The 144,179-nt window shown below is 44.1% G+C and overlaps 2 protein-coding genes across 9 annotated transcripts; one reads left to right on the top strand and one right to left on the bottom strand.

The window, feature by feature from the left end:
- Window positions 1–17,749: 17,749 nt before the first annotated feature.
- Window positions 17,750–20,572, bottom strand: LOC141058364 (9,11-endoperoxide prostaglandin H2 reductase-like). 5 transcript variants are annotated; one of them, XM_073554609.1, is made up of 3 exons: window positions 20,429–20,530; window positions 19,227–19,407; window positions 17,750–19,055 (listed from the first exon to the last, which is right to left on the bottom strand). In XM_073554609.1, the coding sequence occupies exons 2-3, from the start codon at window positions 19,228–19,230 to the stop codon at window positions 18,196–18,198; spliced, it is 864 nt and encodes a 287-aa protein (XP_073410710.1). In that variant the 5' UTR covers window positions 19,231–19,407; window positions 20,429–20,530; the 3' UTR covers window positions 17,750–18,195. The 5 variants fall into 5 exon arrangements, with proteins under 5 accessions (XP_073410710.1, XP_073410709.1, XP_073410708.1 ...); XM_073554608.1 differs by having other exon boundaries at window positions 20,301–20,429; XM_073554607.1 differs by lacking the exon at window positions 19,227–19,407 and having other exon boundaries at window positions 20,429–20,572.
- Window positions 20,573–38,821: 18,249 nt separating this feature from the next.
- LOC141058363 (sodium/calcium exchanger 1-like) lies at window positions 38,822–133,938 on the top strand. Of its 4 annotated transcripts, none has more exons than XM_073554604.1 (7): window positions 38,822–39,192; window positions 53,946–55,699; window positions 120,973–121,067; window positions 122,959–123,077; window positions 127,314–127,413; window positions 127,896–128,168; window positions 131,032–133,938. In XM_073554604.1, the coding sequence occupies exons 2-7, from the start codon at window positions 53,991–53,993 to the stop codon at window positions 131,406–131,408; spliced, it is 2,673 nt and encodes an 890-aa protein (XP_073410705.1). In that variant the 5' UTR covers window positions 38,822–39,192; window positions 53,946–53,990; the 3' UTR covers window positions 131,409–133,938. The 4 variants fall into 4 exon arrangements, with proteins under 4 accessions (XP_073410705.1, XP_073410707.1, XP_073410704.1 ...); XM_073554603.1 differs by lacking the exon at window positions 38,822–39,192 and adding an exon at window positions 39,234–39,382; XM_073554606.1 differs by lacking the exon at window positions 53,946–55,699 and having other exon boundaries at window positions 38,824–39,192.
- The last annotated feature ends 10,241 nt before the right edge of the window (window positions 133,939–144,179 follow it).

The raw sequence follows: 144,179 nt of genomic DNA, 5'->3' as shown, positions 1-144,179 counted from the left end.
GGTTATTCAAAGAATGGATTCTGATGACTCACGCCCCGCAACAACACTTGGGTGAGATTGTTCTATGTTATTTTTGTTTATTGATTTAATTTCTTACCCACTGTATGGTCTATTGCATTGATTCCCTTCATTTGGGTCTCAATTACTGCATTTGGTATGATCTATTTGCTGTTTTGAGTGAATTTTATCCTTGGACTGCCCTGAGATCAAGTTTGCATTGTCTCCAGTCCGACTGACATATAGAGAACTGGGATCAGTTGCATTTTTTCCTTTTGGACATAGAGATTTGTATTACTCTCTTTGTGGTCGTTCACATTTTAGCAACCAGTGTTCTTAATATACACTCCCTTTTTGGGGTAGCTTTTAACATGTCTTAGTAAAAGTTATGTTTTATTACTGTTTAAAAAAAAAAAAAAAATACAGCCTGAAAAAAGTATTTTAAAGGGAATCTGTCACCCCATTTTTCGAAAATGAGCTGCCGGCACCGACATCTGGCTTATCTACAGCATTCTGTAATGCTGCAGATAAGCCCCCGATGGCGGTGGCTGCATCTCATAGTCAAAAATGGGGTGACAGATTCCATTTAATGAAATAAAACATCAGTTTGCCATCTTTATTATATGAATACACACAACCCCAGATATTACCAAGGGAAAAAGACGATAAATTGCCAAAAAAAAAATTTTTTTTGTATAAAATATCTTTATTAGAAACATACATAAAAACGGGTAAATTTCCAAGCAATGGAACACAAAAAAGAGCATACGAAAATCCAGGACTAAATGTATGACATGAATGTGAAAATCCACACAAAGAAATATTTTTGAATGAAGAAATGTATCAAAGTGGGAGGCAGTTATAATTCATAATATGCAAATCTGACGATTATGAAATTATTATCAATGGGTGCAGAAACGCTGCAGATCTGCAAAAAAAAAATTGACATGCTGAGGAAAATAAAACGCTGTAAATCCGTGTGGATTTTTTGGCAGCATGTGCACACCAATTCTTAATTTCACATGATTAACATTGGTGGAGCACTATACTGCGGATTTGATGCAATTCCGTGCATCCGGAAATGTTTTTGTAATGTACTGTAGATTGTTCCAGAAACATTTCTAGAAAATCCCTCTGTCGTGTAGCTGCAACCCCCCCCCCCTCTCATCCCCCACAACACACACACACCAGCGTCTTCCTGCATGCAGCTCTGTGAAACCTGAAGCCTCAGTGTAGAATTCTTCTCCCCCCTCCCTGCACAGCTAAAGGAAGTCCTTTGTCCTCTGGGACGTGTGAAATAAAACTGAGAGATATTAAAATAGGCTAGCATGGGCTCCGATCGCGACAGAAAAATGAAACGAACATTTCTGTGATCTGCGCGGACCCGGCTTCCCTACGGTGGCTCTTGCAAAATCTTAATCTCTCCAGAAACTGAGATATTGATTGCTCCCAAATGGAGGGTCTTAATTATGGCATGCTTGGTGTTTTCGGATTCTATTCGGTAAATCACAAACAGTGATGCCCTATGTGTGTTGGTACAAGCTTTTCTCGCTTAGATATAGTTATTCTAAGTTTTGTAGCCAAACCATACCTTGGAGAGAGGGAGGTTGGACCTCTCCAGACTGCCCATTTTGTGAGGTCACAGACCCTAGGCTATAAGGTACTCCCTACCATATCCCAGGCAGTTAAGCTGGAGTTCTGATGCTGAACAGACCTACCCCATGTCTTGGGATGTTTGGCTGCTGCCCATCCCCCGAGCCGCATGGTCTGCCTAATACCAACTACGCACATGTGAGTGTTACTTTATTTGGACTCCCATGACAGCACCACGAGAGAGGGGATCCGCCCTTCAGGAACAGGAAACCTACAGATACAAAAGGGCAGCACCTCTCCCACGCATCAGTTGGTTTCCTGTTCCTGAGGGGACTGGACCCTACAGATGACTGGATCCCAGGCCGGCCGGTGCAGGTAGCGAGGGGGTCTCCTACCTCGGCCTGGTGCGGAGCTCCTGGAGGATGCCACGGTGGCCCAGGATGGGTGGCATGGCGGTGGCGTGTGCTACAGGGAGCGGCGGCCGGAGGAGGTCCGTCTCCATAGAAGAAGCCCCCTGGGGGCTCCCAGCTCCAGCAGCGCGATCGCGGTGGTCAGGGGGCCGGCGCGGCTGCAGGGTGCTGAGGCGGGGGAGCGCTGCATACTGGAGTGCCCGGGCGTCTTGCGTGACTTCCGGTCACGTCGGAGTCACGGTGACGTCAGGGGGCGGAGCCTGGGGAGCTTCCGGGTCGGCGGCGCCACTGTGCAGGCGCGAGGACCAAAGATGGCGGTGCCCATCGGAGAGACGCCGGTAAGCACCGATTCACCTGCCAGAAGCAGCGCCAGCTGAGGAGGGGGGCCCTATTGGGGAGGGCGCGGCAGGAGGAAATCTGTCTGGAGGAGGGGTATATAGGCAGGACCCTAGATGGGTGTCATGCCTTGGCCACATTATTGCGCACAGTAATGGAGAGCGATCAGGAGCAGTGGCAGCAGAAGCAGCAGCAGCAAAGGCGGCAGCAGCGACAATCATCAATGGCGCCCCTGGATGACCTTCGGCAGGTCAAACAAAAGAAGAAAGAGTCCCGTGAGAGTAAGGAGCGTGCGGGACGAAGTGACCAATCCAGTCATAAAGGCTCCTCTAGGCGGACAGGAGCATCGACTGAGAAAAATCCCCCTCATTCTCCGGTACTTAATTGTGGCACTGGTAAGTGATCTTCGTGAATGTTCACTCAGTGACAGGGCCTCCTTCTGTGTTTTTATTCTAGGGGAAGAAAGCTACGAGTAAAACCAAACACAGGGAATGCGCACTCTGTGCATGCCCGTTACCAGACTCATGCCCCAAAAGGTTGTGTCCCCCCTGTATCCAGCAGACAGTGGCGGAGGAGTCGCCCGTGGTAGCTGCAAGTTTAAGGGACATAGTCAGGGCAGAGATGAACGAAACCCTAAAATCCCTGTCCCAACCAGAAAGCTTAAGGGGTGGGGACCCGGTGGAGTCCGATTCCTCGGCGGAATGGAGGAGAAAGGCTCCCATGTTTCATCTCCCTCGTCCTCCTCAGAAGAGGACTCTGGTCGGTTTTGTCTGCCACTTGATCGAGTAGACAAGCTAGTAAAAGCAGTCAGAGGGACAATGGAAGTGGAGGAGCCTAAGCCCCAGTTATCCATGCAGGATGTCATGTTCGGGGGGGGCTGGAGCAGAGGAAGCTAAGAATCTTCCCATTGAACGAAAAAATTCAGGATCTGATCCGCAGAGAGTGGAAAAAAACAGATAAAAGAGGGTCGCTACCACCAGTCCTCAAGCGTAGATACCCCTTCGATGATCCGACGGTGAACACGTGGGACAAGGCCCCCAAATTAGATGCGGCAATAGCAAAGGCGTCAAAAAGATCCTCACTACCCTTTGAGGACATGGGGTCCCTTAAAGATCCTTTAGATAGGAAGGCAGATACCGTCCTTAAAAGTACCTGGGAGATGGCAGCCAGTTCCTTAAGACCAGCAGTAGCATCAACATGCGCGGCCAGGTCCATGATGGTCTGGTTGGACCAGTTAGAGTCGCAGTTAAAACAGGGAACGTCTAGACAGACCATTCTTGGGGCCCTACCAATAATCCAGGAGGGTGCAGCCTTCCTAGCGGATGCCTCGGCTGACGCAGTAAGAATGGTCGCCAGGGCAGCAGGACTCTCTAATGCGGCTCGTAGAGCCCTGTGGTTAAAGTGCTGGCAGGGAGATATTCAATCCAGAGTGAAACTCTGTACTATCCCGTGTGAGGGGGAATATTTGTTCGGAGCAGTCCTGAACGAACTGTTTGAGAAAGTCGGGGACGATAAGAAAAAATTCCCAAATCTTTGGTCCGCATCCTACCATCGTCCATTTAATGGGAGATTCGGTCAGGGGAGAAGGCGCAATCCTTCACCTAATAGAGACCGTCCCAGATGGGAGGATAGAAGAAGAAGAGGTACGGACTTCATGTTCAGGCGCTCGTCGAGAGAACGGAAGACACCGAACCAATGACGAGCAATTCCCGTGGGGGGTAGACTGTCATCCTTCCTCCCAGCATGGTTACAGATCACCAATAGTGACTGGGTGCAGAATGTAATATCCACCGGGCTCAGGTTGGAGTTCAGTCTGGTTCCACGGGATACCTTTAAACCAACTCCCTTAAGATCTTCACCCCTCGAACAAGCTGCTTTAGAAGCGGAGGTCTTGAGCCTATGCCTGAAAAACGTCCTGGTTGAGGTTCCGGAATCTGAGAGAGGTAGAGGTTTCTACTCTCCCTTATTCCTAATCCAAAAACCAGATAAAACATTTAGAACGATTATTAATTTACGTTTCCTTAATGAGTTTTTGGTTAATCGCACCTTTAAAATTGAATCCATCAATTCAACAATAAAGATGCTGTTTGAAGGGTGTTTTATGGCAGTCGTGGACTTGAAAGACGCGTACTATCATGTACCTATCCATGCAGATTTCCAGCAGTTCCTGAGAGTGGCGGTTTCAGTAGACGGTATAGTGCGTCATTATCAGTATAGAGACCTTCCCTTTGGTCTCTCAGCAGCACCCCGGGTATTTACAAAGATAGTGGCCGAAGTTATGGCTCATTTACGGGAAGTTGATATCTTAATTGTCCCATACTTAGATGATTTTTTGATTGTGGGAAATTCGGTGGGCCATTGTCTATCCCAGATAGAGAAAGCTAAGTCCAGATTAGAGAACCTCGGATGGATAATAAATTACGAGAAATCCCGATTTCAGCCCTTAAGGGTCCAGAAGTTTCTAGGCTTGCTGTTAAATTCAGAAACTCAGCAGTGTCTGTTACCATTAGATAAATTACAACAGATATAGCAGCAGGTTCTTCGGGCAATTGATAAGCCCTCCATGACCCTTAGGCAGTTCATGTCTCTGTTAGGCTCTCTAACCTCATGTATCCCAGCAGTCAAGTGGGCACAATTCCACACTAGGGCCCTTCAGAAAGACGTCCTAGTTAATAGCAGGGCCTTAGAGTGCTCCCTACGGGGTCAGGTATTACTAAGCCCCTCGACTCTTACATCTCTTAGGTGGTGGCTGGATGACGGAAACTTAGCCTCGGGGGTGCCCTGGGTGACGCAGATAACCCGCATAATAACCACAGACGCTAGTCCTTTGGGTTGGGGGGCCCATATGGGGGACATTGTGCTACAGGGACATTGGGACTCCGATGCTGAGACCTCATCTAACCAGAGGGAGCTGTTGGAGATTGAGTTGGCAGTTAAAGAACTCATTATGTACCTACAGGGCCATCATGTGAGGATACTCTCGGCCAACCAGGTAGCAGTAGCCTATGTCAACCACAAAGGTGGAACTCGCTCCGACGCCCTGATGCGGATAACGGAACGTCTCCTTCAGATAGCCGAGAAAAATTTTCAATCTTTAACTGCGCTCCACATCAGGGGAAAAGACAACATGAAGGCAGACTTACTAAGCCGCAGGGTCCTAAAGCGAGGAGAATGGGCATTAAACACGGATATTTACAACCAGATTGTCCGCTAGTGGGGTAAGCCGGAGGTAGACCTCTTTGCCACCAGAGAAAACAGGAAAGAAAGATCGTTCTGCTCTCTGAATCCCAGGGAAAATCCACTGGCAGTGGATGCCCTCCTGATAAGTTGGGACTTCTCTCTAGCATATGCCTTTCCGCCATTAAACCTCCTACCTCTGGTAGTCAGGAAGATCAGGGAAGATCGGGCAAGGGTCATATTAATTGCCCCCTTCTGGCCCAGGAGGACCTGGTTTGCATGGTTGAGGACCATGTCTGTATGCGATCCCTGGGTACTGCCAAACCTTCCGGATCTCCTCTACCAGGGGCCAGTCAGCCACCCACAGGTAGTGGGACTCCATTTGACGGCGTGGTGTTTGAGAGGACACTATTAAAGGATAGAGGGTTCTCCAAAAATTTAATTGATACCCTCCTGAAAAGCAGAAAACAAACTACCACAAATATCTAGGCTAGAACCTGGAGGCGATTCCTGTCCTCCTTTCAGTTTGATATCAGGGACGGAATTCCCACGAAACAAATTCTGGAATTCCTCCAGAGGGGCCTCGAATTGGGTCTCTCCACAAGTACATTAAAAGTACTGGTTTCAGCCTTAGGGGCCCTGTTTGCATGTGATATTGCCAATAACTATTGGGTAGCAAGGTTCATCAAAGCAGCGGCTAGATCGAGACCCATACACAAAGACAGATGTGTACCTTGGGACTTAAATTTAGTCCTTACAGCCCTGACAGAAGGACCATTTGAACCGCTAGATTCGGCCTCATTAAAGGTTATATCACTTAAGGCAGCCTTTCTGGTAGCGATAACATCCGCACGTAGAATAAGCGACATACAGGCACTTTCCAGATTGCCCCCTTACACAAAGTTCTTACAGGATAGAGTAATCCTAAGGCCGGACCCGGCATACCTTCCCAAAGTAGCATCACACTTTCACAGGACACAAGAGATACTGTAGTTCTGCCTTCTTTCCTCCCTAATCTGACCAATCCTAAGGAACAAAAACTTCAGGCATTAGATGTTAAGAGATGCTTACTTAAATATTTATCAGCCACGGATCCTTGGAAGAAGGAGAATGCATTATTCCTATCCTTCCAAGGTCCCAGGAAAGGATGTAGAGTATCAAAAAGCACGTTAGGAAGGTGGATTAGGGAGGCTCTCTCTCTTGCCTACACAGCAGGTGGCGGTCCGGCTCCACAGAATTTGAGGGCGCATTCCACGCGTGCCATGGCATCATCTTGGGCAGAGAGATCTGGAGTGTCAATTGACCAGATATGTAAGGCGGCCACCTGGTCATCTCCTTCCACCTTTTTAACCACTATCGGTTAGACATGGGTGCCTCCTCAGATCTCACCTTTGGGCTAAGGGTGCTGCAGGCTGTAGTCCCGCCCTAAATTAGTTTACATCTCTGTAATTCTCTCGTGGTGCTGTCATGGGAGTCCGCATAAAGTATTAAGTTACGTACCATAACGGTATTTTTCGGAAGCCCATGACAGCACCCTTAGTTCCCTCCCTTGTTCACATATAGGGGTGCACTCCTTTAGAAGATTGTTCACAAATTTACCTTATGTGGGAGATGGTATAAAAATGTTTTTTTGGTAAATAAGATAGATAGGTTGTATATATTATATGTTGTGTACTAACCATGGTAGCCTCTCAAGCTCTGTAATCCAACTGATGCGTGGGAGAGGTGCCGCCCTTTTGTATCTGTAGGTTTCCTGTTCCTGAAGGGCGGATCCCCTCTCTCGTGGTGCTGTCATGGGCTTCCGAAAAATACCGTTACCGGTACGTAACGTAATACTTTCCGTTCTTTCATCCACTTTGTTTTATATTTGTACATATGTAATGTCTCAACTTTATAGCAACTTTTATCTATGTAATCACTGCCCGCATTCTTTTGGGAATAAATGATAAAATCTATTAGCTCTGTCTCCATGCTCTAAGAAACTAACTATGCCCCTTCTTTAGATAATCACTACTAATTTGGGGTTTGTCACGGACCCACTTAATTAACTCTTTGATTAAGTAAAGCGTGGCTGGTGGCAGCGTGGTGTGCGTGACTGGCGAGGCTAGCTGGCAGTACAGAAGGGTCTTATATTGCTGAATGAGTGGTTGAGGCCACAGCATTGATAATTCCATTACTGCAGTAGTCTAATTGCCCGTGCGTAACAAGCAGCCCGTCCGGCGACTAATTATCCTAGGTGCAGTTCCCTGACTGACCTGAGGGTAAGGGGGGCACCGGAGAGCTGCGAGTTCCAAAGTGGAACTGAGAAAGTGGGATATACAGAAATCCCTGCAGTTCTTGGAAGGTTGTTAGCAGTGGTGGGGCAACCAAAATACCCCCCTGCAATAAATTGTTAGGGCAAGATTACCTTGCTGTGTTTTTGTCACATGGTGCCAGTGGTGGGATAACTAAGATAAGCCTCCACTGTGCCTGTGATAGCCGTGTGCCAGCAGTGCGTCACGTCCCTCCGTCCGCTGACAAACCCGTGTCGGTGGTGGGATCGTGACCTATTGGTGGCACATGGTCCGCTGTCCGTCGCAATTTGGCGACAGCGGTCCGCCCGTTCTTCACAGTTTCAAAATCCGCAACGTGTGCCCACAGCCTATAACTCGCGTCAATGCAGTGCTGCTGAAGACTGAGGGCAGGAGAGGCTGGGGAAATACTGATGGTTCTCTGCAAATTTATTGAGTTGCTGCAAGTCCAAATAGGGTGGCTTTGCAGCTTACTGTAAACTGGATCTGTCACCTGCTTTCACAATACAATCTGTACACATTATTAAATAGATCTTAGAGCTGACGAGGCTGGAGTGTTTACTTTGAAAATTTATGTAATAATAGCTGAATAATAGTAATGAGTGAACGTGCTGGGATAAGGTGTTATCTGAGCATGCTTGTGTGCCAACGGAGTGTCTTCGGTGAGCTCGAAAAATATGTTTGAGTCCCCGCGACTGTTTAACAGCCGCAACACATGCAGGGACTCGAGCATGCTTGGATAAAACCTCATCCCAGTATGTTCACTCATCAATACTGTATAATCCTTTTTAAAAGTTTTAATTCCACTTGTAAAAATGTTTGTATTGGAATTATGTTGTCATTCAGACCTGAATTTTCAGAGTAAGTACACTGACCTAATCAGGTCTAAGTTCTATTTAAATATTTATAGTGACTCCGTCACTACGTTTCACAATATAAAGTGTAGTTGTCGTTTAGAAAAACCTTTTGTTATATAGATGTGCTAGAAACTGGCGATGCTGAGACGCCCATCTATCGCCAATCGGAGGGTTCAGAAGTGCACAGTCGAGCGCTGCCCTAAAGGCATGCCCACTAGACAGTCGTCATTCATCTAAGCACTTTATTTTAGGAAATGTCATTGCACCTAGATCCTCCCCTCCCTCCAACGTATCAAAACTTCTGCCAAGTTTTTTTTTTGTTTTTTTTTAAATGTCACTTATATTTTAAGGCCGAGCTTTGCTTTTGCTGCATGCAAAATACATTTCTTCCCGCCGCGACCAGCAGTTCCCGTGTCGTTCCAGTGCCAAGCTATGAGTCACTGGCTGCATGTAAGACTTCCACCGAGCGAGCTGGAAATATTCTGTGATAATCTATACATCAATACCATGTTATTTCATTAGGCGCACTTTCCATCTCGCCACTGACCTAGATCCTGACCCTGCGCATTTATTGCCTATCGATAGCTACATTTTTAATAAATAACTAAAGGGCATGTTTATTTATCACGCGGGATCATTCAATGCCACGGCGTGCAGTCCCCAGGCCTCCCAGGACCACAAGACAAACTGTCCAGTTAATTCCTGACCTAGGAGCCTCTTGGAAGCTTCCGTGTAATGTGCCCGTAACAGCACAGCGAGATCCACTCGCATTAATTGGACAGATGCATTTCTGTCATCTCGGAAGGGATTTGCTCACTTTCACATCATATCTTCCTTGCACGTCTAGATAGCGGAATATTAAGTGAAACACTTGCATATGAATGAGTCGTTGACTGTCATTTTGGCAGGTTCATTTGTTCTACTAAGAACCCAAAATCTGCACAGTTCTGATTTATGAGCTGAAAACTGTGCCTAGTAAATTGCTGCAATAAGCTGTCTGAAATGGCAGAGGGAATGCTTCCTTACAAGGGGTTGACAACACTCGATCTTGCTAGAAATGTGCTGTAAAACATAAAGTGTCTTCTTCCCTAATCTGCAAATCTGAATCAATAGCCGAAAGAAAAGAGTTTTTAATTCCGATTGGGTGCACGATGCATTGATCATACGTTACACAATGCTGCCACCTAGTGGCCTGATTACAGGGAAAAAAAATATGAAGGCAGGTTGGAGGGAGAGTAGATACAGACAGAACACACTTAACCCCTTCATGACCCAGCCTATTTTGACCTTAATGACCTGGCCATTTTTTGCAATTCTGACCAATGTCCCTTTATGAGGTAATAACTCAGGAACGCTTCAACGCATCCTAGCGATTCCGAGATTGTTTTTTCGTGACATATTGGGCTTCATGATAGTGGTATATTTAGGTCAATAATTTTTGCGTTTATTTGTGAAAAAAATGGAAATTTGGCAAAAATTTTGAAAATTTTGCAATTTTCAAATTTTGAATTTTTATTCTGTTAAACCAGAGTTATGTGACACAAAATAGTTAATAAATAACATTTCCCACATGTCTACTTTACATCAGCACAATTTTGGAAACAACATTTTTTTCGTTAGGAAGTTATAAGGGTTAAAAGTTGACCAGCGATTTCTCATTTTTACAACAAAATTTACAAAACCATTTTTTTTAGGGACCACCTCACATTTGAAGTCACTTTGAGGGGTCTATATGGCAGAAAATACCCAAAAGTGTCACCATTCTAAAAACTGCACCCCTCAAGCTACTCAAAACTATATTCAAGAAGATTATTAACCCTTCAGGTGCTTCACAGGAACTAAAGCAACATGGAATGAAAAAATGGACATTTTAATTTTTCCAACCAAAATTTTATTTTAGCATCAGTTTTTTCATTTTCACATGGGTAACAGGATAAAATGTATCCTAAAATTTGTTGGGCAATTTCTCCTGAGTACACTGATACCTCATATGTGGTCATAAACCACTGTTTGGGCGCACGGCAGGGCTCAGAAGGCAAGGAGCGCCATTTTACTTTTTGAATGTAAAATATGCTTGAATGTTTAGCGGTTGCCATGTCTTGTTTTAAGAGTACCTGTGTGCCTAAACATTGGAGCTCCCCCACAAGTGAGCCCATTTTGGAAACTAGACCCTCCAAAGAACTTATCTAGATGCATAGTATGCACTTTGAACCCCCAGGTGCTTCACAAATTGATCTGTAAAAAAAAAAAAGTACTTTTTTTTTCACAAAAATTTTATTTGGCCTCAGTTTTTTCATTTTCACATGGGCAACAGGATAAAATGGATCCTAAAATTTGTTGGGCAATTTCTCCTGAGTACATCAATATCTCATATGTGGTCATAAACCACTGTTTGGGCGCACCGCAAGGCCCGGAAGGGAAGGAGCGCCATGTGACTTTTTGATTGGAAAATTAGCTCCAATCGTTAGCGGACACCATGTCGCATTTGGAGAGCCCCTGTGTGCCTAAACATTGGAGCTCCCCCACAAGTGACCCCATTTTGGAAACTAGACCCCCGAAGGAACTTATCTAGATGTGTGGTGAGCACTTTGAACCCCCAAGTGCTTCACAGAAGTTTATAACGCAAAGCAGTGAAAATAAAAAAATAATTTTTTTTCCTCAAAAATGATTTTTTAGCCCGCTATTTTTTATTTTCCCAAGGGTAACAGGATAAATTGGACGCCAAAAGTTGTTGTCCAGTTTGTCCTGAGTACACTGGTACCCCATATGTGGGGGAAAACCACTGTTTGAGCGCACGGCATGACTCAGAAGGGAAGGAGCGTCATTTGACTTTTTGAATGGAAAATTAGCTCCAATCGTTAGCGGACACCATGTTGTTTCCAGAGCCCCTGTGTGCGTAAACTTTGGAGCTCCCCCACAAATGACCCCATTTTGGAAACTAGACCCCCTAAGGAACTTATCTAGATGCATAGTGAGCACTTTGAACCCCCAGGTGCTACACAGAAGTTTATAACGCAGAGCCGTTAAAATAAAAATATTTTTTTTCCCTCAAAAAATAAATTTTTAGCCTGCTATTTTTTATTTTCACAAAGGTAACAGGATAAATTGGACCCCAAAAGTTGTTGTCCAGCTTGTCCTGAGTACGCTGGTACCACATATGTGGGGGGGACCACTGTTTGGGCACACGTTGGGGCTCAGAAGGGAAGTAGTGACGTTTTGAAATGCCGACTTGATGGAATGGTCTGTGGGCGTCATGTTATGTTTGCAGAGCCCCTGATGTACCTAAACAGTGGAAACCCCCCACAAATGACCCCATTTTGGAAACTAGATCACCCAAGAAACTAATATAGATGTGTGGTGAGCATGTTGAACCCCCAAGTGCTTCACAGAAGTTTATAACGCAGAGCCGTGAAAATAAAAAAATATTTTTTTTTCCTCAAAAAATTATTTTTAGTCCACTATTTTTTATTTTCACAAGGGTAACAGGATAAATTGGACCCCAAAAGTTGTTGTCCAGTGTGTCCTGAGTACGCTGGTACCCCATAAGTGGGGGGGGACCACTGTTTGGGCACACGTTGGGGCTCGGAAGGGAAGTAGTGACGCTTTGAAATGAAGACTTGATGGAATGGTCTGTGGGCGTCATGCTACATTTGCAGAGCCCCTGATGTACCTAAACAGTGGAAACCCCCCACAAGTGACCCCATTTTGGAAACTATATCACCTAAGGAACTTATCTAGATGTGTGGTGAGCACGTTGAACCCCCAAGTGCTTCACAGAAGTTTATAACGCAGAGCTGTGAAAATAAAAAAATATTTTTTTTTCCTCAAAAAGTGATTTTTAGCCCACTATTTTTTATTTTCACAAGGGTAACAGGATAAATTGGACCCCAAAAGTTGTTGTCCAGGTTGTCCTGAGTATGCTGGTACCCCATATATGGGGGGGGACCACTGTTTGGGCACACGTTGGGGCTCGGAATGGAAGTAGTGACGTTTTGAAATGCCGACTTGATGGAATGGTCTGTGGGCGTCATGTTACGTTTGCAGAGCCCCTGATGTACCTAAACAGTGGAAACCCCCCACAAGTGACCTCATTTTGGAAACTAGACCCCCCAAGGAACTTATCTAGATGTGTGGTGAGCACGTTGAACCCCCAAGTGCTTCACAGAAGTTTATAACGCAGAACCGTGAAAATAAAAAATCTTTTTTTTCCACAAAAATAATTTTTAGCCCCCATTTTTTTATTTTCCCAAGGGTAACAGGAGAAATTAGACCCCTAAAGTTGTTGTGCAATTTTTCCTGAGTACCCTGATACCCCATAAGTGGGGGTACACCACTGTTTGGGCACACGTCGGGGCTCGAAATGGAGGGAGCACCGTTTGACTTTTTGAACGCAAAATTGGCTGGAATAAATGGTGGCTCCATGTCGCGTTTGGAGAGCCCCTGATGTGCCTAAACAGTGGAAACCCCTCAATTCTATCTCCAACCCTAACGCCAACACACCCCTAACCCTAATCCCAACCCTAATCATAACCCTAACCACAACCCTAATCCCAACACACCCCTAACGAAATCCCAACTCTAACCCTAACCACAAGCCTAACCGTAATCCCAATTCCAACCCTAACCCTAAATTCAACCCTAACCCTAAATTCAACCCTAACCCTAAATTCAACCCTAACCCTTAGTCCAACCCTAACCCTTAGTCCAACCCTAACCCCTAGTCCAACCCTAACCCCTAGTCCAACCCTAACCCCTAGTCCAACCCTAACCCCTAGTCCAACCCTAACCCTAACCCTAGCCCTAACCCAAGCCCTGGACCTAACCCTAATGGGAAAAAAAAAAAAATATATTTTATTATTTGTCCCTACCTATGGGGGTGATAAAGGGGGCGGTGATTTACTTTTTATTTATTTTGATCACTATGAAAGTTTATCATAGTGATCAAAATAAATGAATCTGCAGCGTTGCAGATTCGACTAGGCGCACTGCGCATGCGCCCGCCATCTTGCAAGATGGCGGCGCCCATGACGCTGGACGGCAGGACACCGGGACGGATAGCGGGAGATCGGAGGCACAAAGGAGGGTGAGGGGGTGAACGGAGGGTGAGAGGGGATGATCGGAGGGCTGGGGGGGGCGGAGAGAAGGCGGGGGGGGCAGATCATGACAGCGGCTGCCGATCGGTGCCGTCAGAAGGTGGCGGCAGCCGATCGGTGCCGTCAGTCGGTGTGGGGGGGGTCGGGTCTCGGTGTCCAGCCATGTCCGATGCTATTTCAGCATCGGCCATGGCTGGATTGTAATATTTCACCAATTTTCATTGGTGAAATATTACAATCGCTCTGATTGGCAGTTTCACTTTTAACAGCCAATCAGAGCGATCGTAGGCACGTGGGGGCTAAGCCACACCCCCAGGTGTTAACTCTGAAGGGTCCTTTGTGTGCGGGTCGGGTGACCTTTCAGTGACCCCGGTCACCCGACCCGCATGGGGGCTATTTATAGCATGACGCCTACGTAGGCGTCATAGGTCGTTTGGGCACTGCTTTTCATGACGCCTACGTAGGCGTCATAGGTCGTGAAGGGGTTAAATAGAAGGTAGAACTAGGGAGGGTAGAGGTGGGATTGGGTTGAGGGTGCAGTTGTTAGGCTGAGTGCAGACGGACTTTTTAGCCCTGCGGATTTTTCTGCGCAGAATGGAAGAAATCCGCAGGTCAAATGACCTGCATTTTTCCTGCGGTTTTCCACTGCAGATTTCCCCCTGCGGATTTGGTGACAGGGGAGATGAAAAACCGGACAAAAGTAACATGCTGCGGATTTTGTACCGCGGAAAAATCCGCAGCATCTGCACAGCGTTTTTTTTTTCTTCATTGCTTTTAATGGTACTGTACATCACAATGCGGCTATGCAACGTTTCTGCGCGGTAAAATCCGCTGCGGATCCGCTGGATATCCGCATCGTGTGCACACAGCCTTAGAAGACCCACTTCTCCACTGTGTGTATTGCCGGGGTGAGGAATGTGGGTGAAATGAAGGCCACCTTAACAGTGCATTGACGTGAGGTTCTACTCATGTAGTAAAAGTATATGCCAAGGAATAGTAATTGCAGCAGACATTTCTGCACTAAAGACGTGACTCCTGGCAGGAAAAATGCTGCAAAAAGTATGTTTGAGTCCCCGCTGCTGCATGTCTCGTGCCTGTTAGACAGCCGCAACACATGCAGGGATTACCTAACAGCTGCGAGACGTGCAGCCGCAGGGACTCTAGCATATTTTTCGAGGACGCCGAAGTCACTCGGTTAGCTCCCAAGCATGCTCAGATAACACCTCGCTCATCACTAGAGAACATGCCCTAAATAATCTTTGAATCAGGTTCCTAATTTCATATGTTAGGAAACTGATTCCTATAAGCATTACACACATATTATTTTAAGCATTTCTCACGGGATGATTATTCAAAGATAATTTGAAACTGTTTTTGATGTGGGCTCTGGCAGGAGAATCTGCTAAAAAAAAAAAAAAGAAATGTAGGTTTTTTTTAGAGTCGATAAGCAATGTATGCCCCATCAGACAGCAGAGTTCTATAGAAATCGGCCATACATCTATTCATCTGGAGATTTTCCAGCCGTACAATCCATGCAGTGTGAACAGAGCCTAACCTTGTTATGTCCTAACATGGCTGCAGATTTCCAACACTGGATCTAAAGTGAAGCCGCTGCTGTGCGCCCGTCAGCCCAGTGATAAGCAGTCTGACCATCATACCCTTTACTGGCCCTCGAGCAGAGAACTGGAATGCAGGGATATAAAGAAAAAATGGGCAAAGACACCAGAGACATCTGCTGCTTGCTCAGCCTTTCAAAGAACTGACAAGCCGACCAAGACGCTGACAATGTGCGGACGCATATGTGTATTCTAATTCACTGGTGGGAGTGAAAACAGACATTTAATCAAAAAGCCAAGTATAGATTTTTTTCTTCTTCTCCAGAGACTGTTCTTCCATAGTTTCCTTTAATATGTCTGATGCTGCTGATGTAAAACAATGGAATAAATATAATCTTTCAACCAAAAATATATCCCGAACTATGCTGTGCATCACGTGAGTGTAAGCATGTGTCCAGACGGCAGCAGAAGCATGTCCTTCAGTGTCATGTCAGCCCTTTTTTCCCCCATTTTCTAAAGCAATAATGCAGTTTCACTGTTCTAGAGTAATCATTCTTGGTAAGTCATCGTTTTTCAAGTTATATGCTTTTTTTTTTTGCTTGGTGCCTGTTCACACTATCTTGGATGTGCTGGTCTTTTTATCTTTGTAGCAACGACCATGTTGTCAGACTAAACCAATCTCAAGGTTCATAATTAGTGATGAGCAAACATGCTTGTGTGCAAATCGAATGTCTTTGGCGTGCTCAAAAAATATGTTTGAGTCCCCGCGGCTGAATGTCTCACAGGTGTTAGGCATCCCAGCATGAGTTATGGCTGTCAAACAGCCATGAGTAATGCAGCCACGGAGACTCGAACATATGATTCGAGCACGCCGAAGTCACTCCGTGAGCATGCTCAGATAATACTTTATCCCTACACAGAGGTTGGATCAAGGGAGGGCTTTTTGAGGATGGGTGTGATTGAGGCATGTTTGAATGATGAGGGAAAGACACCATTTGTAAGTGAAAGGTTGGAGAGGTGTGTTAGAGATGGGATGAAGACTGTGGCCAAGTTAGGGATGAGGTTAGACGGGACCCTAACCATGACATACAAAGCCATCCACAACCTGTCTCCTCCATACATCTGTGACATGGTCTCTAGGTACCTATCCGCACGCAACCTTCGATCCTCTCAAGATCTCCTTCTCTACTCCCCCCTTATCTCTTCTTCCCACAACCGCATACAAGTCTTCTCCCATGCTTCCCCCATACTCTGGAACTCTCTGCCTCAACACATCAGACTCTCACCATCAACGGAAACCTTCAAGAAGAACCTGAAGACCCACCTGTTCCAACAAGCCTACAGCCTGCAATGATCCTCGGTCTACTGAACCACCGCGCGACCTGCTCTACCCTCTCCTACTGTATCCTCACCCATCCCTGTAGACTATGAGTCCTCACGGGCAGGGTCCCCTCTCCTTATGTACTTGTGTGTCCCTTGTCTTACACGTTTATTATTCTTGTCTATATTTCCCCTTTTCACATGTAAAGCGCCATGGAATAAATGGCGCTATATAAATTCATAATAATAATCCCTGCACGTTCACTCATCACTAGCCATAATAAACCTTAAATGGGATCTGATGTTGTACATGTGCAGTTTACCACCGGCATCCTGGATCTCCAGCGCGTGACGTTGCAGCAGTATATTACATGTCTTCATTGTTACAGCCTCTATTTTTAAAATCGGGGGAAGAAGTTTTTCCTACAATTTTTCTCAGTCAACGTAATTATACAGTGTGAGGAAGCGAGACGCCAGGACGAGAGATCACAACTATGAATTAGCCTCAATTACAGCAATTACCACTTACAATTGCGGTTAATATAATTTTGAAAGTTTTCACAATTGCTGACGCAACTCGTAGGGTGGATTTCAGGGTCGGAGGAGCCTTGTACCAATTTGGTAAAAAAAAAAAAAAAAAAAATAATTCAGCTCAAGATGTAGAATACTTGGCTGTAGCTCAAGGTCACCAAACAGTGGGGCCAAATTGTTGGTTCAGTCTAAAAAAAAAAAAAAAAAAAAAAATAGTTCAGAAAACTCTACAGATGATTTTGTTTCTCACTTGTCATGCGCTTTTTTTTACGGCAGCAAAAATTCGGTTATATGAATGAGGACTAAGATCCTGCATGAGCATGCACACGAGCTCATACTTTCCGCTGAGTCCGTCCACTGCTCTGTGCGTATGCTCATACAGTAGCTCAGTGCGTATGCTTGCTGAACAGCGTGTAACAGAGCAGCTTTTTGAGCCATCTGTGGAAGTTTCAGGAGCTGTAGGACTGTTCCGACACTACTTTTTTTTTTTTTATTTATTTACTAGATATTAAATTAAAAAAAAAAAAAATGATACTCTTTGACCCACGATAAACAAAAAAAAATACATGAAACTCCTGATTACTGAAATAAAGTTGGGAATTTAACTTTAATCAGTCCTTCTTACAATGGATTCATCACACTGCGGCCACAATACGTTATTTTGGTCACGGTTCTTTATATCCGCCAAAAACCTCAGCGTCTTTGCAGAAATTTTTCGAAAAGTTCGATCTTTAGTGCCATTTTTGACCAAGAAAGAAAAAAAAAAAAAACGCCCCCAGAAGATTTTTGTTTTTTTTTAGAAAAAAAAAAAAAAAAGCAGATTTGTTTTCGAAATTTCTATGACCATGCCATTTATTAGTAAAAGCTTACACAAATCCATCCAGATGTATAAGGCAAATTTTTCCCGTTTCAGAAATTTCTGCAGTTTTGAACATACCCCCCGTAGACCTCTGGCAGATTTGGTGGGGATTTTGCAGCAAAGCCAAATGGCATTGTCAAAAAAAGTAAAATAGTATAATACAGTCCAGACGATGCTACGCCACTCCGGTAGGATCCCAGCAGTATCTTCTCTTGCTTCCTCCACCTTTCAGCTGTTCTATTTCCTCATTACTCAGCTCAAAATCCCAGACGTTAAAATTCTCCTTTATTCGCGCTGGCGCAGAAGCTTTAGGAATAACGCCAACACCTTGCTGTAGTGCCCACCTGAGTAACACCTGGGAGGGAGTGCGCCCGTGCACGTTTGCCACTTTGCACACTTCCGCATCTCCCAAGAGATCCCCACAGCCCAGGGAGGAGTAAGCTTGGAGATGAATGCCATTTTGTTTGCACCATCCGATAAGATCGGTTTGTGGGAGCCGTGGATGGCACTCCACCTGTAACACCGCAGGGCGGATTCTGCACAATTCTAGGAGCTCTGCCAGGTGGTCCTCTGTATAATTGGACACACCGAGTGCCCTAATATTTCCAGAACTATATAGGAACTCCAAGTTTCTCCAGGTTTCTTCTCTAGCCCATTGGTTACGGACATCGTCACTTCGCCAGCCCTTCTTCCCTGGCCAATGAACGAGGTAGAGATCCAAGTAACGAAAGTCTAATTTTTCCATGCTATTTAAAAAGGCATCATGGGTTCCCGGGCCTAAAAATGAAGGATGTAACTTGCTTGTGATGAAGATATCAGAGCGACGTAAGCCATATTTAGGCAACAGCTGGCGGAAAACGTCACCGAGCTCAACCTCGTTATGATAGCCCGCCGCTGTGTCAAACGAGCGGTACCCACACTCCAACGCAGCGTCTACGGCCTGGAGCAGATCATCGAGTCCCCTCAAGCGAAATGTGCCCAAGCCAAGCAGGGGCATGGTCACCCCATTATTAAGAGTCACCGACTGCTGTGGAGCTGTGGAGGATAGAAAGAGACATCACGTTTTACAAGGACTGAAAGCAACGCAAAACATAAAGCCTGCAGGAACGGGAAACAGCCGGAAGAGCATAGAAACCAACTACAAAGAACCGGAACTACAGAATTCAACACCGCACCATTCATTGTGACGCAGTCGCCCATACTAACCCATTAGCCCTTTCTAGCCATAGCCGATTTTTTTTCTGTGCTTTTCGTTTTTTTTCTTTGCCCTCTTCCAAGAGTCATAACTTTTATTCATTTTCCGCATACGTAGCCATACGATGGCTTTTTGTTTTGCAGGGACGAGTCGCAGTGTTGATGGATGCCATTTATTTAACCATATGATGTACTGGAAACAGAACAAAAAAAAAGTGCAATTCCATCATTGTTTTGTTTTTACAGCATTTATTTTGGTATAAAATGGAATTGGAAACGTATTTCTTCAGGTCAGTACGATTACAGCAAAAACAAAACGAGGGTGATATATATATATATATAATCCTATGCTTAAGTGTTCCCTTTATTTTTATTTTTTTTTATATATATTAGAATAATACTACTCTGAGTGCAAGCCAAAGTTTTGTTTTATTGCACTCTGACCAATAATATCACTAATTTTGGGAGAAAATACTTTCACCTTTTTGGCATTTGCAGAAAAGTTTAGCCCAGCCTCTGCCAAAAATAGAGTTGGGGCGGGTGGGTTACACCCCAGGGGAGGTTCGGTGTGCCTTATGGCAGTAATCTTATTCCAGATCACTTTCCAGACATACTAATTTTTTTTTTATTTTTTTTTTAGGTGGACATGTGAAGAGAAAAAAAAAAAAAAAAGTTAACCCCAGAAAATTTTTTAAAGTGTGTGAAATACACCTCTTCATATGTTCAGTGTTACGAGTGTTTTTCTCCCCACTTCAAGTTATAAAAAAAAAAACAAAAAAAACACAACTTTAGAATAAAAAGCGCAGGTCCCTTTTTTGAAGCAGCTCCTGAGTTTTTGCAGAATTTCCATCCCCTTTAAATCAGTCCCATTGTTTAGTGCAGATTGGACACAATTCTGTGCATCTCCCCCCTCAAAATAAATAAATTGCAGGCCATAAACTATCATGGAATCATATCCACTTTGCTTTAATTGCAGATTTTCAGCACAGAAAAAAAAACGCAAGAATCTGGTCATGAGGGAAGCCTGACACCCTCAGGTGTGCACAGGCCTTTGCAGTAACGCATGAGGGCTTGCAAATATTTTACCCAAATTCTCCCGTTACCGGAACACGTGCTCCAGCTCCTCAGCAAAGAGAATATGAAAGTGCACAGCACCCGGTAATCCCCACTGCCAGCTCCGGACACAACACACCCGTCCTGCAGCCTGCACCTACCTCCCTGCTGCGCCATCTCTCCAGGACACGCGCTAATCACATGGGGCAGGGCGTGGCTGAACCGTATAAACTCCGCCTCCTTTGTGACGTCGCGGCTGCTGAGCCGGTGGGCGGAGCTTGTCGCTGCCGCTCAGTATATAAAGTCGTTGTGGCGGGATTATCTGACTGTCGCTACGCTATGGCGCGGTGTGATTGCGTCAGCTGGTGTTGCTCCTGGTTTCTCACAGTTTTGGAACAAAATGGAGCCACTGACACCACAGCTGCCTATAGATGTGGCTTAGGAGACGTTCGCTAGTGTAGACTCCACTTGGGTCAGGCAATGTGGGTTTTTTCTGACAAGAAATTGACCAAGGCCTCGCTTTACGTCACTTTTGCATGGGAAAGCTTATGAATTTGTTGCGTATTTACGTGCAGATACGAGTGCGGCCGACTAAGCCGCCAGAACCATAAATGCGGAAAATAGCTAATTTTTTTGTTCTTTGGGTTTTTATTTTTTTTCTTCCCCCGTCTTCTATGAGCCATAACAAGCCCGGATTGGTAATCTGCCCAGGCGGGCATATTCCTGGTGGGCCGGCGGCTCTGTAAAATGTTTAAAGAAGCGCCTGTTTGTGTGCATGGTTTCGCATGCACGCGCGGCAGCCCTTACCATCACGCATGAAAGCAGACACAGCGGCCCCTGTGATGATGTGTGCTCACTCGCACGGCGGTCCTTATGATGACGCCCACGCACAGCTCCGGTAGTGACACAGCCGCCAATATGAAGATGCACGCACCACAGCTGCACACGGCACTACGACATTTGCGACATCCCTGAGCGTGGGCAAGCAAGAGAGCGCGCACGCGGGTTTTAGCCAAAGGTTTTTTCCTGATTACCGGTAGTGATAAAATTCAGGATCCGCTCCATTGCACGTCCAAAAAAAGCGTGCTCTGAACAAAAATGACAATCCTTTATTAATACATTAAAACCATAACAAACCTACATTAAAAAAGTGCCAATAGTGCATGTGGATGGGCCCAAAAACACAAAAAGTGGCACCATGAAATGGCAGGTAGGAACATTGAGAATAGATAAAAATAATAAATACTATAGTCTCAAACATATAGTGGGCAGCACAGTACTGACAAAGACATGCTTAACTAATCATAAATTATCGATAGCAAATACATGCTCACTAAATATAGTCATCAAGCCCATGATATGCGCCAAGTACAGTGCTACGATGTAAATAATTACTACTCCTAAACTGCAGTTACATGAAATAACACAATATTATAACCTACCCGAGCTCATGCGATGGTGCCACTTTCCAATGCGCGCGTTTTGGCGACGTGCCTTGACTCCCCCTGATGAAGGCACGTTGCCGAATCTCGCATTGGGGAAGTGGCACCATCGCATGAGCTCTAGTAGGTTATAATATTGTGTTATTTCATGTAACTGCAGTTTAGGAGTCGTAATTACACTGTGTATACACCTCCTATCCTGTATACATGGTGTAAATATAAGTATCTGCTCTAAAGCCCCTGTTACACACTGTGATATCGCTAGCAATATCACTGTAAAGTCACCGATTTTGTGACGTTACAGCGATATTGCTAGCGATATCGCTGCATGTGATACTTACCTCCGACCCGCTCCCCCGCTGGTTATCGCTGATCGCACGAGAAGCTCCTGGACCGTTCCTCGTCGGTCACTTCCTGCGGCGCTTCCTGTGGCGCCGACGAGCGATGCGTGGAGCCGGGCGGGAGGATGCAGGATCACTGCGTCTGACAGGTAAGTAGTGACCCCGACCCCAGCGATGTCGCTGGTGAGATCTGCCTGTGTGGCAGCTCACTAGCGACCACCTAGCGATTCACCAGCGATCCTGACCGCGTCATATCGCTGGTCGGGATCGCTGGTGCATCGCTAGATGTAACGGTACCCTAAGTGTGTGTATCTATATGAAAATAAGAAGCACTCCGATGAATTGTGGAAAGTGGCGGATTCATTATTAGCCCATGTGACAACGTCTTGGATCCATTATAGAACATTTCTCTGCTATGGAATTGAAATGTTACCACATGGGCCAATAAAGAGTCCTCCACTTTTCTCTTATTTAATTGGTATGCTGATTATTTTCTTTTTATAAGGCTGTGTGCACACACTGCGGATTCACCTGCAGAATTTTCCGCACGGATTTAGCAAAATCCGCAGTTAAATCCTATCTGCGGATAAGCCTGCGGTTTCACCTCTACAATGGAGAAGGTGTGAAACCGCTGCGGATTCCGCACAAAGAAGTGACATGCTGCGGATTTGAAACCGCAGCAAATCCGCGCGGAAAATTCCACAGCATGTGCACTGCGGTTTTTGATTCCCATAGGTTATAATAGTACTGTACACCACAGCAAAAACTGCTGCGGATCCGTAGAGCCAAATCCGCTGCGGATCCACAGCAGAATCCGCAGCGTGTGCACACACCCTTAATCCTTTTGATTTGAGTGTGTGTCCTAAAAGCATTTGACCCACCGCTTAATAGCTTAATATTTGGTGGTGCTCAGTTATGACACATATATCAAGGCCGACATCTTCACCACCGGCGCAAGCGGGCAAGTGCCGGGGTCCAAAAGCCATCAGGGACATGGCATGCTATGGGACTCGTAAGTTGTGGGGCCTGGGTGCCAGCATAAACACAGTTAAAAACAATGATAAGTGCAGGGGCCCTCTGCTGATGCCCTCTCCCATCATTCCCCCTCTGCGTCTAAGCTCTGTCATGTCTTAGCGCAGAGGGCGCAATGAAGTCACTACAGTGCATCCTCTGTGCCGAGCAGAGCAAAGGGTCAGAATACGCTGAGGAGACCAGAAACGGGGAGAAGTAATATTTGGGGCCTATTATTATTAATATTATTATTATTATTTATATAGCACCATTGATTCCATGGTACTGTACATGAGAAGGGGTCGCATACAAATTACAGATATCACTCACAGTAAACAAACTTACAATCACAGACTGATACAGAGGGGAGAGAGGACCCTGCCCTTTCGGGCTTACATGCTACAGGATGGTGGGGAAGGAGACAGTAGGTTGGTGGGTTGCAGCAGCTCTATTATACTGTATATTATACTCCATTATACTGTATGCAGTAATATATGAGGCCTATTTTACTGTATGAAGTAATATATGGGGCCCATTATACTGTATGCAGTAATATATGGGGCCCATTATACAGTATGGAGCAATATATGGGGCCCATTATACTGTATGCAGTAATATATGGGGCCCATTATACAGTATGCAGTAATATATGGGGCCCATTATACAGTATGGAGCAATATATGGGGCCCATTATACTGTATGGAGTAATATATGGTGCTCATTATACTGTATGAAGTAATATATGGGGCCCATTATACTGTATAAAACATCAAAACCAGGATGTATATGCATCCAAGACAAAGAAATCCAAGAATAAAATGTAGAAGTTTATTTCAATATCTAAAAAAACACAATATTAAAAAAGCAGGATGTCTCAATAAAGGAGACGTCACCAACTATAATAATCATTAAGGAGGAATAAGGCCGGGGTCACACTAACCAACGCAAAATACGGTCAGTATTTTACATGCATAATACGGATGAATGACCCCTAAACAGTGCTCCGTATGTCATCCGTAATCAAGGTGTGGTCGCGTATTTTGCGCATGTAAGCATCCGTATGTAATCCGTATGGCGAGATTTTCTCGCAGGCTTGCAAAATGGACATATAATGGAGCCCTATGACAGGGTTTGTAACAGAAACCAAAGAATAGATATAGACACATAGAATGCATATATATATACACTCACTGGCCACTTTATTAGGTACACCTGTCCAACTGTGTGTTAAGACTTAATTTCTAATCAGCCAATCACATGGCGGCAACTCAGTGCATTTAGGCATGTAGACATGGTCAAGACAATCTCCTGCAGTTCAAACCGAGCATCAGTATGGGGAAGAAAGGTGATTTGAGTGCCTTTGAACGTGGCATGATTGTTGGTGCCAGAAGGGCTGGTCTGAGAATTTCAGAAACTGCTGATCTACTGGGATTTTCACGCACAACCATCTCTAGGGTTTACAGAGAATGGTCCGAAAAAGAAAAAAAATCCAGTGAGCGGCAGTTCTGTGGCCGGAAATGCCATGTTGATGCCAGAGGTCAGAGGAGAATGGGCAGACTGGTTCGAGCTGATAGAAAGGCAACAGTGACTCAAATTGCCACCCGTTACAACCAAGGTAGGCAGAAGAGCATCTCTGAACGCACAGTGCGTCGAACTTTGAGGCAGATGGGCTACAGCAGCAGAAGACCACAATGGGTACCACTCCTCTCAGCTAAGAACAGGAAACTGAGGCTACAATTTGCACAAGCTCATCGAAATTGGACAGTAGAAGATTGGAAAAACGTTGCCTGGTCTGATGAGTCTCGATTTCTGCTGCGACATTCGGATGGTAGGGTCAGAATTTGGCGTAAACAACATGAAAGCATGGATCCATCCTGCCTTGTATCAACGGTTCAGGCTGGTGGTGGTGGTGTCATGGTGTGGGGAATTTTTTCTGGGCACTCTTTGGGCCCCTTGGTACCAATTGAGCATCGTTGCAACGCCACAGCCTACCTGAGTATTGTTGCTGACCATGTCCATCCCTTTATGACCACAATGTACCCAACATCTGATGGCTACTTTCAGCAGGATAATGCGCCATGTCATAAAGCTCGAATCATCTCAGATTGGTTTCTTGAACATGACAATGAGTTTACTGTACTCAAATGGCCTCCTCAGTCACCAGATCTCAATCCAATAGAGCATCTTTGGGATGTGGTGGAACGGGAGATTCGCATCAGGGATGTGCAGCCGACAAATCTGCGCCAACTGTGTGATGCCATCATGTCAATATGGTCCAAAATCTCTGAGGAATGCTTCCAGCACCTTGTTGAATCTCTGCCACGAAGAATTGAGGCAGTTCTGAAGGCAAAAGGGGGTCCAACCCCTTACTAGCATGGTGTACCTAATAAAGTGGCCAGTGAGTGTATATGTATTCTATGTGTCTATATCTATTCTTCCATTTCTTTATTAAACCTGTCAGTGTGAGATTACTGTATAGTGCACTGAATTGCCGGCTTTGCTAAAAGACACCTGGTGTGTATTTCTCGCAAGTCACACGCGTGGTCCGTGTGTAATCCGTATTTTTTGCGCACCCATAGACTTGCATTGGTGTACTACGGGCGTAGTACGCTGACAATCGCAGCATGCTGTGATTGGCACGGACCGTAGAATACAGATGAGAAATATACGGCTGGTGCGAGGGACCCCATAGAGAATCATTGGTCCATGTCTAATGCGTGCTTTTAGCGCCTCTCACTCTCCCGTATTCCTCGCCAGTGTGACCTCGGCCTAACAGAGTCCATAATCATCATAATATGACTAAATATAGTAATTCCCAGATATTGCCTCGTTAGATTACATAAATTATCAACTGTAGAGAGAGATATACTCATTACTAAGGCAATAAATATGTATCCAAGAAGTATATGTATATGGCTATACATTGAGTATTCAATTTACTATGCTACTTCTGATTTTTTTTTATTGCTTTTCCCTGTACTGATAGCACTGTTCATCTTAAGACACTTGCATCTGACATATATGGTGGATGTTGTAAATGGATTAAAATGGAGAAAAAAACAGTATAATGCTCTCACCAATCCCCTAGCTATCTGAAGGTTGCATTTCCAGTCCATAGCAATGGTGATATGTGATCTCTCCAGCCAATCAGCAGTGGTCGGATGTTTTGACATGCCATCCCTAGAGGTATGTGAACAGAGTCAATGTTGCCCACGTTTGTGATAAAGGCCAGCTCAATGATAACTGCATCAAGTAAATGCCACTATTAGGCTACATCCCCGCAATGAGTTTTAGTCACTTTTATACAGTGCATATTTTTTAAAAATGCACATAATCTTACTTAACCCCGTTCTCCACCTTGGGTTTTTGCATTTCTGTTTTTCGCTCCCCTTCTTCCCAGAGCCATAACTTTTCTTATTTTTCCGTCATTATGGCCGTGTGATGGCCTGTTCTTTGCAGGACAAGGTGTACTTTTGAACAACGCCATTGTTTTTACCATAGCGTATACTGGAAAACGGGAAAAAATTCAGACTGCGGTGAATTGCAAAAAAGTCCAATTCCACAATTGGTTTTTTTTTGTTTATGTTACCGTGTTCACTAAAGGCTAAGGCTGAGTGCAGACTGACTTTTTTGCCCTGAGGATTTTTCCGCGCAGAATGGAAGAAATCCGCAGGTCAAATGACCTGCATTTTTCCTGCGGATTTCTTCCACTTTTAATGCGGTTTTCCTGCGGTTTTTGTGCGGTTTTCCACTGCGGATTCCCCCCTGCGGATTTGGAGACAGGGGAGATGGAAAACCGCACAAAAGAAGTAACATGCTGTGGATTTTGTACCGCAGGAAAACCGCGCGGAAAAATCCGCAGCGTCTGCACAGCGTTTTTTTTTTCATTGAATTTAAGGCTACTGTACATCACAATGCGGATATGCAGCGTTTCTGCGTGGAAAAATCCGCTGCGGATCCGCTATATATCCGCATCGTGTGCACACAGCCTAATACTGAACTACCATTATGATTCTCCAGGTCATTATGAGTTTGCAGATACCAAGCATGTCTAGGTTCTTATTTATTTAAGTGGTAAAAAAAAAATCCAGAGTTTGCAAAAAAAAAGTTGCCATTTTCAGAGACCCGTAGCATCTCTATTTTTCGGGATCTGGAGTTTGGTGAGGGCTTATTTTTTGTGTGCCACGACAATGTTTTTATTGATACCATCTTGGGGTAAATATGATCTTTTGACAGCCTGTTCCTGCGTTTTATTGCAATGTTGCAGCGACCCAAAAAAATTAACTCCAGTGTTTTTATTTTTTTTCTTGTCCCGCTGTTTACAGATCGGATTAATTTTTTTAATATATTGATGACGTGGGCGTTTCTGAACGCAGCGATACCAAATATGTGTATTTTGTAGGGTTTTTTTATTGTTTTATTTTGAATGTAAGTGAAAGAGAGGTCATTTGAACTTTTATATTTGTCTTATTTTTAAAAACATTTTTTTACTTTTTACATGCTTCAATAGTCTCAATGGGAGACTAGAAGCTGCGAGCAGGCCTGTGTGTAGCTAAAATGCTCATCTGCTAAAGGCGCCGGCCACAGTGGTCTTCATGTAGTGCAGGGACATGACATCTGATGTACCAATACGTCATAGGTTGTGAAGGGGTTAATGGGTAATTTTACTTAATGGTTTCAGAAATTGTGCAACATCAAAAAGCCACCATAAGCTCATCATGGGAACATGGCCTAAGCATTTTCCTCTGTGCTGGAACAGGTTGTTGAGGACATAGATAACCAAGAATTCTACTTAATTTTGATAATTTTGTATCTTTTTTCATCTATGGGTATAATGAAAAAAAAAGAAAATCATATTCAGCTCACCATGATCAGCTGCTTTATCATGTTAATCAGTATTTTGATAATATGGGAATAGGTGCACAGATGGCTCAGTTTGGTAGACTCTAAAGGAAGATGTCTTGTTATGTCTGGATAATATCCAGTACAAAAGAGAAATAAAACCACAGTATATTTGCTATGAAGTAAAAGTTTAGAAAACCTTCAAGGAAAAAAAAAGTGGGCCAATGATAGTAAGCGGTGCAGAACACGACCTATCTCAGGTATGGCTTGTACCAATCACCGTGAAAAAAAAAGTTCCAATTTTGGTCCAGAAAAGTAGGAATACCAGCAATTGAGAAAATCATAAAACATAACTTTTAATATAATCAGATAAAAGCTACCACAAGATATAGTGAAGATAAAACCACTAGATCTATATGTCATAGACTATATCAGAAAGTGTCCGTATAAATCCCAAAACGGACTACAAACCGTATATACATGTGACTATTCCCAGTCACAAAATTTGAAAAGACTGGACAAAATACCAATGCTCCAAAACAACGACCTTTAGACCAAAAAGTGCCAATGAACAGTGTCCTTGTTAGAGGGTACGCATTTAAACAATTTTCTATGAAGAAAAGAAAAATAACTCTACCCAATACAGGTTATATAGATCTAGTGGTTTTATCTTCACTATATCTTGTGGCAGCTTTTATCTGATTATATTAAAAGTTATGTTTTATGATTTTCTCAATTGCTGGTATTCCTATTTGTCGTGAGATTTGTGGTTCTATTCACCACGTGTTGCTGCGTCCAGAAAAGTAGGACTAGTGTCATGCAATTTTCATTAGAGTACAATCCAATTTTTCACACCTAGCATCCGATTTACATCCGAATGCCATTCGATTGCTATCTGATTTCCAATGCGATTTTAACATGCGCTTTTACATAGAGTAATTCTCTGTCATTTACACAAAGCTTTCAAAGGAAATATTCTTCAATACACTCATAGATAGATAAATAGATGAAAAGCCGACAATTCATCTGCCGCGTACAGTAAAATCACAGTGTGAACCAACAGAAAAGAATAGATAGAATACATATAGTATATACACTTAGAATAGATAGATGTCAGTGACATATATAATTAGTACAGTGTGTGTGCAGCTTACAGTAAGTGTATTTATTTAATAAATTATTATTTTTCTGGAAACAAATGGCATCGGCTCCCGTGCAATTTTCCAAACCAGCAGAGGGAAAGCCGACAGATGGGGGCAGATGTTTATAGCCTCGGAAGGAGGTAATACCTATGGAGGTTCCCAGGCTATTAATATCTGCTCACAGCTGTATACTTAGCCTTTACTGGTCATTAAAATGGGGGCCCCCAAAAAAATGACATAGAGTCCCCCTATAATTAATAACCAGCAAAGGCTAGGCAGACAGCTGCGGGCTGATATTAGTAGCCTAGGAATGGGCCATGGATATTGGACCCCCCCAGGCTATAAGCTTCAGCTCTCAGCCACCCCAGAAAAGCCGCATCTAGAAAATGTGCCAATTCTGGCACTTAGCCTCGCTCTTCCCACTTGCCCTGGAGTGGTGGCAAGTGTGGGTGATAGTCGGGGGGGGGTTGATGTCACCTTTGTATTGTCAGGTAACATCAAGCCCAGAGGTTAGTAATGGAGAGATGTCTATAAGACGCCCCATTACTAATCCCATAGTCATACTGTATAAAAACACACACAACCAGAATAAAGTACTTAAATTGAAAGAATGACAAAGACTCCTTTAATCAATCTTAATTAAACCATACTCACGTCATCGCCTATTCCAGTGAAGCCATTGTCCCCTGTAGGAGAAATAAATAATAAACAACCATATTCCTCACTTGTCTGTTGAGAAGATAATAATCCATTTGTCCAGCGACTGGTCTAACTCTGCTACATCTATATAGAAAACTGCACTGTTGCATGATACGACTATGCAGCCTGCCATCCAGCAGACACTGAGCACAGCACTCGCTCTGACGTCAGAGACTTGAACTGAGTTCATTGGCTGTGAACTCCCAGAATCTTTCTGAAGGCACCGAGAGCGTGTCAACTTTCTCGCACTCATGGTGAGGTCAGTCAGGTCATATAAGTTCACCACGAGACACTGAGCAGCGGTTGCACACGCATCATGCAACAATGCAGCTTGCCATCTAGATGAAGCAGAGCTACACCCGTGAAGGGGCAAAATAATTATCTATACTATTTGTGATGTTTCACAATATATGGAATAAAAATACACATTTAGGATAATTTTTTTTACCTACAGCTATATGATTTGATAATTCTTACCGCAGCCAGGTGACGGGTTTATCATAGAAACCTTGTTACTAAGAAACAACACAGTATGTTTTATTAAAGCTCGTTTTACACAACTGACATAAAAGCTGATGCAGAAGTAGAAGCATTTCCCACCCACAAACTATAAATTACTTATCTTGTTTTCTTGCACAATACAAGCACTCTGGTTGAAATCTTTGTCCTGTCGCCCCCCATTAGGTGTCTTATATATCAGTCTACTGTATCTCCTAAATAGAAATATATATCTGCAGAGTCTACATTTACACTTTGAGCACCAGTCATCAAATGGTGGCTTGGCCGCAATGTATTACTTTGTTTAAGAGATGCCACAAGAGCTCTCTTATGGACAGTAATTTGTAGCTTGAAGATAGAAATATGTTTTCAAACACTTGGATCAATACTATGTGAGCAGAATTATTAGGCAAAAGAGTATTTTGACCATATCACCATTTTAATGCATATTTTCTAACTCAAAGTTGTATAAACGTGAATGGTTATTGGATGAAGCAGATCAGCTGATGTGCATTTCTTTAATGATGGAGATTGTGGCCTAAGGATATAACACCCTATATCAAGGTGTGCGGAATTATTAGGTAATTTGTTTAAAAAAAAAAATCCAACATTGTTAAAAGTCTAAAGGTACTGTCACACTTAACGATGTACCAGCGATCCCGACCAGCGATATGACGCGGTCAGGATCGCTGGTGCATCGCTAAGTGGTCGCTAGTGAGCTGCCACACAGGCAGATCTCACCAGCGACATCGCTGGGGACGGGGGTCGCTACTTACCTGTCAGACGAGGCGATCCTGCGTCCTCCCACCCGGCTCCACGCTCGTCGCTCGTCTCTCCACAGGAAGCGCTGCAGGAAGCTGACGACGAGAAACGGTCCAGCCTGTTCTCGCGCGATCAGCGATAACCAGCGGGGGAGCCGGTCGTAGGTAAGTATCTGACACAGCGATGTCGCTAGCAATATCGCTATAACGTCACAAGTTATAGCGATATCGCTTAGTGTGACAGGCCCTTTACAGAGGGATGCTGAACTCTTGGATTTGTTAAGATATTGGGGTGTGATCACAGAACCATCAAAAGTTTTGTTGCAAATATTCAACAAGGAAGCAAAAAACGTGTTGAGAAAAAAAGACATACATTTACTGACATAGATTATAGAAGAATCAAACATGAAGCACCCAGGAAGCCATAATCCTCTAGGGCTGTCGTATTCCAGAACTTTGACCTCCCTCGAGGGCCCAGAAGAAAAAGGTGTTTAGTGCTCAGAGATATGGCCAAGATAAGGAAGGATGAAATCAGACCACCACTGAACAAAATAAACTTCAAGATTGGGCCAAGAAATATCTTGAGACAGAATTTTCAAAGGTTTTATGGACTGATGAGATGAGAGTGGTTCTTGATGAACAAGATGGATGGGCCCGTGGCAAGCTCAGTAACGGGAAACAGACCTTCCTTTCAACTCAGCAACATGGAGGTGGGGTACTTCTACGGGCTGGTATTATTAAAAATGATCTAGCTTGACCTTTTTGGGTTCAAGGTGGACTGAAAAACAGCTTCCAAACTTACTGCCAGTTTTTAGAAGACACTTTCTTCAAGCAGTGGTACAGGAAAAAGTCTGCAACTTTCAAGAAAAACATGATTTTTATACAGAACAATGACCAATCTCAGCATCAAAATCTCCACTGCTTGTCTACTACCAATAAAGGCCTTACATATGCAAGAGTAATTACCGTCCCATTCGTCAACTGACCTGAACTCTATTGAGAACTTGTGGGTTCTTCTAAAACGGGAGAGTTATGATGAAGGAAAACAGTCACCTCTCTGATCAGTGTCTGGCAGGCTGAGGTTGGTGCTGCCCAAAAAGTGAACCGTCAACAGATTAAGAAACTGACAGACTCCATGGATGGAAGGCTTATGACTGTTACTGAAAAGAAGGGAGGCTATATTGGTCACTAATATATTTTTTTAAATGTCAGAAATTTTGCTTGTATATTTTGAGATGTTTGGTTATTATTCACACTGTAACAGATGAAAATAAACAATTGAGATGCAAAAATTTACGTTTATAATTTAGTTGCATAATAATTCTGCTCACAGAGAAATTCTCCTAGGAAAGGCAAGATTTCACTTTTACTTTCTTAAACACTCAGGTTTATTAACCTTTTAGATTGACCGGCAGTAATGTAGTTTTTAAAAAATGAAATGAATCATCAAAAGTACAAATTGTCTAATAATTATTTATTTATTTTGCTCATTTATATAGCGCCATTAATTCCACAGCGCTTTACAGATATTATCGTCGCTGTCCCCGATGAGGCTCACAATCTAGATTCCCTATCAGTATGTCTTTGGAATGTGGGAGGAAAACGGAGAATCCAGAGGAAACCCACGCCAAGAATGGGAGAACATACAAACTCCTTGCAGATGTTGTCCTTGGTGGGATTTGCACCCAAGACCCCAGCGCTGCAAGGCTGCAGCGCTAACCACTGAGCCACCGTGCACAGTAAATATGCATTGTAAATATGCACAATAAATTGGTGGAGATTAACTCCAAAATAGCAAACAAATAAATGCTATCTCACCCAATCAGCTGTTACCAGCTCCAGTGTTAGCCAGGCGTATAGAGCAGAACACCACAGTGCCAAACATTGTTTAATGGCCGTACAGGATACTGCAGCATCACTACTCCATTGATTCGGAGGTGCGCTGTCGTACCCAACAGTAGCACGGTGCAGTGCTAATAAGACTGCATACACTGTTTACATCTGTTCACCACCAGAGGTGATAAGAACTGATTGGCGGGATCATCTAGTTTTGATGACCTATCCTAAGGGTAAGTCGTTAAGATCTAAGAAACAGATACCCTCATCAATGTGTTATATTGGTCAGAACAATTTGTTTCAAATAAAGGAAAGATCTATGTAGTGGAGTGAAGGTATTTCTCATAAAATGTTTCTGGATTTACAGGTGCTTCTCACAAAATTAAATCATCATCAAAAAGTTTATTTATTTCAGTTCTTCAATACAAAAAGTGAAACTCATATATTATATAGAGTCATTACAGAGTGATCTATTTCACATGTTTATTTCTGTTATTATTGATGATTATGGCTTACAGCCAATGAAAACCCAAAAGTCATTATCTCAGTAAATTAGAATACTTTATAACACCAGCTTGAAAAAATGATTTTAAAATCCTAAATGTTGGCCTCCTGAAATGTATGTTCAGTAAATGCACTCAATACTTGGTCGCGGCTCCTTTGGCATCAATTACTTCATTAATGCAGAGTGGCATGGAGGCGATCAGCCTGTGGCACTGCTGAGGTGTTATGGAAGCCCAGGTTGCTTTGATAGCAGCCTTCAGCTCATCTGCATTTTTGGGTCTGGTGTCTCTCATCTTCCTCTTGACAATACCCCATGGATTCTCTATGGGGTTAAGGTCAGGGGAGTTTCCTGGTCAATCAAGCACAGTGATACTGTTGTTTGTAAACCAGGTATTGGTACTTTTGGCAGTGTGGACAGGTGCCAAGTCCTGCTGGAGAATTAAATTTCCATCTCCAAAAAGCTTGTTAGCAGAGGGAAGCATGACGTGCTCTAAAATTTCCTGGTAGACGGCTGCGCTGACTTTGGCCTTGATAAAACACAGTGGACCTACACATGTGGTCAAAATTATTGGTACCCCTCGTTTAATGACAGAAAAACCCACAATGGTGACAGAAATAACTTGAATCTGACAAGAGTAATAATAAATCAAAAATCTGTGAAAATGAACAAATAAAAGTCAGACATTGCTTTTCAACCATGCTTCCACAGAATAAAAAAAAAATCAAACTCATGAAACAGGCTTGAATAGGCCTGGACAGAAATCATGGCACCCCTGAAAATAATGGGACAAAAGGGACATGTTAAATCAAGGTGTGTCCACTAGTTAGCATCACAGGTGTCTACAATCTTGGTATCAGTGAGTGGCCTGTATAGACGGCTACAGATACTCACTGTGCTGTTTGGTGACATGGTGTGTATCACACTCAACATGGACCAGAGGAAGCGAAGGAAAGAGATGTCTCAGGAGATTAGAAAGAAAATTATAGACAAACATGTTAAAGGTAAAAGTTATAAGACCATCTCCAAGCAGCTTGATGTTCCTGTGACTACAGTTGCACATATTATTCAGAAATTTAAGCTCCATGGGACTGTAGCCAACCTCCTTGGACATGGCCGCAGGAGGAAAAATGATGACAATCAAAGAGACGGATAATACGAATGCTAATAAAAGAGCCCAGAAAAATATCTAAACAGATTAAAGGTGAACTTCAAGCTCAAGGAACATCAGTGTCAGATTGCAATATCCGTCGTTGTATGAGCCAAAGTGGACTTCATGGGAGATGACCAAGGAGGACACCATTGTTGAAAAAAAATTATAAAAAAGCCAGACTCGAATTTGGCCAAACTACGTGTTGACAAGCCACAAAGCTTCTGGGAGAATTTCCTGTGGACAGATAAGACAAAAGTGGAATTTTTTGGCAAGGCACATCAGCTGTATGTTCACATACGGAAAAATGAAGCATATAAAGAAAAGAACGCTGTTCCTACTGTGAAACATGGAGGAGGCTCTGTTATGTTCTGGGGCTGCTTTGCTGCATATGACACAAGGTGTCTAGAATCTGTGCAGGGTACAATGAAATCTCAAAACTATCAAGGGATACTGGAGAGAAATGTGCTGCCCAGTTTCAGAAAGCTTGGTCTCAATTGTAGGTTATGGGTCTTGCACCAGGATAATGACCCAAAACACACAGCTAAAATCACCCAAGAATGGCTAAGAGGAAAACATTGGACTATTCTGAAGTGGTCTTCTATGAGCCCTGACCTAAATCCTATTGTGCATCTTTGGAAAGAGCTGAAACATGCCGTCTGGAAAAGGCAACCTTCAAACACGAGACAACTGGAGCAGTCTGCTCTTGTGGAGTGGGCCAAAATACCTGTCGAGAGGTGCAGAAGTCTCATTGACAGTTACAGGAATCGTTTGATTACAATCATTGCCTCAGAAGGTTGTGCAACAAAATATTAGGGTAGCATCATTTCTGTCCAGGCCTATTTCATGAGTTTTATTTTTTTTTTTTTAATTCTGTTGAAGCATGGTTGAAAAGCAATGTCTGACTTTCATTTGTTCATTTTCATAGATTTTTGATTTAGGGCTCATACTCAATTGCGAGAGACTCGCACGAAAACCCGGCACTGCCGCCAGCACTCGGACCGAAGCGGGTGGCTATATGTATTTCTATGCAGCCGCATGCTCTGGTCCCAGTGCTGGGTTTTCATGTGAGAGACTCGCATGAGAATCGTGCGAGTCTCTTGCGAGTATGAGCCCTTACTATTACTTTTGTCAGATTCAAGTTATTTCTGTGACCATTGTGGGTTTTTCTGTTATTAAATGAAGGGTACCAACAATTTTTACCACTTGTGTATACCAGCAGATGACATGGCTCCTCAAACCATCACTGACTGTGGAAATTTCACACTAGACCTCAAGCAGCTTGGATTGTGGCCTCTCCAATCTTCCTCCAGACTCTGGGACCTTGATTTCCAAGATCTAGTGTGAAGTTTCCGCAATCAGTGATGGTTTGGGGAGCCATGTCATCTGCTGGTGTAAGTCCACTGTGTTTTATCAAGACCAAAGTCAGCGCTGCCATCTACCAGGAAATTTTAGAGCACTTCATGCTTCCCTCTGACGACAAGCTTTTTGGAGATGGGATGGAAATGTCATCCTCCAGCAGGACTTGGCATCTATCCACACTGCCAATAGTACCAATACCTGGTGTAAAAACAACAGTATCACTGTGCTTGATTGGCAGCAAACTCACCTGACCTTAACCCCATAGAGAATCTATGGAGTATTGTCAAGAGGAAGATGAGAGACACCAGACCCAACAATGCAGATGAGCTGAAGGCTGTTATCAAAGCAACCTGGGCTTCCATAACCCCTCAGCAGTGCCACAGGCTGATCACCTCCATGCCACGCCACGTTGATGCAGTAATTGATGCCAAAGGAGCCCCGACCAAGTATTGAGTATTGAGTATTGAGTGCACTTTATGAACATACTTTTCAGTAGGCCAACATTTAGGATTTTAAAATCATTTTTTCAAGCTGGTGTTATAAAGTATTCTAATTTACTGAGATAATAACTTTTGGGTTTTCATTGGCTGTAAGCCGTAATCATCAACAATAACAGAAATAAACACGTGAAATAGATCACTCTGTTTGTAATCACTCTATATAATATACGTTTCACATATAAATTAACTTTATAACGATATTCTAATTTTGTGAGATGCACCTGTACATGCCTTTGATTCACAAGAAAAATAAAAATGTGAGAACACTTCATAGATCTGGGAGAATCTCCTTCCCAGTGCGTAAGTAGACTAGTCACCTCTCTGATTACAGTGAACTGTGCACCTATCAGAGGACTCTTTAGTTCTTTTGTTCTCCTGCCTCACACTCTGTGTTTGCTGCAGGGTAGAAAGGAGAAGCTGATTGACATCTGACAGTAATCCACTGAATATTATATTTGTCACAATTAACCCGATCAACACTCCAGAAATATCACCAGGAATATCGCCATTAACCACTTTCATCTTCCAGCATCTCCAGGCAGTTTCCATTGGCATTAAATGGTGCTTTTCTACTTACCGGTACTTATAATACCTAGCACCCCCATCAGTTAGCATTGTCTTCCCTTTGAAATTTAAAGTATACCGCACAGTTTAATTTTTGGTTGAATTTACACGTGGCAGATTTATGGCAGAAATGTATGCAACTGAAAAGCAATTCTAATGATCTTTATAGCAAGCTAGAATTCTAGTTCTAGAGAACGCCTTTAATGTTATTAGAAGGGCTGATGTAGCTTGCAGTGTAGGAAACCTTATTTTTATAATTCTTTCAACAGCAGAAATAAATAAAATCTTGCCCAGTAAAACCTTACAGGATTTCTCCTGTGCTGCACCTGAACTCTGGCATGCTCTTCAGTCTAACTTTCCAACACCCAGGACACAGTTCAATATTGTATTTGCACCTGTTTTTTTGTTGTTGAGATTTTGGTGCCCTGCGACTTTTTTTTTTGTTTGCAGCTTATTTTTCTCTCTGTTTGTGCCTTTTTTAAAAGTCACTTTTTTATGTCTTTGCTTTGGAAGTTCAAAAATGTGGGCGAAGTTCACAGTCTGCAGGTGTTTTCACTTTATCTATCATTTGTGACTTCGAAAAGTCACAAATTGAATTGCAAATGTATTCCGTTCACCTCCTGTTGTGATTTAAGGTTTTGACATTTTTGCAGAACATGCAACTTTTTACTTCTGAAAAGTTGCAAAAAAGGGTTTTCTATTTTGCGCAAAATTCGTGAATCCTGTGTGCCATTTTGATGAGTTTGGTGTAAGAAATAGTGAACACCACAAGAAAAAAAAAAGATAATATTGCTTAAAAAAAATTCAAATTATGACTCAAGCCCCATTTCAATGTATCTACTTTTTTTTATTTAGGGATTCTCCATTATGCATCCTCTTATACTATGAAGTAAGAACTCGTGCAGATGACCGTAAATTCTCTCATCTGAGAGAATCGGGCTGATTATGCACATGACAGAGTTGGATCTGAGTGTCAGCATAGTGTGATCTTTTTCTCTCAGATGAGAGAACCGGAGCAAATATCTCCATCTTCTCCATTGTGTCAGTGTGTGGAAATCAGGCGGCACTCAGATGTCATCCAAGTGCAGTCCGATGATTTTCACACACTCATTGACTTGCATGACCGAGTTAGATCCGAACCAGACAGGCTACAATTTTTTCATCGAAAAGGCTTTGTTCTAGACGAAAATCAGACATGTGCGCCACCCCATAGACTAACACTGGTCCGATGTTTCATTGGATTGCACACAGACCGATAATCCTATCATCTGCACCTGCTCTAATATCCAGCTGTTTATCCGCTGCATCCTCCTCATTTACTTGCACAAGTCACAGCTGCAACAAATGACACATCCATCATTATTATTCCCTTAGTATCTAGCTGGCCCCCAGTATTATCCTGAACTCTCATTCTCCTAAATTTGTAAGCTTTAACGACTTTATCGGTTTAAATAACCCTTGAAGAAAATATATTTTCTTTTTTTTTTTTTTTTGGATTGAATGATTTTATTTAATAATCCTCACTGTGAAAAGCTATAAACACGGGCTAATAATAATGGCGATGACGGGTTTATTAGACATTAGATAAAACCTTGCTGGGGGGGCGGTGGAAATTGAGAGATGGAAATCTCGTTCTGGCAGGTGAGTGGTTAAATGATGCTCTGATAGCATGGGATTAATATCTGATATAAATCCCGTCACGCTTTTTTTTTTACAGTCTCTGTCATTGGAAAACGTTCTCGATTGTAATCTGGATTTGAGTTTTGGATACTTTCTGCGCCCGCACGATAAGAGATATTTAATCATAAAGCAGATCCTTCTTAGCGTTAGCGACCGCACGCATTGCACAACATGCATGTAGAATGCCGTCTGCACATGTAGGTGGACTGGATGAGATATCGATACGGTGTTACTCGCTTTATTTTCCCACGCTCGGCTATTTTTCTCATCTATCCAGTCTCCTTTCTCACTCCCCCCTCTATTTCACACACATATATTCTGCCTCTTTCATTGCCTCTCTACACTCCTCTATCTCACACATTCTCCCCCTCCTCCTCTCTCGCTCCCATCACAGCGCAGTGTGTATATGCTCATAGCTGCAGTATACAGGGACATAGAGATTTTTTTTTTTTCTCCGTGCAAGCATTGCCACAGACGCGCGTACACTCATGCCTGTTCACATGCCAGCAGACTTATGTCTTCACACATGCGTGTTCTCACACACGCCAGCTCGCCGCGCAGCTGAACGGGAGATGCACAACGGTGGATTCACAAGGTGACGGCTCTTTTGCAAATTTTTTTTTTTTTGGGGTGGGGGGAGAGGGAAGCTTGGAAGGGTTAGGGAGGAGGTCTGCAGTAGAACGAGCGGAGAGGGGAAAGTGAATCAATAAGCCCCCCGGTATTATGGGAATTACAGAGGAAGAAAGGCAGGTGCAAATACAAGGCTCAAGATGGAAAGAAAAAAGGTGAGAAAGGGCAATTGACTATTATGCATGGAAGCTTGGAAGGAAATGGGTTGGGGGGCGAATGATGGGCACAATCCGTGTAACGATGGGGGGGGAGGGTCAGGAAAAGAGGGGCATTTACATGGGAGTACGAGACCCCGCGAAAGATAATGGGCTCTGACATACAAGAAAAATCAACTAAGGAGAATGGAAAGGAGGAAAAAGAAGGGAACAACTTATAGCAGAGAGAGCAAGAAATAGGACACAGCGGAATGAGGGGATTACAGGATTTATTCTTATTATTCAGAAGAAGAATATGAGCAGAGACGGAAAAAGGCCTTAAGTGAATAATAATGTGAAAACCTGAAGTTGGAGAGATTTATGCCATAAATTATTATTGCGGAGAAGGAAGGGGGAATGTAACAGGGAGGAATCCAGATCTGGGAGAGAGAATTATTTCCGAACATCAGGTGCAGTGACAGGTGTCAATCAATACGTCCGTGTCACAGATGAGCAAATTTGAAGGCGTATTAGAAATGGGATTCTTGTGTATGAATTATTCTTAAAAAAGATTCGGGCAGCAGTATGAGTATATAGAAACTGGCTGAATGAATATGTCAGTGACATGTCTTGGAAAAATGACACACTTGCTTTCTTATTCCAATTGAGTGACACGGGAGCAGAGATTTCCTTGGGTGTAACGTCAAGCTTTTTCCCACATCTATACTAAATCACTAGATAATTGCATAAGCAGCAGTTACCTAATAAACTTGTATTCTCAAAACTGCTCTTTTGCACAAGCTCCCTCCATAATAAGCCATTAGGGCTGCGGGAAAATCCAAAGTCGTCAGTGGTCGCTCATGGATTCATGTGGTCGATGCACTCTCGTTTACGAAGCAGAAGTCGCGGACTGACAGTAAATCTGGGGTTGTTACCAATATACCGGATTTTATTATTGGATATTTCATGCTTGTAAAGTATTGGGGGCATATTGGGGATTTGTTGTTTTTTTTATGCAATGATATATTTAAGTGGATTCATCAAAAGTAGACGAAGAGTTCAAGTAGGCAATGGGGCACCTGGAAGTGGTAGAATTGGTGATATCTCAGTGCCAGGCTTTGTCACTGTTGGACAGGAGTTAATTCATATGTCACCACTAGTAATCAAGGCAGGACATGTTAGGTCACTTTTGGCAATGGGATCCCCTCATTGTACTGGTTCAATCAATTGGTGCAGAAATTGGATTGGCCCTTATTGAATGTTAAAGGCATCCAGTCACGTGGCATATACAGTCCGATATGTGTACAGTACGGTACAGAGAAGGAGAATGATATATAGATAGGAAAAGATTCAGCATAATTTTTTCTTCCATTGAAATCCCCAATGTAGGAGTCCAGTGAGCGGTCCCACTCAGTGATTGACAGCTATCTCTGCATGTTATAAAAGGAAGACTGGCATTCATTGAATAGGCCAACCCACTGGACTCCTATGCTTAGTTTAGCTTTCTATCAGATGGATCAGATTATACTCATCTCCGTTGGTGGCATTTCGGGTCTCTGGGCACTCGCGTGACATTAGTGAAGCAGCCCATTTTCGGCTACTGATCGGCTGCAGCGTTCTCACAGGTGACATAGCAAAGTTACGTGACACCGCTGGAACAGCACAGACGTTGCTGGAACAGCGCCTGTGTGGGAGTGAACATAAGCCTTTTTAATTTTATTTGGGGACTTACAGCATTTAAGAAGGGTTTGTCCAAGTAGTGGACAATCGATTTAATATACTTTGCAGATGCAGCATACATTGTTGCCAGACCAAATCGATTGTGTAAAGACAGGGAAGTCTATATTTATATGGCTTTAATACATGAAGAAGCACCCTGAGTGTAATTACTTGACCCTGAATAATAAAGATACTTGGCAGAGAAGCCACCATACTCTATTAGGGAATTCTGCATTTATACAGGCATACCATCATCAGGGTCCACTTCTTTTGGCCTTTTTGGGCATTGGTTCTAAAGATCATCTCTTACTTTGGAGAAGAAACCCTGTACTGCATTACACAGACAACCCATGTAATTAAATTGCTATTGTGTAATGCTTGATTTCCCCTGTGGTGGCGCTCTAGAGATGTTGAACAAATAGGAATTAGATACTGTAGCACACCACATCCTTGTATTGAAACTGCAGAAGCAGGGACTACAAAAACCTGAACAGAATAAAGCAGGTGTGAACAGACGCAAGCTGCTTTAACTGCATAATATACAAGCAAAAGAATACAGCAGCATTCTGTAAGCGCTAAGATGAATGCAAACCTTGAATATTCCTACTGCATTTCTGCTACACAGAACATACTTATATATGTATATATGTACTTAGTGCATAGATTGACCAATTCATGAGAGCCCACCAGTCATGACAAGGCGTACTTTTCTTTGATGGGACCCTAACCCAATATTTATCAAACATGCTTTCCCCCTGGCTAAAAGCCTGCAAATTTAAAGGGCAGATAGGATACAGAACTAATTAAAAATGGAGTGCTCAGCCACATATGGAGGCAGTTACCACCTCCAATACTACAAAAAACAAAACCAGGGACTAGGTGACACTATATGCACGTGGGTAAAAAACTGGTTTAGGGACACAAAATGAGTCAATGTAAACACCAGCAATGGGTACCACTAGCATCTCTATTTGGCCCCATTCTTATTAATTTCCTTATTAATGACCTTGTGAAGGGAATTGAAAATTAAATGTCAGTGTTTTATGATGGTTCAAAACTTTTTAGGATAAATAAAAAGTCAGCTTCAGTGCATAATATTACAGAGGGTGGGAGATAGGTAAGCTTGTCGCCTGAGCAAAAATAAGGCGCGCCTGCATGACTGAAAGTCATTGGCTCCCGGGAGGAATAAAGTTCATTTTCTCCCTGGAGCCACGTTTTCACTACAGCGGCCGTGCATCCTTCTAACGTGATTAATCTGTAGATTAAACCCACATCTGTAGGTTAATAGCATTATCCAACATGACAGGTTCCCTTTAATGATGATAAATGGAAAGTAATAAATGGAAATATACTATACAGAAGGACTTGGGGATTATAGATACAAGTAAGCTAAGAAACGGTACTCAATGTCAGGCAGCAGCTGCAAAAGCAAATAAGATATTAGGGTGTATAAGAAATGACGTAAAATCCTGTGATCACAAAGTAATTATTACCCCTCTATAAATCCGGTTTTGGGCTTTACATTTTAAAGATTATATTGGAATGCTAGAGTTAGCTCAAACACGGGGAACTAGGTTATTATATGGGAAGGAATGTCTCTTATAGAGGCTAGAAAAGTTGGACTTGTTTAGCTTAGAAGAATGACACCTCAGAGGAGATATCATTGACATGTTGGGTGGTCAATACAAATGACTGACATGTACTTTATTACTTCTAAGGACCCTAACCAGGACATTTATTAAATAAGGGGGAAATGTTATTCCAGCATCTAAGTAGGAAAGGGTTCTTTACAGTTAGAGCACTCAGCCCATGCAATGCCTAGCCACAAGAGGTAGTAATGCAGACACTATATTAAAGGGTTGAATGCTTAACCAAAGGTATTATGGGTTATAAATTTACTAATAAATAATCTATAATTGAACAAGACAGGCAGTACTTGATAGACCTGTGACTTTTTTCTACCTAAGTAAGCATATGTTACTATAGATTAATTGCTGGGGTCCCAGCAAGGAGACACTTTGTGCTCAGCTATTTATTGAGGGACCTTTCTAACAATTGGGGATTTTACAGAGCGGAGAACCCTTTTAAAGGGAATCTGTCACCAGATTTTTTCAACCTAATTTGAAAGCAGCATAATATAGACGCAGCGAACCTGATTCAAGCTATGTGTTACTTACTGGGCTGCTCAGTGTAGTTTTCATAAAATCACTCTTTTATCAGCAGGATATTATCACTGGAGGAATACTTGATCTGCTGCCAGGTAGTCCAGCCACGCCCCCATCACTAATTGGCTGCTTTCTGCCTTTGCACAGTGTTCACAAAAACTCCCAATCAGTGGTGTGGGTGGAGTTATACAGAGCTCAGCATTCAGAGAACAGATATACAGCAGAGAAAACAGGTTTTTTGGTTTTTTTTTGTAAAATTGCAGCACCCAGTAAAGTAAGTGATACATCTCTGGAATCAGCATCTCTGCCCCTATATCATGCTGCTCTCAGATACTGTAGAAAAACATGGTGGCACATTCTCTTTAAGAATGGTTACTTATGCTGCAGAGTAGCAAGGTTTCTTTCACTGGGAGCAAGGCATCAATTTTAATGGCAGTAATATAAAAAAGTTTGTAGATACAGCTCACCTCATTCAATATACAGTATGTACTGTATATTGTTCAGCCTGGTTTCCTGAGCAATCCACTCCACTATGGATAGATAAAACTTGTGAGGTATCAAGCAGCTTTCTTCAATGTTTTCAAGAGTTTTTTCAATCCAGCAAAGTGAATTAAAAGCAAAAATACTTTGTTATGACTTAATTAGAATAGTAGCATGACCACTTGCACTGGCCCACAGGACCAAAAAGAGAATCCTCCGGTGGGCCACCACCCTCTTATATGAGCAGTCTTTGGCACTATATACTTGAATCACTATGTACAGACAAAGGCGGCATCTTACTCATTTAACAACATTGTTATGTAAATTCGTGATTAACGATAAGGTCACATTTGCATATAGCTGAAAACTGGGGCCATGGAGATGGTTACTGGTGGGCCTTTGGCAGTCCAGTCCGACATAGATCATGGGCATAATACTTTGTTATTAAGTTGCTGTCAGTGTTTGATGTCATGGGCTTTATGTGTCTTTATGCTGGTAGTTTTGTCCTTTTTTGAACTATATTTATGAATTCAGTGTCGGACTGGGATGCCAAGGACCCACCAGTAACCATCTCTAGGGCCCCACTTTTCAGTTTCATACAAATGTGACATCCTGAATCACAAATTTATATAACAATGAACGGGGCAGATTGTTACATGATTAAGATGTCGCCTTTGTCTGTACATAGTGATTCAAGTATATTGTGCCAAGTACAGCTCATATAAGAGGGTGGTGGCCCACCGGAGGATTCTCCTGCTCTTATGTGGGCCAGTCCGACCGTGTCTACGATTAAGAAGTCAGCTAGACTGGAAACGCGTCACATATATTTTTACTGCCCATGCTATTATATTAATGAAGTCTTAATACAGTATTTTTGCTTTTAGTTTTTTCAGTTTTATTAGCCGAAACTAGGAAATTGTCTGCTATCTGCTGTCTCAATATACAGTAAAAATGAGTATTTTGTGGGTGTTGTTACCTCATGTGGGTGACCGTCTACCCGACTGTGAACAACATGGGTCAGAGGTAACATTATATAGACATTTTTAGTGCCTAGTATATTAACTGCACAGTAATCTGCCATTGATAAGCACACTGCAGCCTCACTGCCAGGTTCTGTCACATTATAGTGAAGAGATTTAGCGCACGCCAGTTTTGTATGCTAGCATTAAATATACAGCTGCACAAAAGCTCCCGCCATACAAATGAATGGCGAACTGCTGGGAAGTGACAGGGATGCAGCAAAAAAGGAAAGAGCAGCGTTTTAAATCATGTAGCATCTGGGAAGAGCAGGAAAAGGACTTATGTGAAAACCTTCTCCGCAGGACTCAATGTTATCTCAGCCACCCGTGTCACATAGTGCTTAATCGCTCTCGCTGGCTATTTTTTTTTTAGGCTATGTGCACACGTTGCGGATTCACCTGCGGGTTTTTCCGCGCGGATCAGCAGGTAAAACCGTGGGTAAAGTGACCTGCGGTTTTCCTGCGGATTAGCCTGCGGTTTTGCCCTGCGGTTTCACACCTCTACTATGTTAAAGGTGTGAAACCGCTGCGGAATCCACCCAAACAATTGACATGCTGCGGTTTGTAAACCACAGCAAAACCGCGCGGAAAAAAACCGCAGCGTGAGCACAGCAGATTTGAAATGCCATGGGCTAACATGGTACTGTACCATGTCTGCGGAACTGCTGCGTTTCCGCAGGGCCAGAATCCGCAACGTGTGCACATAGCCTAAGGAGAATCACATGAACTATCAAAGCTAAAACAATGCCGCAGTACAAGAACCAAAAAAACCCCCAAAATATTACCTCTGGTTTCAGGATGCCGTCTTTATGGCTATGTTCACATTCAGTTTGCAATTTTTATTTCTAAAATTTTAGCCAAAATTTTGGACAGATCCAATTTTGGCATGCCGATGGATGATGATATAGTTGTATTATAATCCGCCAAAAATAGTTGTAGTAATGGGCAGTATCTGTCACATTCGTGCAATGCGCCATGTTATAGCAGCCTGCTAATGAATAAGTGATGCGTTTTATCGGAGCCACTTTACCTAATACGTTCGCTAATCTGTAATGTATACCATTTATACTAATCTCCTGTGTAGTAGGGGAGCATTAACCAGACGCCGGTACTTTACATAAGTATTATTTGATTATATTTCTTGGCAAACATGGATGAGAGGATACCATCGTAGCAGCCAAACTTTTCCACTAATGGGATCTGCTCCTATTAGCTATTTCCGGAAGACAGGTGTCATACAGTGAGCCGGTATAATATCAACTGTACCAGGAGGGTAGCCTAGAGAAAATTGCATTCTGTAGACAGGGGCTTTTCCAAGTTTATGGCTATTCCCATAATACAGCAGGGGTCAGGGTAAATTAAAGGGGAATATAACACTAGAGTTGCTAACAGAGTATCTTCGATGAGCTCGTATACTATGTTCAAGTCCCGGCGGCTGCATGTCTCATCTGTTTGACAGCCGCAACATATGCAAGGATTGCCTAACAAACAGGAATCCCTGCATGCGTTGCAGCTGTCGAACAGTCACGAGACTTGCTGTCGCGTGGATTCGAACATATTATTCGAGCACGCCGAAGACACTCGGTTAGCACCCAAGTGTGCTTAGATTGCACTTTATGTGACCACGTTCGCTCAACGCACAAATGTGATCTGGCAAAATGTTGGAGCGAGATATCAGAAGATCACATTAGTGAAGTCTAAACTTCAGTATCTGTCAGTTTCCAGTGCTCTTTAGCAATGCTCATAGATTTCCAATGTATCACTAACAAAGGTCTCTATTCCAATCATTAGCGAGATTCCTAACAGGGCCGGCTAAGCTTTATGCGGGCCCTTTAATAACAATATGCACTATTGCACTTTGCAAGCTGTATATTAATAATCAATTATTGGTACATTCTCTGATGGTGTGCACTGCTATATACATGCAAGAGAGCTTTTGCAATACTGATTATTTATTACAAACCAATTATTCATTGTGTGGGCACCTGTGTGTTTTTCAGTATATAGGGATTAATTTATACATGTTGTAGGCTCATTTTTTTAGCCACTTGTATTATTTATAAAAAAAAATCCCTTTATTCCTGAAGTAATTGTTTGTATCACCCGAAATAGTGGAAAAACTGTACTCGTTATGACTTGTGATAGCAGTCTTTTTTTGCATGTGTATCTCCATTGTTCACTTTTTAAAAAAACAAAACAAAAAAAACATGCTTGTTTGAATAAAGATGGATTGCAATTTATTTATATTAGGCGTTTACTTCCATTTTTTGTAGGATTTATTAATATTATAACATTGCAGTGTATTGTAAAAAATGGACCTCAGAGGTATTCAAGTATGGCACCCCTAAATCATACTGTGAAGGGGGGCTAGAGGTGATGGATATCGGAAGGGACACTTTTCCCGGTATACGAGTATGGCCAACTCATGGACCATTGGCACGCCTCAATTGTACTGTCAAAAGGGGGCTAGAGGTGATGGATAACGGAAGGAACACTTTCCCCAGGTATACAAGTATGGCCGACATATGGACCATTGGCACCCCTTAATAATACTGTAAAGGGGGCTAGAGGTGATGGATATCGGAAGGGACACTTTTCCCGGTATACGAGTATGGCCAACTCATGGACTATTGGCACGCCTCAATTGTACTGTCAAAAGGGGGCTAGAGGTGATGGATAACGGAAGGAACACTTTCCCCAGGTATACAAGTATGGCCGACATATGGACCATTGGCACTCCTCAATCATACTGAGAAGAGGTGATGGATATTGGAAGACACACTTTCCCCTCATTTCTAGAATCTTAAATGCTACTGACACGATTCACAGTGACACCTAAGCTAGCATCAATCGCAGTAGTTAGACCCCGGTGCAAGGTGTATAACATAACTGAAACCTGCTGCACCATAAATGCATGCATACATGTACTGTATGTCATCAAACATGTATGGAAAATGTTGTAAATTGAATCCTAGGCAGAGTGGACCCCACAGACACCATGGGACCTTGGAATTGTTCAGGTTAGCCATCCCTGATTCCTACTAACGAGATGAATGTTAAGACTCTCCCTGTTCTGTAAGCAAAACTATGTGGTGCCAAAATAGATTCTATAGACCCTTAATTTTTGATCCTCTTCTTCTGAAAACCGATGATGGTTCAAGCTCAAGGACAGCATCTTCTGACATGTATCTTTGAATTTCCTCTGTAAATTGTTTCTCATCAGCTGACTGCAAAAACGTTTGTAATCTGGAACAATAATGGATTCTCAAGTCTCCAGTGGGAAATTATAATTCCCAGCTACCCTGTATTTCTGCATCCCCTTGTTCGCAGAGAAGGAGATCCTGATAGTAACGTATTAGATAATTACTATTTATGCAGAGCCACATTACAGTATTATGGTAAATTTTCTCAGGATTGAAAATAAAATAAATGGATTCTATGGGCTCATGCACATGACCGTATTTTTGGTTCGAGTGCAATCCGACAAAACATCGATCCATCAAAACATCTCTGGCCAATGATATTCTATGGGACCGGCACATTTCATATTTTTTCTCAGACAGAGTCGATCCAAAGAAAAAATCATAGCATTCCTGTGTTTGATTTGATATTCAGATTGCCCTCAGTCATGCAAGTCAATGAGCCTGGGGAAAACCTCGGGCTGTGCTCAGATGATATCTGACTGTAGTCCGATTTCCACAGACTAAAGGCCCCGTTACACATAACGATGTCCGAGCGAACCCACCAACGATCCGACATGATGGGACATCGTTAGGCTGATCGCTGGTGACCTGTCACAAGACAGCCCCTCCAGCGATCGGGATCAGCGATGCTGGAGAAACCAGCGTCCAGCGTCGCTGATCGCTGGTCTCTCGCTGCCACATGCAGCGAAGCGTGCTGGCCAGCGGGAGACCAGCGATCGAAAAATGGCCCAGGCCGATCAAGGACGACCAGCGATAACCGGCAGGGGGGCCGGTCGCTGATCCCCGTCACACACATTGATATCGCTGGTGAGATCGCTGTTGGGTCACAAAATCAGCGATCTCGCTAGTGAGATCGCTGTGTGTGACGGGGCCTTTACACAGTGGAGAAGATGGAGAATTTTTTTCTCCATCTTCTCTTCATTCAAGAGAATCGGATCACACTACGCTCACGCTCTGATCAGAGTGTTATTTGCATAATTGACCTGATTCTCCAGGGTGGGAGAACATACACTTGTGTGACCCTTGCCTTATGCCCAGTCGTTAATATATAAATTGCCACCAAGTGAAATAATAGCCAATATATTCTAGAATTTTGATATCTGTCCTGAAAATAAAAGAGCTGAATTAATATAAGGTTGGGGGCAGGGTGTCTTCTTTAAATTTCAATGGCAGAATAAGCAGCCATTAAAAGCCCAAATTCTGTATTGAACCCTGAATCTAGAAAACTGTGAGAACATTTCAGCACAATACCCCAGTGTGCATACAGAATATATTATTCAACTCTTATGTGAGGACCAGCCAGATTCCCTGTGCCAAGGGATTATGTCTGCATACTAAGTGCGAAACATGGTGCTCTATATAAAATGCAAGTATTAGTGGAGTAACTGGTCCTCATGACAGGCTCCGCATAGATTTGGACACCAATTACCAGCTAAATGGGTCCCAATGTGAATAAAGGAATAAGGAAATTTAGACCCTTCAGTTCCTTATAAGCACAGACAGGGATGTATTTGTCATGGCCCCTTTTGGCTCTTCTACTGATGAGGGGGAGCACAGATGGGGAATTGCATATCGAAAAGCAATTTTTCATTGAGACAGCACTTCTGGATGGTGTGGAAGAGATTGGTTAGTTTTTGCAATAGTCCAATCCTGGTAATAGGTGCCCTATAAAGAGTGCCTGTCACCATTTCTGCAATTTCTGTATGTTCTCTAGTTTAGACAATACTAATAGTTACTGTTTTGTTTCTTTTAACTGGGTTAACGGTGGTGACAAACTTTTAGAAATCTTTACAGCTACCTATGCAAATTAGTCTTGCAGGAGTCCCGTACTCTGTTTAACATGCATAGCTTGTCACGTTGTTGACTTTTTGCATATTTTGTTTCCCAGGAAGCACAGCATGGCCTATAAGTCTCCCTATGCCAGCCTCCCTATCTGCTCCCCATCTAAGTCCTCTCACTCAGTCACCCAGTCTCCTACTTTACACAGAGAAAGGGCAAGAACTCAGAAACAGCAGTCTGGTAGGTTTGCAGTTGTGCCATACCCCTTCCAATTATGGATAATGGATTGAGCAGTGCTCCGTGAGATGTTCAGAGCTCGGGCTTTTTTTTTTAGAACCTAACACTGCTTTACTCTTCTCGACAACTTTATCCCTGACCTGTCTGGTGTGTTCCTTGCTTTTCATTATGCTGTTTGGTCCACAGTGTGCTTAAATACACCTTTGAGGCCTTCACAGAACAGCTGTAGTTATACTGAGAATAAATTACACAGAGGTAGACTCAACTCACTAATTATGTGACTTCTGGAGGTAATTAGTTACTCAGAATTTTATTTAGGGTTGTCAGGCTACAAATGCACGTCACAATTTTCAGATTTATATTTTAAAATATGAATACTTTTTCAAGGCACTATAGGTGGCATGAAAACTTTTTTGGAAACCAGTTGCCCCTATAAGCCAACTGAAAAGCCTAACTGTTTTGCTTACAGAACTGAGGCAGTTTTCATGTTCATTTTATAGTCAAGAAAATAGTGACAGACTCTCTTAGGCACCATTGGCAATCAGCTGAATGTTGATGGAACACATTTAGAAAGTAGTTATGAACAACGTTAGCAAAATAGAGGTTAACGAAGTAGTTTATATAGACGAGTTGGGAACTAATGACCTGCGTGAGCTTTATTTTTAATGTATTCAGGCTCAGCCTGACTTGATGATGGTGAGATAATTAAATTGGTTGGCCTTGTGTGCCAAAGATAAAGTATAGAGCGCGTCTAGATGTTCTGCTTATGTCAAGAACTTTCTATCAGTTTAATTATGTATGTAGAAGTGTCAGGATGTCTGTAGTATACCAGGCAAGGATAGAGTATTATGTGTCCTTACTTTAAGGGTATGTGCGCACAACGTCTTTTCAGGTGATCAGCTCTGAAACCCGTCTGAAAGTGTTTCCTAAAACCGGTCAAAAGATTTACATCAAAACGACTCGTATTGACATGCTCAGTCTTTTGATCATCATTCAGGTTTCAAAAGACTTTACCATTCTTCTGGTATCTTCCACTTGTAAAACGCCACAAGCTAAATGAAAAAGTCTACAGAGATGCCAAAAAGACAGATGGAAGGCACCTGGCATTTTTTGTAGTGTTCTTCAAAAAAGCAGCAAAAAGTGCCAGTGTTTCCTGCTTAAAAACATTCGGTGAGTTCACCGTTGTGTGCGCATACCCTAACTGTATTGTCTCGTGCTTACTTTATTTGTGGTGGATCTCCACCAGGGTGCTCTGATCCATAACGTGTCCATCTAATTAGTATTTTCTAATGTTGCCTAAACTTTGAGCTAAAAAAAGCCCAGAATATTGATTCAGAATATTAGATTATTCTTTGACATCCATTTCACATTCTTGACTGTGAAAGCATTAGCGGACTCCAAATGCAATTTGCGGCTGTAAAATGTCCCGTATTATTCCATATACACACCTGCAGTAACTGCAGCTAGGGGATTCCGCAAATATGTCATTGTCAGAAATAAGATGTCAGCTATATTGCCGCTCTGAGATGAGGGCTTTTCTCCATCTGTCATTGTTACAGCCTGAACAGTGTCGACCTTCCCGAGAACAACCTGTCCACACATAGACGCAGACTTGCATTATTCAGGATGTACCCCACACCGTAATTGTAAGAGGTGCAATGTTTCTCCTTCAGTTTGTCAGGAAATACACGCAACATAAAATGCCAGTGACAATCAATCATGTAATGTTTTCCCTTTTTTATTGTCAACTCAAAACATGTGCCAAGGCCAATTTGATAAAGAGGAAAAGCAAAAGTGGAGCTCAACTTTTTGATTTTAATATGTGTCTGTCAATGGTTATGAATAACCCAACAGATACATGATAAAATGCTATTTATCTGCAGATAGATTTGTTATCTGCAGGTAAATAGCAGTTACGGTACATTATATTTTACTGGAAGTGCGGCTACAGGGAGAAAATAAAGTTCTATTCTACCTTCAGCTGCCTCCTACCAGTTATCAGGGTGCCATCGGGAGCTGTAACAGTCACTGCTCATTACACAATGAGTGCGCTGCTTTCACTCCACTACCACCTAGATTGACAGACGGCTCTGCAGTATGTGTGTGCACAGCAGGATGTCAGTCAAGGTGCAGGGTGTTAGGAGTGGCGGAAAGCACTAGAAAAAAATAAATAATTAAAGTGCCTTCTCCACTCGGGGTCCACCGTGCGGTGGATGACAAAACCACTGCTGAGAGAGGCAGAGCACTGGAGCGGTAATATGCACAGGGTTCTAACTCACCCAGGTGCAAAAAGGCAAGCTCTGTTAAATTACACAGAGCAGCAGGGAAAATAATACCAAAAGTATCGCTGAGCCTATTAACAGCACAGGATCTCAGCGGCACACGTGCGGTAGCCGCAAACCGGAGTAGTGAAATACAGTCACTACAACCGAGCGGACTTACCGTGTACACGTGTGCTCGGCATCGCAACTGCGCACGCCTGGACAGGCTGCAACCGCAAATATCGCAAGCGCGATGCAGGACGCTAAGCTGCTGGAAAGATGGAGCTTGTGCGCGCTGGGGCTAGCGCAGGTGCTGACAGAATACCACTCACTCACACAGCCGTAATAACCGAGGGAAGGGGTTTCTTAATGAGTCAGTCACCAGACCAAGCATCCGTCACCATACACACAGCAGCAGTATAAAAATACTAGCGCATGGCATAACGGCCATGCGCACTTTTTATAGCATACGGGACCTGCCGGAAATCTCCAGAGCCCTGAGCTAAGCCAATGAAATCAGGAGCAGTACCTGAGCACCTGACTCCTGGACTCCAATGGGAGCTCGTCCCATGGGCATGCTCAGAAGCTGGGAGAAAGGACTTAGCCTCTGGAGACAAATGTGTGAATCTGGATTCCCGCATAGGCATTATAGAACCCAGATTCCTAACACAGGGGAGTGATTGCAACACGATGTAGCGAGAGGTGACCATAACAGTTCCCTGCACAGCCCCGAGGACTGGATGCAAGCGGCTGAAGGGAGAATGTAACTTAATTTTCTTCCTGTAGCCACACTTCCAGTAAACGGAGTAAAACGCTACTGTCCCGTAGTTTACCACTACAAGACAGGTTCCCTTTAAAGCTAGCCTTAGATGTGACCATATATCTCAAGGTATAGTGTGCTCAATCTTTGTTCTGATATTTGGAGTAATGAAGGATTTTTTCCCCTTGGCATCCCCCTTCTTAGTTTTTTTGTCTTTCCTTTGGATCAACGCTAGGAATGTAAGCTGGACCAAATGGATTTGTGTCTTTTCCAGCCTTATAGAATATGTAACTATAGAACCCAAAATAAAATAATCATTATTTGTTTCGTCCATTATAATATTATAGTCGAATACTATTACTGTAAAACTTCTCCAAAATACCATCTCATTGAGAAGACCACACCTTTTTGTAGAACATATTCCCTGTGACTGATTTTTTTGCTCCATCCTATGTTATGTACATCAGCCATCTCTTCTTAGAGGATCATCCACTTAGAAGACCTTTTATGATGTAATCTTGAGTGTTGGTCTCAAAGAGCTGTTGCCCTGTATGCAATCATTTAAATTGTCCAGGGCATTTCTTGAACTATTTTTATCATGTTGATTGATCGTAAAAGAAATTGTATGAGATTGTAAAGACATGGCTGCTTGCTTCCTTTCAGGAACATCACTACACCTATTGGCTATGTCCAATTTTTCCCGTCATCTCTGTATACTGGAAAGTAGATGAACATTTGTGTTGTGGTAGTCCCTGGTAGTCCCTGGCCATGGTCTCAATCGGAGCTGTTTCTGTAAGGAAGTAACCACTTTTTTTTTATCCCATAGAACACATAGTCAAACAACTCATAAATGATTGATAAATATAGGATAGAGAAATATGTTATAGATATTGATAGATGATGATTATCAATATTTTGTTGGTCTGTTGCTATAACCAATATTTTTATGTTTTTTTTATAGGTGATCCAACTAAACCTTGGCCCTCTCTTCCCTTCTTTCTCCATCATGTATTTATTCCTTTTTTCCCTGCTGCTCTTCCCTTCAATACTTGGTGCTTCTACTCCGTCTCCAAATGATTCTACCTGTGCACCAACCCAAAATGAAGTGTGTACAGATGGCGTCTTACTACCTGCATGGCTACCACATCCTCCATCCACTGGGGATCGTGCAGCACGTGCCATCGTCTACTTTGTGGCACTTGTCTACATGTTCTTGGGAATGTCCATCATAGCTGACCGGTTTATGGCATCTATTGAGGTCATCACTTCTCAAGAGCGTCGAATTACATTTCGAAGGCCAAATGGAGAGGTGACAGTGACAAGTGTGCGCCTGTGGAATGAAACTGTTTCAAACCTTACCCTGATGGCACTGGGCTCATCAGCTCCTGAGATTTTGCTTTCCATCATTGAGGTAGTCGGAAGAGGCTTTGAAGCAGGGGACATGGGCCCCAGCACTATCGTTGGCTCAGCTGCTTTTAACATGTTTGTGATTATCGGCATTTGTGTTGCGGTAGTCCCTGATGGTGAGACTCGCCGCATCCGGCACCCACGTGTCTTTGCAGTGACTGCATTTTGGAGTGTCTTTGCTTATGTTTGGCTTTTCCTAATTTTGTCGTGGTCCTCTCCTGGAGAAGTGGAAGTGTGGGAGGCACTACTTACGTTCTTCTTTTTCCCGGTGTGCGTTCTACAGGCCTGGCTGGCAGACAGACGTTTGTTGTTTTACCGTTACGCAGGACGAGGTAAAGGTCGAGCAAAGTATAGAGCTGGCAAAAGCCGAGGTGTTTTGGTTGGTGCAGAAGATACAGGTGGACAAGAAGATGGAGGGGAAATGAGGATGGCTAGTGGTGAAAGAGGTGACGATTTTGAAGAAGAGGAGGAAGAAGAACGGAGAGATATGGCCAGAGTATTTAAAGATATGCGCCAACGTTACCCTGGAAAAGACATGGAACAACTTATGGAGTTAGCAAATTACCAGGCCCTTGTGCAACAGCAAAAAAGCAGAGCATTTTATAGGATCCAGGCTACTAGGATGATGATTGGAGCTGGGAATGTACTAAAGAAGCATGCAGCAGATCAGGCAAGAAGGGCGCTGACAGATGATGTCAACAAAGACGGAGAGGGGGGAGGTAGAGGAGAGGAAGAGGAACCCTGGACGGAAGTAGAATTTGAACACACACACTACCAATGCTTTGAAAATTGTGGAACCGTTAGTGTGTGGGTATTGTGCAAGAGGGCAGAAGGTGAAGGGTCAGTCCAGGTAGACTATAGGACTGAGGATGGAACAGCCAATGCTGGCTCAGATTATGAGCTGGCAGAAGGAACTCTTATTTTTCAGCCTGGAGAAGGCAAGAAGGAGCTTCGGCTAGGCATAATTGATGATGATGTTTTTGAGGAAGATGAACATTTCTATGTGCAATTAAGCAACCCACGCAGAGCGAGAGGTGTGAGGGACGGACCTGGACGCGTAAGGCTGGGGACAGGGAGGAGAGCCACAGTGACTATATTCGATGATGATCATGCAGGGATCTTTAGCTTCGAGTCAGGCAGTATGAGAGTGAGCGAAAGTGTAGGTACTATGAGGGCCAAAGTTGTAAGGGGGTCTGGAGCAAGGGGAAAAGTTGTAATACCTTATAGAACCAGTGAGGGAACAGCAAAAGCTGGAGAAGACTACCTAGAAGTTGCTGGCAAAGTGGAGTTCCAGAATGATGAGACCTCGTGAGTATTGAAAGTCTATATTTTAGAAATATTAATTCTGAGTTTCCTTTATAAAATGACACGTTGCAGAAAATTGTGAAAAATTGGTTGAGTCACTGCTGGCAATACATGCAAACATTGAAGCCCATTCTTCACAGTTTTCACTAAATATAAATAAAGTGAATGTATTGATGTGTATGGTGAGTCGCATTATGTATTTCTCATACAAGCGGCAGGGTAGACTATCGGAAAACCTGTCATCTATCAAACTTGCAGGAATTAAGATTACAATGGTGATTTTAATGGGAATCTGTCAACAGTTCTTTTCTATCTCATCTGAGAGCAGCACAATGTAGGGAAAGAGACCCTGATTCCAGTGATGTATCACTTAGTTTACTGGGTGCCATGGTTGTGCTACAATCAGAGTTTTATCAGCTGTAGATGTAACAGAGTTCAGAAAGCTGAGCCCATCTTCACCATGCATTGGCAGCTTTCTATGTACATTGTATATTGATAATAAGATGCTAATCAGTGCTGGGGTCGGAGTTGAACCAGGAGGAATGGGAGCAGTTAATCCTGTAGTGATCATCTCCTGCTGATAAAACACTGATTATATTTAAACAACAGCACACGGTGTAAAAAGAGACACATTTCTGAAATCAGTATCTCAGCCCCTACCTCAAGCTGTCCTCAGATTACACACAAAATACCTGCTGACAGATTACCCTTTAATATACTAAATTATTATTTTAAATTTAATCAAGGTGTTCTTGCAAGATGTGATAATGGCTGAAAGTATAGATTAATTTAAGAAAGGGGCAGACATCTTCCTTAACACCTTCACGATCTTTGATATAGAATCATAGAATGGTAGAGTTGGATGGGACCCTCCTGGGCCATCTGGTCCAACCCCCTGCTCAAAAGCAGGATTCTCTAAATCATCCCAGACAGATGTCTGTCCAGCCTCTGTTTGAAGACTTCTATTGAAGGAGAACTCACCACCTCTCGTGGCAGCCTGTTCCACTCATTGATCACTCTAACAGATAAGATATAAGTTTACATTTTCTCCTGTTACCCATGTGAAAATGCAAAATTTGGGGCTAAACATTTTTTTTGGAAAAATAAAATTTGTATTTTTTTTTCCTTCCAAATTGCTTTAATTTCTATGGAGCACCTGAAGGGTTCATAAACTTGTTGAATGTGGTTTTGAGCACTTTGAGGGGTGCAGTTTTTAAAATGGTGTCACTTGTGGATATTTTTTTGACATATAGACCCCTTAAAGCCACTTCAAATGGGATGTGGTCCCTAAAAAAATTGGTCTTGTAAATTTTGTTGGAAAAGTAAAAAAAATTGCTGACGAGCTTTAACCCTTCTAACGTCCTAACAAAAAAAAATAATGTTTCAAAAATGATGCTGATATAAAGTAGACATGTGGGAAATGTTATTTATTAATTATTTTTTGTGATATATTTCTCTGATTTAAGGGCATAAGAATTAAAAGATTGAAAATTGCTAAATTTTCAACATTTTTGCCAAAATTTCGATGTTTTCACATTTAAGCGCAAAAAATATTGACCTAAGTGTATCATTAAGATAAAGTACAATGTGTCACAAAAACATTCTCATAATCACTGGGATACGTTGAAGTGTTCCAGAGTTGTTACCGCATAAAGAGACGCTGATCGGAATTGTAAAATTTGGCCTGGTAATGAAGGGGAAAACAGGCTGGGAGTGAAGAGGTTAAATACAATGTTCCCCCATGTAAAATAAGAATAAAAAATATTCACATCCCATTCAGGTGCCATACATGCCTTCACAATGTTATACCACATTAGCACTGCAGCTAAAAGAAGTTGTCCGAGTAGTGGACAACCCCTTTAAGGGCAGTCTCTACAGGATATCTCATGGACATTTCACGGAAAGCTGTTCCAAGCTGATGACTTGTCTGTTTGTTAGGATCATGTGTGTAAGGATGGTAAAAACATACTCACCGGCGCCGTCTTCTCTCAGTTTCTGTTTTCCTCTGAATCATTTGGGATTTTACAAATTTCAATTTTTCCATCATTTTTGAAGGTCTTTTTTCAATTCAGTATGTCACTAAATAACAAGTGGTAACTAATCGTAAAAGCTAAAAATGTCAAAGCAGAGGTCTATTTTTAAAAGTTATAGACACCTTCAGGGGCATTTTTATTTCTACATGTTGCGCAATTCGTGAGCAGCATCAATTTGCAGCTTTTCAGAGAGAATATACTTTAAAGTCAAGGTAGAGCTGTAGACCATAGCCGGTGATTGACACGTCTTTCCCTAGGTACAAGAAAGGGATAGACCTGTCAATCACATGCTGCTGCTCTATGAGACCATGGCTGGCGGCTGAGCCAGAATATTTTCGTCCCTGGCTATAGTTCCCAGCAAGATCTTCAAAATAAATTTTGCTTGAAATTCCACAGCACCTCCAACATTAATATACCTGAATGCAATGCTGCAATTCATGCTGTCTTTGGTTTAGGCTGCATGATTCGCCTGACGATTTTCCTTTAAATGCATTCATTTGGCTAAAAAAAAAATTTTCATTTGATTTCATTAGAAATTTTGCAGTCTGCCTTTTAAAGCCTCTGTTTTGTACTCCCTATTGCTGGCTGCAGAATGAGTTAACTGAGAATCTCTCAGTGAGATTTTTCTAACAGGGGAATTTATAACTTCTGTTTTACTTCTGAACTCCTCTCTGTGGACTTCTGACCACATGGAAATTAAGCTGAACTTTATAGTCATAAATCAGTTGAGAGGAGCTGAGAAGAAGAAAGATAAGAGATTTGTATGCAAGAAATACCTGCATTTAAGAAAAATGGCCCCAAAAGTCTCCATATCGTTTAACTGTAATTGATATTAGCATAACGAATCATTTCTAAATTAAAACATATTTCACTTCATAAATTATCTCTTATGCCACTAACAAGGTTGCTGCAAAAAGATAAAAATTGACAATAATTCTGTAAGCAAAAGAAAAGTAATTACCAAACTTTAGTTACTTTTTTAACTTATATGAAAATCCTGTAGAAAAAGCTGCAGGAAAACCAAATGTGTTTAATATATATTTTTCCCCCAATGCGGTAGAATAGTTTCTTCCTGCACATTACTATACTATACTACTAACTATAGTCTTTCTGTGTCATTAATGTCCACCACTTTCTGCCATTACTAAATGATTATCATGTTTTATATTTCCTGCCATTATAATGAAGCTTCATCCTTGGTTATATAGTCAACAATGAAAGTATCCAACGAGTAATTTATCTTCTTTAAAGGCTCTGTACACCTATGCATAGAATTTTTGTACATTTTAAGTAAAGTTCTTACAGCATTAAAAGAGAGAAAGTATCTACAGTCTCAGGGAGGGCGAGGAAAGCAGGTTATGTGCAAGATACAAAGCAAATTCAGAATAAATAAGTACTGGACAGTGTAACGCCTGTGCCGGTTACTGCTTCAGCCGTTACGCGGTGCCTCACCTTTTTTGCAGATGTTGCTTGACAGCATCATTCCTATTTTATTCCTGAAACTTATGGCTCTGCCAGTCCAGAAGCTATGGAGTGAATCATATTTGGATTTCTAAATGCTGTCAGCCCTGGGTGGGGCTGTTCACTATATAAACCCCTAATAATCCGTTCGCACTGCCAGTCAATATTTGTGCTACCTGACTTTACCTCTGTTTGTGCATCTGTTGTTTCATCCTGTTCCTTGACCTCGGCAAATGTGACCACAGCCTTAACGTAGCAAGGTCCACCCTCCAAATCACACAAATAATAATTAGTGATGAGCAAGCGTGCTCGGTGTTATCCGAGTATCTTGGGCGTGTATGTTCAAGTCACTGCGGCTGCATACAGTCTAACAAACATGAAATCAATCCATGTTGCAGCTAACAGTCACGAATCATACAGCCGCGGGGACTCGAACATATTTGAGTACATCCAAGATACTCAGATAACACCCGGGCATACTCGGATAACACCTTATCCAAGCATGCTTGCTCATCACTAATAATAATGTGCTGTTGATTAATTGTTTTTATGTTTTTAATTGTTTATGAAACAATGTCATAGGCAATGCTGAATGGGTGTGGTTAGGGCGTGGATAAGGGTGTGATTATGGGAGGCATGGTTTAAGAATTGCTGCGGTGCACCGCAGACTTTATCCCCCTTTCCCCTCTTCAAAAGTTGTGAGGTATGTAGCTGATATATGAGAATTGAAAACAGCAGGACCCTGGATACACACAGGCCTCAGTTCCAGCCTGTATTACTGGGAGAGACAATCCCACGATAGAATAATCTGAAACTTGGATCAGACCAGAAACTGCATATCAAGAGGTCGAAAAACGTAGATTGCAGACTGAAACTTACTCATTACTTAATTCATTATCTGCTGGAAATATTTTTTTCTGTTTTTAATTGTTTATAAAACAATGTGATCAGCAATGCTGAATGGGTGTGGTTAGGGGGAGTGGTTTAAAAATTGCTGCCGTGCATGTAGTATTCCGCAAACTTTATCCCCCTTTCCCTTCTTTAAAAGTTGAGGTATGTAGCGGATATATGAGAAGTGAAAATAGAAGGATCATGGTCATGGATATACACGGAACTCACATCCAGCCTGTATTACTGGGAGAGATACTCCCACAATGGAAAAATCTGAAACTTGGATCAGATCACAAACTGCATATCAGGAGGTCTAAAAACGAAGATTGCAGACTGAAACTTAGATAAATTTTATTAACTAAAATTAAATGATTATTCCATGTCATTTGTTCATAGCCTTTAAACTTTTTACTTTTTTATTCTATAGTTCCGAGGAAAAAAAAAATAGCTTTATGAAACCTGTCAATTAGCAGGCTTTCTGTGGGTGGTGAATCTTATGGCTTAAGGGCCTGTCACACTAAGAGATATCGCTAGCAATATCGCTATAACTAGTGACGTTATAGCGATATTGCTAGCGATATCGCTGTGTGTGATACTTACCTACGACCGGCTCCCCCGCTGGTTATCGCTGATCTCGCGAGAACGTTCAGGACTGTTTCTCGTCGTCAGCTTCCTGCGGCGCTTCCTGCTGTGAGGACGAGCGACGCGTGGAGCCGGGCGGGAGGACGCAGGATCGCCTGGTGTGACAGGTAAGTAGCGATCCCCGTCCCCAGCGATGTCGCTAGTGAGACCTGCCTGTGTGGCAGCTCACTAGCGACTACTTAGCGATGTACCAGCGATCCTGACCCCGTCATATCGCTGGTCGGGATCGCTGGTACATCGCTAAATGTGACAGTACCTTTAGATTCTAGTTATGCCTTTAATGGATGTCCGTATCAATTTTGATATTTACATAGGAAATAAAAGATATTTTTTAAACAAGATTACAAAGAAATATCAACTTTTAAGAGTTGGTTTAGTTAGAAATAGGGAATCAATGGGAGCTTTACGCGATTGGACAGATGAAGGTTGCATGCAGACAGATTCGATCATGCGGGGTGTAAGTGATGGAGGTGTTGAGTGTATTGCACAAGGTGAGAAAATATTAATTGCACGCTTCCATAAATGAATTTGCAGTCTGCACGCATGAATACAATGCTAAACAAAAGTGCGGTTAATGAGATCTCCCAAACAGAATGTGCAATGAGGGCATTCATGAACCCAAAGCAATGCTCCAGGCAGCCCGGCGTATGAAGGTCTGCTGGATCATGAGACCCAACTATCTGATAGAGAGAAGGGCGGCGGGCAGGGGGATAACGTCATCATAAATGTCAAATGTGAGGACACACTTAGCAGTCTGCTGTAAACGACCTAAGGGATTTATATTATAAAAGGGTTAATTGAGCCGCACAAATGTATGATAATGCTGAGCGTGCTCGCTCCAAAACCCCTGTTCCTGGAATCGTGCTCTTCGGTTCATTGCAAATCTATATTCATAATTAAAGGCATTAAATAATTGAATTAAATGAACATGCTTTCTTTTTTCTTCCTATTCCTTGCAAAATACTTATCTCGGAGAAGTCTAATTTATTTACTTCAAAGGTGCAACGGGAAGTGACAATGTTGGACGGCCCCTTTAAATACATTTCCTGGTTTTTTATATGGATTAAAAGCTTTTTACAGCCTTCTGTATAATTTCCTATAAATTATTCATACCATGCTAAAAGAGCTAGATATGCTCTTCATAGACTATACTGCAATACTCGAGTCACGGCGGATGTTGCTTGAGTCTTGCAACTGGACTGGAAAATTTGCCGTTAATTCAGACAGTTCAAGTCCTAATTCCAGGTGAGAGGCAACACCTGTACCCCTCATAATTATGCCTCCGAAAATACATAGAGTGATGTCAGCATGCAGAAATAATTCTTACATAATGCAAGCATTGATTTCTAACTGCAAGGATGATAGGCGTAGTGGTGTGACATTAAAGGGGCTGCATCCTCTTCTTTCTTCAGCAGTACACCTCTCCTCTGCAGCGGAGTGGCAGTGCGCTCCTGAAGACTGACATTTCTGGCCGGTGGCATGGCTGAGCCGCTGGTCCGAATCTTGCACTCCCATATACCACTACAGCATAGGAGGAACGCAGAAGGACTGTCCGAATCTATCCAGCTGGTCACAGCAAGCCTCAGAGTAGTGTTTGCAAGCTCTAAATTGTGCACGTTCCTTGCCTAGGAAACCGTCCACCTCTGATAGATTGTAAGGGTGTCTAGGAACCTAGGCAATGAGCTGTACGCATTAGAATCAAAAATTCCTAAAATTCCTCTGCTATTGAGAACTGAGAGAATTTTTATTAAGAGGTAAATTGCAAAGTTACTTGCTTTTAACAGGGATCCAAGAGGTAATGTTTCTCCTTGTGGAGACTGACATGTCAAGCCTGGCATGTCAAGGTGAGGAGACTTAAGCCTTGCAATGCTCCTTGGGGAGATATGCCAATTGTCTATTCAGAAAAGAAGAGGACTTGTACTCTAGCACCACAATTTAGAAGTAGCAATCCTAAAAGTCAATATCGACCCTTTAATGAGCCTTGCCACATGACTAAGATACTGTCTTCCCAAAACTCTGTCTGATGACAAATGCACATCTAGCAAGATGCAGCAGGCCTCCACTAATAAAGGCAAGGGGCAGCACAGGTGCAAACTACTGATAAAAACAGCCACCCCCACACCCGGTATACTATGGAGGGGTTGGCTGCCTAGCAGAAAAAAATTGCACAATGATATGGCTTGCGTAGGACGCCAGTCACACAGGTAAGTGTGATGCAGGATGCAGCTTGGCCTCTTTTTGTTGGCTTGGTCTATTGGGGCATCTGTCACTGTGTGTTGCATATTATAGTGCTGGGCAGCCCGCCTGATAATACAAGGGTGTCATTAATAGGCTGCAAGCCAGGCACATTGCATCACACTTACCTGTGTGACTGGCGTTGTACGCAAGACATATCAATGTGCAATTTTTTTCTACTAGGCAGTCAACCCCTCCATAATATAGTGGGTGTGGAGGTGGTTGTTTTTATCAGTAGTTTGCACCTGTGCTGCCCCTCGCCTTTATTAGTGGATCCCTGCTGCATCCTGCTAGATGTGCATTTGTCATCAGACAGGGTTTTGGGAAGGATGTATCTTATGGTATTTTTTTTTAAATGTTTCTATGTTAGCTGTTTCACATATATAACTCAATCATTTATAATTATATTTACATGATTTTATTTTTACTGACAGCTCAGATGATGAACTAGTAGTAGCTTATTAACTGGGGATATGTTTTCTTTTGACCTAATCGGATTAGCCAGGGATATTAAACCTTGTTTCATTGCTTTTCAACTATAAATTAATAAATCTTACAGAAATAGTTTAATTATAATTACTGTTCTGTTCTCACAAGTGAAGCACAGGTTTCCGGATGTCACGTTGTGACGGTCTTAAGTAGGGGAGAGGAGTCTAAAATCGTCCCTGGAACTGGGACCCTAACTATCCCTGTCTTCGGGGTACTCTTGATGGTAGGAAGGCCTGGGTCTCTAACCTTACTTTGCTCCTGTTAAACCCCAGTCTGTCCCCTCACCCACTCCCACGAGGCATGGAACAGAAATGTAAGGTAAAACAAACACAAAGACAAAACAGGGATAACAGAAAACCTCTATCATACCAAAGCACTGACCAAAAATAGAAAAGAGGATACAGACTGGGAGGAATAAATTACATAGGAATAAGTATAAGGAGATGAACGCACACGTACTACAGCAAACTACAGATCACTACAGTTACAGCTAGACAGCTTAGCACTTAGCACAGGAAGAAGATTCTTTCACCGGCAAGGAAGAAATGTCCAGAGCTAGTATTTTTAGGGAGTAGAGATGATTAGCAGCAGCATCAACTGTATGCACAAAAGCTGAATGTTCCCAGCCAGCATCGAAAGAGTCTTTAACCCCTTCAGCATTGAAGGAAAGGAAATCCATTTAAAATAGGACATGAATCACAGTCTCTAAAGAGGACCTGCGATTCATTACCTGTTGTGACCTTCTAACTCCAGATCTCCCAGGGGAATGTGACATCCTCATGACATCGGGTCAGGAAGCTTCACTTCCACATTCATTCTAACATAGGAGAGCGCGTTCTCCCCTTTGTCTATGTCGGGAATGTATATGAAAGGGCTGTAAGTCTGGCTCCATTCAATAAATAAAGATGAAAATACACAAGAAAACTGAACGCTGAATATCTGTTCAGCAGTCAGCCATCTCTTCCAACTCCTCCATACACACGAACGCTGAGTTTGGCCGATTACTTGTGTTTTCTATGGGGACAGAGGAGAAATCTGCTTCCAGACACTTCTAGAAACTGCTCATCTCCACTGGAAAAAATGGTTCAGACATTGAAATTCCAACTTTTGGAATCTTTCTAGGGCAGAGTCTCAAGATCCTGGTTCAGCCAATTTTTCCTCTAATGTGTATGGGGTCCTTAAGTCTCCTTTTCAATCAGTGTTGATGTAGAGACAGAGAGAAGTGCTGATTTAAAGGGTTTTTCCAGAACGTAACAATCGATGGCCTAATCCACAGCATAGGTCATCAATATGATATTGATGGGGGACCAACACATTGATCAGTCGGAAACTGCTCCAGCAGCAGCTAGAATGAAGAAATATATGGAGCAAAGTAGTGGCTACTGTCAATTACTACACTTTATCTCTCATTGTATTGAAGGGGACTGGCTGTCAAGCTTACTTAATTAGTTCAAGGGGTTGTCCAGGATGACCCTACTGGTTAATTCCCATTCAAGAGCATCGGATATAAAGTTCAGTACTAGGCAGCAGCCACTAAGGAACGCTGCTGTACATCAACTGCCCATTGAGAGTGTTGGGTACTCCCACCTGTTTCATATTGATGACCTATCCTATAGATAGGCCATCAACAGTTGTGTCTTGCACAACCCCATTAAAGGGAATCTGTCAGTATGACAAACCTGCCCACCAATCTCATATATGGGCATGCAGGTCTTTGAAATCTAAATCTATCAATACCTTTATATCTTCCATGTGTTGCTTCATTCTCAAGTAATTAGCATTTTCATTCATATGCAAATGAGCCATTAAGTGCTCTGTATGTAACAGAGCACTTAAAGAGTTACTGTTGTTTACATTTTTATTTCATTGATCAATAGTACACATGAAAGTCAGCAACTTTGGTATAAATCATATCAGATAAATCTTCTTATTTTCTCCATCGGGATTGATCATTCATTTGCAAAATTCTCAATTCTTGTGTAAAATCTGCATCCAATGAAGACAGAATGTTACATTGCTGATGCTGGATATAGTAGTTGTCACTGATAAGATCTTAGGTAGACAGTATGTGCAGGAGGGAGAAGCTCTGCATTTAATTCAGCCCCCCCCCCCCACGTCTTCCTGTGTACATAGTATCTCCTTAGAGGCAACTGTCACCTCCTATCTCAGTAAGGTAACAATCTGGCTTCACTGAAAACGGATTTTACCAAACAATTGAGAATTTTTAGAATGAACTATCAGTCCTGGAAGAGAAAAAAGCAAATTTCTTTGCTAAGATATATTAGAAAGCTTCTTATTTTCATGCGTACTTTTGATTACTAAATTAAACTTATAATGACAGTTACACTTTAACCCCTTTCAGACCGTGGTCTTATAGATACGTCCAAGGTCGTCTACCCACCATTGATGCGGGCTCCGGCTCTGAGCCCGCATCTTTCCCTGCATATGACAGTTAATTTTATTAGCTGCTATGTGTCACTAACAGCCGCGGATGGAATCGCGATCCACCCGCGGCTGTTAACATGTTAAATACCGCTGTCATAGAATCGTAGAGTTGGAAGGGACCTCCTGGACCATCTGGTCCAACCCCCTGCTCAAAGCAGGATTCGCTAAATTATCCCAGTCAGATGTCTGTCCAGCCACTGACAGCGGCATTTAACTCGAGTAAGCTGGAAGCACGTCGCAAGACCCTGTCAGATGGCTACGTGGCTACGATCGCTCTGATTGACTGTTAAAAGTGAAACAGCCAATCAGAGCGATTTGTAATATTTCACCAATGAAATTTGGAGAAATATTACAATCCAGCCACGGTCGATGTAGCATTGGACATGGCTGGACACCGAGACCCGACTCCCCCCACACCGACTGGCGGTCGGTTGCCGACGTCATCATCTGCTCCCCCTCCCCTTCCCTCCGCTCCCCTCCACTTTCCGATCCCCACTCACCCCCCGGTACCCCTGATGTCCTGCTGTGGCTCCCGGGGTCCCGCCGTCCCCGCACTGCGCATGCACCTGCCATTTTCCAAGATGGCGGTGCCCATATATTTGCCGGCTGCCCATTCATTTTTCATTTTGATCACTGTGATAAGCTCTTACAGTGATCAAAATGAAAAAAAAAGTAAATACACCCCCCATTTATCACTCCCATAGGTAGGCACAAATAATAAAATAAAAAGAAAAAATTATTTTTCCATTAGGGTTGGAATTAGGGTTAGGGTTAGAGATAGGGTTAGGGTTAGAAATAGGGTTAGGGTTAGAATTAGGGTTATGGTTAGAAATAGGGTTATTGTTTGGAATTAGGGTTAGAATTAGGGTTAGGGTTGGAATTAGGGTTAGGGGTGGAATTAGGGTTAGGGTTGGAATTAGGGTTACGATTAGGGTTAGGGGTGGGTGGGGGTTGGGATTAGGGTTAGGCTTGTGGTTAGGGTTAGAGTTGGGATTAGGATTAGGGGTGTGTTGGGGTTAGAGTTGTGGTTAGGGTTATGATTAGGGTTGGTTTTGGGTCAGGGGTGTGTTGGGGTTAGAGTTGGAGTTAGAATTGAGGGATTTCGGCTGTTTAGGTGCATCACGGGGTCTCCGAACACGACATGGCGCCACGATTTATTCCAGCCAAATTTGTGTTCAAAAAGTCAAACAGCACTCCCTCCATTCCGAGCCCCGACGTGTGCCCAAACAGTGGTTTACCCCCTCATATGGGGTATCAGCAAACTCAGGAAAAATTGCACAACAAGTTTTGGGGGCTAATTTCTCCTGTTACCCTTGGGAAAATAAAAAATTGGGGGCTAAAAAAATGATTTTTGTGGAAAAAAAATGAATTTTTATTTTCACGGCTCTGCGTTATAAACTTCTGTGAAGCACTTGGGGGTTCAAAGTGCTCACCACACATCTAGATAAGTTCTATGGGTGGTCTAGTTTCCAAAATGCAGTCACTTGTGTGGGGGTTTCTACTGTTTAGGCACATCAGGGGCTCTGCAAACGTAACATGACGCCCGCAGACCATTCCATCAAAGTCAGCATTTCAAAACGTCACTACTTCCCTTCCGAGCCCCAACGTGTGCCTGAACAGAGGTTCCCCCCCACATATGTGGTACCAGGGTAATCAGGACAAACGTGACAACAACTTTTGCGGTCCAATTTATCCTGTTACCCTTGTGAAAATAAAAATAATAAAAATTCAAAATGTGAAAATTGCGAAATTTTCAAAATTTTCGCCAAATTTTCATTTTTTTCACAAATAAACGCAAAAATTATCAACCTAAATTTACCACTAACATGAAGCCCAATATGTCACAAAAAAACAGTCTCAGAATCGCTAGGATGCGTTGAAGCATTCCAGAGTTATTACCTCATAAAGAGACACTGGTCAGAATTGCAAAAAATGGCCAGGTTATTAAGGTCAAAATAGGTCATGAAGAGTTTAATGTAATAACAGGCAATAAAAACAACATATCTACCCCAAAATGGTATCAATAAAAACGTCAGCCCAATGCGCAATACATAAGCCCTCATCCTGCCCCAGATCTCAAAAAAATGGAGACACTACAGGTCTCAGGAAAAAAGCTATTGATCAAGCTTAAAGAGGCAGTTGCTAGGCAGAGACTTGTTAGGTGCTTTGTCACGCCCTGAGTACTTAATGCCTTATTTGCTTATATATGAAAATCCTAATTATCCGTTAATGCATCAATCTATAGAATAGATAGCTAGATAGAGAGGTGCTGATAAGAAAATAATGCTAAATAGTCCAAGAAATGGCACTCTCACATAAAGCAGACATTTTTATATCGGAACAATGTGACATTTTAGGAGACTTTTCGGATAATCCCGAGTTTTGTTTTCTTCTTTCATGACATATTGCATCATTTATTTATATAATTATTTCTGTTTTGTAGCGACTCAGTGAACAAGGCTCTTGATGTACCGAAACGTCTCCTAAAAAGTCACATTGTTCCAATATGTTTCTCAATTTCTGGTGAATTTTCCAAACCTATTGAATTTTGAATAAATACGGTAATAAAAATGTCTTTGGTTTATATGATAGCGCCGTTTTTTTTTTACTATATAGAATGTATAAAGGTGTCAATGGATTTATAGTTCAAGACCTGCATTAGTGTTATCTGAGCATGCTCGAGTCCTAACTGAGTGCTCGAAAAATATGTTTGAGTCCCCAGGTTATCTCTGCAATGTTTGCTGCTTACATTATAAAATTACTGTCTATTACATATACATGTTACTGATCTTTGGATGGGAGCACGTGGCACCACGCTAATAGCACTTATGCTCCGGAGCGTCGTCACACTCTATGTGATTTCCCAAGCCAGCAATTTTTCCTTAGGCTTGGATTTGAGAGATGATTGACTGTTCCCAGCAGTAGATGCTCCACTGCCGTATAGGGAGCTAAATGTGCTTCTACAATTGACTATCCTGCAGAGAATCCATTTTCGTAATGAACAACCCCCTTCAGGTGTAGGAGCTGTTGGTTGAAGTATTAAACTGCCGCAATAATGAGAGAAGGGCTTAAAAGACCGAATAAAAAGCTATAAGGGCAGAGAATCCTGAGAAGCTCAGATGACTGTAAATCTCTAACAAGAGAGCAAACTTCAAAGAGGTTCACCGGGAATTAGGAGGAGCGGGCTCTGGGTGTAATAGAAGTCTTTGCTGCAGTTTGCAATTGTCTATTTCCTAGCAGAGAGGCACAGGGGCAAGGTAGATGCTATGAATACACCCACGTAGCGGGAATGGAAATTAGGTATTTAGTGGTTCTGTTGGCTTGAAGAACCACGTCTCATATTGTGGTACCTCTTGAAATCAGCTGGATAACCACCTATACATCATATGCAAAATGAGAGCTGTGATGTTTGGAACACTTTAATTTATGCACACTTCTGATTTACATTTTTCATCTCTCTTGATGTGTCCGTTTTAGTAGATACTTGTCTTCTTCATGAAATAGCAATTCCAGAGCATCTCTTCTAAGGGTACTTATTGTACTTTGTCCCACGATCAGTGGTCCCATCAGGAGTTACGTCCGATCCTCCCCGCAAAACTTTGCAACAGTACCTTGGTTACCACAACAGTGTTGTTCAACATTTTTATAAATTATCTAGATAAGAGAACTGAAGGTAAACTAATCAAATTTGCAGACGATACAAAGGTAGGAGCGATAGTTAACACTAGAGAAGACAGAGAAAGGATTCAGAAGCATGAGCAGCAACTAATAGAATGCTATTTAACAGGGAGAAATGCAAGATTCTACATCTGGGCAATAAAAATGAAAATTACATTTATAGAATGGGAAGAACAGAAGTAAGCAAGAGCACATGTGAAAAATATTTGGGTATACTAATAAATCACAAAATGTACATGAGTCAACAGTGTGATGCAGCAGCAAAAAGGCAAACATAGTTCTAGGATGTATAAAGAGAAGCATAGAGTCTAGCTCAAGTGATGTAATTATCCCCCTCTACTCCTCCTTGGTCAAGCCTCATCTGGAATACGGTGTCCAGTTCTGGGCAACACATTTTAAAAAAGGCATTGAAAAACTGGAGCAAGTTCAGAGAAGAGCTACCAGGATGGTGAGCGGACTGCAAAGTATGTCCTATGAGGAACGGTTAAAGGATCTGGGAATGTTTAGGCTGCAAAAAAGAAGGCTAAGAGGAGACTTAATAGCTGTCTACAAATATCTGAAGGGATGTCACAGTGTAGCAGGATCATCATTATTCTCATTTGCACATGGAAGCACAAGAAGCAATGGAATGAAACTGAAAGAAGATACAGATTAGATATTAGAAAAAACTTTTTGACAGTTAAGGGCATGTCACACTAAGAGAATGTCACACTAAGAGATATCACTAGCAATATCGCTATAACTAGTGACATTATAGCGATATTGCTAGCGATATTGCTGTGTGTGATACTTACCTCCGACCGGCTCCCCCGCTGGTTATCGCTGATCGCGCGAGAACGTTCAGGACTGTTTCTCGTCGTCAGCTTCCTGCGGCGCTTCCTGCTGTAAAGACTAGTGACGCGTGGAGCCGGGCGGGAGGACGCAGGATCGCCTGGTGTGACAGGTAAGTAGCGACCCCCGTCCCCAGCGATGTCGCTGGTGAGATCTGCCTGTGTGGCAGCTCACTAGCGACCACTTAGCAATGTACCAGCGATCCTGACCGCGTCATATCGCTGGTCGGGATCGCTGGTACATCGCTAAGTGTGACAGTTCCTTTAGGGTGATCAATGAGTGGGACAGGCTGCTGTGTCACCCTCCCAAGGCCGTGGGGTACTCGGTACCGGGCCGGTATCAGTGGGATGTGTCACGGTGGCGGTGACCCGGACCGTGGCGCTGGGCGCCCAAGTAATAGGAAGATGTGGATGTTAAATGTAATAGTTCGTGACGCCACCTGTGGTGTTCGGCAAGGGAGGTGTTAAGCCGACGCTGCATGCAGATCCTCCGGGACAGATGGTGTGGTGCAGCAATGATGGTATAGCCCTCCACAGGCAGGGCTGTTGTCCCAGGGCAGTGTAGATGTGGGGACACTTAGGTGATGTAGTGTCTGGCGCAGGGGATGTAGCAGTGTCAGGCGGACGGACGCAGGAAGGAATGGAGGACACCAGGGCATAGTTCCAAAGCTTTACTCACAGTCTGTAGTGCCTGCTTCTGTGCCGTGTCCTCCGGGTCAGGGACTCAGTCAACCTCCAGGCAAGATGGAAAGCTCCCTTCCACACTCCGCCAACTTATGTGCTTTTCCTGAACGTCTCCTCTATAGTGCCTTTAAGTGTGAAGATCTCCAGTACTGTGGTACTCTGGAGTTCCTCCTGACAGATGTTCCCAAGAACTCTACTTGCACGGCAGACAGCTGTAGCCTGCTTCGGGGACTCTCTACTCCTAAGTCCCGGCTCTCTATCTGTATTTCTGTTGTGCCCTCAAGTCTTAGATGGGAGTAGTGCATTTACAGCCCACTACTCCACCGGTGTCTGCTGCAGAACCATTAGTGTCCATACAACCTCGGGGACCGGGCCCCGGCCTTGCGCTTAGAACTTCTAGGCAGGGTTCTTCCTCTAACCCACGTCCTCTGTGTTCCCTTTTACTCCTACGTTCCGTACTTGTCCTTTCCCTTCTATGGAAGCTCAGGCTTCAGGTCAACGTCCTTCTCCTTCTTTCCTTTCCTTTCCCGTGCCAGCTGGTTCAGGTCACTGAGGCAGCTGCATCACTCCTTCCTCCATCCCTTCTTCCAGGGATCCCCACTTCTCCTGAGTGGCTTCCTTCCTCACTGACCTCCTGTCAGACTGACCTCACCTCCTAAACCATCCCGCTCATATATGTATATATTCTGAACTCCACCCACCTCCCAGCAAGTCTAGTGTTCCAAACAGGGAACCACCAAAGGTGCTCTGCTTCTCTCTAAGCAAGGAGCCGCAATGTGGTTGTGCTGAACTACTGTATTGTGTGGGGTGCGAGTGTTGGAGTGCGGAAAGGAGCCTCCAACTTACCTGGATGATGGGGCACCACACCTTAGGAGAAGGTGCAGTACCTCTGTGGCGACTGAGCCTCAGGGGCGCCACACTGCCACGCGAGGTGGTGAGTTCCCCTTCCATGGAAGTCTTCAAACAGAGGCTGGACAGACATCTGTCTGAGATGGTTTAGTGAATCCTGCTTTGAGCAGGGGGTTGGACACAATGATCCTGGAGGTCCCTTCCAACTCTAACATTCTAGGATTCTATGAAAACGAGGTATGCAACATTTTCAGTTTATTCATAATTATTCAAGATGACTTACAGAAGAACAATGCAAAGTTCCAAAAAATGACATTCCGGTATTTACTAACAGACAGGTTAGGACTCAGTGGTGACGCGTCTTCCTTAGGAGAAAGAGATTTTTAAAGATCATTGTCAAGATGTTTCCCACTTATTGTTGCAGGTGGTCTAAAAAAACTGAGAAAGATACTATAAATGGCAGCTGCATCCCCCTTCTTACTATCAGCATTATACTATACTATGATAGACATTTTTGGGAACTGAGAGTTTCCAGGCAGTTGCAGAAAGTTTGCATCAGAGCTCGTTCGCATGACTGTATTTTCGGTTCAAGTGGGATCTGACAAAACATGATCTGATCGAACTTGGACTAATGCTATGGGGCCGTGCACGTGTCCGATTTTTTTCCTCCCCGAGTTGGATCTGATTATTGGTTTGCTCTCAGCAATGCGTCTGTGGAAAAAAAATCAGATAGCACTCGGATGACTTCTGAGTGCAGTCCAGTTTTACGGATTAACAGAATGGAGAAGATGGAGATTTTTTCCCGTCTTCTCATCACTGTGAGCACACTCTCGGATTAGAGAAAATACGCAGGTGTGACCCTAGCCTTAAAGGGATTGTCACCGCCATTCCTGGCTCAGAAACTGGCGAATCCCTGCAGCGCACAATGTGTGTATTAGGGGATTCATAAATCTGCAGTCACACAGTGATTGCAGACTTATCAGTTTGGACCGGACAACCCCTTTAAGGTAAGGGGAAATTACAAGCTGCTGGAAAACAGGGAAAACCCAACTTTCCCAAAAGGCTGTGTTCACACAAAGACATTGTTTTTGCAGTTATTTTCCAAAGTCATGGCAAAAATGTCACGGAACTACCACAACTGCAATGAAGAATGCAAGATGTGAACGCAGCCTAAGGCTAAGCTCACTGGTTAAGAATTTGATGAGGATTTAGGTGCAGGTTATGCATCCAATACAAGCAAATGGGACATTTCATGATACCGCTGTATATTTCCAAATCTGCAGCATGCCCTTTATGTGCACACATTCTGCATGGAAAAATAAAGGATTAGTCCCATTGAAAGTAAAATAATTTATTATATATAGTGCCAAGAAATGATAAATATTACAAAGTATGCCCAACCCTCTCAGCCATTGCGGATATATCATTTACATGCTATTTAGGCTGTGTACCCACATAAGCATTTTTTTCGCGTTTTTTTAAGCGTTTTTACCTGCAAAAACGCTTAAAAAACGCTTGCAAGAAGCATCCCATTCATTTTAATGAATTCCGCACTTTTTGTGCATATCGATGCATTTTTTCCGCAAACAAAACGCATCGCAGTAAAAAAACGCAGCATGCTCATTAATTTCGCGGAAAAATCCGCATTTCTAACTATATTCAATGAGCAGGAGGATGCTCCTGTAAAAAACGCATAAAAAAGAGCAAAAAAAGCGCAAAAAAAGTGCAAAAGAGCGCGTTTTTCCAGGGAAGGAGTCTCTTTTTTTCTGCATACGTGGGTACATAGCCTTAGTTGTTACAAATTGATGAAAATTTTGAGGTTTTCAGTGAGATTGGAAAACAGTTGTATGACCTGTAGGAAGCAGCACAAGCACAGAAAGAATGTAAACTTTATGCAAATTTTTATTTAAAGGGAATGTGTAATCAGAAAATAACGTGTTTGCGTTAGATATATTTTTCTTCCGTTTTCACAATAGCTATTGAAAATAAAAAATATAAATATTGAAAGTTTCATATTGGCTTTTTTTTAGGCTCTTATCTTTCTGCTGTTTCAGTAAATCCATATGTACATTAGTCACAATGAAGAGACTCCTACCATATCTTTTATATTGAAGCATCTAATGAGCTTATGCAGAGTTGACTGTGAAGGGGGAGGGGGGGTCAGCTGTGACATCACCTATTGTGATTGGTCGATCCTGTATTATCAGCTGTGTACCTGTCTTTGCAATATTGCCTCTGGTGATAATGAGACTGATGAAAACTTTTCCTGAAAGGACAGGAAGTATGAGTCTAAAAAAAAGCTTTTGTTATCAGCTGTGTACCTGTCAATGTAATCCTGCCTCTGATGATAATGAGACTGCCGAAAGCTCTTCCTGAAAGGAGAAGGTATGAGTCTAAAAAAAGCCTTTGTTATCAGATGTGTACTTGTCATTGTAATATTTGATGATAATGAGACAGCTGAAAACTCTTCCTGAAAGGACAGGAAGTATGAGTCTAAAGGCCCCGTCACACACGAGATCGCTGTGTGTGACGGGGATCAGCGACCGGCCCCCCTGCCGGGTATCGCTGATCGCGTTCCATCGTCTTGGGCCGTTTTTTGATCGCTGGTCTCCCGCTGGCCAGCACGCATCGCTGCGTGTCACAGCTAGAGACCAGCGATCAGCAACACTGTACGCTGGTTTCTAATGTAAACAGCGGGTAACTTAGAGCCGCGGCTCCTGGATACCTGATGTTTACTTTGGAAACCAACTTGCTCGCTGGTCCTGATCGCTGGAGGGGCTGTCTATGTGACAGCTCACCAGCGATCAGCCTAACGATGTCCCAGCGATCCCATCCATGTCAGATCGTTGGTGGGATCGCTGGGACATCGTTATGTGTAAGGGTGTGTGCACACGTAGTTTTTTGGGTGTGCGGATTTTGGACAGAAAACCGCAGGTAAATCCGCAGGAGAAAAATCCTCCGGTTTTGCCCTGCGGTTTTACACCTCATAATGGATGAGGTGTAAAACTGCAGCGTTTCTGCACCAAACAATTGACATGCTGCGGATTGTAAACCGCAGCAAAACCGCGCGGAAAAATCCGCAGCATGTGCACAGCGTTTTTTAATTTCCATAGGAAATAAAGGTACTGTACAACGCAGCAAAATCTGCTGCGGACCCGCAGCTGCAGAAACGCTGCAGAACCGCAGCAGAATCCGCACCGTGTGCACATACCCTTACGGGGCCTTAAAAAAAGCCTTTGTTATCAGATGTGTACCTGTCATTGTAATCTTCTGATGATAAAGAGACTGCTGAAAACTCTTCCTGAAAGGACAGGAAGTATGAGTCTAAAAAAACTTTATTTATCAGCTAACTATCATTGTAATCTTACCTCTAATGATAATGAAACTGCTGAAAACTCTTCCTAAAAGGACTGAAAGTATGAGTCTAAAAAAAGCCCCAGTGGCCAATGTGAAAATGGCAAGATTACAGATTTCGGTTTTTTTTTACAAACAATAGTGATATGATAAGATACACGTAACACAAAAATCTGACTTAAACAATAGGTCAATCTCTGCCAACACATTCTCTGAAAACCTGCCCCCTTTTGGTGAAAGGTAGCAGTGCTCACTCATGAGCCATTTTGGTACTCTGATTTTTTTTGCCTATTATAACTGATGTAGATTTTATATTGAAATGTATTATTAACATAGGCCAGAACCTCAGTGGTGAAACTAAAGCTATGTTGCAGTATTTAGAAAGTGTAAAGACTTGGTTAGTTTTATGTAAGCAAAAGAAGCAGAAGAACTTCACAACCTAAGGTTATCTGCACACGTTGCGGATCTGGCCCTGCGGATCCGCAGCAGTTTTCCATGCGGTGTACAGTACCATGTAAAGCTATGGAAAACCAAATCCGCTGTGCACATGCTGCGGAAAATTCCACTCATATTTGCTGCGATTTATTTTCCGCAGCATGTCAATACTTTGTGTGGAATCCGCAGCGTTTTTACATCTCTTCCATTATAGGAATCCACAGGTATAAAAACGCAGGGGAAATCCGCACAAAATCTACACTAAATCTGCAGGTAAAACACAAGTCATTTTAGCTGTGGATTAGGCCAAATCCGCGCTGAAAAATCCGCAGCCAAATCTGCAACCCTAAAGGGTCTGTGCACACGTTGCGAATTCTGGTGTGGGTCCGCAGGGGATTTGGCCCTTCGGATCCACAGCAGATTCTCCTGCAATGCACAGTACCATTATTTACAATGTAAAATAAAAAACTCCGTGCACAACGCAGCAGTTTTGAATCCGCAGCATGTCAATTCTTTGTGCGGATACCGCAGCGTTTTTACACCTCTTCCATTATAGGAATCTGCAGGTGTAAAAACGCAGGCGAAATCCGCACAAAATCTGCAGAAAATCCGCAGGAAATCCGCACAAAATCCCAGGAAAACACAGGTCGTTTTACCTGCGGATTTAGGAAAATCCGTGCAAAAAATCCGCAGCAGAATCCGCAACATGTGCACATACCCTAAAGGAAGCTGAATATAAATGGATGAGCCAGATATAAAAAAAAGAAAAGGAGAAGGAAGTGTGAAGGAAAAATATAATTGGGTATAATGAGGGAAAGAAGTAACAATGATAGAAGAAGAAATTGCACAACGGCAGACGGGGGAAAAACGGGGAGATTGATGTCACAGTGTCTTGGTCAGCGAGCTCGGGAGGGGGTGGAAGCAGTTAAGAGGCGTCTCACGTATATTGTTTGCCTGGAGATGGTGCTCAGTATTCAGGAGCTGTGCACAAGGAGAAAGGAGGAGGGAGTCGATGGATGAGGGATGGAGAGCCGATGACACAGACAAAAAGCATAGGATAAATGAAGGAAACGAAGTTAAGAAGTAGTGGTCCTACTGAGGTCAACCATCAATAATTTATAGGGTAAAGGCTCATTTTCCTTTAGAGAGTTTCCCTTGGACAGATGTTCAATCACTTGTGTTATTGGTACGATTTCTATATTTTTACATGTATGGCGACCTTCACAATAATTGTAGAAGTGCTTTCAGGTGATATTATACATGCTGCAGCATGACTTGTTCTTATTTTAGGCTTTTTTTTTATATCCTGACGTCATGGCCGATATGCAGAATGAAAAATAGGTGCCCTGCGTTGCAGCCCCTATGAGACATTAATGACCTATCCAAAGGACAAGCCCTAAATGTTAAAGTAGAGGACAACTTCTTTTAAGTTGGGTTCTTTAAAGTCCTACAAGGTTTCTGTTGTTTTTATACCAAGAATAGAGCTGCTTACATACAGAATTATCATTTGCCAGACTTAGGGTCCCGTTTCACATAGCGACGCTCCAGCGATCCCGACAACGATACGACCTGGTAAGGATCGCTGGTGCGTCGCTACATGGTCACTAGTAAGCTGTCAAACAGGCAGATCTACTCAACAACGCAGCAACGATGCGGCGATCCGGATAACGACCTCGGCGGTCATTGATACCTTGTTACACAGCAGCTATTCTGACGACTCACGCCTGCGTCCCTGAGTTCTGCGTCGCCAACTAGATGAAAAAATGGCCCAGGACATTCGAGCACGATCAGCGATATCCAGCAGGGGGGCCAGTCGCCTCTATGTGTCACACGTAGCGAGATCGCAGGCGAGATCGCTGTTGCGTCACAAAATTGGTGACGTTTCAGCGATCGCAATTGCTGCCTAGATAAGCATTACAGAACACAATGATTGCAACACGAGGACCTGGTAAATTAGTAACCAGTGAGTAGTCCTGAATGATAGGTAAAACTATACAGTTATATTGAGTCTCCGAGGCATGACAATCTTCTGCAGGAATTCATAATCGGCTCCTATAAGTTTTTAGAGGGGATGCCCAGCAGGAAAAATAGTTTTACAACCAACTTATAATAAACTAGCTGAAGAGCCCGGCGTTGCCCGGGCATAGTAACCAACTGTGGCTAGTTATAACAAATTATAATGATTATATTGCACATAAAAACATTTCACATCATATATTCAACGCTACAGATTTGCAACACAAATTAACTAAACGATTACCCAAGTATTGATAGTATTTTCTCATTCAAGAGCCTTTTGATAAACAACATGTTTGTTTTTTCCTTTCGGTGCAAAGATGAACAGATTTTTGGCAGTTCCAACTCTTGAACAGACCACATAAAGTTGACCATGAGAAAAGCATGGAGATTGCAAATCGATCCCTACTACTTTCATGGACTGTCCCTGAGCATTGTTAATGGACATTGCAAATAGCAGTTGAACTGGAAACTGGAGGCGTTTAAAATCAAAAACAAATCAGATGGATTGAGTGGAATTCTTTGAATGAAAATGTGCTCTCCTTTGGCACATCCTGTTTCTGAGCTGTGTATCTAACCCTATCCTGTGTGATAATGTCTGCTGAGTTGTGTACCTAATCCTCTCCTGTGTGATACTTTCTGCTGAGCTGTGTATCTAATCCGATCATGTGTTACTGACTGCTCAGCCGTGTATCTAATCCTATCCTGTGTGATACTGACTGCTGAGCAGTGTATCTAATCCTATCCTGTGTGATACCGTCTGTTGAGCCATGTATCTAACCCTATTCTGTGTGATACTGACTGCTGAGCCGTGTACCTAATCCTATCATGTGTGTTACTGACTGCTCAGCCGTGTATCTAATCCTATCCTGTGTGATAATGACTGCTGAGCCATGTATCTAATCCTATCCTGTGTGATACTGACTGCTGAGCCGTGTATCTAATCCTATTCTGTGTGATACTGGCTGCTGAGCCGTGTATCTAATACTATTCTGTGTGATACTGTGTGCTGAGCTGTGTATCTAATCCTATCCTGTGTAATACTGTCTGCTGAACCGTGTATCTATTCCTATCCTGTGTGATACTGACTGCTGAGCTGTGTATCTAATTCTATCCTGTGTGATAGTGCCTGCTGAGCCATGTGTCTAATCCTCTCCTGTGTGATACTGACTGCTGAGCTGTGTATCTAATGCTATCCTGTGTGATACTGACTGCTGAGCTGTGTATCTAATCCTATCCTGTGTGATACTGACTGCTGAGCTGTATATCTAATCCTATCCTGTGTGATACTGACTGCCGAGCTGTGTATCTAATCCTATCCTGTGTGATACTGACTGCTGAGCTGTATATCTAATCCTATCCTGTGTGATACTGACTGCCGAGCTGTGTATCTAATCCTCTCCTGTGTGATACTGACTGCTGAGCTGTGTATCTAATCCTACCCTGTGTTATACTGACTGCTGAGCAGTGTATCTAATCCTATTCTGTGTGATACTGGGCTCCCCCTGCAGTCTGTGTCAGAGGGTGGTCTGTGTTGGCACAGTAATAAATTGTGTTATTTCCAGCTTTACAGAAGGACGATAACACCATAGAAATGATAAGAATAATAGGCCTCAGTTACCACAACTGTGTGCAAGGAAAACTGTTGCTGACAGCAACCAATCACAGCTCATTTTTCATCTGTTAAACAGCTCTAGGACAGCGTGGCGAGTTTTGAGTGGCGACTTTTGTGTTTCGACTTTTATGTGGCGAGGTTGGTGCATGTGTGGTGAAATATGTGCTGAGGGTGGTATATGTGTTGAAGCACGTGGTAGTGTGTGGCGCATTTTGTGTGTGTGTTCATATCCCCGTGTGTGGTGAGTATCCCATGTCAGGGCCCCACCTTAGCAACTGTATGGTATATACTCTTTGACGCCATCGCTCTCATTCTTTAAGTCCCCCTTGTTCACATCTGGCAGCTGTCAATTTGCCTCCAACACTTTTCCTTCCACTTTCTCCCCATTATGTAGATAGGTGCAAAATTGTTTCGTGAATTGGAACGCGCGGGGTTAAAATTTCGCCTCACAACATAGCCTATGTGTTAAGAATGGCGGAACGCACTAAATAAAAATAATAATAAAGTGCGTTCGCCACTCGGGGTCCACCGTGCAGTAGGTGTTACAACCACTGCTGAGTAATGACAGACGAGCAATATGGCGATATAATGCGCACAGGTTCAACTTCACCCGAAGTGCACAGAGCAGGCTCTGTTCACACACAGAGGTGCCGCAACAAAAACATACAAAAAGGCTGAGTCTGTTAGAGTCACAGGCCTCAGGTCAGTGGCGGATTAAGTGGACTATGGACCCGGGGCTGTTCATAAAACCTGGGCCCCTGTACCCCCCTTCCCACCTGAGCGCTGCGGTCCCCGTGCGGGAATTGACAGCCGTACGGACCGCAGCACTTGGTTTGCTGCGGGTCCATACGGAAAACCCGCCACCATTCCACCACGTGTGGACATGGCCTAAAAAGACGTTGCACATAAGCTGTAGACCTACGGCCAATACGCACAAAATCGCCCAACGTGATCCTGGCCATAGGGGATCCACTTTAATGTCCCCACTTTAATTTGAAGTCCCCGTACTTCATCCATTGCAGTCCCCTATCACCTACTCACTTCATCTGCAGTGCCGCTTCATCATTTGCAGCCCCTTATCCCCCCTTCCATTTCATCATGTGCAGTCCCCTTCCCCCCCAACTTCATGTGCAGCCCCACTCCCCCATCATCATGTGCAGTTAATTTTACCCCCACATCATGTGCAGTCCCCCTTACCCCCACTTCATGTGCAGTGCCCCTTACCCCCAATTCATCATGTGCAGTCCCCCTTACCCCCAATTCATCATGTGCAGTCCCACTTACCCCTTAATTCATCATGTGCAGTCCCACTTACCCCTTAATTCATCATGTGCAGTCCCCCTTATCCCCCACTTCATCATGTTCAGCCCCACTCACCCCCCTACATCATATGCAGCCCCACTCACCCCCCTTCATCATGTGCAGCCCCACTCACCGCCCTTCATCATGTGAAGCCCCCACTCATCCCCCCTTCATCCTGTGAAGCCCCCACTCATCCCCCCTTCATCCTGTACAACCCCAGTCACCCCCCTTCATCCTGTACAACCCCAGTCACCCCCCTTCATCCTGTACAACCCCACTCAACCCCCCTTCATCCTGTGTAGTCCCACTCACCCCCTTCATCATGTGAAGCCCCCGCTCATCCCCCTTCATCCTGTGAAGCCCCCACTCATCCCCCCTTCATCCTGTACAACCCCAGTCACCCCCCTTCATCCTGTACAACCCCACTCAACCCCCTTCATCCTGTGTAGCCCCACTCACCCCCCTTCATCATATACAGCCCCCAGTCACCCCCCCGTCATCATATACAGGCCCCAGTCACCCCCCCTTCATTGTGTACAGCCCCCACTCACCCCCTCCCCCATTTAATTCATTTTATAAATAAAAAAAAATAAAAAAAGTTCCCCATACTTACCTCACAGCCGGCTCGCTCCCCAGCAGCGCCTCTGCTTTCAGCATCCTCCGGGACATGTCGGCGCGTGCACGATGACGTCATCGCGCACGCCCGACATCTGACCCGGAAGTACAGCCGGAGGGAGCCGGAGCTGAGCAGCCGTCAAGGTGACGGCCGTGCACAGCTCCCGGCCCCGGCCTCATAGAATGTGACGCGGGCGGCTGTCTGCTGCCGGCGGCGTCACAGCACAGGGCACGGCCGGCACTGTACAGGTGCTGGGGGAGCGGCCCGGGGGGCATTTGCCTCTCTGACACCCGGCCCAGCCCGCCCCTGCCCCTGGGCCCCCAAAAAACCTTGGGCCCGGGGCGACCGCCCCATCCGCCCCTATTAAGATCCGCCACTGCCTCAGGTAAATGCACACACGGTATAAGGTCGCAGGAGCAGGAACTAAGACAGAGGGTCTGCGTCCGTCTAGACCTACCGTGTGTGCGGCGTCACTACTGCGAACGGCAAGAAGGGCTGCAACTGCAGCGCAGCGCAGGACGACACAGCTACAAAGCAGGCGCTATGTCGGACACTAGCGCAGAGGTGCGGAGTGCACAGTGGTCTAAGGCTTACCACAGACTGGCGCAGACTACTGAACTAATTCCCTAACCACATGCGTAATATCAGAGGGAAGGGGTTTCATAATAAGTCAGTCACCAGAATCATACATCAGTCACCATTCACACATAGCAGTATAGTCTATACGAGCGCATGGCGGAACGGCCATGCGCGCTTTTTATAGCAGTTGGGACCCTCCGGAAGCTTCCAGATCTCCGAGATGGACCAATGAGATCTGGAGCAGGACCTGAGCACATGACTTCCGATCTCCAATGGGAAACCATCTCATGAGCATGCTCAGTAGGAGGACAGAGGGACTTAGCCCCTGGAGAGATTTGCTGCAAGGCAATCTCCTCTGCGGTAGATAAAGAGCAAGAGACCGCAGAATGTAAGGGTCTGGATTCCTGCAGAGCAGACACAGGAACCTGACTCCTAACACTATGACGCTCTCGGGGTCCAGACGTGTGACTGTGCAAAATTTTGTGGCTGTAGCTGCGACGGTGCAGATGCCAATCCCGGACATACACACATACATACACACACACACACACGCACGCACACACACACACACACACACACACACACACACACACACACACTGAGCTTTATATATTAGATTAATTAATAAAAAGAGCATTTAGCCTCATCTTTCCAATTCACCTACTTTCTAATCCCTTAAATGGGTGGTCCGAAATAAAAACACATTTTCATCCTAAATCCCTATCTATTTAATGTCTTAATCTAATCCATTATTTTCAAATATTCTTTAATTAAAAATTCCCTATCCTTCCCTGACTACACTATCAAATTGATTTTTTTTTATAACTTCCTTTTTGAGGACACCTCTTTTGAGAATCCCAGTGCATGCTGAAATACTCAAACAAAGCGTCATCAGTAGACACTGCCGCAGCCCTTGCCCCCTCACTGAAATGAAGTGTCATTGGTGACCTTTGTTTCAGGAGCTGGGCTAGTCCCTGCTCTGTCACTATGCGTTGTGCATAATAATGACAGTGCGCTCTCTCACCGGCTCAGATCAATAGTAACAATCCAGCAAGAGAGCGCATTGTCAGTGTGCGTTATAAGATGAATACCTACGTGCAGAGACCAATGATGCCCCCACAAATGACGTCACTTACGGGGGGCATAGCTACCTTTACAACGCGCACTGACAGCGTGCTCTGTTGCCGTCTCCTTAGTACTGCTCAGTTATGGAGCTGCAGCTCCGTCCACTGTATAGTGGCTGCAGCCAAGTACTGAGCATCCACCTCCTATTGAATTATATAGGTAGTGAATGTGCAGTACACGGTCGCAACCACTATACAGTTGATGCAGAGGTTTCGGTTTTACAATGGATTTTTACCTTTTTTACAATAAAGCTTGAAGTTGGTTGGGCTGGAAACTACCCTTCATTTTTTATTTACTTTTGGAGCATTGTGAATTCTGAATTTATAGATTATCAGCGTAGACACAAGACATTCACTAAGAAATGTTGAACTGACAAATAGCAATACAAAAGCAATATAAAGTAAAAACCAACAGGCACTCAAATGTCAGGAGAAATGGAAGAATTGAGTGCAGAGTTTTATTGGAGACTCGTCTACCATGCGGAAAGGCTGAGGAAGGAGTAATGAAAAATATGGTACCTAGAGGTGTGGAAGAAGGAAGGGTTGTATCAGTATCTGATCCCACAGAGGTCAAGGGAATGCATAGGAAGGCTTTTCTAAGCAGGGACAGGTTTTTCAAAGTACACGTGAGCTGGGCCTCAAGTATTACATGACACAACCACACACATGCAGACTGTACAATGTTCCTGTGCGTGCTAGTATGTAAGGAGTGTGCCTTGTGCATGTAGGTTGTAAACATGTGCATGCCTGCTTGTTAGTGAACGTGCATATACTGTATGTACTAAGCAGAGGCGTAGCTACGGGTTATGCCTGGGTGGGGCAAAACTCTTGAGTGGGCCCCTAATAGGAGGACATATCATTGGTGCAACCTGCGCGGCCGCACATGGGAGCAAGAGGTAAGGGGGCCCATTTCTACCTCCAAAAAAGGTGCAATTTTGCATTTCTATGAGCTGTTGGGCTGCAAAGGGATCATATATTGTTCTTGCACAGGGCCCTTTCTGTCTATGTCCGCCTGTAGCCCCTAACCAGGTAATTATGATTATAACTAAGGTGGTATAGGGGAACCTCAGGAGATGACCGCACTGTGATTGAAAATCGGACCCAAAGAGTGGTTGTAAATGGCTGCACATCCAGTTGGAAGAATGTCTCAAGTGGGGTACCACAGGGCTCTCTCCTGGGCCCTGTATTGTTCAACATCTTTATCAATTATTTAGATGAAGGAATTGAGGGTAAACTGATTAAATTTACTGGTGACACAAAGCTAGGAGGGATAGATAATACTAGAGAAGAGAGAGGATTCAAAAAGATATAAATAAACTGGAGCAGTGGGCAGCAACTAACAGAATGGTTTTTAACAAGGAAAAATGCAATGTGCTACATCTGGGCAATAAAAATGAAAAAAGCATATACAGAATGGGAGGAATAGGGCTTAGCAACAGCACATGTGAAAAAGACTTGGGTATACTAATAGATCACAGACTGAATATGAGTCAACAGTGTGATGCAGCAGCAAAAAAGGCAAATGCAACTCTAGGATGTATTAACAGAAGCATACAGTCTAGATCACGTGAAGTCATTATTGCCCTCTACTCCTCTTTGCTCAGACCTCATCTGGAATACTGTGTCCAGTTTTGGGCACCACATTCATTTTAAAAAAGACATCAACAAACTGGAGCAAGTTCAGAAAATAGCGACCAGAATGGTGACCGGTCTGCAAGCCCTGTCTTATGAGGAAAGGTTGCATGATTTGGGAATGTTTAGCTTGCAAAAGAGAAGACTGAGAGGAGACTTAACAGCTGTCTACAAATATCTCAAGGGCTGTCACATTGTAGAAGGATCATCTTTATTCTCATTTGCACAAGGAAAGACTAGAAGCAATGGGATGAAACTGAATGGGAGGAGACACAGATTAGATATTAGAAAAAACTTTTTGACAGTTAAAGTGACCAATGAGTGGAACAGGCTGCCACGAGAGGTGGTGAGTTCTCCTTCAATAGAAGTCTTCATACAGAGGCTGGACAGACATCTGTCTGGGATGATTTAGTGAATCCTGCTTTGATCAGGGGGTTGGACCAGATGGCCCAGGAGGTCCCTTCCAACTCTACGATTCTATTCTATTTTATTCTAAAATAAAGGTTTATACAAAGACCAGCACTGATATTACCGCCTTATGGTGACATATAGTGGTAGATACTAGTCCTGGAGGACATATAGAGATTACTGCACAATTATAGATGGTGACTTACAGAGGACGTTCTTTCTGGTGGAGTTATTCACTTTTCCCGTCTTCTCCATCTGGCCCAGACCGACATGTCGACTTCTCCAGCCAGGACTCATCTGCAGAGATTATAACAAAGACACATCTGACTTCTCACATTTCCAGCACCGTTCACATGTAGAATCATGAAATCCTAGAAGGTTGGAGTTGGAAGGGACCTCCAGGGTCATCGTGTCCAACCCCCTGCTCAATGCAGGATTTAGTAAAAGATCCCAGACAGATGTCTGTCCAGCCTCTGTGTGAACAATTCCACTGAAGGAGAACTCCCCACTTCTCGTGGCAGCCTGTTCCACTCATTGATCACCCTCACTGTCAAAATGTTTTTCTAATATCTAGTGTGTATCTTCTCCCTTTCAGTTTCATCCCATTGCTTCTCGTGTTTCCATGTGCAAATGTATGCAAATGTATTCCCAACCTGCACAAACGCCTCATCCTGCCGATACCCCAATACTGAGCCGCTGCTGCCGTATGTGTCCCTGTTACTGCACCTGATGTGTGGTACAAACACAGAGCTCCTCTTACTGCCCCACATAGTAATGCCACCACTTGCTCTTACATCGTAATAATGCCTCCTCTCTAGATGGTAAAATTGCCTCCTAGAAAATATTAATTTCTTGTGCATGTGCCTCCAAATTTTGTCCATAGAAAGTAATAATACTCCATGTGCAACTTTGCTGGTCACAATACTGGGAGCCCCTATAACAATAATGTTTGATTGCCCACTTAACATTTAATAATGTCTCCTGAGTTCCCCATGTATAATTCCTCTCTATACAGTATGCTGGGCCCACAGCTCCCCTATACACAGTATGATGATCCCACAGCTCTGCTATACACAGTATGATGATCCCACAGCTCCCCTATACAGAGTATGATGATCCCACAGCTCCCCTATACAGAGTATGATGATCCCACAGCTCCCCTATACGCTGTATGATGATCCCACAGCTCCCTTATATACAGTATACTGGGCTCACAGCTCCCCTATACACTGTATGATGATCCCACACTCCCCTATACACAATATGATGAACCCACAGCTTTCCTATACACAGTATGATGATCCCACAGCTCCATTATATGCAGTATACTGGGCTCACAGCTCTCCTATACACTGTATGATGATCCCACACTCCCCTATACACAGTATGATGATCCCACAGCTTCCCTATACACCGTATGATGATCCCACGGCTCCCCAATACACTGTATGATGATCCCACAACTCCCCTATACACACAGTATGATGATCCCACGGCTCCCCTATACACAGTATGATGATCCCACGGCTCCCCTCTACACTGTATGATAGGCCCACAGCTCCCCTATACACAGTATGGTAGGCCCACAGCTCCCTTATATACAGTATGTCAGGGGCCAGACAGACGGACGTATTTGTCGTGCAAGGATTGCATCGCAATCCTAGGACAGACCGCCAGCTCTCCACACCTTAGTATGACAGCTGCATAAGTAATCCATCACGCTCATGTCAGGAGAGGTACCGGCCAGTCTGAGGATTGAGGGGTGATCCTCGCATGAGTTATACGGCCGTCTGTCACTGCCCTTGTTATACTAATAACCATTTTGGAAACTAGACCCCCCAAGGAGCTTATCTTGATATGTGGTGAGCACTTTGAATCCCTAAGTGCTTCACAGAAGTTTATAACGCAGAGTCGTGAAAATGAAAAAACATTTTTTTTCCACAAAAATGATTTTTTAGCCCCCAATTTTTTATTTTCCCAAGGGTAACAGGAGAAATTAGACCCCCAAAGTTGGTGTGCAATTTGTCCTGAGTATGCTGATGCCCCATATGTTGGGGTAAACAACTGTTTGGGCACACATCGGGGTTCAGAAGGGGGAGCACCGTTTGACTTTTTGATCGCAAAATTGTCTGGAATCAATGGTGGTGCCATGTCGCATTTGGAGACCCCCCTGATGTGCTTAAATAGTGGAAACCCCTCAATTCTAACTCCAACCCTAACCCTAACACACCCCTAACCCTAATCCCAACCCTAGCCATAACTCTAGCCACAAACCTAACACCAACACTCCCTTAACCCTAATCCCAACCCTAACCACAACCCTAACCCCAACACACCCCTAATCCCAACCATAACCCTAACCACAACCCTAATCCCAACCCAACTCTAACCACAACCCTATCTCTAATCCCAACCCTAACCATAACCCAACCACAAACCTAACCCCAACACACCCCAATCCCTAATCCCAACCCTAATCCTTATCCCAACCCTAACCCTAATCCCTAACCCTAATCCTAACCCTAATCCCAACACTAACCCTAATCCCAACCCTAATCCTAATTCCAACCCTAACCCTAACTCACTTTAGCCTAACTCTAACCCTAATGGGAAAATGAAAATAAATAAATTTTCTTTATTTCATTATTTTTCCCTAACTATGGGGGTGATAAAGGGGGGTTTATATACTATTTTTTTTATTTTGATCACTATAATAGGGTCTATCACAGTGACCACAATGAACCAATAGAAAAATCTCCCTATTGTTGCCGGGTGCCGGCCAGCAGGTCTCGGCGGGCGCACTGCGCATGCGTCCGCCATTTACTTCCCGGAAGAAGAATGCGGCGCCCATGGAGGGGAAGCACGCGGGCCGATGCGCACCGGGGGGGATCAGGGACCCCATTTCTCCTATGATGTGCGATCACATCAGAGGAGAGAAAAATTAAATGGCACATCAGACTTTTTTTTTGCGGTCGCCGTTATATGGTTAATAACGGCGATCGCAAAAGCGGGGTCGGTAAAAACTGACCCGAATCATGTTCTCTGGGGTCTCGGCTACCCCCGGCAGCCGAGACCATGGAGAAAATCCAGCTCTGGGGGGCGTTATACACTTTTTCCACAGCGCTGGGGTTTAAGTACCCTTAACTACCGCCATTAAAAGGCGTATTGGCGGTCATTAAGGGGTTAATTAAAGTGATTGAACAAAAACATCCTGTGAAACGTTTAGTCCTGTTTCACACATCAGTTTTTCAGCATCAGTCAAGATCCACCAATATGCAAAAAAATCAGATCCGCCATTTTTCTTGGCGGATCCGTTTTTTCCCCCATAGACTTGCATTATCGGCAGATCTTGATGGCTGCTCATCCGTTGGATTCGATATTTTGCGGATCCGCCAAGATTTTGGCGTACGCTGACATCACTTGACGGACACTGCAACGTTTTTTTCAACGTCGGATCCGCAATTTGGCTTTTCCAGGAGATTTAACCATAAATGCCGGCAGAAGATTCTCTCTCTCTCCCTCCCTCCCCGCAATTTCCACTTGCCCGCTCCCAGGTCGCGCGATATCCACTTGCCCGCTCCCAGGTTCCGCGATATGCACATTCTCGACCCCGGATCCCGCGAGATGCAGATGCCCGCTCCCGGATACCGCGACATCGCCGGTATAATTTTTTTTCCTTTTCAGGAGCGGTTCCTTTAACATTACAATATCGGCGGATCCCAGCGCACCAACGGTCCGGTCGCTCCCGTTGGTGTTTCGTCATCCACGGATCCGTTTTCCTCCATTTTGGCGGATTTCAACTGACCTGAAAAACTGATGTGTGAAACAGGCCTTAGGAGTTGCAACCATTTTTCTACAAAACCTCCTCATTTCAAGAGCTTTAAATTATATAAACTTTACAATATTTTTTTTTCTTTCCATTTTTAATACTTTGTAGAGAATCCTTTTCAGGCAATGATTGTCTGATGTCTTTGAGCCATGGACTTCACTAAACACTGAGTTTCCTCCTTTGTCGGCCTTGACTGCAGCTGACTTCACTTGTTGCTTGTTTGTGAGTCTTTCTGCCTTAAGTTTTTCTCTTAAGCCTGTGAAATTCTGCTCGATGGGTCTGAGATCTGGTGATGACTCAGCCATTGCAGAATATTGCACTTCTTTGTTATAAAAAAAAACTCCTGCATTACTTTCACATCATATTTTGAGTCATTATCCGTCTCTACTGTGAATCACCGTCCAATCAACCTCTCTGCACTTGGTTGAATCTGAGCAGAGTATCGCCCTGTACACTTCAAAATTCATCCGTCTGCTTCTGTCTTCAGTCCCATCATCAATAAACAGTATTGACCCCATGCCATTGGAAGCCATGCATGCCCGCGCCATCACACTGCGTCCTCCATGTGGTGTGCTTTGGATCATGAGCCATTACAATCTTTCTCCATACTTTCTTCTTCGCATCGTTCTGGTACAGGTTGATCTTAGTTTTTACTGTTCCAGAAGTGAGCTGCTTCTTTAGATTTTTTTTTTTGCAAAGTCTAATCTGGCCTTTTTGTTTTTAAGGTTGATTAATAGTTTGTACCTTGTGGTGAACCCTCTGTATTTCCTCTCATGACCTCTTCCCTTTATGGTAGACTTAGATACTGAAACACCTACTTCTTCACTTGGGTGGATGTTGTGAATGTTTTTTTCTTCACCAAGAAAAGGATTCTGAGATCATCCACCACTGTTGTCTTTCATGGGCATCCAGGCTTTTTGAGTTCCCAAGTTACACAGTGCTTTGTTTTTTTTGCAGAATGTACCAAACTATTGATTTGGCTACTTCTAACATTTCTGCTATCTCTGATGGATTTCTTCTTTTTTTCAGACTAATGATGGCCTGTTTCTCTTCCATTAAATGCTCCTTTGACTATATGTTGTGGGTTCACAGCAACAGCTTCCAAATGAAAATACCACACCTGGAATCAACTCCAGACCTTCTATCTGCTTAATTGATGATGATGAATTATCAGAAAATAGCCCATGCAGCCAATTAAAGAGCTAGATAATTGTTCAAATACTTTTGGTCCTTTTAAAAAAAAGGCAGCTACATATCCCTTCATGACAGGAGGTATTTTTGGTTTTGTGTTTTAGTCTTTTGCTCCCTGTCTCAGAGCCATAACTTTTTTATTTTTCCATCAGTATGGCCATGTGAGGGCTCGTTTATTTGCGGGACGAGTTGAAGTTTTGAACAACACCATTGGTTTTACCATGTCGTGTACTAGAAAACGGGGAAAATATTTCAAGTGCGGTGAAATTGCAAAAATAAGTGCAATCCCACACTTGTTTTTTGTTTGGCTTTTTTTGCTAGGTTCACTAAATGCTAAAACTTACCTGCCATTATGATTCTCCAGGTCATTATGAGTTCATAGAAACCAAACATGTCTAAGTTCTATTTTATCTAAGTGGTGAAAAGAAATTCCAAACCTTGCTGAAAAAAAATTTTTTTCCGAGGCCCGTAGCGTCTCCATTTTTCGTGATCTCAGGTCTAGTGAGGGCTTATTTTTTGCGTGCCGGGCTGATCTTTTTAGTGATACCATTTGTGATGAACAGCAGACCGCTGCCACCAAATTGTGACGGACAGCGCAGCCTGTGCCACCAATACGTCCCAGAACACCCTCTCCTTGACAGACTCGGAGGTGGGCGTCTCGGCAAGACCTCTCAATTTCTCCCGGCTCGCATCTGAGTGCAGAGCAGCCTGGAACTCCTTGCTGGAGGCTGCCAGAAGTGACGTCAGGGTCCCTACCTTACTGGGACCCTCGGGAACCGGCTCTGGGGTCACCTCTGGTTCAGTCTCTCCTGTAGCAGAAGAGGGTCCAGAAGACAGGGCGCTACCTGCGATCTGGGCACTCTGACTGCGTGTGACAGCTGCTATGTATGCTATCTCCCTGGGGATTTCTACAGACCCACCAGTCGGCGCGGCTATGGGCTCTACCTCCCCATCCACCCCCAACACTTCAGGAGCAGTGCTACTTATGGGCCAGTTACCTTCCTCGGTGGAACTGGTCAATTGCATTGCATTACCTTCCTCATGGTCCCCATGCACTTCCCCATTTCCTTGAGCACCGTTGCTTGCTCCTGCCAGGGGTTCCTCAGCCATCTCACTCCGCAGAGTGACGGGGCTGAGCACTTCGGTACCTGTGGACACATCTACCGTTTCAAAGAAATGGTTAACAGGTTCAGTCGGCACAGATACATCATCATTCCTAGGAAAAGAATGGTTATCAGATTTCTTTGGTACAGTTACATCACCATCAGCATCATTCCTGGGGAGAGAATGGTTATTAGTTGCATCATTACTCATCAAGTCATCAGCAGGTAACACATTCAGTTTCCCGTCATCATCATCATCATCATGGTTAACGTTACCCTTATTATCAGGTTGGGGAGGGGTGTCAGGGACGTAGTATGCAACCATCCTCCCCAAGTTAGTCCCCAATAAAACATCAGTGGGAAGGTTTTCAGACACTCCCACTTCCCTGAACCTGCTCCCAGCACCCCAATCAAGAAAAACCCAGGCCACTGGCAAGGGACAACTGGTGCCTCCAATCCCGGTGACAGTCAGGGTTTTCCCCTCAACAAACTCTTTAGGGGCCGCCAGTCCAGGACAGATGAGGGTTCGTTCAGCCTCGGTGTCCTTGTCCTTGAGGCCTGTAGCAAGACGGGCCCCCACCTGGACAGGTTGAACGTTGTCGTCAATCCTCCCAACCACACCTCCCACCAAAAGAACAGAGGCGTTGGGCCCAGGGGCCTTGGCTGGGGGGTTCTTCGGCTTCCCCGGACAGGTGAAACTGAGGTGACCAGGCCGGTGACAGTGGTAACACAGGCGACTGTCAGTAGTAGGCCTGGGGTTGGCAACAGGGACAGGGCCTCCGGAGGGACGGCTAGCTGGGGCACTGGGGTTGGTTGAAGGCTTACCCCCTCTCCAGCTGGTGGTGACCGGCCTCCACGTCTCTGGCTTCCGGTTGGCCTCATAGTTGTCGGCGATCTGCGCCGCTTTGTCCGCGTTCAGTAGTTCGCGGTCCAGGATGAACTGTCGGACCTCAGCTGGGCAAAGATGCAGGAACTGGTCTTTGATCATCAGGTCCCGTAGCAGCTCAAAGGTGTTAACTGACAGTCCATGGATCCACTGGTCAAAGTGGGTCCTGAGTCCTTGCACCACATCGCTATAGCTATCGTGTGGGCCACGTTGGAGGTTCCGGAACTTCTTTCGGTATACCTCAGGCGTCAGCTGGTATTTGGCGATCAGGGCCTGCTTGATGGCATCATAGTCGTCATCGTCTTCTGGCCGGAGAGAAGCAAACGCCTCCAGAGCTTTGCCCTTTAGCCCTGGGGTCAAGTACCTGGCCCATTGTCCGCTAGGTGTTAGGAGTGGCGGAAGACACTAAATAAAAATATAAATAAAGTGCCTTCGCCACTCGGGGTCCAGCGTGCGGAAGATGGAAAAACCGCAGCTAGGTGACGACAGAGCAATCTGGCGGTAATGTGCACAGGGTTTAATATCACCCAAGTGCACCAAGTAGTCTCTGTTATAGGCACAGAGCTGCTGAAACAACTTAATGAACTAAGTACGCTGAGCCTGTTAGCAGCACAGGTCCTCAGCGGCACACACACACGGTAGACGGTCACTGGAGTAGTTAAATAAAACTGCTCTACACCCGAAGAGACCTACCGTGAAAACAAATGTGCACAGCGTTGCAACCGCAAACGCGCAAATAAGCTGCTACTGCAGCGCGGCGTAGATGGTGCCGCCTGGAGACACCGCTGATAATGCAGGCGCGATGTCAGACGCTAAGCTGCTGAGGCAGTGGAGCAATGGCGCGCTGGCGCTGATGCTGGCAATAACTCAATCACTCTCACAAACGTAGTATCAGAGGAATGGGGGATTCAAATGAGTCATTCACAAGTCCATGCATCCATCCACAAACATACAGCAGCAAGTATGTATACACTAGCGCATGGCGGAACAGCCATGCGCGCTTTTTATAGCAAACGGGACCTTCCGGAAATCTCCAGGTCTCCAAGAGGAGCCAATGGGATCTGACACAGGACCTGAACACCTGACTCCCGAACTCCAATGGGAGTTCGTCCCATGAGCATGCTCAGATGAAGGAGTAAAGGACTTAGCCTCTGGAGATAGTTGCCGCAGGGCAATCTCCTCTGCAGCAGCTGAAGAGCAGGAGACTGCAGAATGTGAGGATCTAGATTTCAGCATAGGAGAGGCAGAAATCTGACTCCTAACATTACCCCCCCCTCCTAGGGCCCCCTCCTCCCTGAGCCTTCTGGACCATCAGCCCGTGCCCTACAGTGGCATAGGGCTCAAACTCGCCCAAAGGCGAGCTTGGTGTCCTGGTAGGTGATACAGTAAACCAGGACATGTGGAAGGCATCAGTGGAGGCCAGATCGTCAGGTTTCAGAAGGGACACCTGGGAGATAGCGGGAACGGCCGATGCTACAGAGCGCCGCCGAGAGTCGGCGTTCGTCACCACTCTCCATCTAGGAAGGCTATCCTGAGCACATGACGTGCAGGCCTGAATAAATTTTTTGATGTCCCGAGCCCTGTGGGGCCACCAATATGCTCCGGCTAATATCTACACAATAAATGTCTTGTGGACACAATAAATGTCTTGTGGAAAACGAAAGCTGTGAATAAAACGAAAATTCTTTTCTCTGCAATTGGGAGTGCCAGATTTCCTATTTTTTTATATACCGCATCAGTTAGAGCCTGTACAGCAGCATCAGTAGCTTGTGCAGCGGCGAGAGCCTTCTCAAGGGTGACTAAACGGTTCTCAAGGTGCCGTATGCACTGCATAAGTTGCTGCTGATCTGCCATCACTAGCCAGACCCTGGCGCTAGTATAATGTTTCCTCTGATACTACGTTTGTGGGGGTTTCAAATGAGTCATTCACCAGTCCATGCATCCATCCACAAACATACAGCAGCAAGTATGAATACACTAGCGCATCGCGGAACAGCCATGCGCGCTTTTTATAGCAAACTGGACCTTCCGGAAATCTCCAGGTCTCCAAGAGGAGCCAATGGGATCCGACACAAGACCTGAACACCTGACTCCCGAACTCCAATGGGAGTTCGTCCCATGAGCATACTCAGATGAAGGAGTAAAGGACTTAGCCTCTGGAGATAGTTGCCGCAGGGCAATCTCCTCTGCAATCTCCTCTGCAGCAGCTGAAGAGCAGGAGACTGCAGAATGTGAGGATCTAGATTTCAGCATAGGAGGCAGAAATCTGACTCCTAACACTAGGCAGCTGGTACTGTCTGCAGGTTTTTTCAAAGGCTTGCAGAAACGTGTCCAAGTCCCCGTCCTTTTCCATCATGGGAAAATGCTGTGGCCGGGGTTTAGGACTCTGGGTGCTGCTGGGCTCACTGTGGCGGGCTATCGAGGATGTTCCCCCTTGTCGGAGCATCTCCAGTTCATGGGGTCTCTGGGTCTCCCGCTCGGCTCTCTGGGCTTGGGCTTGGCGCTCAGCTCTCTCCGCCTCCCGCTCGGCTCTCTCCACCTCCTGCTCGGCTCGCTGCTCCGCTCTCTCCCGAGCTTGCTGGATCAGCGTCATACGTCCCTCGCGGTCTTCGGCAGGGAGTGCGTCTAAGGCCGCTTGCAGGTAGGGGTCCAGCGCGCTCTGGGTGAATATGGGGCCAGCGCTCAGGAGTGGAGCCTCTGCTGCAGCCCCATTGTCACTTGGGCCAACTTCTGCGCCCGCTGGACCCTGGGTGTTGTCCAGCTGCACCAGAGCCACGATCAATTGATCTTTGGTTTTGCTTGTGGCTTCAATGCCTCGGTACGTGCATACTGCAGCAAGGTTTTCCTTTTTCTGCTGTCTGCACCAGTGTTCTCCTTTTGCCGCCATGGTTGCCAAATAAAAGATAGAAAAGAAAAACGAAGAAGGGAGGGAATACCTGCAAGTACACAAAAATATCTCAGGACTAGTAACCATTAGTAACCATTGAGTCTGTTCTCCAAAACCTATGATGCAGGATTCCCGCAGGAACTGTGCAGGTCTTTAGTGAGAGGAATGATTGCTCAAACCAAATCACTAATGCTCTAGGATTATCCCACCGCTCTGCCACCAATATATGACGAACAGCAGACCGCTGCCACCAAATTGTGACGGACATCGCAGCCTGTGCCACCAATACGTCATGATCCCACCACTGACACGGGTATGTCAGCGGACGGAGGGACGCGACGCACTGCCGGCACACGGCTATCACAGGCACAGTGGGGGGCTTATCTTAGTTATCCCACCACTGTCACCATGTGATCAAAACACAGCAAGCTAATCTCGCTCTAACAATTTACCGCAGGGGGGTATTTTGGTTGCCCCACCACTGCTAATAACCTTCCAAGAACTGCGGGGATTTATGTATATCCCACTTTCTCAGTTCCACTTTGGAACTCGCAGCTCTCCGGCGCCCCCCTTACCCTCAGGTCAGTCAGAGAACTGCACCTAGGATAATTAGTTGTCGGACGAGCTGCTTGTTGCGCCGGACAATTAGACTACTGCAGTGAGGGAATTATCAATGCTGTGGCCTCAACCACTCATCCAGCAATATAAGACCCTTCCGGACTGCCAACCAGCCTAACCAACCGCACACACAACGCTGCCACCAGCTCCTGGTTTCTCCACTTAAGTTATAGACTTAATGGAGGAGTTCAAAGCCAACCCGAACAGTAGCGTAATTATCTAAAAAAGGCGCATAGTTCGTTTCTTAGAGCATGAAGGCAGACTGAATAATTTTATCATTTATTTCCCAAATGGGCAGTGATTACGTAGATAAAAGTTGCTATAAATGGAGACATTAAATATGTACAATACAAATATAACATAAAGGGATTAAAAAGACAGAAAGTAACACTCACATGTGCTTAGTCGGTATCAGGCAGACCATGTGGAGGGAGAAGGTGGAGCCACACATCTCCACTCATCTACACGTCTTGTCAGCACGGACTCTGTAGCTCCAACTGACTCATAGTAAGGGAGGGGTGCCTTATAGCCCAGGGTCTCTGACATCAAGAAAGGGGCAGTCTGCAGAAGTTTATCCCACCTTTCTCCAAGTTGCCAATTAACTAAAAAACTTATGATAACCATATCTCAATGAGGGAAGCTCGTATCAACACACTGAGGGCCTCATAGGTTGTAGTTCATCAAATGTAATAGAACAACATCAGTCATGCCATACTTAGGACACTCCGTTTGGGAGCAATCCATATCTCAGTTTCTGGAGGGATTAGGATTTTGCAACTTAGAGGGTAGAACACTGGGTTTGTTGCCTACGCAGCGATATGGTTATTATATCTCTGGCATGAGGGAAGTGCCAGTTAGAGCGTCTTTTAATATTTCCTATACCTCTATTCAGGCCACATGTCCATGGAACAAAAGACTTTCGTTCCTGGCTGCAAGGAGAGGTAAGTGAGAAGGCTTCGAGACTAAATGCCCGGTATCAGGTTTCAGGTGCCCGCAGAGAGCTGTACACACACATCTGCTAAGGAGGGGCAAGGGGGAAGGCTGCAGTTATGTGACAGGCTGGTCTCCTCAGTGTGTAGCAATGGGAGATTTCTAGAAGGTTCTAGAAACATCATACTTTACTTTAACATACAGATCTTACAGACATTTTACATTACACCGTTTTGGTGCAGATATGTTCTTTTGATCGCCCGTTATTGCATTTTAATGCAGTGTCACGGCAACTAAAAAAAAGTAATTCTGGCGTTTTGAAATTTTTTCCCACTACGCAGTTTAGCAATCAGGTTAATCCTTGTTTTTTATTGATAGATCATGTGGTTCTGAATGCGGCGATACCTAATATGTGTATGTGGGATTTTTTTTTATTGTTTGATTTTGAATGGGGCGAAAGGGGGGTGATTTAAACTTTTATTTATTTTTTATATATTTTTAAACACTATCTTTTTTTACTTTTGCCATACTTCAATAGTCTACATAGGAGACTAGAAGCTGGCACAACTCGATCGGCTCTGCTACATACAGGCGATGAGCAGATTGCCTCTATTTAGCAGAATTACTGACTTGCTATGAGCGCCGACCACTGGATGGCGCTCATAAAAATTTGGCACTGACAACCACAGAGGTCTCCAGGTGACCTCGGGTTGTCATGCCGACGCATCAGTGACCTGCGATCACGTGGCATGGGTCACCGGTGAGCGCATTTCCGGCCCTATGGCCGGAAGCACCATTTAAATGTCTCTGTCAGCATTTGCCAGCGGCATTTAACTAGTTAATAGCCGCGTCTGGATCGCAATTCCACCCGTGGCTATTGCAGGCACATGTCAGCTGTTCAAAACAGCTGACATGTCCCGGAAAAGATGTGGGCTTACCGCCGGAGCCACATCAAAGCGGGGGATACCGACATCGGCGTTCTATTATGCCCAATGTCGATAAGGGGTTAAAGAGCTGTAATTCGTAAACTCTTACTCCCATTAGGATTTGACTACATTCAAATTAAAGCCGAAAGTCTGCACTTTAATCCCATTTTGATTATATAACTGTATCTTGAATATATTTTGGTAAACAGCTAAAATGCCAAAACTTTCTCAATGTCCAACTACAGTATTTCTGGACCAAACTGTAGTTATGATACCTATCATAATATAAAAAAACATTTGAGTGTTGAATGAGTCTTGAGAAAAGGAGAAGCCAAGGAAATTGGATGTATTTTATATCAGTGCTTAATGGCAGTATGAAATATAAGTACAACCCTGGAAAGAAATGGTTTGATACATATAAAAGCTGGGAAATGAGCGGTTTAGGAAAAATAACTGAAAATGGAGTAGTCTGACATATACAGTGGGGAAAAAAAGTATTTAGTCAGTCAGCAATAGTGCAAGTTCCACCACTTAAAAAGATGAGAGGCGTCTGTAATTTACATCATAGGTAGACCTCAACTATGGGAGACAAACTGAGAAAAAAAAAATCCAGAAAATCACATTGTCTGTTTTTTTTTCATTTTATTTGCATATTATGGTGGAAAATAAGTATTTGGTCAGAAACAAAATTTCATCTCAATACTTTGTGATATATCCTTTGTTGGCAATGACAGAGGTCAAACGTTTTCTATAAGTCTTCACAAGGTTGCCACACACTGTTGTTGGTATGTTGGCCCATTCCTCCATGCAGATCTCCTCTAGAGCAGTGATGTTTTTGGCTTTTCGCTTGGCAACACGGACTTTCAACTCCCTCCAAAGGTTTTCTATAGGGTTGAGATCTGGAGACTGGCTAGGCCACTCCAGGACCTTGAAATGCTTCTTACGAAGCCACTCCTTCGTTGCCCTGGCGGTGTGCTTTGGATCATTGTCATGTTGAAAGACCCAGCCACGTTTCATCTTCAATGCCCTTGCTGATGGAAGGAGGTTTGCACTCAAAATCTCACGATACATGGCCCCATTCATTCTTTCATGTACCCGGATCAGTCGTCCTGGCCCCTTTGCAGAGAAACAGCCCCAAAGCATGATGTTTCCACCACCATGCTTTACAGTAGGTATGGTGTTTGATGGATGCAACTCAGTATTCTTTTTCCTCCAAACACGACAAGTTGTGTTTCTACCAAACAGTTCCAGTTTGGTTTCATCAGACCATAGGACATTCTCCCAAAACTCCTCTGGATCATCCAAATGCTCTCTAGCAAACTTCAGACGGGCCCGGACATGTACAGGCTTAAGCAGTGGGACACGTCTGGCACTGCAGGATCTGAGTCCATGGTGGCGTAGTGTGTTACTTATGGTAGGCCTTGTTACATTGGTCCCAGCTCTCTGCAGTTCATTCACTAGGTCCCCCCGCGTGGTTCTGGGATTTTTGCTCACCGTTCTTGTGATCATTCTGACCCCACGGGGTGGGATTTTGCGTGGAGCACCAGATCGAGGGAGATTATCAGTGGTCTTGTATGTCTTCCATTTTCTAATTATTGCTCCCACAGTTGATTTCTTCACTCCAAGCTGGTTGGCTATTGCAGATTCAGTCTTCCCAGCCTGGTGCAGGGCTACAATTTTGTTTCTGGTGTCCTTTGACAGCTCTTTGGTCTTCACCATAGTGGAGTTTGGAGTCAGACTATTTGAGGGTGTGCACAGGTGTCTTTTTATACTGATAACAAGTTTAAACAGGTTCCATTACTACAGGTAATGAGTGGAGGAAAGAGGAGACTCTTAAAGAAGAAGTTACAGGTCTGTGAGAGCCAGAAATCTTGATTGCTTGTTTCTGACCAAATACTTATTTTCCACCATAATATGCAAATAAAATGAAAAAAAAACAGACAATGTGATTTTCTGGATTTTTTTTTCTCAGTTTGTCTCCCATAGTTGAGGTCTACCTATGATGTAAATTACAGACGCCTCTCATCTTTTTAAGTGGTGGAACTTGCACTATTGCTGACTGACTAAATACTTTTTTTCCCCACTGTATAAAGTCTAAGTAATGGTTATTATGACAGGAAAGCTGGGAGAAAGGTTTCCTATAATAGGAAGGATTAGCCTGACACCTAGATCGGAGAGTATTCTGGCATCTGGAGATGATGAAGAAGTGGCCTGGCACATAGGAAGGATGAGACCTGGAAAAAGAGTAGTCTGTTACCTAGATATGACAAAGAAATTGCCTAACACATATGAGAACTAGGGAAAGAGATGAGCGAATAGATTTGATATGAATCAAATGTGTCAAATTTTTAGAAATTTGCTAAAGTCCCTTGAATTTGAACAATTTGCAATTAACTTTGTGCGAATCTCCTAAAGTAGCCGCAGAAAATTGCATCAGCCAGATAAGGCTCACAAGACTGAGTGGCCAGGTGGGCTTCCTCATAATGCCTTGTAGCTATCACATCTCGTGGTATAGCATAGCTAATGAGGAAGGACTATAATAGCCTCTATAAAAGCCGAGGAAAGAAATGAAGCAGCCATTTGGAAGTGAATCTGGATTGTGACAGGACATCTCATCATAGCAATAGAAATAGGTATAAAAGGCTGTAAAACACTTAAAAAATTCTACAGGGAGTGTGAGGCATCACAGAAGTTACCATCCTTTTATGTATAGCCATTTATGTTGAGAATACTTTGATGCTGCCTTTCAGAATGAAGCACCAGTAGACCTCAGAGTGTTAAGGCCCCGTCACACACACCAATCTCACTAGCGAGATCGCTGATTTTGTGACGCCACAGCGATCTTGCCAGCAAGATCGCTGTGTGTGATGGGGATCAGTGACCGACCCCCCTGCTGGGTATCGCTGATCGTGCTCGATCAGCCTGGGACATTTTTTGATCGCTGGTCTCTCGCTGGCCAGCGCGCATCGCTGCATGTGGCAGCAAGAGACCAGCGATCAGCGACGCTCCCAGCGCTCTAAGCAGGCGCTGGGAGCTGGTCTCTAAGGTAAATATCGGGTTACTAAGCGGCGCGCGTCACTTAGTTACCCGATGTGTACCTTAGAAACCTGCTTGCTGGCAGCTCCCGGCGCTGCCAACACGCAGGTTTCTAAGGTACACATCGGGTAACTAAGTGACGCGCGCCGCTTAGTAACCCGATATTTACCTTAGTTACCAGCGTCCTCGCTGGTGCTGATCGCTGGTGAAGCTGCCTGTTTGGCAGGTCACCAGAGATCATGTAGCGACGCACCAGCGATCCTGACCGTATCGTTGTCGGGATCGCTGGTGCATCTTTATGTGTGACGGGGCCTTTATACACATTTCAAAAGAATAGTTTGACACTAGGGCTTAAAGATAAAGTAGTTCAGAACACATGACCAGGAAAGATATTGTCTCACACATTGGAAGACAGAAAAAAATACCATGTTTCATAGAAAATAAAACAGGGTCTTATTTTTTGCTCCAAAATATGGGTTAGGCCTTATTTTTATGGGAAGTCTCATTATTTTTTAATGAACAACAATCCACATTCCTTCTTGAATAAAAAAAAAAAATCAAAATGTATTCAAATATAATCATGTCATCACACACACATGTAATAACCTGCAGGCACGGAGGATGTCACCACGGATCTGAGACAGACCAAGAGTTAAAGGTTTATTTACAAGGATATTCACTCCTCGCAGGGAGGAGCAAACAAGGGGAATTAATTGCAACAAATAACGGTAATAGGATGATTAAAGAGATAAACGTAAGCAGGAATAAACTTATCAGTCTGTGGAAGGCTTGATTGAAGGGTCTACTTCTCCAATGTTGGCACCGTCAGCAGCGGCACATGCAGTCTCTCCAGTCTCTGTCCACGTTGAGGAAATGGCCTCCGGGGAAAACAACTGGATGCTGGTCAGTGAGAGCGGCTCCTGCACTCAGCACTCTTAGTCACAAGTTCACACTCAGTATGTGGCACCGCAGGAACGTTGCCGCGCTCGCTCCCCAGTCAGTCCGGTTACTTCTCTCAGGGGCTCAGGTCTGTCACTGCGCACGCCGGGCCTGCACACACTAGCGACTGTTTATGACTTGTCAGGGGAATTTCCTCTGGTCACGGAGGCTGGCGGGTCTACGTTCACACAAAGGGCGCTCACCGCGTACTGTCTCAGTCCTCAGCCGGAGGGCTCTCTCCGGGAGCACGGTGCAGCTGTCCGCTCTCTCCTGTGTGCTCTGCTTTTCATGCCCTGACACTGCTCAGTTTCTAGTCTGCAGCCCCTTCTAATCAGTCACCGCCCCCCCACGGTCACATGGAACGGTCGGTCCAGGTCTGATAATCTTCCCCCAGGAAACGCTGCTGCCTGGCCAGGTGGTTCCGGGCACGAAGCAGGGGAGGTAACCCCATTTAAGTCCCTCCTTCTCTTCACCCCCTTACACACACACTGCACATACACATGTATAAACACACACAGTGCACATAGAGTACATACCAGCCTAATTCCTCTAGACTCCCATAGTTAAAGAACCTTTGCTGGTATCATGGTCACATGACCGTAATGTCACTGAAGGTTCTTAAGCAGTCTTAACCTTGGAATAGAAATGCTGGGGGCCACTAAGATAGCGGAGTCCCTTAGAAATTGCACAGGTTTCCCCTTCTCCCTCTATCGTTGGCCCTCCACACCAGCATGTCTCTTCTTCGGTTCCTCTAGACTCGCACAGTTAAAAGACTTTTGGTTGGCACCATTTTCACATGACCATGATATCACCAAAGTTCCTTAAGCAGTCTTAAACTCAGAATAAAAACACTAGGGGCCCCTAAGAGAGTGGGGGGCCTGGGCAATTGCCCAGTTTTCCTCCCGCTAATGCCCGCCCTGACTGTAACTAGGGCTAATTTTTGGAGTAACGCTTATATTTCAAGCATGAACCACAAATCCTGTAAAATCATGCTAGGGCTTATTTTCAGGGTAGGTCTTATTGTCTGGGAAACACGGTACCAGTTGAACACCTCTGAGCAGGGACTGGAGCACTAGAAAAGGACTAATTTGACGCAAAACAGGGCTTGTTGCCTCACATAGGCTATGATTGCTCATTTAAGGCTAAAAGCACAAAGAAATGATCATAATGTGTTGCTTGTAGTGGAAAAATCACTTTATATTACATTTTATCCAGCAGGAGAATAATGTGCTTTTGATCTGCTTTTAGCTACAAACCAGTCGTCTCAGTAGTTAATTAGCTTTAATTTCTGTATTGTTGCACACAGGGCATCTATGTTGCTATAAATATGAGATTTTAGACATACAATGGAGTTATAATATACTTAGGCTTTAAACAACGTCAATACGATCTAAATTTGGCACATTTTCCCTACTTGCTCCATTTAATTCTGGAACTGACTCATGCCATCATGTCTCTTAACAATGAAATCGGATTCTTTCTTGCAATTTATAACTTTCTGGGGCACCTTCATTAAAGTACAGAGTGGGTAGACTTCTAAAGCGTGAGTAGCACGTAATTAAAGAATAAAAATAGGGTATGGCTGCTGTCACCTCTATAAATCAGTCTAGTAAATTAAACTACGTGAGACGAAGTATAGCTTAAAATAATTTGCTATGTATTAAAGGGTTTGATTCAGGACAGACATTGATAGTCCTGTCATCAAAGTCTGATTGGGAGGGACTCCGAAAATGGAACCAATGTTGATCACAGTGTTTGAAAATTGTCATATTAGTTTGGCTTCTCTGGAGCTTTCTCTGTTCTTTCTCAGTTTGGCTCCTCTGAATCTCACTCTGTTCTTTCTCAGTTTGGCTTCTCTGGAGCTTTCTCTGTTCTTTCTCAGTTTGGCTTGTCTGGAGCTTTCTCTGTTCTTTCTCAGTTTGGCTTGTCTGGAGCTTTCTCTGTTCTTTCTCAGTTTGGCTCCTCTGAAGCTTATTCAGTTTGGCTCCTCTGGAGCTTACTCTGCTCTTTCTCAGTATGGGTTCTTATGAGATTTCTCTGTTCTTTCTCAGTTTGACTCCTCTGGAGCTTTCTGGGTCCCCTTCCCCCTCTTTGGCGTCTCTGGAGCTTTCTCAGTTCTTCCTCAATTTGACTCCTCTGGAGTTTTCTCTGTTGTTTCTCAGTTTGGCTCCTCAGGAGCTTACGCTTTCTCAGTTCTTCCTCAATTTGACTCCTCTGGAGTTTTCTCTGTTGTTTCTCAGTTTGGCTCCTCAGGAGCTTACTCTGTTCTTTCTCAGTTTGGCTCATCTACAGCTTTCGCAGTTCTTTCTCAGTTTGACTTTGCATGAGCTTACTCTATTCTTTCTCAGGTTGGCTCCATTGGAGCTTTCTGTGTTTTTCTCAGTTTGGCTCTTTTGGGTTTCTCTAGAAGCAGCATGGTTGGCTGATTACTATCAATGGCAAAGCATGCAGACTCTGTTCATTCTTTGACCATTGACCAACCATATGGCTTCCACTCCTCGATACACATTAGACAAATACACTGATATTGGAGTCTCTGCCAACAGTCTCATGTATATTTGAGCCTCCCAACTTTCCACAGATAAATGATGTAAGGGAAGAAATGGATCCGTCATGTCTGATTTCAGTCTGCCAATTTTTGTTCTCCATGAGATAAGCTATCACCAATGAAATATGGCAGTGGCTCTCTCATAGAGAACTCTAGAGTGATCTGCTGAGTGAGCGCTCATGTGTATGAAGGAATAGAGAGTGATAGCTTCTAATGATCGGCCAACCCATCGTTCAGCTGATAGCTGTCTATTGTGTTTTTGGGTAAGTGATTTCTTCTAGCGATTGGAGTTGAACTTCTCTAAAAAAAAAAAGAGGTTCATGCTCATTATGCACAATATTCTGGACTATTATGAAACCTCTCAGAGACATCTCAAAGATTAAAAAGTAGTCTTCTGGTGTGGGCTTCTCAAAGAATTCTGCCAATATCCATAAGATACAGTGAAACTAAAATTAGGTGTTAGGATATCTTGTCTGGGTAAGGTGTGGTCTTCTCCAAGCGGAGGTCTTTTAGAGAGTTTCTCTGATGCACTGCGGTGTTCTCATGAAAGAATTGCAAAGGAACGTGACTCCATAAAGATCATGGCCACGTCTTAGTTTCTAATGAGGCAACATTTTCTTTTGAGAAGTGACTTTCAGGCCCCGTCTCACATAGCGAGATCGCTAGCGAGATCGCTGAAACGTCATCGATTTTGTGGCGCAACAACGACCTCGCCAGTGATCTCGCTATGTGTAACACGCAGTGGCGACCGCCCCCCCCCGCTGGATATCGTTGATCGTGCTCGAATGTCCTGGGCCATTTTTTGATCTCTGGTGTCCCGCTGGCCAGCATGCATTTTTGTGTTTGACGCCGACGAGCGACCTCGTTGGCGACACAGAACTCAGGGATGCAGGCGTGAGTCGTCAGAATAGCTGCTGTGTGACAAGGTACCAATGACCGCCGAGGTCGTTATATGGATCGCCGGATCATTGCTGTGTTGTTGAGTAGATCTCCCTATAATTGGTTCTCAGTTTGTAATACATGTACTCTAGAGATAAATAGCAGCGTACCACAGTCTGAGGGCCCCCAGCTCCGGAATTTCAATTCCCATAATGGTCTGACGTTTGCAGTCTCTCAGTGCACAATGGAGGATGCCGTTTTGTAACAGCTGGAGAGGCGCAGACTAGGAAATGCCACATTATGGGGTACTCACACTGTGTCTCTAATATTTTATGTAGGTACATGAAAAAGGGGCAGCATCCAATCCGCGTGAAAAAAACAAGTTTCTTATTCTGCCATCAGTACATCAGTACAACATTTCGACTGTAGCATGGTCTTTTTTCAAGTACTTGAAAAAGACCATGCTATGGTCGAAATGTTGTACTGTTTTTTTCACCCGGATTGGATGCTGCCCCTTTTTCATGTATCTATGTAAGTTTTTGGTCCAACTGGATCCTTGCACTTTGGAGCGTGCATCCTATTGAAAAGTCTGTGTGTTGTTAGCTGTTTCTACATGTCTAATATTTTCTGGTCATAGGCTAGGGAGGACTTTGGTGTCATTTATTTAAGTGGGGTGTACAGGAAATAGATTATTTGGTGTGTTGCTCATTAGGTTAAGTGCACACATTGCGGAACTCCCGCGGAAGTTACCGCAGGAATTCCGGAATTGCATTCAGCTGGAAAACCGCATTTTAAATTCCAGCGATTTTCCCGCTGAAAAACTAGCGATTTGCAAGCGTAATTAGCTTGCAAAATTGCTAGCGTTTTCCAAGCGATCTGTAGCATCGCTTGGAAAACTGATTGACAGGTTAGTCACACTCATCAAACACAGTGTTTGGCGAGTGTGACCAACTTTTTACTATTGAGGCTGCCTATGCAGCATCAGTAGTAAAAGATCTAATGTTAAAAATAATGAAAAAAATAAAAAATCGGGTTATATTCACCTTCCGGTGTCTCGCGCAGCGTCCCCAGGCCTCCGTGATGCTCCGGCAGGTCCCGTTCCCAGTGATGCATTGCGCCAATGACCTTTGATAACGTCGCGGTCTCACGAGACCGCGACGTTATCAAAGGTCATTGCCGCAATGCGTCACTGGGAACGGGACTTGCCGGCAGCATCACTGAAGCCTGGGGACGCTGCGCGGGACATCGGAAGGTGAGAATATAACGATTTTTTAATTTTAATTCTATTTTTTACAGGGATATGGTGCCCAGAGCCCGGAGGACAGTCTCCTCTCCTCCAGACCGTGGGTACCATCCGTAAATGTTCTGCTTACTTTTTGCATGATGGGCACAGCCACATGCAGAAAGTAAGCAGAACCCTGCGATTCTGCAAAATAATGAGCATGCTGCGTATTTTTCCACGATGCAATTCCACTGCGGGAAAATCCGCAGCATTAGCACAGCATGTGCGGAATCACATAGGATTGCATGGGATGTTGTTTTTTTGCGGCAAAATCGCGCGTTAAAAACCGCCGCAAAAAAAAAACGCAACATGTGAACGCAGCCTTACAGTAGCTTTATCAGAAATGTGTCTCAAAATGAGCAAAGGACTTCACATGACCTGGATATATTTATAAGTAAACTCTGAACGCTCTTTTCCAATGACACCAAGTAGATGCACATAAGAAATATCTGTTTTAAACTGCAATATTCTTGTGTCAGGACAACCATATTTTCTGTCTGAATGTGATCCAACAAAGCACTGATTCGCACCCAGATGAAGGTTAGTTTATGTGGCCAAGCACGTCAGATTTTTTTCTCCAACCAGGTGTATTGCAGCACGCATGCGCCGGCATTCTTTAGCCTTCCCCCGCGCATGTGCATTGCAGTACTTTGCTCTGCCCTCGGAGCACGATGCTGAGGACGCTTTGTGGTTGACATAAAATGTGTCATCCATACAAAGCAAGAAAAGAGTAGGCACCAGATTAAGACCAGTAACTCGCATCGGACTGGACCGTCCCGTAGGTGATTAGAGTGAAAGCTATTTGTTGTTTTATGGACAGCACATTGGGGACATATATACAGCATTCTAGAATACTGTATATGAGGGCTTACAGGTGATGGCCCCACTTTATATGGGAAAACCCTGGTGACAAGTTCCCTTTAAAATATCATATGGATATTTCAACAACCAAGTTTCTGATGCCATGAAGTTCCTGGGGCAGAATGTGAAATCTATAACACAATGCCCCAATTACCATATGCCATTTAGAATGCAAGTAGTTTGGGTTTTTTTGGTAGAAGGGTCTTTAAGAAGCCCTAAAGGCCCCGTCACACACAGCGATCTCGCTAGCGAGATCGCTGAATTTGTGACGCCACAGCGATCTCGCCAGCGAGATCGCTGTGTGTGACGGGGATCAGCGACCGGCCCACCTGCTGGGTATTGCTGATCGTGCTCGATCAGCTTGGGCCATTTTTTGATCACTGGTCTCCCGCTGGCCAGCACGCATCGCTGCGTGTGGCAGGCGGGAGACAGCTCACTAGCAATCAGCCTAACGATGTCCCAGCGATCCCATCCATGTCGGATCGTTGGTGGGATCGCTGGGCCCCCGTTATGTGTAACGGGGACTTAAGGGACCAACTGCTTAATCTGCCTTCTTATAGCTGCACCCCTACTGTGGTTATCCTACAGATTCATTATTTGTCTCCAGAGGATGGAACTGGTGTGCAGATCACTAAGGCCACCTTCACACGTTCAATATTTGGTCAGTATTTTACATTAGTATTTTAAAGCCAAAATCAGGAGTGGGTGAAAAATGCAGAAGTGGTGACGTGTTTCTTTTCTACTTTGTGGCTTACAAATACTAATCTAAAATACTGAATGTGTGAGAGTGGCCTAACTGTGATCAGTTGTCATAACATGTCCGTAAGTTTCTTATCCTCTGCATGTAAAAATAGGAGTTTTCATCCAAAGACTGCAAGCAGATATTTTAGAATCCATGAAAAATTGATAGACAGATTATTTTGGAAAGTCACAACTTTCATTATATAATGAATGCACTTCATTTTCCAAAAAAGGAAATATCTTTTTAAATATAAATGTCCTACAATGTGACATTATTATGGCTATTAGTAAAAGAGGAGAGCAAATAACATAAGGATGTTGTAACACTTGTGAATTTATTGCTAAAGGATTCAATATGAAGCTCTCATTATCAGCCAGATAGAGGACAAAGGTGTGAGATTAATGCCTTTATTTCAAGGTGTGTATGTAGTGTTGGCTCAAAAAGCTTCTCTGACTGCCAGTCTAATCATTAAGTCCATCACTCTTGTTCTATAGAGAAAGATGTTTTATTTTATTTCAAAGGCATGGAAACAATATATTAAAAAGTTCCTGTGTTATCCTTCAGCTACAGATCCAAAGTACAGACAAACGAATGAGACCTTAGTAGTAGGAACAGAAGATCACAGCAATAACCTCAGTTTCTTTAAGTTTTAGTGTCATATTTCTGCCTATGTCAATCACTTCTTTGCAGTTGATGGTCCTGATGTTTTTGTTAGCAGAAAAACTTAAAAAGGACCTACCACCTTCTATAAAACTTCATGAACTAAAAGGAGATCAAAATGTCAAAACTTTCTCAAATATGTGTAATTAGGAAAAGTAAAAAGTCAAAGTTAGTGATGAAAGCTAAAGACAGAAGATGAAGTGGGGCTCTCCACTGTCTTACTATCTTGACTGCTGTGTGATACTTCCTGCTTTTGAGCTCAGAGATGTCACAGTGTGTAGTGGGAAACTGGGAGTATTCAGAATGGAAACACAGTGAAGATGAGTGCTGCTAAATTATCACAGTCTTATTTTATGCCTAATGTTATTATAAAGAGGCAATGTAAGATGGATTCCTGTGTATTATGGAGAATCAGTATGAGGCTTAAAAGAACAACTATAATAAACCCTGTCACTACCCTCTCCTGTGCATGTCAGTCACAGGCTTAGATTTAAGGGGTTGTCCTCTATTAGGACAAACGCTTCTCCATCTGAATATTTGCCTCCGTGAAAATAAAAAAAGCTTATACTTACTTCCCGTGCCGGCACCGTTCCAGTGGTGGTGGCACTCGCATTCCTGGGGCTCACATGCGGTTGTTATAACATGTGAGCCCTGTACCCAATCAGTGCTGGCGTCACTGTCCCCTCCTATGGATGTGTACATAATCAAGAGGAAGGGAGAGCTGCAGCTGTGCGCTCACAACATCTTGACTACTTATATGTCCATAGGCGGGGACAGACACGCCAGCAGCGATTGGTTGCAGAGCTCACATCATAATGCAAGTGAGCCTTGGGAACACAGTTGCCAACACTGCTGGAACAGCATCGGGAGGTGAGTATAAGTTTTTCATTTTCACTGAGGGCAAACATTTAGATTGAGAAGCGGTTGTCAGGAGTGGAGAACTCATTTAATCTTTTACAGGCAGCTGTGTTTTTTTTTTTTACACATTGATCCTTTACAGGCAGCTATTCTTACAGATTAATTATTATTACCATGCATGTGTTTTTTGCTTGTAGATTAAGCTTTTAGATGCAGCTATGTTCTCCTTTTGCAGAGTAACCTTTTACAAGCAGCCATGCCCCCTTCTTGCTAAACAACCCTTTAGAAGCAGCTGCATCATCCTTTATCTGGGTTGTACAATATACGGGGATATCTGATTAGATGGCTAATAAATAACAATATTCTGTATAGCGTAATGTTCTGGCTCATGTCAGGTAGTAAGAAAATTTCTTGCTTGATTGATTTGCTTTTTACTGATTCACTATCCATTGGAATACAATGGTGAAATAATTCACCATGTCTGTAATTTTCTTTTGATACATTTATGAGAAAAATAGGTAAATCAATTCTCCCATTGTATTCCATGGACCAACCACTAAACAAAATCAGTGAAATAGACAGGCTAAGGTCATTTTACCTGCGGATTTACCTGCAAATCCGCACTGAAAAATCTGCAGCTGAATCTGCACTGTGTGCACTCACCCTAAATCCTTCCAAATCCATCACTACTGGTCACTTATTGGCCATGGTTAGCTTGTTTAAAGCTGCAATAAATACTGCTCTCAGATTTAACTACCAGTTTTATGCAAAGGAACTCTCCTTTCGGATAAACATAACCAAAAAAACTAAAAAAAATTGGAAGTCAACAACCAAGCAATCATTGTAGGATAAACTAAAGTGAAAAAAAAAATCATAATATGAGGTTCAAGCATCATTTGACAGAAATAATGAGATTCTCACAGACCTTGACGTTGTTCACAAAGAACAGGAATTGGTACATTGTACGCTTATATCAGCAAACAGCATCTGCCTTTAATTAACCACCAAAGGATATAAAAAGAAAAATCCATAGAAAAAAAGACAAAAGGGTGGGGGCTATTAAAGTACTTTGCAGAAAAATAATAGGGACCATATTAGCATCATTCATAATCTTAAAGAGAACTGTCAAGCTCGTCTGACGTCTGTTTTGGTAAAATGTTGGACCATCTCTTTTTGGAATTATGTTGTGCTCTTCCTCTGCTATTAAGGCTGTAAATGTTTAAATAAATTGACAGCTGGATGTTACTATTAATCTACTCAAAGGGGCACGTCCCTACACAGTGTGAGACTGGCCAATTTGTGCTGATTGAGACTGATTTTGTAGAGTAGAGGAATTGTAACATCCAGATGTCAATGTATTTCTAGAGGACTGACACAATGCAGAGCTCCAAGAAAAGATTGGCGATTTTCCATTGTTATGAAACAAAATGCTGACAACAATAGAACAAAAAGAAACTACAAAAAAAGAAAACATAAATAGACTAGATACTTTTGTTTGGTGCAACGAGCTCCATGTTATGTAATCACTCTGAAAAAAAAAACGAGCAAATTCTTTTACTGTACATTTTACTGTAAGATTTTATAGGGTATCTTTGGGAAATTTTGCCCCTTCATCAAGAATAGCATTTGTGTGGTCAGACTCTGATGCTGGAGGAGAGGGCCAGGATCACAATCTCCGATCTAGTTCATACCAAAGGTGTTGGATGGGGTTGAGGTCTGGACTTCGTGCAACCGGTCATGTTCTTCTACAACAAACGCCCCAACCATGTCTTTATGGACCTTGCTTTGTGCACTGGGGCACAGTCGTGGGGCATAGAATTGGACCTTCCCTAAACTGTTCCCAGAAAGTTAAAAGCTACAATTGTACAGAAGTAATAAGATTTCCTTTCATTGGAACTAAGGAGCTAAGGCCGACCCCTAAAAAACAAGCACATAGCGTTATCCCTTCTCCACCAAACATTACAGCCGGCACAATGCAGTCAGGCAGGTAATGTTCTCCTGGCTTTCACCAAACCCAGACGTCAGATAGAGAAGTGTGATGCGTCACTGCACAGAACATGTTTCCACTGCTCCAGAATCCAGTGGTGGCGACTTTACACCACTCCATCCTATGCTCGGTATTGTGCTTGGTGATGTAAAGCTGCATGCAGTGTTTCTACCAGAGGAGGTCTAGAATCTGCAGTTATGGAGTCAGCAGAGAGTTTGTGACTTTTCTGTCCTCTGCTCCTCAGCACTCGGTGACCCCACTACACGGTACACGGTGGTCTTTACTTCATGGCTGAGCTGCTGAGGTTCCTTTCACTTCTCAATAATATCAGTGACAGGTAATAATAATAATATTTATTTTTATATAGCGATAACATATTCCGCAGCGCTTTGCACACATTATCATTGCTGCCTCCAAAGGGGCTCACAATCTAAATTCCCTATCAGTATGTCTTTGGAATGTGGGAGGAAACCAGAGAACCCAGAGGAAACCCACGCAAACACAGAGAAAACATACAAACTCCTTGCAGATGTTGTCCTTGGTGGGATTTGAACCCAGGACCCCAGCCCTGCAAGGCTGCAGTGCTAACCACTGAGCCACTGTGCTGCCCATGGTGATGGGGATAAGATTTAGGAGGGGAGAAATGGTCATGAACAGACTTGTTACCCCGGTAGCTCCTATTACAGGACCGCACTGGTATCAGTGAGCTCTGTGTGGTAATAGCAGGTACGCAGGATGCAGTGACGAGACGCGAGACAGAAATGACTTTAAACGTTAACTTTTATAGATAAATGCTGTTAGGGCTATTGTTACGCAACCAACAGAATAACAGTAGTTGTCCTCGCAGGGAGCCAATACACATAAACAAGGATTGGGAGAACACGACTAATCCAGCAAAGACCGGTCACTATATGGCTGCGGAATGGCCGACTACGGGTCCTTAGTCACTATGTATCACTTATCCGTCCTGACGTCCCTCAGCGTTCTGTTCCACGGTGTGTCTGCGTCGCAGTCACTGGGCCCAGCCGCTGAAGATCTGGCGTAGTCTTCAGGCGTTCCGACGCCCAGGAGGAGTAGGGGCACAACCGGCCCGTGGAGAGTTCTTTGGCGGGATGTCCCCCAGTGGAGGCAGCGGGATACCGCCTGGGAGTGGGAGAGGGGAGGCCGCAACTCCCTGACAGGGACTGGCAGCGGCGGTGATAAGTGGCGGTTGATAGGCCACAGACGCAGTCTGAGGCCGCACTGGAGGATCCGCAGCGGGCACAGGCCCAGTCTCTACCGCGGACTGGAGCGGGGCGGTGGCAGCTGCGGGCGGCAAAGGAGGAGTCACCGCCGTGGTCAGGAGTGAAGCGGCGGTGGCTGCAGGCAGGAGCGAGGAGGCCGCAGCCGCGAGTTGGAGTGAGGCGTCGTCGTCCGCGGACGGCTGTGAGTAGGCCGCAGTCGCGAGCTGGAGTGAGGCGGAGTCGGACGCGGATGGCTGTGAGTAGGTCGCAGCCGAGAGCTGGAGTGAGGCAGTATTCTTCTTTTGTTGGTAAGCTCGGCGCCGTCTCCCTGCGGTCCACTGAGAGTCTCCCTCCTGTCACTGTTCTCCTCTCTGGAAGCTGCTCGTGGCTCTCTCTCTCTGGCCCTCCCCAAGTCTCCACCTCCTTCTCCCTCGTTCTACTGACTCACACAGTCTGGCCCTCTCCGCCCCTCTTCTCTGGACTCCTCCCCCAACTGCCCTGTCAGTCTCAGCAGTCCATCCCCTAGCTCTGCTCCCTGGAAACAGATACCCCAGGAACCTGGAAGACGGTCCCCTCGGTTCCGGCCAGGGTACTCGGCGGAGGCCTCTCCTCCTACACTCCCCCATCCTGTATGCTTGCCAGTCCTTGGGCGAGGGTCTTGGTAGGCTCGGGTTGGCCTTTTGAGACAAAAGTTCCTGTTGCCATACGAACTGATCCTGTTCGTAGCGTTCGGGGGGTTTGCCGGCTGTTGACCGCTCGGAGCGTCTTAGCTTGACTGTAGTGGAGCTTTCTGGGGTGGAGGCCGGTGGTGGACTGGCCGATTCTGGTGGGCTGGCGTGACTTGCTGAGATATTGTTCCTTGGATGGCCCGCTTGTACCGCTGGGCTATCTTCTTCGTCATCTAGGTCCCAGACCGTCGGCATTGGTTCCGGGACCTGAGGAGTGAGTTCGGGTTGCACGGGATCGTTGGATGTACAGGGCCGCAACATATTACGGTGCACAGTACGAGTGGGAAGTGCCCCGTCCCTTTCAGGTCGTATCTCGTACACAGGCCCATCAGGGCTTATTCGGCGCAATACTTGGTAAGGACTCTCTTCCCACCAGGGTTCTAGCTTGTTCTGGGGGCACTGGTCTAGTACAAGTACTCGATCCCCAGTCTGAAAGTCGGTGGGTGGAGGTAGAGTCCCCCCTGGGAGCTCTAGGTCCTGGAGTTTTGTCTGGACAATGCAGTGAAGGGTCTGTAGCCGGTGTCGGTGGTTTTGAGCCCATGATGACTCTCCAGACCAGGGTTGGGGTTCCTCCGGGTTTAGTTCTACCTCCGTGATCCCTTTGCCTTCTCGCCCGAATAGCAGTGAGTAGGGGTATAGCCGGTAACTCTGTGCACCCGGTTGTTATAGACCCACACTAGTTCAGGGACATACTCAGGCCAGCGGGCCTTCCGGTCACTCTCCAGGGTACACAACATTTGAATTGGTGTCCAATTAAAGCGCTCACAGGCCCCGTTTCCCTGTGGGTGGTATGGTGTGGTCCGAGATTTATTGATACCATAGAGACGATGTAGCTCCTCCATGACCTTCCCCAGAAAGCATGCTCCCTGATCTGAATGTATCCGTTGAGGGCAGCCATACACTAGGATAAAGTTCTTGCAGACTGCATAAGCGGTTGACTCCGCAGTTTGATCTCGGGTGGGGCTTACCACGGCAAATTTGGTGAAGTGATCCACCATGACGAGACAATGCTCATACTCCTGGTATGCAGGGCCAATGGTCACGTAGTCCACCGTCAAGAGCTCGAGGGGTGCTGATGTCACTATCGTTTGCACCGGGGCCCATTGTGCGGGTGGTTTAGCTAGTTCGCATAGGCGGCAGGCCCAGCAAGTTTCTTCCACAGCAGCGTGCAAGCGCGGATTGTAAACTATCTGCTGCAACTATTGCAAGGTTTTCTGGACTCCGAAGTGAGCCCCCTTTTCGTGGGCTTCCCGTGCCAGTTCATTGAGTTGGACTCTGGGCACGACTACCTGCCAAGTTGTTGCAGACGTCGTCCGTGATACTGTTTTACGATACAACAGTCCTTTCTTGATAACTAGTTTCTCCCATTGGTGTAGCATCAGCAACATATCCTGAAACGAAGTCTGTCTCTGGGCGTCAGTGGGTAGTCTGCCAGTGGTCACCCATCGGCGTAGGAGTCCAATTTCTTCACCTTCTTGCTGCTGTTTGATCCATCTGTCACGTGATTGCTCCAGCACACCCCTTGGGGGTCCTTTTTGCATGACAGCCGTGAGCACGGCGGCGGTGAGGGCATACGGTGTCTCTTCTCCTTCCAATTCGCCGTCTTGACTTTTCCCTGGCGTTGTGTGCCGGATCCTGGTGTGAGGAACGGCGCAACGCACTAAATAAAATAATAATAAAGTGCGTTCGCCGCTCGGGGTCCACCGTGCAGTAGGTGGTATAACTACTGCTAAGTGGTGGCAGACAAGCAATATGGCGGTATGATGCACACGGGTTAAACTTCACCCAGAGTGCGCACAGTGGCCTCTGTTCACACACAGAGGTGCCGCAACAAAAAACATGCAAAACGCTGAACCTGTTAGTGACACAGGCTTCAGGTAGATGCACACACGGTATCTGGTCACAGGAGCAGGACCCAAGACAGAGGAGCTGCGTCCCTCTAGACCTACCGTGTGTGCGGCGTCGCTTCTGCGGACGCCAAGGAGAGCTGCAACTGCAGCGCGGCCTAGGACACTGCCGCTCAACGACAAAGCAGAAAGCAAGCGTGATGTCGGACGCTAGCGTAGCGGTGCGGTGAGCACAGTGGCTTAAGGATCGCCACTGACTGGCGCTAACTGCAAAACTAATTCCCTATCCACATGCGTATTATCAGAGGGAAGGGGTTTCAAATGAGTCAGTCACCAGAATCATGCATCCGTCACCATTCACACATAGCAAGTATAGTCTATACTAGCGCATGGCGAAACGGCCATGTGCGCTTTTTATGGCCGTGCGGGACCTTCCAGATCTCCGAGATGGACCAATGAGATCTGGAACAGGACCTGGGCACATGACTCCCGATCTCCAATGGGAGATCGTCTCGTGAGCATGACCAGAAGGAGCACAGAGGAACTTAGTCTCTGGAGTGGTCTGCTGCAAAGCAATCTTCTCTGCAGTAGATGGGCAGCAGGAGACCGCAGAATGTGAGGCTCTGGATTCCTGCAGAGCAGATGCAGAAACCAGACGCCTAACACCTGGAGAGCGCATCCGCATGCACATTTTCTGCTCCTCTTTTGTAGATGATCTTTTAGTTGAACTTGGCCATCTGGGCCACCCATCGCTGCTCCAGAGCCCCCAATTTGGCAATTTCCAGGTGGGTCAGTGGGTTGTTGTCGGTCCGCACCACCACTTCGGAGCCCGCCAGGTACTCTGCGAGCCGCTCCGTCATGGCCCACACTACCGTGAGGAGCTCGAGCTTACAGGAGCTGTAATTGTCAGGGTTTCGCTCGGATTCATGAAGTGACCAGCTACCATACGCGATCACTCTCTCCCGGCCGTCCTGAACTGGTGACAATACAGCTCCTAGCCCGTGGAGGCTCCCGTCGGTGTGTAGTATGAATGGTTGCGAGAAATCCGCATAAGCTAACACTGGGGCACCCGAGAGCGCAGCCTTAAGGTCTTGGAAGGCCTCTTCTTGCGGTTGTTGCCATTGGATTTTCTGTCCATTCGCCCCGGCAGGAGTCCACTTTAGCAGGTCCTGCAGGGCTTGGGCCCGGCGTGCAAAATTCTTTACGAAACAACGATAGTATCCAGCCAGCCCCAGGAAGGCCCGCACGTCTTTTATCGTCTCGGGGGTAAGCCATCCCTGAATGGCAGCAACCTTTTCCAGGGACGGTCTAACACCCTCGGCAGAGATGACATGCCCCAGATATTCAATCTGGGTGCGAAACAGGTGGCATTTCTGGGGCTTCACCTTCAACCCATACTTCTCCAGCCGGCCGATCACCTGCCCCAACTGCCGCAGGTGATCCTCAAACGTGGTGGCATAGATGATTATGTCGTCCAGGTATATCAGCGTGGCCTCAAAGTTGAGATCCCCCAGACACCGCTCCATCAGCTGCTGAAAGGTCCCCGGGGCATTGGCCAGCCTGAACGGCATTCGATCGAACTCGAACAGTCCCATAGGAAGAATGAACGCCGTCTTAGCCCTGTCTTCTTCCGACATCGGCACCTGCCAATACCCGCTGGCCAGATCTAACATTGAAAAGTACGCCTTCCCCAAGGCGGACAGGGATTCTTCTATACGAGGCAACGGGTACGAGTCTTTGACGGTACAGGCATTCAGCTTTCTAGTCCATGCAGAACCACAGGGTGCCATCCTTTTTGCGGACCAACACGATGGGAGCCGCCCAGGGGCTCTGGCTCTCTCGTATGACCCCCTTCCGCAGCATTTGGTCCAGTAAAGTTTTTACCTCCTGGTATAGTTGTGGGGGAATTTGTCTGTATCGTTCCCGTATGGGGGCCGTTCCTGCCAAGTGAATTCCATGCGTTATGGCTGTGGTGCATCCAAAATCATCCTTGTGGCTAGTGAATACCCCGTGATACTGTCCTAGTAGTGTTTCTACCTGGAGAAGTTGGGTGGGAGCCAGGCCAGAGAGTTCAGCCTGCATTCTTTCCAGGATGTTTCGGCCCTTTCCTGAGTCGAGGACTCGGCAGCCTGCAGGGTTCGAATAGTCACTGCCCAAGGGTCCTCGGGTTGCACCTTCAATTGGACCGTAGGGGCAGGCAGCACCTCTTCCAACGGCCTCACCAGCTTGGCCATCTCGACCCGGGGCCTTAAGATGATGCCTTGGTCTTCTAGGTTGACACAGCGCACCAGGACGGTCCCTCTCCGCACATTGGCCAGGGAGCGGGCCTCCAGTATGCCAGGAGGCAGGCGTTCTGAGCAGCATGGCTCCACCTGCATCTCCACGCCCTCCAAAGGCACCAGGGCCCGGATGGGCAGGGCCACCACTGTCTGCCCGGGGGGTAGTATGAGCGGGGGAGCCGCTGGCGCAATGACTTTGCCCAGTGCCTCACCCTCCTGGCAGTCCCGGAATACTCGTGCCTCCCATACCAACTGCTGGAAGACCTGCCCTTGGGCCGTGTGGGAACTCCACTGGTTCAGAGTCTCTTGCGAGGGGTCATTGAAGAGTAAATTGCCAAACTCCCGCAGGATGTTCATGCCCAGGATAACTGGATGTTTGTCATTGGTTTCTCCAAGAGTCAGGACCACTCCCCGGCGTCCGAGGGATTTGCCACACAGTGTCATCTGCACCCAAACCACCCCGGCGACAGGGATTGGCAATTGATTGGCGGCTACCAGTTTTATCATGGGTCCCCACTGGGGTCTCACTGCCTCAGGGAAATGCTGCCAAAAGTAAGTTGCAGGCATGGTCGTTACTTGCGACCCCGTGTCCACTAGGCACCATGCGGCACAGCCCTCGACTTCTGCCCATACCACCGGACACTTTGCGACCAGATCTTCAGGACTTCCCCCACCCCATGTCGTGTCTTCTAGCTCCGAGCGGCATCCCCCCAGCCCGGAGCCCTCTAGTTTAACGGCGGCCGGGGTGGGCACCTCCCACGCCGCGGACACTCTCGTGCAAAGTGGCCCAGCTCCCCACACTCATAGCACTGGGGCTGTGAGGGCCGGCCGCTCCGAGCATTGCGAGGCCCCCAGGGCCCGGGATTGAAACTAGGCCGCCCAGACGTGACCTCGGTTCTTCTCTTCACTTCGGCCAACTCGCCCCTGATGTTCTTCAGCTCTGTTTCATCTCTTCTACCATTGGGGCTCTCCGACAGCAGTCACAGTGGCCTCCACACTCCGGACCTTCCCCACGGGGACCGTCATTCCCTGCTCCTGCTCTCTTGCACGCGCCTGACTCCCCACCTCAGAGAAAGCTAAATGTGGGTTCACTCGGACCTGTTCCCATAGTGCCTGCTTTATCAACGGCTCTCGGAGTCCAGTCACTAACAAGTCGCGTAGGGTAATGTTGATGAGTCCTACCCCTACGCCGTCCTTCCGCTCGATGGCCGTGTATAACTCTTGGAGGACATTCATATACTGGGTGATAGTCTCCCCCTCTCCCTGCATTCGACTGAACAACCGGGTCCTCAACTCTCCCACATCTGTCGGATCCCCATGGGTCTCTTCCAGTATCTGCAAGACCCTAGCAAAGGTGTTGCGGTGTCCCGGGGGCCTCAACATTACTGAATCCTGGGCCTCCCCTTCTAAAGCCATGAGAGCTACCTCGGCTTCCAGGTCAGGGGTCATCGGATGCATTCGGAAGAGGCCTCGCATTCGCTCTGCCCAGCTCCACAGCATGGTGTTGGAGCCTGAGAACCTGGGCAGGTTGTTTAGCATAGTCCCCAGAGAAATGCTGGACCAGGGTCCCTGGTTGCTTGCTGTGTCTATGGCTCTGCTCTGGCTTGGGGTGCCGCTATCCTCGCTCGGAGACTGCATCCTGCCGACTACGCCAAATTTGGTAATAGCAGGTACGCAGGATGCAGTGACGAGACGCGAGACAGAAATTACTTTAAATGTTAACTTTTATAGATAAATGCTATTAGGGCTATTGTTACGCAACCAACAGAATAACAGTAGTTGTCCCCGCAGGGAGCCAATACACATAAACAAGGATTGGGAGAACACGCCTAATCCGGCAAAGACCGGTCACTATATGGCCGCGGAATGGCCGACTACGGGTCCTTAGTCACTATGTATCATTTATCCATCCTGACGTCCCTCGGCGTTCTGTTCCATGGTGTGTCTGCGTCGCAGCCACTGGGCCCAGCCGCTGAAGATCTGGCGTAGTCTTCGGGCGTTCCGACGCCCAGGAGGAGTAGGGGCACAACCGGCCCATGGAGAGTTCTTTGGCGGGATGTCCCCCAGTGGAGGCAGCGGGATACCACCTGGTAGTGGGAGAGGGGAGGCCGCAACTCCCTGACAGGGACTGGCAGAGGCGGTGATAAGTGGCGGTTGATAGGCCACAGGCGCAGTCTGAGGCCGCACTGGAGGATCCGCAGCGGGCACAGGCCCAATATCTACCGCGGACTGCAGCGGGGTGGTGGCAGCTGCGGGCGGCAAAGGAGGAGTCACCGCCGTGGTCAGGAGTGAAGCGGCGGTGGCTGCAGGCAGCAGCGAGGAGGCCGTAGCCGCAAGCTGGATGAGGCGTCGTCGTCCACGGACGGCTGTGTGTAGGCCGCAGCCTCGAGCTGGAGTGAGGCAGCAGTCTTCTTTTATCGGTAAGCTCGGCGCCGTCTCCCTGCGGTCCACCGAGAGTCTCCCTCCTGTCGCTGTTCTCCTCTCTGGAAGCTGCTCGTGGCTCTCTCTCTCTGGCCCTCCCCAAGTCTCCACCTCCTTCTCCCTCGTTCTGCTGACGCACACAGTTTGGCCCTCTCCACCCCTCTTCTCTGGACTCCTCCTCCAACTGCCCTGTTAGTCTCAGCAGTCCATCCCCTAGCTCTGCTCCCTGGAAACAGATACCCCAGGAACCTGGAAGACGGTCCCCTCGGTTCCGGCCCGGGTACTCGGCGGAGGTCTCTCCTCCTACATCTGCACCACCAGCCGTTCTGTCACATGGTAGTAAAGGCTGGCGGTATGGTGGGGGGCCGGATATTATACACCGGAGATGAAGGACCAGATACTACTCGCCGGGGGTAATGGGACAAAATGAAAGATACTTAATTAAGAGATGTGTCCCAATACTTTTGTGCATATAGTTTATGTGCCTTTTTCAGTTGTGCTATGTCATTTATTTAGAGGGTTTTGCCCTGTTGATTATTAAAAATAATGTAACAAGCTTTTTCGCCTTTAAAATTCTTTATAAAAAAAAGTAATGCAGCCGACCTTAAAAAATACTGTAAAAAGCATACTGCTTTCATCACTCCTCTTCGAATGCTGCCCGATCCCCTACTGGTCTCCATAATCCCTTTCCTAGCCATGTAATTGCCACTGGGTCAGCCAATCTTTCACCGCCATGGCCAGTGCGTGTAAAAAAATTTATTTTCCTTTTAAGAAATGCAATGGTCCGGATGCACATATATAGCGGAGCATTAAGGTTTGTGGAATGGGTAGAAATGATGATTTTTCCTGCATTACATACTCTCTTTTATGGTTGTGCTGCCTTTTAGGCAATAATTGTTTTCTATTCTCTTTGTCACAGTCTACTGCTCGGCCCCGATGAAGGATTCTCAGTTATATCATATTTATCGTATTGTTGTGGTGGGGACAGGTTAATTCTTCATCCATCCTCATCATTATGGTGCGATAGGTTTTACCCATGAAGAACAATAAACTAGATTACATTAGACCTTAATCTGTATCTGTTATATCTGGCTCTTCTTACATTAGAGACGTGTTTGGTTGCTCGTAGTAATCAGTGGTGCACAGTATTGTATCACCCCTGGAGTAATTTTGCTGAATTTAGAATTCAATGGCTTATTGTTCTAAAATCTTCATATGTTGAATTCCTAACGCATGAAGTGAATTTACATGATTTATGGTCCACATGCCCGATACACTGACTACATATCTTCTTCCAGGAGGTATATTGAGATACAGATCATTGATGATGAAGAATATGAAAAAAACAAGAACTTCTTCATTGAACTTGGAGAACCGGAAATGCAGAGAGGAGGTAAAATAAGAAGGGTAATTCGTAAATTAGTGGGAATTAAACAGTGATTTAGGTGGAGGAAGAAAAACTATTGGTGAGAAACCATGCCGGTTTCACATATCTGTGAAATATGGAGCGTGCTTGGATTGGCCTGACCACCGGGTCTCCCACCCCAAGTTGACTGCTTCATAGGCATTTATGATGCAGCTGGGTCAGGTCATAAGATCCATCGGTCAGGTCAGGTCTTTTGATCTGATCAGTGGTTATTTCATGGATGTGTGTAACTAGACTTAAGCTAATTTCAATACTTATGCTATGTACCGTAATCAAGTTGTCGGGAGCCATAATGGCGCATTCACTGACTATTGTGGGGCTCTACATTTCCTTCATATACCTCCAATTTTAAACAAAAGTGGACAAAGTTTTTTGCTGAAGGATTCTTTATCAATGAATACTTTTGCCATTGTTACATCCCTGTACCTGCACCACCGACATCTACTCTTGCCACGAGGCACCTCGGTATTCACTTTGCAGGTGCTGTTGGTGATGGGGGACATGTCATCATGGCCAAAACTACTGGATTGCACAACTGCCGTCCAGCCAGGGATATTGGTGTAGCTGGGACTTGTGGCGGCATCCAGTCAGGCAGAATGGGTGTGTGCTGTCTAGCACGTCAATGGGATTGGGCTGCTCCCTGTTGTGGGCAATTGAGCAGTACCACAATATAGTTAACCTGCTAATTATTGTACTCTGATGCTCTTCTTCAGTTATACTGACCTTTTTCTTAATCCAGCTTGTGACCCTGACTACATCTTCATGATCCTCCCTGATCTGACCTTAGCTTGTCTCATCTTGCTTTTTGACTGTCCTCCTGATATCCAATCCTGGGTATTCCTTTGAGCACGGTATTTTGTTTTTATTTTGTCCCTTCTTTTACTAATCCTGCTAGTTTGACTATCCTTGTCTTAAGCTCACTTCTCCATCCAGCAGCTACCCCGTGGACCCAACCCCAGGGACCCCATTATAAAATCTCTGTATATAAAAGGTAAAGGGTTAAGGCCGAGATTCTTCTGGAACCTTCTAGATGGAGTTCCTATCTCCGAGTCTGTCTAAGGTAGCCTTTATGAGCTGCCAGCTTCTGAAAGACCTTCGAGCTATCTTCTTTCTGACACCAGGATACAGAGTATTCTTTCATAAATGACCACACAACCACCCACATAAAGCAGCGCCATGTGCATGAGGCCTAACAGAGGCTAAAAATAAGAAGTAGAGAAATATGATGATTATTATTATGCCATTTTGATATGAACTACACTTTCTTAATATCACTAATGGCAAAATTTAAGTATTAAACATCCCTCTCTTCCTTTCCTGGTGGCTACAGACGAGTTCTCCAAGAAGATCAGCTGTTTTACTCTGTCGGACGATGTTTATTCTGTATGTGTCTATATGAGAATGCGTGTGATAAATCTGAATCATTAAACTAGTTGAGAATGAGTGGAGTGACAATGCACAATGCCTGACCCCTGCTCCATTCAAACGGGGGGACAGAAGTCCTTCATTTAGGCAATAAGTGGTTGGACACCCATTTATCTAAGAGGTAGAGGATAGGTGATAACTTCATCATAGAGTACAGTAAGATGGCCGTATACATCAAATCGAGATCGGACTGGCCGGCGGCACTCCTGACCCGAGTATGACAGCTTCTTGTATATCTATGCAGCTGTCACGCTTGAGTCAGGAGAGCCGCCGGGCAGTCCGTTCACTACGGTCTGATCACTCCGTTAAAATACCCCCATAAGTTTATGGTTGCAAAGCAATGACTTGCCCAGCATGTATTCTCGTGCAGTAACTCTATTTGTCAGCGCCAATAAAATGTATTGTGGTTTAACCTGTGATGTTTTCCACGTAGGTGAGACAGGTGGAAAATGGGTGGTGTGTACCAAAAGTGGTGAGGAGATTGCAGGAAGTCCCAGTCTGGGAGAACATCGCAAGATGGAAATCATAATAGAAGAATCATATGAGTTCAAGGTGCGATTGAGAAGAAAAGAAAAGAGTGCACCCTAAGGATAGAATGGACGGCGACATTAGATAATTGCTGATAGCAGAAGTCAACAGCCTAATGTCAGACCGGGCACGCATGGCTCCATATTTCTTCTTGATTTGTCAGTTGGGCTGAGAGCTGAGCCTTGACCCACCACAGAACATGCACATCTCACTTTAAAGAGGATCTGTCAATTGCTATTGATATGTAAAATAACTAATAATATTAGTGTGCGCTTGGAACACTCAAAGAAGAGGGAAATCTAAATTGGGTGGTTATAGAAATAAAAAAAAAAAAAAGTCAAAGTCAAATTGCAGCCTGTGAACGGCTGTGCAGAGAAGCCGCAATAGTAAATGCACAAGTCAGAGAGCGGTACCTGTAAAGATAATGCGATGCGAAGTCCTCACTCCAGTAAGCGGTGCAAGTTAAAATAGCGCTTTTTGCTCCAGCGCTTGGAAAAGGAGGGGGGGTTTGTACACTGGGGTATAGACGAGTTACAGGGCCTGCCCCGGCCGGTGGCAGCCTCCTGTCAGTGTACCTCCAGCTGTGGAGCAGACGTGAGCGGCCTCTCGTGCTCCCGCCGTCTGTGAGCTGCTCCAGGTATACAGGACCTTCGTGATGTGAGTCAACACATGACCACGTCAGTTTCACTTGCTGGTGGTTGCGACGGGGACCAATGGACTTTCCAACATGTTTCAAAGACTAACTGTCTTCTTCCTCAGGGATGGTCCCCCCCACCACAGGAGGATTATTTAAGCAGTCCCGCCGCTTAGGCAAGTTTAACCCAATTAACTTAATAGGCTATGTGTTGACTTTTTTTTTTTTTTTTCTATAACCACCCAATTTAGATTTCCCTCTTCTTTGAGTGTTCCAAGCGCACACTAATATTATTAGTTATTTTACCTTATTTCTTTGACACCCTTGTGACAGGTGTCTTAGTGTTTGCTGCTGGAATTACACTCATACACAAGCGCCACTGAATCTCCATTTGTATTGCTATTGATATGTAATTGTTTTTCATGGTTTAAATGCCGCTTTTCCCCTGATTCTGGAGTTATTTTTCTTTTGTTCCTGAGGCTCTCCTGTCCTGAGATATTGCCTCCTCTTCCTTGTATATAAGTCTAGTCTTGATTCTCAAGGGGGTGTGATCTTCTTAAAGATTACACAGAGAAGAGTTGAAAACCACACCCCATTGGCTAGCAAGACTGGATTTATATACAAGAAAGAGGAGGCCATATCTCAGGAACAGAGGGGCGGAGGAACAAAAGAAAAACAACACCGGATTCAGGAAAACAGCGGCATTCACACCAGATAAAGATCGTCTTTAAATTTTATTATAATGGCTATACTGTACTTGCACACAGATAATCCATAAGGTCAATAATAAATTATTTGTGAATCAGCCTTTAACATATAAAGCTTGATGGCAAGTACTAATCTCCAAAGTCTAAGGGGGTTGTCTTCTGTTGTACCTTTGTGGGCCATCATTATGTCATACCCTGAACCCTCTAGAAGATCCTATGTTACTTTGACAGACCAGTCTAACTGTAAAGAGGACCTGTCACTAGGTCAAAAGAGGCCAGGTTTTGTTCTTAATTAATTCCCACTACTTCTCTGATTATTAAGTTTTTTGTTTTTATAAAATCTGTCAGTTCAAGCAATATGGGTATTTTTATTTAGTGAGATGATGAGATAATAACCAATCACAACCGACCAGTTCAAGGCTTGAATAGGGCACTGTTAGCTATAAGCCTGGTCCATTAACGGAATTATATTGGGCCAGAAACCAGCCCCGGTAGCATGGAAAGTTAAGCTGAGAACAAGAACATGTGTTTTTCGTGGATTGAGATAAAAGAGCAGCCCAAGGTTAAATTATTTATTTAATCACCTTAAGGGCACACCAGACAATACACTATATGCACAATGGTTATATATGCAATGGTCAGATATGCAAACACAAATACTGGTAGTACAAAGTATGTAGAATATAAGAGTCAGTTACCAGTAAGGCCTGTTTCACACTTCAGTTTTTTGTGTCAGTTAAAATCCGCCAAAATGGCGGAAAGCGGATCTGTTGCTAAACTGATGTGAACGGATGCCACCGGACCGTTTTTTTGACGGATCCGATGAATGAAGAATTTTAAAGGAACGAGAGAGAGAGTGAGAGAATTTTTTCCAGCCGCCAGAACAGACTTTAGGGTTAAATTTCCGGCTGAGTGAAGTCTTTCGGGCATGCGCAGTGTGAAGTGCAGATCCTGTCGCCCGAAAAAACGTTACATGCTCCGTTCGGGCATGTCGGCGGACGGCAAAATTTTGGCGGATCCGCAAAAAAACGGATCCAACGGATGGCCATCCATCAAGATCCGCCAGTAATGCAACTCAATGGGGAAAAAAACGGATCCGCCAAGCAAAATGGCGGAACCTTTTTTTTGCAAAACGGCGGATCTTGACTGATGGACAAAAACTGAAGTGTGAAACAGGCCTAAGATGGAAGGCCTGGCTTGTGAGGGAGGGGTTGCCACATGGGAGCCTCTCTGTTCCTTGACTTCTCACCACAAGATATGTGTCGTGACCTCCCCCGAAAAAACGGTAGGCCAAGCTTTACAGGAGCATTTTAACCCTTTTGGTTCACTCCCTCTTGCCACCTGAGCGGGAACTAAATCCCCTTCTGCTTGCATCTAGCAGCTAAAACACCAAAACCTAAGATGGGTCATAACTCATTAATGGACGGTCCTGGGAGACAGTTTTGATGCCATTGGATCTGGTCAGGCCCCTGCTAAGCGTTGAGACTAAACATGACTTTGTTACCTGGTTCCTATTAGCCATTCTACGTAACTTACCACCCAGGGGTGCTAGAACGGATCGAGACCCTGGAAGGTGTTCGCCATGTTCTGGGGATCTCAGAAATTTACATGATGTATGGCTAGGACATATAGTGTCTCCATAATTTCTTATGAAATTATGATTCTAGAAGGTTTCTTTGGCAGCTTTGATTCAGCATGACTCTGTATTGCAAGCAAGCCTTTATCATGAGCTTAGCTGGCTCAAGGTGTGAGATCTGTCACTCACAGACTTTTGAGGCTTGGCCACCTGCTGAGCTAGGTGCCAGCTTGCTCCATGAGGCTTTGAGAATGCTGGACGACCTGCTGAGCCAGGTTTCCTGTTTCTGCTGCGCAAAGGGAGGGTGTTTTATAATCCCATGCCAAATAGGATAGAAATGATTGACATAAATTATATCTCCTATATTCTTCACATTTGTAAACTAGGGTGTCTGTCCTGGTGGGGTGCATTCATATATTGTTAGGCAGCCCACCTAATCTAATAGTATGGGCCTCACTACTAAGCTGTAAGCCAGACACTGTGCACTCCATCTGTGTGACTGGTGCCCTGTACAAGCCTTATTTGTGTGCAGTCTCAATGCTAAGCAATCACTGACTCCATAAATTGGTAGGCTGTGAGTGGTTGTCTCATCAGAAGTTTGCAACTGAGTTGCCTCCACCTTCATCAAAGAGGGCTTGCTGCATATTATGAGTGCATAAGTTTTTGTGATCTTGGCAGGTAAATTCTATGTGGCTTTGCTGTTAATCTCTTTACAAGGTGGCGTGGCTCACTAGTTTTCATCACAGAGCCGACTAAAGACACGCCCATGAGGATCCTGTGAGCCACTCCCCTTTGTGAGAATGATAAAAAATTAGTACCAAAGTGATAAGGCCCATATATCTAGGACCGTATGGCCGATTTGAAAAATACAAAAAATGAAATACTCAGTGAAACAAAAATAAAAGGAAAAACTGGCCACTTTTGACCTAGTGACAGGTCCTGTTTAAGCCATATAGATTCATTCAGAATCTTCTCTTGGTGCAAATCTTTTCTTGAAAATACTATAAGGTAACAGTCAATGTATGTTCAATGATTAGGAAACGTTCCCGTGATAAAAATGCTGTAACATTTGTAAATGTGCACATCTAGTCATTTATCACTCTATTTCTTCAACCCTCCCTCACTCTTCGAGTATGACCTAAGTCTCTGTTCAGTACTCGTCTTATATTTTTCAGTGCCGTCAACCTAATCTTATGTTATCCGTTCTCCCCATGTTCTTCAATCTGCCTCAATTTTCTCAGCATGCTCTTTTCTTATCATTTCCTTTCCTGCGGTGTCAACATCTTCATACTTACAGCCTGTGGTTCGTCAACCTCGTCCCTCTTTTCGTTTTATATATATAGAGCACTGTGGACAAGCTGATCAAAAAAGCGAACTTGGCTTTGGTGGTCGGGAGCAGCAGTTGGAGGGAGCAGTTTGTGAGCGCAGTCACGGTCAGCGCAGGTGAGATGGTCACATCCTGCACAATGATCACTCTCCGCACAGTCATCTCCAATGTCCGTAGCTTTCCCAAAAACACAGTAAGTCTTTACATTTAGTCTCATGCTTACGCCTGCACTGTCACACACTTATAGTTATATATATCGCACACTAACCCCAAAATGCTCACGACTTTTTGCACACATAATTTACATGCAGAATTGCTTTTGCACATTTCTCCACACCACTAACACTGCTTCCCCCCTCTCCCCACGTGCCCTCTCTGCTGGCATGCTACCATATCCCACAATTGTTTTATTTTTTTTTTATCCATTCTTCAACCTGATATTCCTCCTTTAATCATTCTATCACCACCACCTTTTCTTTATCCAATCTGTTTATAAATCTTTTTGCTCATTTTGCCTCTGTTCCTTGCTTTGGCGCTGCCCTCTTCTTCCAACCTCCCCCCCCCCCAAAACCCTTTCTGCATGTTCCATCCTGGGCAGGAGATGATGATGATGAGGAGAGCAGTGAGGAAGGGCTACCCAGTTGCTGTGACTACATCATGCATTTCCTGACCGTCTTCTGGAAGGTGCTCTTTGCCTTTGTGCCCCCCACTGAATACTGGGGCGGCTGGGCCTGCTTTCTGGTCTCCATCTGCATCATTGGAATCCTCACTGCTGTCACTGGTGACCTGGCTGCACACTTTGGCTGCACAGTTGGCCTCAAAGACTCCGTCACTGCTGTGGTCTTTGTAGCCTTGGGTACATCTGTACCAGGTATGGACTGCTCTGTAAAGTAGGTTATATTGTTTGATTGTTTTTGGGGGGGATGCCATTTATAGTTATAATATGAATGAATATATCTTGTATAACATTGTATTTGTGGTCCAATTTGCATATCATCCAAAGGCTGCAATTGATTTGAACATTGTCTCCTTTGTTGCCGTTCCTACATGGTCATAGTCTAGGCAGACGGCATTGGCTCCGTTCACTTCACCTCTAATGTTTCCGTATCTCTGTTGTGGTATAGGAACATAAATCCAGTGATAATGACAGTACTGCAGCACTAACATGTCAAAAACGTCTCCCGATGGACCGCATTGACTTTAATGAGTTCCACCGATTTAGGCGTTGCGATATCCAGCATTTTACCAGACAGTAATAAAATTATGGACACTATAAAATTTGCAACGGAAGCTCTTACATCATGGCTATGCCCAAATACTAACTTTTTCCAATTTTTAGATTTAATTTAATTTTTAATTTCTGTTAACAAATAAAAAAATCATATCGAATGAACACTCATATCTCTGGTTGGAATTAATGTAGGATGAAGATTTTTGCATTTCTCTGCTCCTTTCATCATTCTGGATAAGACTTGAATAGGGTGAGTTTCAATCTATATCAGGCGATATCATTTTTTTCATTTATTTGTGAGCAGATTTTGCAAACATGAGAAACATTTTCAATTATATCCTGAACTAATATAGACTGAAACTTACCCTATTCAAATCTTTCCCGGGACAATGAAGCTGTTTCTTGTTCTGAATATAATCATAATAGAGTTCTTTCTTGACTTTTTTTTTAAAAAGCACTCCCATCAAAATGTTTATCGACTTCATATCATAGAATGTTAGAGTTGGCAGGGACCTCCAGGGTCATCGTGTCCAACCCTCTGCTCCATGCAGGAGTCACTAAACCATCTCAGACAGATGTCTGTCCAGTCTCTGTTTGAAGACTTCCATTGAAGGAGAACTCACCACCTCTCATGGCAGCCTGTTCCACTCATTGATCTCCTTCACTGTCAAAAAAAAGATGTAATATATAATCTGTATCTTCTCCCTTTCAGTTTCATTCCATTGTTTCTCATGTTTCCATGTGCAAATGAGAATAATTATGATCCCTCTACACTGTGACAGCCCTTCAGATATTTGTAGACAGCTATTAAGTCTCCTCTCAGTCTTTTTTGCAAGCCAAACATTCCCAGATCCTTTAACTGTTCCTTGTAGAACATACTTTGCAGTCCGCTTACCATCCTGGTACCTCTTCTCTGAACTTGCTCCAGTTTTTCAATGCCTTTATTAAAATGTGGTGCCCAGAACTGGACACCGTATTCCAGATGAGGTCTGACCAAGGAGCATAGGGGATAATAACATCATGTGATCTGGACTCTATACCCTATATGAGAGGATAAAAACTTTGATGGGAGGAGTGCTTCTTTAATGCACTTACAAACTTGAAGGCTTTGTAATATATTCCTTGAATGTATCTAGTCTCACCAGCTAAACTAAGGGCCCCGTTACACACAACAATGTCCTAGCGATCCCAGCAATCGTTAGGCTGATCGCTGGTGACCTGTCACATAGACAGCCCCTCCAGAGATCAGGACCAGCGAGCAAGCTGGTATCTAAGGTAAACAGCGGGTATCTAAGAGCCGTGCGGCTCTTAGAAACCCGCTGTTTACCTTAGATACCAGCGTGCAGCCCGCTGATCGCTGGTCTCTCGCTGCCACACGCAGCGATGCGTGCTGGCCAGCGGGAGACCAATGATCAAAAAATGGCCCAGGACGATCCTGCACGATCAGCGATACCCGGCGGGGGGGGCCGGTTGCTGATGTATGTCACACAGAGCGATGACGCTGGCGAGATCGCTGTGACGTCACAAAATCAGCGATCTCGCTAGCGATCTTGCTATGTGTGACGGGGCCTTTACTATCATGTGCCACTTAAAGGGGTTGTCTGGCCTTAGGCTACAAGTCTGTGAATCACCATTGAGCGCTGTCAGGATTCCCCGGTGCCGGCGGTTGCATGACCACAAATATGAGAGTTGCATGCTCCATGCTTTTACTGTACGTGCCTACTAGACATGCACAGCCTCGGTCTAAGCAAGTGAATTGAGTGAGGCTGGACTCGTCTAGTCGGAATGTGGCCAGAAGTATAAAAATTGCACACTTGCAGTCACATGACCGCCCTCTTCACAGCACACAGTATACACAATATAAGGATTCCCATGTCTGCTGCCTCAGAGACTGCAACCTTATAGCCGAAGGCTGGACAACCCCTTTAAGGCCCACATAAAAATTAAATAGCTGTTAATTGAATGATAATTTGGCTGAAAGCTATCTCTCCCAACTCCACCATACACAGGCATTCCCAGCACAGAAAGCTGCTGCCATATCCCTCTGGCAGAGGCTTGTTTGCATGCAGAATAAAAGGCTCGGTTCTTGGAATTACAACATGCCAATCCTTCTCTCTCCCGACATCATCTGTCAGGTAGCCCACTTACACCTTAGGCTGCTGGCCAAATCAATGCTTATGGGAGCTTTTCTAATACTGAAGTCTACGTATGTGGATAATGCACCACTTTAGGGACAAGGACTGCTACCTCTGCACCCCATACAGCAACACCTTGACCACCAACCTAGATAATAAATATGGATTTATGTCTTTGTTAATAGGCTATTTTGCATTTTCTTCTATTATGATAAATGTTGCTAAAAATCAACAAATAATTTATAACTTGGAAAACTTACATATAGATAAAAAATTAGAAAAACGCTAATCAAGCGAACATGCATGTAAACTTTTTCCTGGTTTCCGCATAGTGCATTCATGTCTTTCTTTTTTTTTTCTTCCTTTAGACACATTTGCAAGTAAAGTGGCAGCAGTCCAAGACCCTCATGCTGATGCCTCCATTGGTAACGTGACAGGTAGCAATGCAGTCAATGTGTTCTTGGGCTTAGGTGTTGCGTGGAGCATTGCTTCTATATTTTGGGCCGGAAAGGGCAAAACTTTCCATGTGGCCCCCGGCAGCCTTGCATTTTCTGTCACCTTATTCACCGGTCTCTCGGTTGTCTGCCTCTGTGCTCTCCTCTATCGAAGACGGCCACCAGTAGGAGGAGAGCTCGGGGGTCCACGGCTACCCAAAATCCTGACTTCCCTTATATTTGTTGGGTTGTGGTTGGTCTACATCTTACTGGCATCACTGGAAGCCTATTGTCACATACCTGGTTTTTAAAGACTCTTCGTCCTTCTTTGAGGTTTGTCTTCCCTGGATCTTTTTTTGGGTCAATTTCTATATGGCTTTTTAACTTCTCACACATCTCAAAAATATATTGCACAAGTGAGAGGACAGATAACTATATTAGCCTTCAGCGACATATCACTGCTCTTCACGATGTTGTCTTCCCAGGTTTTCCCCCATCTCAACACTAGGACAATTTTGTCAATCGAACCTCTGAGGGTAAAAATAAAATGTAATTGTTCTGCCATGTCCACGACCAACACAATTTTGGAGAGCACTGTTATTTTCTGGACAGTTTGGACAACTATTACCGTTTCTGGAATTTTTCTGACTGCGTGAGACTATAAATAAGAACTCTCTCATCGGAATATATACTGCCACATCTAGAAATGTTATTCCACTGCCAGGAGCAGTTGGCGAAGAAATTACTCTCAAAAGACAGTGAAAGCTTCGTGTTTTCTGTTTCTTGGCTATTGAATTGACACAAAATGGAAAAAAATAAATAAAATAAAGACCACATCCAGGGCTTCCATTGTCCATTCTGGACAAAATGGGGTCTTCCTTTGTAAGGAAGTGCCATGGAATCAGAGAAATGTTGGACTAAATAATTACAATTCTGCGTCCAGGTTCCTACAACCTTCTGATGAGTCAATGACAACTTATTTAAAACCCTCTTACATGGGCTGATGATCGGCAAAATGGTCATTCGCAGGGATGCTCGTTGTGAACTATCTACGCTCAGCGATCTGCTAACAAAGGAGCTTGTTTGTTGGCTGATCCCGACATGATGGGGTCAAACGATCAATACTATTGTTACGACTGTTCTTCCCCATACGCTTTGCGCGGTGTCAATTTGCTGTGTAGTCAATGGGCACTCATTTCGGGTAGAAAATCTGCCCATGTTAAGGTACCCTTAGAAGCGAAATAACTGATAATGGAAGTTAAGTTAGGAGTGTCCAAACAATCTCAGGATAAAGTAACTATTGTTTAAGGACCTATTGTTTAAATCACATTTTTGTGTTAAATGTATTTTTTAAAACATTTTTGCCGTTTTTGTTCCTATCACAATCTATATTAAAGGAACCCTTGGAAAATGCTATTGACCTGCAGTAATCTGTAGGAAAATAGTGGTGTAAAGGGTACACATCACTCCGTATCAGTGGGTGCACAGGAAGGGAACCAGGGGTCCGAGCATGCCTGCCTGATCCGTACTCTCTTTACCCTCTATAGGGCAATCCATCTAAAGAAGGTCTATAGGAGAGCAAAACGTTATTTTGCTGAAATGCAACATTAAAGATTGTTTTCTCCTGTAGGAAAATAGTGTTATAATGCTGTGCGGCCGCTGGAGAAAATGAACTTATTTCCTCCCAGGAGCCGACGGCTTTCAGTGATAGAGGTGTGAGCGCCCCCAGCTACAATCACTTCTCACAGTGCGTTTCACTCTACTCAATCACTTCAATTAATAGCTTGCTTTGCTCAGATTCGCTGCACATTGAGCTGTCAATCAAAGTGTCAGTGGCTTAGTAATTAGGACAGTATCGTAATGCTATTTACCTACAATTGACCACATATCTGCAGGTAAATAGCATTTTCCTAGATGATAAGTTCCTTTTAAAAAAATAAATAATAATAATTGGAAATCTTGCAATTTTCATACTGGCCACTAGAGTTATTTGAGACTCATACTGCCTGTTCTTAACAGAGGACTTTTCAGAAGTCTCATTATCGACGCAGACAGAATTACAATGGCAGATAACATTTCTATAAACAGCTGATAACACAGCTCGCCATCTCTTCAAAATGACCTTTGTACACTCTCATTAGATGCTTCAATGCAGTAGATAGGGGCGGAGTCAGTCTATTGCTGCTAATATATATGTGAATTTCCTAAAATAACGTGAAGTTTGAGTCTAGAATAGCTCCAGCGGCCAACATGAAACCTGCAAGATTTTTTACTTTAATATAGATCATGATATGAAAAATACAAATTAAATTATCCAGAAATTATAAAAAAAAATACATTTTCAATAATAAAAAAAACTGATTTAGGCAGTAGGTCATTTTCTGATGACACATTCCCTTTAAAAATGTTTAGTTTTCTGTTGAAAAATTTTAACATGGGCAGTAAGCACCGGAATGTCAAAACTTTTGAAAAAAAAAATATAAATTTCTATTGCAATATGGGAATATTAAATTTGCACTAAATTGTATGGAGATGGACTAAAAGGTGATTACCTACTGTAGGATTGGGCAGCAGAATTAGCGATGGAAGAGATTAGTAGAAGGCAATGAAAACGTTGCGGGAATATTTGCCACTGTGTCAATATGATTGTCCTCTGTGAGTTCTTTGCACGTTAACTCACTGTATAACCTTTATAAACAATGTGTATGTGTGTTCGGTACGTTACGATGTACATACAACACGTATGTGACATGTTTAATGGTGCTGTCTAGGGTGCGTCATTTCTCGAGGGTATTGTGTTTGATTTCCAGGATGTGAGTGTAGAATAAAAGTCCGCTCTTAGAGACGTCTAGAATCAGTGGCGAGTGCGGTCTAAATGTTGATCTTCGTGGTGCTACACTACGGTATATGTGTTACATGTGATTACCCGTGTGTGGAGTGTGGGCTACACGGCTCATCTGTGCAATACATCTCTTTGGAAAACTCTAACAATTGAATGTATATTTGCTTTGTGTATTCCTAAAAATGTCCAGAAACTACCTAATCATCAACCCCCCACCCCGGTAAAATTAAATATCTACCCCTAGGAAGGGGGCATCACATGAATAATGGCCACTGTAATAGTGCTGGGGATGATGCTCCATGCTTTTCTTTATGGTATGATTTTTTAGATATATTATTTTTTTTAGTTCTTGTAACCTTCTTTCGGGGTCCTTTACATGATGCAGCTGTATAGGGTTGTTGGCAGTCATCCGCCTGCTTTAGTGCCACCCATTGTGATGATCGCTGTAGTGTGGAAGTTTGGTAACTGGCTGCAGTGGTCACTTGACTGATGATCGACACCTCATCACTACAGTACCAGTAGGGACCACTGGGGGCAGTAATGTATTTTTTTTCTGTATTTCGGAGATAAGCCACCGATTTAGCCTTGTTAGACTACAGCTTTCTCATAGAGAACACATGAACGTGGCCAAGCGAGTGCTCTTGTGTTTGGGAGAGTCGGCTGAGATGGCTGTAGGTCGGAGCATTGTTCAGTCGATAGCCATCTAATTTGTATGGTCGTCTTTAAAGAGTGGATTTCTATTTTGGTTTAAGCAGCCCTGTATAAAAAAGGATTGTTCCAGCTCCTGGGTAAAAATTCCTCTTTATTTGAATATTTTAAAATGTATTTAAATTTGGCAAGAAAAGAAGCGTTTCAAACGCTATCCCCTATCCGCTATGTATTTGTTCGAAACGCTTAGCTTTTCTTTTCTCTCCGCCATGCTGGTTTTTTTTTAAATTAATTTTAAAATATTAAAATAAAGTGGAATTTTTACCCAGGAGCTGGAACAATTCCTTTTTTTCCATTGCATCTCTTCATGTCTGGTCAGATTGTGGTTCTGGTCATACTGGACTTCATTCATTTTCGATGGTGAGCTGGCAAACGATATGTTCGTTCTTTTAGGTCCCCTTCTGTTTGGTCTGTACATCCTATTTGGGGATGTGGACAGGGGCTGTCTTCATTAGATACTGTATCCCTCCTGTATTTGCTGTAACAGTATGGCGTCTATATTGTAGCTGCCGTCGTCCATGCCAAGTGCACCCATGTCATTTATACGGTCATCGTTAAGATGGTATGTACAGTCACATGCCAACAACCCGCCATCGAGGTTAGCAAATATTTTAAAAATGGCGATTAGAAATAAGTATGTGATATCTAATTAAATACACGATAACTAAAGATCAATATATTGATATATACATTCTGCAAAAGCTGTGATCATTAATCCTTTACAGGGTGACATCAATGTAACCACCATGTCAAACCCAGGGGAGGCTCCCGGTCCCTGTGGGCCCTTTGGCACTAAACTCATATGTCCCCCATTGTAATCTGAAGGATCGGTACTGACCTAATGTCTGTGGCCTCTTTGTAAGACCCTGTGATGTTCCCATGTGGCTTGTGCTATACTCTCCCCATCGTATTGGTTGTCCTTCGGTGTTGGCTGTTGTCAGTGCCGCTAAAGATTGAAGTAGGGGAACATGGCACCAGTGTTGGAAACGGCCCTTTGAGAAACCATGAAATTGATGTACCAACATGTATGGGTAAAGGAGAAGTCCTCCTGATTGTTAGGTAGGCTCTGGCCCCCTGCTTAGGCACAGCAGTGAGTTTGCTAATTCATGGGGTGAGGGGAAAACCTGCAACATTTTGCATGTTTGGGTGCCAATACTTGTTGAGAGATTATGCTACAGGCAGGGCAGTAATGGTCCACATGTGGTGCAGTGGATCTCATTTTTGCCAGGTGCTGATGTCAGCCCTGGTCACTCGTATTGATATCATCACAAACTTTATCTTGTTCCAAAGTCCTTATCTTCGTCATAAGAATGGGGTACATCCATCTTTCCCTACGTTATCACCTATAACGCACACTGGAGGTCTCAGACAAATTCTAGACAATCTAGACTCTCTGAAGAACCTGGTAGTCATTCCAGAATCTTTATAGTCGTGCTCTGTGCCTGACTGCTTCACCACATTAGGCTTCTGCTCCATAGCTGGGATCATATTTGACATAAGTCAGTACACCCTTATTTTTGGAAGTTATACATTGTGCTTCTTTATTCCCAGTCTTAGGCTTTATCCTCAGTAAATAAAAGACAGTCTATTAAGTGGATTTTCTGGAATCAGCAGCGGGCCTTGTTTCTGATATGGCAGAAGAACCCATGAAGAAAGGATAGCGGTAACGGTAGATTCTGTCCCTTTCATGGTCCGGAGGAGCCGGGTGCCCACACTAATTCTTTGTAAGTTGTATTATATTGGAAATGATTAATCCTCAGAGAGGCCTAATCCGTCACTTTTTGCTGTGCCTTTTGTTATAGTCTTTGGTGCATGCAAAAACCTAAGTTGGATAGAAATGTATAGTCTAAAAAGAGTCTGGAGGACACTAGCAGCATTAGAAAATGGCAAGCGTTAATCTTTCTCCGTAACCCACTTTGCACAGTATCTCTTCAGACTTGTTTGGCTCAGTAAGCAAAGCTCGAAAGCCTCGGGGCAACAGATACGAGTCCTTTGATTAAGACTTGGACTGACTGACAAAATGTAGCGCCAGATAAATTCCTCCGAGTGCTCCATCGCTATCTCTAACCACTTCCGGCACATGCACACTGGAAATCCGTAGACGCCCGTGCGAACCTAAATGCCCCTTTGACAAATTAAATAACTTGTTTTATATACTTTAGAGAAACCATTTTGATTCATTTGGGATGTTTTACAAAGAGAATTTGTGAACCTGACGGTTATTTATGTATTTGGGTATGTATTATTGGAACATTATGGTAACCCTTGTTAAAAGGGAGCTGGGTGATCAGGGCTCTGAAGCCCAGTCCTGAATGGAGCAAACGTGCTCATCCTCGACCTCTGCTTTATTCATTGTCTATGGAACTGCTGGAAATAGTTGAGTGTTATATCGGCAGCCCCATAAACAAATAAATGAAGACTGGACCGAGCATGTGCACCTTTGTTCCATTCAACACGTTGCTGCAGAATCCTATTCCAGAGCATTGATCTTGAGATCGTTTGGGTTCTCAACAGTTGGATCCCCAGCAATCACTAAAGGTAACTTGATTTTTTCGGCATAACCTTTTTTGGAACAAATAGAGAGGAAGATAAATTAATCTTATAATCAGTGCAAATGAAAGATGGGGTACAGAGGATTTTGGACAGGAGTTCCCAGAAGTACAGGTGGGCTGGTGCAAATCCAAACACACATGCTCATATGCCTTCCATATACTGTACTCCATATTAGACTTCTTTGATCGTTGGTGGATCCCGGTGAAAACTATGGTTCTGATCCTTAATTTTGTATAGACGTTTTTGCTTTTGCAATACTGTATATTTAATGCCTCATTCACACGTCATATTTTTTCATGTCCAAGAAAAACGGACTGAGTTTCATCAGCGATTTTCATCAGTTTTATCAGAGTTCGGTATGAGTTTCGTCATGCTTTCTCGTGTGTGAAAAAGAAAAAAGTTTCTCCAATCTAAGAGACAGTGAAAATTGGACCACACTTGGATATCATCCAAATTTTTCACCAACCCATAGATTCGCATTGCCGATTTTGATCCTACACTCGAACATCAAAATTGAACATGTTTCTGCGTTTTTGTGAAGACCTCTTGGATCGTGAAAAATCATGAACATGTGAGTGATTCTATTCACTATTATACCGTAGATCTGAGATCTATCCACAAAAAATATGGATAGCGCTCGTATGCAAAAAAACAGACATGTGAATGAGGCCTTAGAGGTATAGGAAGTAGCAACTCTGAGATTTCTAATTACCATTGGTACATAAACACAACTCTGATGCATGTCTTCAGCCACAATTATTCATTGTGAGCAACCAAGTCCCTTGGAAACAATATTTTTATGATTGTGCTAGGAGACAATACCCCATGCTTCTAGGTTATGTGATATGAGTTCTTTCCTCAGACAACAGAGAGTATATTTAATAAAGTGCTAATGCATAGACTGACAAAATAATCTTTATATACATAATAAAGCGCAAGTGTACGATGTATATATAATGTACATGATTTGTCCTGCTATGAAGAGATATATAACCATGTTGTCCACATGATAAATGGATCATCAAATATGTAAATAATAAAAATAATAAAGTGCAAGTGCAAAAAAATCATGTATAGTTGTGGTTAAAGGTCTCAAAGAAATATGCTATACTTTAGAGTTGTTGTTTCAAAGGAGTTAATGTGGAATAAACGTGATGTGAAATGGCATCTGGGTGTGGGAAACACAGAGATCCCGGGACTTTGATTATTTTATTCCTCATTAACTCTTATGGTAAACAAGAACTCTAAGGTATAGAGCATTTCTTTGAGACCTTTAACAACAACTATACATGATTTTTTGCACTTGCACTTTATTATTTACGTATTTGATGATCCATTTATCATGTAGAATATGGTTACATTTCTCTTCATAGCAGAACAAATCATGTACATTATATATACATCTTGCACTTGCACTTTATTATGTATACAAAGATGATTTTGTCAGTCTATGCGTTAGCACTTTATTAAATATACTGTCTGTTTTGTCTGAGGATAGAAATCACATGACATAGAGGCATTGGACTATTGTCTCTTTGTACAATCATAAACATATTGTTCACAAGGGATTTAATTGCTCACAATGAATAATTATGGATGACAACATGCATTAGAGTTGTGTTTACATGCCAATGGTAATTACCAATCCTTGAAAATACTTTGCAGAGATAATGTATTATTTTATACTATTATAGGGTTATCCTAAGACACTTTTAAACCTATCTCCTGCATAGTATCTTCCCAGCAGTAATAAGCAGATATCAAAGCTATCATAGCTTATCCATAACCATCGTATGTATTTCCCTCTTCAGCTTTTTAGATATCTGTTTGAATTATTTTCGAATAAAAAAATGCAAGTTTTAATTTAATTATTTGCATATATCTCTTCTTTATCCTGGGGACTTACATGCATCCACATGTCGATATAGAATTTTCAATCTTACTATATAGGCAAGAGGCTTGTTTTATTTTTAATTAGCAAATTTGTACCTGAACAGACCAAATTTAATGAAACCCCCTTTAGTCTGGTGTTTAGTGGCCACCCTGTGCAGCCACCGTATGCCACTGCTACATCGCAGCATAATCTAAGTAAATGGGGTCACATTTCGACAAAGTACCGCGATAAACAGGCAGAAAAAAATAGGAATAATTTGGCTTTTTGTGACTTGTTTTTGTAGCCGAAGTACCTCAATGGTCAGTTTCATTATGCTTTGCTGTAACAGAGGATTACTGCAACCTTTCACTTGTACTTCAGTCAAAGTCGAAGTGTAGACACAACTTTAGACGCTTAATGCCCCAATTGTTCTATCAACCTGGTCATAGACAGAAAAAATTCAGCGGCCTCCAAAACTCAGACATTGGGGCCGATTAATTATTGTGTTTTACCCCAGAATTATGGAGTAAAACACCTTGATAAGTTGACATATTTTACTGTGACTTTTGGCATTTTCACCCACCATGAATCACTTCTGGGAATTATATTATTATAACACACCAGTTCGGTGCTGAAACGCATTGTCTCAAAAAACTGGCCATTGTATTTTCCAACAGCTCCCTATTTGTTTTTCTTCTACACTACACAGTCACTGATAATTTTCCAGGTGGGTGATGTACCCTAAGTGGTCCAATGGTAATTTTCTATGTGGGTGATGTACCCTAAGTGGTCCAATGGTGATTTTCCAGGTGGGTGATGTACCTACTGTAACTGGTCCAACCCTACATACTTAAGTGTAAAAGAAAAAAATTTAGATCATAAAGAAACCCTTCTCTTGTGTATGTTTCTCTTAGGGTACAAATGCGTGAAAACGTTGCAAATCTTGACCCACAGCAAATTGGTAGAATGTCGTTATGTATTACTTCTACAGTATTTTGTCTTTTTTTGATGCCGATGTCATGTTGGTTGAGGTTTCTTTGTTTTCACTAGTATTTTTATTTATTTTTTTAAGTTTTACACACCCATTATCACTTTGTGCACTACTCCTTGTGGGACCGTTTTCGCAAATGTCTTGCACATCATGACGCTTTACGTTATTTGTCCCAAAAGCTGGACTATGTTTTGGTGACTCGTCTTGGCTAATGTGCCGAGTGTGTGGCCCCAACTTTGTACTTCAGTCCCAAGAAATGTCTGTGTCCCTATATTTGTCAGTCGGGTCCACATGTTAGCGGGTTGACCTCACAGCCCTCCGTTATAAAGTGTCTTTGTTATAAAACTTTGTAAATGTGGTGGACTTGGATGTGATGTCACATTCTTGTTGTATCAATGGAGAGGTTTGACCTTGTCTAGCCAATAAACCAGGAAACCTGAGTCGTCACTGTTATGTCTGATGTCTTGGTCATTTTTATGTCACAGCCACATTAATGTAGGTGAATAAAACACATTTATTACTTAAGGTGGCCATAATACATGAGATAAATCGTAACTAACTTACTGATTTTGGCAGGATCAGTCAACGATGTAAAGCATTAAGGGGTCTCCTGAGTCTTTTGGTTTTCAGCATGCGCAGCCTTTTGATTCTGCAGGATGTATGTCGTTCACAGGCAGGTGTGGTTGCTAATTTGCCTCTTATCAAACCGGAATCTCTGGTGCTTGATGAACAGTTGACTTGAAATCATATTTATACAGCCAATATTGACATAGAGATCTGTTCCATGAAGATGGGGATCTACCGTTATGTACCTAGAAGAACTCAAACAAAGTTCCCTTAATGGTGTCCAGTTGCTTTTGTAGGATGACCAGTGGGCCAATAATTGAGAGATTTTGTGAGATCTTGAATGTTACTATTAAGGCGCAGTCAGGCAGACATATAAATCAGACTGAGATCAGAACACAGTGTACAGACTGGCTGGCGGCTCTCCCGAATTGAGTGTGGCAGCTCCGTGTATTTCTGTGCCGCTGTCATGCATGGATTGGGAGAGCCGCCCGCCAGTCCGAGCACTGCGATCTGATTTTGGTCCGATTTATATGGCCGCCTGGCTGCACCCTTAATGTTTATCTGACTCTCAAACTTTGACAAAACAAAAGATCCAGAGGATGAGGATGAGTAAAAAAAAAATGGAAATCACTTCCAACGTGTCATTTACACCAAAGAAAAAAAGCATAAAAAAATGAATTATAATATAAATTAAAAATCACGCAATGTCCCCATATTTTACACAAATACAACAATATCACCTGAGTCAAAAATAGTTATCTTGTAGAATTAAAAGTAATTTGTCACCAAGTGTTTGCTACTCCATCTGAAAGTAAACACCAAGAGACCAAAAAAGACGATCAACAAGTCCATAATTTACATTTAAAATTCATAGAAAATTCTTTTATTTATATACAGACATACAGGGGAGGCAAAAAACACCAAAGTGTGAAAACAGCTCTAAAACACGGGACGCTCATAGATGGCGCGGTCACCCCATACATATAATAAATTATCAATTGCTACATACCAAGTTATATAATTAGTAAGTAATCCCCACTGAGCCCATTCCCAAGTTGTATGCCGTAGTATTGTATACAAAATTGATACCAATCTAAATCCACAAAATGCGGATATATAACTCCAAAAAGGAGGCACTTATACCATACACAACAGATAGGTAACTAATAGGCTAGACATACCGATGAATCATGCGCTACCATGCACAACAAATAGGTAACTAATAGAATAGACATACCAATGAATCATGCGCTACTTCACAGGGTGGCACTGGGGGAAGGAGATGAGAGCCGTCTGTATACGAGCGTCACCCCGACGCGCGTTTCGGCAACAGCCTTCGTCAGGGGCCCATCTGAAAGAAGAATGATGTACAGGCAGAGACTCTGATTCCAGCGATGTGCCACTTACTAGGCAGCTTCCTGTAGTTTTAATAAAATCCATGTTTTCTCTGCTGCAAATCTAGCAGTTCTCTGAATGCTGAGCTCTGAATAACCCCGCCCACACCACTGATTGGCTGCTTTTTGTGTACACTGTACATAGACAGAAAGCAGCCAATCAGTCATGGAGTTGGGATTGGACTACACGGCAGCAGGTTTACTAGTCCTCTAGTGATAATGTCCTACTAACAAAACACTGATTTTATCAAAACTACAGCAATTAGTCCAGTAAGTGACACATCACTGGAATCAGGGTTTCCTGCCCCTACATATTGCTGCTCTCAGATTAGCAAGCAAAAACCTGGTAACAGATTCCCTTTCAGGACAAAGAAGGGGACCAAAAATGGCCAGTTTTTGAGGAAAAAAACAAGGGTAAGTTTGAACAGCAGCCTCATATGTAACATATATAAATGTAACACCACAAAATATACTGTTAAAATTATATACTGAATACATTGTAGCCATAAACAGCAAAAAGGGGGGACAGTCCCAGGAGGGAAAGAAAGGAGGCGACTACTGATCAAGCTAAATACGCTAGTATAGATGGCCCTGTCTGTCCGTGTGGCACCACTACTCAGTGAAGGCTGTAGATTAATGACAATGACTCACCAAAGGGCTATATTGGAAAGATATAGAAGAGAAAGGTAAAAAAATAATTGCACACACAGACAAGAAACCTCCAATAAGGTTCAGTATATGATTATATATTATATTTACTGTGCATTACGAAAGTTTATAGCCCCCTGGAACTTTTCAACCTTTTCCCACATATCATGCTTCAAACATAGATACCAAATGTAAATTTTTGGTGAAGAATCAACAACAAGTGGGACACAATTGTGAAGTTGAACGAAATTTATTGGTTATTTTACATTTTTGTGGAAATTCAAAAACTGACAAACAATGGTCCCACTGGCCCTGTGTTTGATCCATTATTCCTGGGTATAGGTCATATTTCTCAACTGTTTTCTCAATGGAAAGAAGGGAATAAACCACAGAGATGTTGCTTAGATCAGGATTGATGGATCTCTTTCCCACTCTTCCTTCCTCCAGATCTGACATTAGATGGTCAACCGGTTCCGCCAAAATTTTGGCCAACATTTGTGCATGACCACCTTCATTCAGCCCCTCTTTATCTCCTTGTAAGGTCACAGCTTCCAGAGAAAAGAAAAAAATATCTGTTTGGCCAGTAAATGTAATTCTCAGCTCAGATTGCATTCAAGCCTACAACTGAAGAATTTCCCATCTGTGCAAGAATACATCACCTATACAACAGCATGCAAAAAAACAAAAACTGCAGGCGCAAACAAGCTTTTCCATACAGTAATACTAGATGGGCACGTTCACTGCCTGCATGGGGAGCTAACCTTTCACATGCCCAATTCTCAATTCCTAGAGTCTGGAGGTGGTGTGAATACCGGACATGTCGCCTCCGCAGCTCTGCTCACAGATACGTGCTTTCTTTATCCAGCAGAATCGTCCTTCGGCTCTCGGAGGCGTCACATCTGTCCGTCTTTATCCATCTAGCTGAGATTACCGCGCTGACAGAAATGGGGTGACAGATTTCTGTTACTTTTCTCTGCGTCTATTAGTGAAGTAGACTTTACAATTCTGTCCGTCATGGGAAAAGAAATGGAAAAAGGAGCAAAAGCTAACGGATGAGTGGAGCCTCGGAGAATTTACTTCTTGTGGCTGTCAGTCAGCGAATATATTGTCTAGCAGGGTAAGGAGACTTACTCACTGATCCGGTGATTACTGGAAGAATGGGTGACCAGAGAAGTCCGAAAAGTGTGAGGAAGGAAGAAACCGCTCTTTGTTCTGGCACAATCTATCATGGAGCACAATGGGGACTACTATGAGAGACCGGCACCTTAGGAACTAATATGACCGTCGCTACAGCCTTATGATTATGACCAAAAAGGTGTCGATGGCTTGGGATATGTTCACACTGCTTTAGGGTTTTTTTGAGACGTTCAAAATGCACGTTCAATTGAGAAAATTCTCTTTTTTTGGAAGAGTTTTTCAATTCCTGATCAGAGTCCTGAAACTGTTTTGTATGTGCACATGATGTATTTTTCAGCCGGAATCCACCTGAAGCGCCGCAAATAATTA

The sequence above is a fragment of the Dendrobates tinctorius genome, unplaced genomic scaffold (genome assembly GCF_039654945.1).
Source record: "Dendrobates tinctorius isolate UK_male_01 unplaced genomic scaffold, ASM3965494v1 ptg000211l, whole genome shotgun sequence".
In the NCBI taxonomy this organism is placed as follows: Eukaryota; Metazoa; Chordata; class Amphibia; order Anura; family Dendrobatidae; genus Dendrobates; species Dendrobates tinctorius.
Note: the sequence above shows the minus strand (reverse complement) of the source record. Positions and strands in the feature narration are given on the sequence as shown.

Coding starts and splice junctions, on each gene's coding strand:
- LOC141058363 (XM_073554603.1), top strand. Junction 55,700..120,972: donor TTCCAGAATGATGAGACCTC/GTGAGTATTGAA, acceptor ATCTTCTTCCAG/GAGGTATATTGAGATACAGA. Junction 127,414..127,895: donor CGCAGTCACGGTCAGCGCAG/GTGAGATGGTCA, acceptor CATCCTGGGCAG/GAGATGATGATGATGAGGAG.